The sequence below is a fragment of the Geotrypetes seraphini genome, chromosome 10, assembly GCF_902459505.1.
Source record: "Geotrypetes seraphini chromosome 10, aGeoSer1.1, whole genome shotgun sequence".
In the NCBI taxonomy this organism is placed as follows: Eukaryota; Metazoa; Chordata; class Amphibia; order Gymnophiona; family Dermophiidae; genus Geotrypetes; species Geotrypetes seraphini.
Window position 1 is genome coordinate 119,398,018 of NC_047093.1, and position 118,022 is coordinate 119,516,039.

Below are 118,022 nucleotides of genomic sequence, written 5' to 3' on the forward strand. Positions count from 1 at the left end.
TCAAGTATCTTACGGGCCGCATCGAGGCGGAGGAAGATATCTTCTTTTTCAAGGGTCCCACGACAACAAGAGGGCATCCGTGGAAAATCAGGGGCGGGAAACTACGAGGTGACACCAGGAAATTCTTTTTCACTGAAAGAGTGGTTGATCGCTGGAATAGTCTTCCACTACAGGTGATTGAGGCCAGCAGCGTGCCTGATTTTAAGGCCAAATGGGATCGGCACATGGGATCTATTCACAGGGCAAAGGTAGGGGAGGGACATTAAGGTGGGCAGACTAGATGGGCCGTGGGCCCTTATCTGACGTCTATTTCTATGTTTCTATGTTTCTATGTAATCTTTAATATTATTTTCTGATTCTAAATCTTCTGTGTTCATCCCACGCTTCTTTGAACTCAGTCACAGTTTTACTCTCCACCACCTCTCTTGGGAGCGCATTCCAGGCATCCACCACCCTCTCCGTAAAGTAGAATTTCCTAACATTGCCCCTGAATCTACCACCCCTCAACCTCAAATTATGTCCTCTGGTTTTACCATTTTCCTTTCTCTAGAAAAGATTTTGTTCTACGTTAATACCCTTTAAGTATTTGAACGTCTGAATCATATCTCCCCTGTCTCTCCTTTCCTCTAGGGTATACATATTCAGGGCTTCCAGTCTCTCCTCATATGTCTTCTGGCGCAAGCCTCCTATCATTTTCGTCGCCCTCCTCTGGACCGCTTCAAGTCTTCTTACGTCTTTCGCCAGATACGGTCTCCAAAACTGAACACAATACTCCAAGTGGGGCCTCACCAATGACCTGTACAGGGGCATCAACACCTTCTTCCTATCAATTTACACTTTCTAAAAAAAATCCAGACTAGGACATAGCGGTGGCTAAGCGTTCACCTCACTGGCGATGAAAAAAATCAACTTCTCAACAAATCATCTTTGGATGTAGGAGATGCGTTTAGCGTTCGATGTAAAGTTTGATCGGATACGTTACACCCTGAGGCAGCAGACTTGTGAAACGCTGGCAACCGTTGGTGTACCGAACAACATAAGATAACATCTTCCGAGCAAAGCGTAACATAGCAGAGCGCATGTTTCATTTTTAGGAGGCTTTTTGCCAGTGAGGTGAACGCTTAACCACCGCTATTCCACCATTGTGGAGGTGGGAGGGCCTTGTCTGAGGCTTTTACCTCCATTTGAAAATGGTCATTCAGCCTATACTGTGTTATTAATACACCATTTTTTTTTTTTTTTTGTGAAAGTGTTTTATTAGTACTGTTGGTTTTCACAATATCTGAGTCTTTTTGGCTATACGATATCTGAGTCTTTTTGACTATACGATGGCCTCCTAGCCACTCAAGCAGCAAAACTAGATAACCAGATCTCCAATCTACTGATATCTACCTCAGACTACAAGATGTTCAGAAAAGAAATAAAAATTATACTCTTCAAGACATTCCTGAGACAGACCTAACATCACACTTACCGTCCTACCTCCATCTTCCCGCCGCATTAAAACTACCGGACTTCTCTTTACCTCTCTAGAAATGACAAATAATCTTCCATTGTAACCCACCATCTATTATTTTTTTGTAATCCGCCTTGAACTGCAAGGTAATGGTGGAATAGAAATCTCTAATGTAATGTAATGTATATATTTGAGAATAATTTTATAACAGTTTTTATTGATGACTCCAGAAAAATATTATAATAAACAGAATATAACAATACAACTCTTTGGCATATGCCATGAGAGTAAAGGATCTCACTCTTAAGCCAGGGTATGTGGTGTATGGTTTCTGTCTCACATTTACTGGTAATGCCAAATTGTAACACTTGCATCATTTCAAACAGAGCGTCCTTTTGGAGTTCAATTTAACCAGGGCTTCATTTCAATTAACATTTTTAGTTGTGAGCTTATATTTTTTTAAATGGAACGTTTCATGGCCATACAGCAAGGACGTTACAGGAACTTTATGGATGTTTGGGAGCCATCGGCTAAATTTTGTTAGGAATGATAACTGATTTTATTTTATAGACCTGTAAACATACACATCCAGGGTGGGTGGGGGTGGGGTAGGGAGTTGTATTGGAATTTGATTCAGGGAATTTATGGATAGTTTCTTGAAGGTTTTATTTTGTTTGAGTATTAGGTGGGAGGGTGGTGAGAAATATAATTGTACATTAACTAGTCTTATAGCCCGTTACATTAACGGGTGCTAGAATACATGTGTGTGTGTGTCTCTTTATTTCTTTCTCTCTCTCTCCTTAGCCGCTTTCTTTCTTTGTCTTTCTTTTTCTTTGGCTGTCCATCACCACCCCTTGCCTGCTCCCCCTGTCCATTCTCCCTTCCTTTTACCTCCCCTGTGTCGACCACCACCCCTTCACAGTTCTCCTTATGCATCAGCAGTCCTTCTCCCTTTGTTTTACCTCCCCCCTGTCCAGCAGCACCTTCCTTCTCCCCCTGTGCAACATTAGGCCTCCGTTCCTTTTTCTTCACCCCCCCTGTCCATCAGCACCTCTTTCCTTCTCCCCCTGTCCAGCAGTAGGCGTCCCTTCCTTTCCCCCCCCCCTCCTTGCTCTGCCCCTGATCAGAGGCTCCCGACAGCCGCCCAGTTGCACCCATTGGAAAAGTTCCCTCTGCGGCATCCCGCACCCCTCCTGACGCGACTCCCGCTGTCCCGCACCTGCCCCTGTGTCTTTCTTCTTGTCTTTGTTTCCCTTCCTCCCTCTGTCTGTCTGTCCAAAGCAGCATTTCCTCCCCCACACCAGTTCCCTGTGCACCTGTCCCTGTGTCTTTCTTCTTGTCTTTCTGTCCCTTCCTCCCTCTGTCTGTCCAAAGCAGCATTCCCTCCTCCCACACCAGTTCCCTGTGCACCTGTCCCTGTGTCTTTCTTCTTGTCTTTCTGTGTCCCTTCCTCCCTCTGTCTGTCTGTGCAAAGCTGCATTCCCTCCCCTTTCCATTTTCCTCCCCCCACACCAGTTCCCTGTGCCTGCATTAGCGTTTCCTCTACCCTCTTTCCCTTCCCACAGTCGCGACTACAAACGCGGGCCCGAGTCCTTTGTCACCCCCCCCTTCCCTTCCCTTCCCGCGGGCCCGACTGGCGATTTAAGCAGCGTGTCAGCACTCTTCACACACTGCTTTGGGTCCTTCTACTGCCCTGATTTACTCTGGCACGTCCGGAGCAAATCAGGGCAGTAGAAGGGTCCGCAGCAGCGTGTGAAGAGTGCTGACACGCTGCTTAAATCGCCAGTCGGGCCCGCGGTAAGGAAAGAGGGGGGGCGGCAAATGAGTCGGGTCCCGGGCAGCGGAAAGTTGCTGGGCTCCTCAGTGGGGGCGCTGAGTGGCCGCGATCCCTCTCCTCCCAGACCCCCCCTCCCCCCCGGAGGAACGGAGATCGGCTGCTACAGCCCCTGGCTTCGGCGTCTTCTATCCACTGCGGCCAACCCTAGCGGAAACAGGAAGTAGTCAGAGAGGGCGGGCCGCAGTGGACAGAAGACAGCAAAGCCAGGTGAAGACAGCATTTAAAAGCGGGTGAGCCGGCGAGAAGGAGGAGTTGTTGGTTTTGGCAGTGAGTGAGGGGGGAGTCACCAGCTGTGCTTTCACAATCTGTCCTCCGCATACGCACTCTGGCCACGAGCCAGACCGTAAGCCGCGCATGCCACTTCCTAGCTGCAGCTCACGGAAAACGGACCCACGCCTAGGAACTGCGCATGCGCGGCTTACCGTTTTATTATATTAGATGCCTGAAAGTGTATTGTGCTTGTCTTGTAATATTTTATGTATATGAATTACTTGTTGTACAATTGTAGTATACTGAGAATACTTTTGCAAGTGAAGCTTTTATCACATTGTGAACATTTAAAAAGTCTTTTTCCCCAGTGTGAATTATTTCATGATATTTTGAGAACATTTTTGTGAATGAAACTTTTATCACATGCAAAACATTTAGAAGGTTTTTCTCCAGCGTGGACTCTTTCATGAATTCTGAGATTATGTTTTCGACTGAAGCTTTTATCACATTCTAAACATTTAAAAGGTATTTTTCCAGTGTGGATTCTTTCATGACTTCTGAGACTACTTTTCTGAGTGAGGCTTTTATCACATTCTGAACATTTAATAGGTTTTTCTCCAGTGTGGACTCTTTCATGAATTCTAAGATGATCTTTTCAATTGAAGTTTTTATTACATTCAGGACATTTAAGAACATAAGAACATAAGAAGTTGCCTCCGCTGAGGCAGACCATAGGTCCATCCTGCTCAGCGGTCCGCTCCCGCGGCGGCCCATCAGGCCCATTGACTAAGCAATGGTCTATACCTATCTATACCCCCCAATCCCTTTTTCTTCTAGGAATCTATCCAAACCTTCTTTAAATAGCTTCTCTCCAGTGTGTCTTCTTTCATGAGTTCTGAGACTACTTTTGCGAGTGAAGCTTTTATAAAACAAATTTTTGATGAATTAGAGAAATATTTTTCTTGCATTTTTCTTTTTTTACTATACTCTTCTTTTTTTAGTTCATTACATTTTATCAATCTCTTGTGTTGGAAAACATTTAGAGACCATGAATTTGGGATACAAAGACCTCAAGTGCTCAAAGCATGTCCAATTTTAAGAACTAGTCTTTGTCAGAACTGCCTTTTGTGAGCTATCATTGGTTCTCTTGTTCCCCCTACACTGATAACTATGACTTAGGCACCATTTATAGAATCAGGGTCTAAAGGCTTTATGAAATGTCATGAATGGAGAATGGCCATGGAAGTCATTTGGTAATTAGCACAGTGCAACCAAGATGCCAAGTTCTTCTGTGTTAATTCCAAGCACGATTCCATGTGCTATCTGCAGATTTAATGTGGCTCCTATAATGAGAAATGTTGAAAATTCCCCCAATATTTGACAAGCTAAAGCAGCAGTAAATTCAGATTTTGGGGGGCTTAGTATGAAAAGACCCTTAAAAATAATTATATACAGTGTTCCCCCCGGTCATTCGCAGTCGGCGGTTCGCGGTCCCAGTCATTCACGGTATTTTTTGACCGCGACCGCCGACCAGAAGAGGACAGCTGGAGAGGCAGGAGAGAGCAGCCGGAGCACCGGCGAGTGAAGAAAATCGCTCGCTGTATGCTCCGACCGCCTCTTCCTGCACTAAAGTCGGGCTTTACCAATCAGGAGCTGTGTGTCAAAGCAGCTCCTGATTGGTAAGGCCCGACTTTAGTGCAGGAAGAGGTGGTCGGAGCATACAGCGAGTGATTTCCTTCACTCGCCGGCGCTCCGGCTGCTCTTTCCTGCCTCTCCTGCTGCCCTCTCCAGTCTCCCCCACGAAAAACCTTTTTCGCGGTTTTTCAAGATTCGCAGGGGTTCCTGGAATGGAACCCCCGCGAATTTTGGGGGAGTACGGTATGCCGTTTCCATACCTATTGATTTCATGAATGGATGGATGATGACCCTGAGAAGTTGCTCACTTGTACAAAATTATTCTTTGATAAAGGCATCACTGATAACATCTTTCTGAATTGTATGTTCAAATTGTATTGACAAGGTTATTTTGGCTCCAATTAAAAAATATGCCCAATGATGAAATTCCTAAGAAACAGACATATCGTTCAATTAGGGCTTGTACAAGTGACGTAAATTTTGAATGAATACATCATTTGCACAAATTTTAATCATTAAAGTTTTTTGTTAGGTATTTTTTGTGGTTCCTTTCAGGCTTTAGCAGAATAATGTAGCACTTAGGGAAAAAGATACAGCCCAGGAGTCCAGCACTGGAAGCCAGGATAGCAAATATTTCCACTGCCACCATGTACTTGCCTCTGGTGCTCAGGTACGTTGGGATGAAGGAGACCCAGACACTGCAGAACACCAGCATGCTGAAGGTGATGTACTTGGCCTCATTGAAGCTGTCAGGTAGATTTCTAGCTAGGAAAGCTACGATGAAGCTGACACCAGCCAGAAATCCCAGGTAACCCAGAACACTGTAAAATGCAACTATTGACCCTTCATCACACTCAATTAATATTATTCCAGCTTCTGATCTTGTATTAAGATATGGGAATGGGGGAGCAGTGAACAACCAGGCAAGACACAGAAGAGCTTGAAGGAGGGAACACAAAATGATTATAGAGTAAGAGACCTTAGAACCCATCCATTTCCGAATCTTGTTTCCAGGTTTGGTGGCTTGGAAGGCAGTGACCACGGTGATGGTTTTTGCCAATACAGAGGAGAGCGAAATGGAGAAAATAATACCAAAGACGGTTTGTCTGAGAACACAGGTCATCTTTTTAGGACGGCCGATGAATATCAAGGAACAGAGGAAACAGAGCATCAGGGAGATGAGGAGAATGTAACTGAGGTCCCGGTTGTTGGCTTTCACTATGGGAGTGTCTCGGTAGTTAAGGAAGACTCCCAAAGTAAAAGCAGTGATGAGAAAGAAGAGAATGCCAATCAGAGTCAAAGTAATTCCCAAAGGCTCTTCATAGGATAGGTAGGTTATCACTTTTGGGATGCAGGCATCTCTTTTCTGATTGGACCATTGGTCCTCTGGGCATCTTGTACAGGTATCCATATCTGAGAATGAAATATATTTTCTCACAAATAGCATTGGTTACAGGACAACTAATCACACTTTTCTCTTAAAATTCATTTTGAAACATGCATTAATATTTAATACACAAATGTAGTTGGTAGAGTTTATAATGTTCTCTCAGGATAATCAGAAAAGTTTATCTTATATATATAGACATTCCACTAGTAGACCTCGGCAGTTCTACTGTGTGTACAGAGCTTAAACACACCGATTGTTACCACCAAAATCGTCATTGGTTCGGAAATTTTTTTGTTATAAATTTTTTTTTCTTGTCTTTCACAAACTTAATTATTTCTATGTATATACTCAAAGGTATTTAATACTCATCTTTTTAGTAGCGTAGCTTAGGGGGGTCTTGGCTAACATAGACCTATTTAATAGTATCAAATATTACACTAGTAATGCACAATTAGTTTACTGTATATCAAACCTTGTATTATCTATTAGAAGTGCATATACCTCAAACGTGAGCTTTTGATGTGGAAGAGCCTTTTCAATATGACATCGAAATCTGAATGTGGACATTTTGTGGAACACACATGACATTTTTGAAACAGAAAAATGTCCATATTTTGGTTTCAAAAATGACCACTTCTTAGATTTGCTTCTCCTCAGTTTTTGAACCAATTTTGCTTCTATAGTTTCTACCATAAACACTAACTTTATCTTAGTGCCGACTGTCTGGATTTTTATTTCTTTTTTTGCCATGGCAGTAATACTTAAAGGAAAAATATTTCCAACTGTTAAGACTAAATATGGCCCTGATAGTGAATAAGCAGTGCCCAAGGGCATGTTACATTATGATGGTATCACTCACCAGTTAGGTTGGTGATCTCTCCCTCTGGACAGGAGGTACAAGCATAGCAGCAGACAGGCTTTCCTTCCCTGATTAATTTCCTGTAACCAGGCTGGCAACTTAGGCTGCATTTGGACTGCGGAGGTGTCTGTGAATTGAGGGGGAAAAAAAATCTAAATAACCTGAGCTAACTCTCAGTTATGACTTTTCAAATTCACTATTCCTATGAGCGTCGGAAGCAGCGCGGGCCATTCAGCACGGCTCTGCGCTAAAAACTGCTAGTGCAGTTTAATAGAAGAGGGGGTTAGTAAATGGACCCCAAAATGGGAAATAATTTTGACCTAGAATAACATAATATAAAACTTTATTTATGAATCGCAGATACTTTGTGGTCCTATGTGATTTACAAAAGATAAAACCAGTCATTTAACTGTTGAATTTATCATCAAATAAAACCATAAAATAATCATTTTCAAAATTTCCTAAGCAAATATGTTTTTATTAATCTTCTAAAATGCATGTAAGAAAATGATAGTGAAATTAATGGTTGGATTAGAGATTCCCATTTGGCCACTTGGTAGGAAAGTAGATTGGTTACATATCTTAGTAGATAAAGACAGGTTGCTCACCCTCTCCAAGGTAGAGAGAACGAGAGGACACTCTCTAAAGTTAAAAGGGGATAGATTTTGTACAAACGTAAGGAAGTTCTTCTTCACCCAGAGAGTGGTAGAGAACTGGAATGCTCTTCCAGAGGCTGTTATAGGGGAAAACACCCTCCATGGATTTAAGACAAAGTAGATAAAGACAGGTTGCTCACCCTCTCCAAGGTGAAGAGAACGAGAGGACACTCTCTAAAGTTAAAAGAGGATAGATTTCATACAAACGTAAGGAAGTTCTTCTTCACCCAGAGAGTGGTGGAAAACTGGAACGCTCTTCCAGAGGCTGTTATAGGGGAAAACACCCTCCAGGGACTCAAGACAAGTTCCTGCTGAGCCATAACGTACGCAGGTAAGGCTAGTCTCAGTTAGGGCACTGGTCTTTGACCTTAAGGGCCGCCGCGTGAGTGGACAGCTGGGCGCGATGAACCACTGGTCTGATCCAGCAGCGGCAATTCTTATTTGCATTCCTGTACTGCCGGAAAAGCAAAATAAGTAATATTTTGTAAAGATCATTTTGGTAAAGAAAATGAAAGCTGCGCATATAAGTTAAAAGGAACTAAACCAAGCACAATCTTATAACACATCCCGATGTGAATATTTTAGCCTGTATTGGGAGCCAATGTATTTTGGGTTAAAAAACCAAACAAACACAGAAAGATGATCAAATTTCTTCAGATTTGAGAATATATTGGGCAATGTTCCTACGCAGGTCACTCTTAGAATTAGCTTGATTACATAATTAAGCCTGAAATTTCCCTCTGCTTATAAGGCTCAGAATATGATAATTGATTATACAGTATATGTTTTTATGTAGTTAGTAGACCTTCCTTTCTAAGGGGATCTTTTACTAAGGCGCCCTAACCGATTTAGCTCACGCTAAATATTAGTGTACGCTAAATGCTAACGTGTCCATAGAATATAATGGCACGTGTTTAACATGTGCTAAATGCTAACTTGTGGATGTTATCCTGTGGACGCATTAGCGGTTAGCGCACGTGTTGATTTAGTGCACGCTAAATCCACACTACAATGTGTAGCGCACCTTTGTAAAAGAGGACCTTAGAGTGCGCTAATCGGCCTAGCACGCCTTCGTAAAAGACCCCTAAGATTACAGCAAGCCAGTATCAAGGCCAGAAAATAAGCAGTAACTAGGCTTTTTTCATGAGATAAATCTTTCTTAAGATTGTTGAAAAAAATTATGCAAATTTTTATTTATATTTAGGGGTCCTTTTATCAAGCTGTGGTGGGGGGGCTTAACGCGCGTAATACCGTGCGTTAAACCGCCTGCCGCGCTAGCCGCTAACACCTGCACCGAGCAGGCGTTAGTTTTTTTAGCCGGCCGCGGGGGTTAGCACGTGATAAAAGGTCCGACGCGCTAACCCCCGCCAGCGCGGCTTGATAAAAGGAGCCCTTAATGTCACATAGCCCAACTGTACATCCTCCAATCTCTTTCTTTCAACATTTGAAAGAACAATTTTTTGGCTATAAAATTCACCAAACCACACTGCAGACGCACTGGAATAATGAGAAAAACTTTGAATTGGAAATTTGTGGCTTTCTAATAACTGTAATTTTTTTTGGTTGGTATCATTTTATCGAAAGTTTTCATGACGTATACGACAAAATTGTGAAACCAAAAAAATACATTGTTAAGCTGCAAGCTCGCAAATCAGAGATATAGGAGTCAGACTTTTAAAGTCTTACAGAAAGCATCAAGAGGAGCCCAAGTCCTAATAAAGCTGGAGATGTAATTTTGTTTAAACGCTATTATTTCTTCATATTTTCTGATGGTACAAAGATGATTCCAGCATTCATGAAAATTGAGTTTAAAGTTGTCTTTCCAATAGTAAATAATATGATTGTTAGCTAAAGCTATCATAATGTCAAAAATACTTTTGAATAGTGGTAAGATAGAAATATCAGGGTTTGAAGAATGCAATATAATGGATTTATATGACATAGGCAGGTTGTTGTCCAAGCAAATTATAGAGAGGATTCTTGACCATATGTCTGACCAGTAAATTTGAAGATTAGGACATGTAAGAAGGAGATGTGAGAAAGTACCAGGATTCTGAAGGCAAGGGTCCAGTGGGCCATGTGCATAATAAAATACATGGATTGACGGGCCTGATACCACTCTCAGTCTGGAGATTAGAGCACCGCCTCCTCCACCCCAGACCACCAGTTCTCCCAGGGGTGAGGAAACCCCGAAGATAGGGGGCGTTCTACCCCCAGAGGCAGACGGCATAACATCAGGAAGTATGGAAATGGAGATCCAGGGTCAGGGAATCTCTGAAGAGGACTCTGGGGCAATTACAGCGTCGGGAGGAGGTTTGATCCAGAAGGAACAAAGTCAAGGATATTCCAAGGAAGGTGAGCGACTATGTACTCCAATACAAATTTCCTTTTGGGATAGGCCTGCTGAGGTGACTCTAGAATCCCTTTGGAAAGACAATTAGTCCCAATTTCCAGCAAATTGAAAAAAAAAATTGGTTCGGCACTCAGAAGAGTTAGAAAAAAATAAAGTTGGACATGACTGCTTCCAAAATCTCATTTCTAAAAAACTGAGCAGGACATGGTTTCAGTAAAACAAATCCAGCAAACTATAATTAAAGATAATATGAATCTTAGAAGAAAAGTAGAGTCATTAGAGAAATAATATAACTTGAGACTGATAAACTTTCCAAGAGTAACTATGATTACACCCTGAGATAAGAGAAAGCCCTGGAGCGAGTAGTGGGGGGAGGGGGGTCGCGGGCAGGCACCAAATGGGGGGGCTAGGACAGGATGGGAGGGAAAGGGGCTAAGCAGGGATAGGTGGAGGGGAGGGGCAGCGTGAGATTCAAGAGGAGACTTCTCCCAGCGCAGCCATTTTCTTGCGGCGTGCCTGGGAGAACAAACTCCCGCCCACCCGTACCCAAACTTGAGGTAGTGAGGGTAGTCGCAGATGGTAGGGAGCAGGGATAGTGCTTAAGAAAAGGGGGGGAACCCAACACAAGCGGGGAGGGGGAACACTTGGGATGGGATTAGGATTTGCCACTCTAAAGTGAGGGCTCTTACCCCTTCATGGACGAGAGACCTCTCTTGGATGGAGGGGCAAGCAGAGGTTGGACCATTGCTACCCCCAATCGCTTGGACAGTGATCGGGGGTGGGGGGGACAGCCAATGGGGCCCGGAACGCTTGGACGGTGGCTCAGGCCAAGTGGGAGTAGAGCATTCGCTTGAACGGCGGTGCCTACTTATATGCAGTGCTGATGGACCCTCAGCTTGGACCCCGCTTGTGAGGTTATTAGAAGTTAGAGACATTTGGAGTATTGAGATTAAGTATCAAATTTCTGCGTCTCAATGGCCACAAATTTGGAGAATGAGATGTACAGTGTCTGCATCTATGAGACAAACTTGGTTCTTTATGTTACATAGAGCATTTTGGACCCCAGTTAGATTACAAAAGTTGGATAGCTCTAAGTCTAATAGATGCTGGCATTGTAATCTGGAAGCAGGGACTTTGGACCATTTAATTTTTTATTATCCCTGTATCATGGGTTTTTGGAAATCAATTTGGTCCCAAATTAATTGTTTATTAGAAAACCATGTAGCTCTATCACATGATACAATTCTATTTGGAACGTCCATGAGAATAAAAAGTCAAATTTCATTAAAAACCGTATTTTCACGCATATACCGCGCACCCGTGTAAAACGCGCACACGGGTATAGCGCGCAGGAAACCTAACTATACATAAACAAATTTTTATATAGCGCGCACACGCGTATACCGAGCATGCTGCTTGCCGCCCCAACTCTCCTGTCGCCGCCCCAACTCTCCTGTCGCCACCCCGACTCTCCTCTCGCTGCCCTGCCCTCTGCCCCGAGTCTCCTCTGGTCCCGACTCTCCTTTCCAGCCCTGCCCCGAGTCTCCTCTGGTCCCGACTCTCCTTTCCAGCCCTGCCCCGAGTCTCCTCTGGTCCCGACTCTCCTTTCCAGCCCTGCCCCGAGTCTCCTCTCGTCCCGACTCTCCTTTCCAGCCCTGCCCTGAGTCTCCTCTCGTCCCGACTCTCCTTTCGCCGCCCTGTCCTGCTCCCAGCTCTGTAAGCATGCGCGTTGTACAAATTTTTTTTTACATAGTCCCCCCCCACGACGTCCGATTCATCACCCCGATGGACCGCTCGCACTCCCACCCCGAAGGACCGCTCACACCCCCCAGCCTCCCCCCCCAGCACGGAGAAGCCGCCTACCGTTGTTTCCCGATGCCAGTGAGCCCTGCTGCTTCCTCTGCCGGCGGTCCCGCCCCTACTCTGAGCCCTGCGCTGCTTTCTCTGCCGTGGTCCTGCCCCTTGTCTGACGTCAGAGAAAGGGCGGGACCGCCGGCAGAGGAAGCAGCGCAGCGCAGAGCTCAGAGAAGGGGTGGGACCGCCGGCAGAGGAAGCAGCAGGGCTCACTGGCATCGGGAAACAACGGTAGGCAGCTTCTCCATGCGGGGGGGAGGCTGGGGGGGTGCGAGCGGTCCTTCAGGGTGGGGGTGTGAGCGGTCCTTCGGGGTGATGAATCGGACGTCGGGGGGGAAACTATGTAAAAAAAATTTTGTACAATGCGCTCACGCATATAACGCGCATGGTTATACTCGGTTTGTAAAATCGTGTATAACGCGCGCGTTATATGCGTGAAAATACGGTAATAATAAACTTTTATTAATAATGACAGGAGTTGCCATTCAGCATATCACCAGAAATTGGAAAGATTACATCAGACTTAATTACACCTTCTGGTGGAATTCGTTCTGCCATATATACAAAATGGAAAGAACAATTGCCATACAAAAAGGGAATTATAATAATTTCAAAAATTTGGGGGGGCCATTGATAACATATTGTAATGAGTAGACACCTTTTTACACTAAAAGTATAATTATAATAGTGGGAAAGGGGGGATATATTGCTATATTAATGGTTTAATCAATATTTTGAACACAATACACGTATGATATGTTTGATTTACAATAATTGTGGAAAGGGAGGGTGGGGGAGGGGCTTAATATATGTAATGAAGATAATAATAGGAAAGAATTTCAAGTGATGTATATGATTCAATTGATGTTAATATTGTACACTTGATGTAAGATGAAAAAATGAATAAAGAAATGGGAAAAAAAAGAGAAGTTAGGATGAGCTGAAGTACGGTATTTCACAAGTTATTGTTATTTCAAGGTTAATGTCATTGCGTTGTAACCATGCTGCGGCCATAAATAAAACTTCCTTAGTGGAAATTTAACCATGGTGTCTGACTCTGACTGTTGGGGGGGAGGAAACAGGGGCCCCCACTGAGGTCTTCCCAACCTTGTGGTCAGGAGATACTTATTAGAAATTTTAGAAGTTCCAGAGGAAAATCTTCCAAAAAAAGAGGGAACAAAAAATACGAAACAAGTAAAAAAACAACCAGACTGTCAGTTATCCAAGGCCTCACTTTTAATCCAATGAATATAGCCTCTTCCAGGATAAACAATATATTTACAGTCTTTCCTGGAAGAGGCTATATTCATTGGATTAAAAGTGAGGCCTTGGATAACTGACAGTCTGGTTGTTTTTTAACTTGTTTTGTATTTTTTTGTTCTCTTCTTTTTTGAGATTTCTGTTTTTTGAACATTTTTTCTCTTCAATATTTTTGCTGACAGGAAAATCTTCCACCATTTTCTCAAGTGTATTATCTTCCTAGTAAGATTCCGCATCAACGACAACTTGAATCCACTGAACAACAAGCGTTGAATGTTACTGAGATTCTGGCGAAGTGAGATACGGAGGTAGCGACACCAGCAACTTTGGTTATAACTCTTTCTTTTTTTTAAGTTCAATCATTTTTATTGATTTTATATATAAGATACAACAAATCGAAATAAAAAGAACATCAGTCAAGAAGCATATCTATCATAACAATCTTCATCTGTGATAAAAAGGAAAATGAAAATGAGAGGACAGATCCATACATATAAGATTCATTACATGAGTGTGCATCCATAACCATGTGTATATAACGTTTCTCGTGAATGATATAGAGGCATATAAGCCAATTGACAAATAGAAAACCTTATACATCAGCTATGTTACATATATTGGAACAGTAATTCAGTACAGGATCCCATATGTTATGGAATCGTCGCAGAGATCCCGATTTACGAGCATACAACAGTTCGTATTTAACAACAATGTTAATATTCGACCACCACATTGAAGGTGCAACCCTATCGAGAGATTTCCAGTTGGAGGTAATGCAACGTAATGCTAAGAGAAGTAGGCCTCTAAGTAGAATACCTTCATCACCTGTAATAGGTGTTGACAATGCATGCATGCCAGTGATGACAATAGCATAGGAAAAAGTACTATGTATACAGAGTATATCACATATGTCTGACCATACTGATTTCCAGAAATACGCCAGCATTGGACAATCATATATCATGTGTCTCAACGATCCATCATACATTTTACAAGACCAACATAGTTTTGATGCAGAGGCGTCTATCTTTCCTAGCCTACAAGGTGTCCAGTATGCTCTATGCAATAAAAAGAATGCTGATTGGAGTATTGAGGAAGAATGGAGAGCTTTACCAGCAGAGATCCATAATTGATTCCAATCATGTTCATCTAAGTCTAAGGAGAGTTCCTTATGCCATACTTCCCTAATGGATCTCACAGAGGCATATTTATATCCTTGAAGGAGTTTGTACCATTTAGAAGCAGTCTTTCCAGAGGCAGAGATAGTGATACACGCTGTGACATATGAAGGTATGTCCACCTTGTAAGTACTAATTTTCAGGGCCTTTTTAATACAGTGAGTCAACTGAAGCCACCTAAAAAATTGTGATGGAGGCAATTTATGTTTCCTACATATGTCTTCATATGTAAACCAAGTATAACCATCAAAGAGATTGGATATATTCCAAATACCATGTGTCTGCCACAATCTCCAGGAAATCAATTTGTGCTGTATTTTGAATGCAGGATTATTCCATATAGGGGCAAATATCGAGGAAGACCAAGGGATCTCCATCAAGCAATCTATTGATCTAATAGCGGTAACAGTGGATTTCACTATTGGGTGGGAGTCTAGCTCTTCAAGTCCCTCCATAAGAGCGGCATGTTTCAGATATAGGGGGTCGCCTAATGATTCTAAGGTGGCCCATAGTGGAGTGTATGTGAGTTGTAATGGGTCATTCCATATCATGCTTTGACGTAATAAAAATGCCAAATGATACTCATATACACTAGGAAAGTTAACCCCTCCATTCCGTTTACTACACTTAAGTTTTTGTAAACTAATTCGAGGAGTTTTAGCATTCCAAAGAAAGGAAGTTAAGATGCACTCAATTTTCTTATATTCCGGCATTGGGAGCAGGCATGGCAGCATGGAGAGAGTGTAATTAATTACCGGGACTAACATCATTTTTATAGTGTCTAGACGGCCCCACCAAGTAAGCTTAAGTGGTGACCAACAGGATGTAAGCCTTTTAAGTTTATTAATCAGAAAGTCCAGATTATAAGATATTGTATCTTCTATTGACGGCCCAAAATAAATTCCCAAGTATTTTATTTTAGTTGATGACCATGTGAAGCCGTATTTAGCAAGCTCCACTTTAACCTCAGGACAGTGGAGGGGCATTATTTCGGTTTTAGATAGATTAAGCTTGTATCCGGATATAGAAGAGTATGTAGATATCAAATTTAAAATGGAGGGCACAGAAGAGGGAGATGCATATAATAAGACATCATCAGCATATGCTGATAGTTTAACATGAGCTGAAGGTGTGTGAAATCCCGTTATAGTAGGGCAAGTACGAATCGCTGTTAGCAAGGGCTCAAGGGCAATGTCAAATAATAGTGGAGAAAGCGGGCAACCCTGTCGGGTACCTCTGCTTGGCTGAAATGGTGCAGAAAAGAAATCATTAATATACAATTTAGTTGTAGGTGCAGTGTATAGGATTTTAATCATTGATATAAAAGGTGTTGGATATCCATACCACCGTAATACTTGGAAAATGTACCCCCACTCAACACGATCGAAAGCTTTTTCAGCATCCAATCCCATAATTAGCAAGGGTTCCGAATTAACACCAGTTAAATGGATTACGTCTGCCAGTAGTCTAGTATTATCACTGGACATGCGTCCCGGGATGAATCCTGTTTGATCTGAGGAAATAATACTGTGCATACTAGGAATTAATCTATTCGCTATAACCTTTGCAAAAATCTTAGCATCTGTATTAATTAAAGAAAGAGGCCTGTAGTTAGAAACCAAAAGGGGTGATTTATCCGGTTTAGGTAAGACAATTATAGTCGCCTCTGTAAAGGACCCTGATATTTTACCCGAGTTGATGATATATATAAAGAAGTTGTATATATGAGGTAAAATCTGGGGTAGGAATGCTCGATAAAATTCTGCTGTTAGACCATCTGGTCCAGGAGTTTTATTATTAGCTAAGTGTCTAATAGCTTTATCTATTTCATCACAACTTAAAACATTGGATAGATCTCGTTGTTGTGAATTAGATATTGTTACATGAGGAAGGGAATGTAAAAATTGATCCGTGGAAGCAGAATCACTAATTTCGGAGGAATATAGTTGTGAATAGTAGGTATGAAATTGAGTGACTATATCCGCAGAGTCAGTAAGTACACTATTATTTTCGCAATGTATAGCGGCTATGTGAGTCTTAGTCGTCCGTCCCTTAAGATATTGAGCCAACTGATGTCCACAGCGATTATTCTCCATATAATAGGAAGCATTCTTGAGCAATAAGGTATGTGAAGCAGATTTGCTCAAAAGTATATTATATTCTACTCGAAGTGACCTAAGGTGCATCAGGGCATCAAAATCAGCAGGATGGTCTATATGAAATTTTTCAGCTGCTCTAATTTTAGTCTCTAACTCTGTAGTGGCACGCAGACGTTCATGTTTTAAATGTGCCGCTCTAGATATAATTTCACCCCTAATGACTGCCTTAAAAGAATCCCATAGGTTGATCCAGTTTGTGGAAGTAGGGCTATTAATTTCAAAAAATTCAGTTATAGCAGCAGAGATATGTTCCTTAAACTCGGTTTCCAAAAGTAAAGAGTTATTAAATCTCCACTGTTTATAGGGAATATTGTTAACAATCCCATTAAAGCTTAGGATGATAGTCGCATGATCTGAGATAGCAATTTCTTTAATTGTGGTTGATGAGAGGTATGTGGAAAGATTTGCACTAATTAAAAAATAATCAATGCGGGAGTAGGTATTATGCGGTGGAGAGTAAAATGTAAAAGCAGAATCTGTAGGGTGGGTGAGTCTCCAAGGATCTGTTAAATTAAAATGTTCTATAATCTCCTGCAATTTATACCAAGAACGGGATTTTTTATATGAAGCATGTGATTTGCGATCCAGATCAGGATCTATAATAAGATTAAAATCCCCTCCTAGAATATATTTATTGTCAGGAGAAGCAGAGATCTGCAGGAACAATTCCTCAAAAAAGTCAGGGTTATCAGCATTTGGGGCGTATACATTAAAACATGTAATAGGTGTACCATTAATGTCTATATGAAATTTGATCCATCTCCCCATTAGATCGGTGGAGTGGGTAACTAATCTAATATCTTTCCTACGTTTAATAATAACCAGGACACCATTTTTTTTATCTATGGCAGGAGAGTATAGAGACGGGAGAGCCCAGGGTAAACAGAATTTGGCAGAATCCCTATCAGAGAGATGAGTTTCTTGGAGTAACGTAATGTCTGGTTGTAGTCGTGAGACATAATCACATATTTTTTGTTGTTTAACGGGATTATTGAGTCCCTTCACATTAAGAGAGCAAAATGTAAGTGTCATATCGAGTTAAAGATATAATCTGGAGTGATACTATAGGAGCAATCATGGTGAATATATTGAGAACATGTACTCAGTTATAACCTTTGAAAACATTTCAGAAACATAAAAGACATGTGTTATAAGTATTGCATTATAATAGCCATATAATAAGATCTCCTGGGGACCTAATAAAGTTGTGCTTAATATTCCAATATATATTAAGTTAGAGACTAGAATGACCAGGTAATACACCAAGTGTGCACACTTACAGTTATGCTTGAGCACAAAAAGAAACACAAATGAATCTATGATATTGATCAAAAGCAAAAGAACAGAAAGATCTGTCATAAGAGGAAAGAAAAGAATCAACAGAGTCAGAATCAGAGCAGAGAAAAAGGGATAGTGAGATCACAGAGGCAGATAGCGAGTCACTCAACGTATCCCAGCAATCTGTAATGTAAGCATAAGAACTATATAAAGACAAATTAACCTTTGTATAAATGCCTGAATAGCAAAGAAAGCAGTAGAACAATATCAACAGTGCTAGTTACAGGCCAGTAAGTAATAGTTCAAACAGCAGTGATATAGACATACTAGGGCAGTCATATAAGCCCATAGGAAGTGGCAAATCCAGCATACCAAAGCATGTACTGTGATGAACAGTGCACCGGTAGGATTAAGTGGAATCTATAGAACTTGGAGCTAGAGTCTCCAAATAGTCTGCCAACTCGTGAGGGTGAGTAAAATTTCTGGTGTTATTATTGAACGTGACTCTGAGGGTGGCAGGGTAGAACATGCCAAATTTGGCTCCAATAATCTTCAACTTGGGCCTGTATTCCAAAAGTTGTTTTCTTCTTTTGGCTGTTTGTTTAGCAAGATCAGGAACTATAAGAACATTATTTCCCTCAAACTTCAATGGCCGTTGTAACTTCGCCTGTCTCATGATTTCCATCACTTGGGCGTAACGCAGCAGTCGAATCACTATAGGCTGTGGATATTTGGCCCCCACATCTATCTTGTGCGTCGGCACTCTGTGAGCGCGGTCGATTTCCAAATCATGTTTAAACTCGATTCCAAGGAGTTTAGGTATGAGCAACTGCACAAATTCAATAACATCCTTTCCTTCTCTCGACTCCGGGATGCCCAGAACACGCAGATTGTTCCTTCGCGAGCGGTTCTGGGCGTCTTCGAGCTCCTGCTCAAGTATATTAATTTTTTTAAATTGACGTTGTAAAGTTTTTACATTAGTCTCAGTTACCTCGATCTTCTGTTCAGCCACGTCCAATCGTGATCTGCACACCGCCATCTCGACCGTGAGAGAGGCAAGATCAGTTTTTATATCCTCAGTGTTTTTGTTGGTAGAGGCCAGAATTTCCCGCATGGCTCGAAGTTCCGCCATGACACTTTGCAACGTGTCTTCTTCATCCTTCGTAGCCGCTGATTTCTGCGGCGAGATGGGCTCTACATTTTTCCTTTTGCCGGTTTTTGTAGCAGACATATTTATCTGTACGATCCGCTGGTTCGCCGAAATTTTAAAGCCCTATGGTTATATCAAAAAATGCTTTTTAGTGCGCTGGGCTACGGAGCTGAAACGCTACGCTGCCATTCACAGTGGTGCTCACTAGCGCCCCCCTGGTTATAACTCTTTCTATTGATAAATTATGATTATTGAGACAATTTCTTAAGAATAAACAGAAGGAATTTCTTGGTTGTAAAATTCAAAAGTTCCCTGATGTTTCAAGGGAATCACAAAAACGCAGACGCGATTTTCTTCTCTTAAAACCAGGGATCATCTCATTAGGGGCTACATTTGATTTAAGACACCTTTGTAAGTGCATTGTTCACTACCATTCAACTAAATATGTATTTTTTGAGCCTCAACAATTAATTAATTTTTGGGATTTGTCTTGGTTGGATATAGATAAATCTTGAGATCTATAAGTAAAATGCGTAACTCCGTTCCTGCCGTATGGAAGACAGCATTACTTTTGTTGTATAGATTATACTTTTTCTTTAGTTTGCCAGTTTAAAACTTCTTGGATCCAAATAGAGGACTTGAGCTAATTTTACCATTATAATTACTCTTTTATTTTTGTTTAAATCTTGTTAAAGTATGGATTTACTTTGCCTTGGCTTTGTAAATTTGTTTGGTTTAATTTGCTTTCTGTACAAGTTGTACTTGATACTATATTTGAAATCAATAAAAATAATAATAATAAAAAAATACATGGATTGACTAATACAAGGAGTAACTAGGCTTGACATAGAGCTGAAAACATTTTTTATTTAGAACATAAAAATATAAGAATAGCCTTACTGGGTCAGACCAATGGTCCATCAATCCCAGTAGCCCGTTCTCACGGTGGCCAATCCAGGTCACTAGTACCTGGACAAAACCCAAGGAGTAGCAACATTCCAGAACCTCAAAGAGTAGCAACATTCTAGAACCCCAAAGAGTAGCAGGGTTCCGGAATCCCAAGAGCAACAACATTCCATACTACCGATCCAGGGCAAGCAGTGGCTTCCCCCATGTCTTTCTCAATAACAGACTATGGACTTTTCCTCCAGGAACTTGTCCAAACCTTTCTTAAAACCAGCTACACTATCTGTTCTTACCACAATCTCTGGCAATGCGTTCCAGAGCTTACCTATTCTCTATGTGAAAAATTAATTTCCTCCTATTGGTTTCCCTGTAACTTCATCGAGTGTTCCCTAGTCTTTGTAATTTTTGAGGTAGTAAAAAATTGATCCACTTGTACCCATTCTACTCCACTCAGAATTTTGTAGACTTCAATCATATGTCCCCTCAGTCATCTCTTTTTCAAGCTGAAGAGCCCTAACCGTTTTAGTCTTTCCTCATACGAGAGGAGTTTCATCACCTTTACCATCTTGGTTGCTCTTCTTTGAACCTTTTCTAGCGCCACTATATCTTTCTTGAGATAAGGAGACCAGAATTGCGATACAGGGGCATTATGACATTCTTAGTCTTGTTAACCATCACTTTTTTAATAATTCCCAGCATCCTGTTTGCTTTTTGGACCGCCACCGCACATTGGACGGACGGTTTCATAGTATCGTCTACAATGATACACAGAACCTTTTCTTGGGTGCTAACCCCCAAGGTGGACACTAGCATCCGCTAAAAAAGCTTGATAAAAAGGGGTCTAACTTAGGTGCCTTGATTGGCTAAGCGCGCTGAGCTAGACACCTTATTTAAGGTGTTGTTTATTTAATAAGGGTCAATATGTGCATGGTTCAGCATTTTCCATCTTGTTTTTGTATTATTGTAAATCTGACCTCAGTGAATGCACTCTCCCAATTGATCATCTCCTCGTAGATGGTAAATTTCTGCCCTGGTGGAGCATAAGGACTATATCTTCCAACAATCTCATTATTCCTTGTACCATCAGGTAGAGAGACTGGGCTTATAATGTTATATCCAATAGCGAGATCACCATTCTCATCAAAAAAGAGTTCCTCACCCAGGGCATTCTTAAAGTGGAGGCTCTTCAGATAGCGATGAAACTAATAAAAAGTGAAAGATTTTTATTAGTGGAACTAACCAAAGAGATACTTATGTTGGAAAAATATGGAATGGAAAAAAATGGAAAATCGCTGGACTAAGCGTATAGCTTTTGATGGAGACTCCCCAACATTGTTGGTTGGGCTGAGATTTTTCAGTGGCCTCGCATACACTCATACAAACATAAGAATTGCCCTTCTGGGATAGACTGAAAATCCATCAAACCCAGTTCCTGTTTCCAGTGTTGGCCAAACCAGGTCTCAAGTGCCTAAGAACATAAGAATGGTCCTTCTAGCTCAATATCCTGTCTTCACGGAGGCCAATCCAAGTCACAAGTACCTGGCAAAAATCCAAATAGTAGCAGCATTCCATGCTACTGATCCATGTCTGTCTCAACAGCAAACTATGGACTTTTCCTCCAGGAACTTGTCCAAATGTTGTTGGTTTTTTTTTTTTTTGTTAAACCAGCTACATTAACGGTCCTTACCACATCCCTCCCCCCTTTTGTCTCTCTAGTTAATATGTTCTCTTATTTATTTATGCTAGTGTGATGGCTTTTTTTCCTCATTTTTATCCTTTTATTTTTAACCTTGTTTTAACCCATTGTAAACCGCCTAGACATAATGATAGGCGGGATATCAATCAAATACTTAATAATCTTGAAACTCTGGCAATGCGTTCCAAAGCTTAACTATTCTCTATGTGAAAAAATATTTCCTCCTATAGGTTTTAAAACTATTTCCCTGCAGTCTCATCGAGTGTCCCCTAGTCTTTGTAAATCTTGATGCAGTAAAAAAAAAAAAGATCGATCCACTTGTACTTGTTCTACACCCCCTCGGGATTCTGTAGACTTCAATCATGTCTCCCCTCAGCCATCGCTTTTCCAAGCTGAAGAGCCCTAACCGCTTTACTCTTTCCTCACACGAGAGGAGTTCCATCCTCTTTATCATCTTGGTTGCTTGAAAAATCAGTGCCAACACCTTAAACAGTATTCATGATTTAAAAGGCAGCCTAAGGACACCTAAGTGCTGCTAGGTGTGATTCTATAAAGACCGCTTAGTGGTTGATTGACAACAGGGCAGACCAGACAAGTTAGGCACCGTTAGGGCTGGTGAGCATGCACGTGAATGGAATTTGGGAAAGCATGAGCCAAGCTAAATCGGTTAGCGCACCTTAGTAAAAAGATCCCTACTTGCTTATAGCTTGGATTGAGTTATCTAATATGCAGCTTTGCAAAGAGTCACTGTTGCTTTGAGCTGGACTATTTGAATTATAATTACCTGATAAATTATTGTAACATAGTGGAGTGCTTTTTCTCCTGCGATATGTTGCCTTCCACTAAGCTTATTTAAGCTGACATAGCTACTTAAGAGCTGGTTGAATTAAACAAATGCTGAGGTTCTTTTCTCCACTCTGTTCTTTTAAGCACATGGATAATCAAATGGCAGTTCTGACCTTATTGGCTATTGTATCAGAAACAATTAATATCTGGTTATTGCCAAGTTGGTCCAGGAACAGAGTCAGGATAGACCTGGAAGGTTTTTTGGTACCTCTGAATTTTGGTTCTGGTTCCTTATATAACTAGTTAGTCAAGTTTAACCATATATAATGCATTCTTAAGTGTGTTTGTTTAGTGATCTGGCACTGGAATTGAACATTAGCTCCATACAGATAACTTCTGGCAGTTCGCAAAGTTGTTCATGGCTGTTAAGTCACAAGAGGATTATGAAAACTTTCAAGAGGATCTTGCCAGATTGACATACTTGGCATCAAAATTCAGATGATGTTTAATGTGAGCAAGTGCAAAGTGACGTATGTGGGAAAGAGGAACCCAAACTATAGCTATGTGATGCTGGGTTCTGTGTTAGGAGTCACTGCCCAGGAAAAGGATCTAGGTGTCATTGTTGAGGATACGTTGAAACCCTCAGCTCAATGTGCGGCGATCGCTAAGAAAGCATAGAGAATGTTAGGAATTATCAGGAAAGGGATGGAAAACAACGATGAAAATGTTATAATTCCCTTGTATTGGTCTATGGTATGGCCACACCTCGAATACTGTGTGCAATTCTGGTCACCATATCTCAAAAAAACAAATATAGTTGAATTAGAAAAGGTACAGAAAGGTGCGACAAAAATGATGTAAGAGATGAGTTGACTTCTCTATGAGGAAAAGCTAAAGTGGCTAGGGCTCTTCAGCTTGGAGAAGAGATAGCTCAGGGGTGATATGATAGAGGTCTATAAAATAATGAGTGGAGTAGAACAAGTAGATGTGAATTGATGAGGAATTTTGAAATTCTTAGGTGTGACAGTGGAAAAAAAGATAATAAGAGAGTCTCCGTACTAAAATTTGGTCTAAACCCATGGTGAAATGATAACAAAATAGAAAATTTCTCCAAGTAGTTGGAAAGTTGGCTAGAAATAATTGACCCCATCATTTTTGTCAAAAGGGGTATATTTGTGATTAGACGATAATGAGAGGGAACTGTTAGGATCCAGATTGACGCTTTTCAATAACGGTGTCAAAGTTATGTTCCCCAATTCTCAACAAAAAGTAACCATTTTCAAGAAAATGATTTAATAGTGGTCAGTCATATAATAGCTTGTAAAGGAATATCCCCAAAAAGATAAGAAGAAAATGGGTCCAATTTACAACTGTATTTTTTCAACTTTTTACATAATTATGAAACATAAGTTTCTGAGACTGGATCAAAGGTGTTCCAAAAATGATCCACTGGAATTACCATCGGCCTATTGGGGATTAAAAGGAAGTTGTCAGGGTTTACAACTGGAAATGTATCTCTAATGAGTGTAATTTTACTATTAAAAAATTTTGCTAACTCCTCTGCAGTTGGAATACAGTTTTGTTTTGAATTTGTGCTCACTAAGGTTAATGAACACCAGAGCTTAAAAAGGGTATTAATTTGATTATCTGAACTAGCTATCCTAACCCCAAAGTAATTTTTCTTGCAATTCTAATTTCTAAATTATATTTCTTGATGTTAACTCTCCAAATCTTCTTGTCAGATTCTGAATTAGCTTTTTTCCACTTCCGTTCCATCTTCTACACTTCTGTTTTAATTCTCTATAAGATGAAAACCAGGGCGCCTTCCGTGCATAACTCACTAATTTGGTTGCTAAAGGGGAGAGAGCTTGAAAGGTACTTTCTGATAATCCCTTCCAGTCTTTCCATAGATTTTCTGACAGCTTATCAGAAAATATGCAAGGTAGTACTTTTAGTAGATTGGACCAGAAAAACTCTGAGTTGATCTTTTTCCAAATAGTTATAGTTCATAAATATTTTAAATTGGGTACAAGAGATGAGATTGTAAAAAGGTGTATGAGACAGCATAATTAAAAAAATTATATTTAATCTGTTTTTCAAACTACACTCAAGCATGTGTTAAGAAATTGAAAGGTTGGTTTATAATGAGTATTTGGAAAGTGGAAATTAGATCCAATGTTAAGCAGCTGTTGTGTAGGGGAAACAGAGAAACGGGACAGGTGGAAGTGCAGGTTCCAAAATGATAAGCAGACATATGAAAAAGAAGTAGAAGCTGACCGTTGAGTCAAAAGGATAGTGTAATTAGAAAAAGTGAATTACTGCTATCTTCTGGGCTTAATGTGTAAAGATCATTATACTGTAAAGTGAATGTGCAGAGAAGAGCATTATTTCAGATAAGGAATGAATATCAAGCAATGGAATATTTAAATTACAGAATACAAGTAGTTAAAGTTAAGGGAGGAAATAAAAGATGATTGCTTGTTAATAAATTAGACATACGTGAACAGAGAAAGGCGATGAAAATGGTTGGAGGTTTGCACCAAAATATGTATGTGGAGAGACTGGAAGCCCTGAACATATATACCCTAGAGGAAAGGAAGAACAGGGCAGATATGATTCAGATGTTCAAATACTTGAAAGACGTTAACATAGAACAAAATCTTTTCCAGAGAAAGGAAAATGGTAAAATCAGAGGGCATAATTTGAGGCTGAGGGGTGGTAGACTCAAGAGTAATGTTAGGAAAGTCTTTACAGAGAGCGGAGTTGATGCCTGGAATGGTGACAGAGTTCAAAACAGCATGGGGTGAACACAATGGATACCTAATCAAAAAATAATGGCAAATAATAAGAAGGGCAAACAGGAAGAGCTAGAAGAACAGGAGAAATTGAGAAATCGGGTTGAGGAAGAAAAAGATGCGCCAAAAAAAAAGGAAGAAAGGAACAGAAATCAGGGTCTAGCAGATCAAAAAGGGGATGGTAAGAGGAGTAAACCACAAGGAAAACCAGCAGGGAAAAGAAAGGACCAGGACTTAAATTGCTTGTACGCAAATGCGAGGAGCCTAAAGACCAAAATGGGAGAACTAGAAGTCACAGCCAAAAAAGAGGACCTAGACATCATTGGAATCACAGAAACATGGTGGAACGAGGAAAACAAATGGGATATAGTACTGCCAGGGTACAAACTCTATAGAAGAGACAGAACTCACAAGAAGGGTGGAGGAATGGCACTATATATAAAGGACACCATTCAATCGACCAGAGTAGATATGGAAACAAAGGCGGAAGGATTGGAATCGTTATGGATCAAATTACCAGGAAGAAATGGTTTTGATATAAAATTGGGACTGTACTACCAACTGCCTGGACAAACGGAAGCAAACGACAAAGAACTGACAGCAGAATTGAGGCGGGAATGCAAAAACAGAAATATGCTGGTAATAGGGGATTAGACTGGAGTATTGGAACTGTGTGAGGGAAACAGAATTCTTAGAGGCTATGAGGGACTGCTTTATGTAACAGCTCATCAAGGAACCAACGAGGGGGAATGCCACTCTCGACCTAATCCTCAATGGGCTAGGGGGACCTGCAAAGAAAGTTGAAGTAGTAGGACCACTAGGAAACAGCGATCACAACATGATACAGTACAAACTAGAAGTAGGAACATCAAAAGGGAAGAGAACCACAGTGACAACGCTCAACTTCAAGAAAGGGAACTATGATGCTATGAGAGCAATGGTGAGAAAAAAGCTCCGAAATAGCTCACGGAAAACAGAGACTGTGGAGCAAGCCTGGTCCCTATTCAAGGACACAGTGCAAGAAACACAGCTTATGCACATCCCCAGAACGAAAGACCTGGTTTGGATAACCAATGAAGAATGCGATAGGAAATGGATAAAGGACCAAACCGGGGAAAACTGGAAGGCACACAGAAACTGCCAAAAAGAATGTCATAGAGTGGTTAGGAGAGCGAAAAGGGATTATGAAGAAAGACTGGTCAGGGAGACAAAAAATTTCAAATCATTCTTCAAATACGTTAAAGGGAAGCAACCAGCGAGGAAGGAAGTAGGACCGTTGGATGATGGAGACAGAAAGGGAGTGATAAAAAAAGAAAAAGAGGTAGCTGATAAGTTAAATAAATTCTTCTCGTCAGTCTTCACAAGCGAGGATACATCCAGTGTACCAGAACCCGAAGAGATCTTCAATGGGACCAAGAAAATAAACTGTCGACAATAAAGGTGAGCCATGAGGATGTCCTCCAACAGATAGATAGATTGAAAAGTGACAAATCACCAGGCCCGGACGGGATCCACCAAGGGTACTAAAAGAACTAAGGAACAAAATAGCGGAAATACTCCAACGAGTTTGCAACCTATCCTTGAAAACTGGTGAGATCCCGGAGGACTGGAGGATAGCAAATGTTACACCTATCTTTAAAAAGGGATCGAGAGGAGACCCGGGAAACTACAGGCCGGTAAGTCTGACATCGGTTCCGGGCAAGATGGTAGAAGCACTGATAAAGGACAGCATCTATGAGCACATTGACATAAATGGGCTAATGAAAGCAAGCCAACATGGCTTCTGCAAAGGAAGATCGTGCCAAACAAACTTGCTGCACTTCTTTGAAGGGGTAAGCAGCCAGATGGACCAAGGGGAACCCGTAGACATCATTTATCTCGACTTCCAAAAAGCCTTTGACAAGGTGCCCCATGAGCGGCTACTTAAGAAGCTGTGAAACCACGGGGTGGAAGGGGACGTGCACAGATGGGTTGAGCACTGGTTGGCAAGCAGGAAGCAAAGGGTTGGAGTGAAGGGCCACTACTCGGACTGGATGAGGGTCAAGAGCGGAGTTCCGCAGGGGTCAGTACTCGGACCGCTGCTGTTCAACGTATTTATAAATGACCTGGAAACGGGGATGAAGTGTGAAGTTATAAAATTTGCGGATGACACTAAACTCTGTAGAACTGTGTAAAACTGTAGAACAGGGTTAGAACTGTGGAAAAATGTGAGGACCTACAAAGGGACCTGAACAAACTGGAAGAGTGGGCGAATAAATGGCAGACGAACTTCAATGTGGGGAAATGCAAGGTCATGCATATAGGAAAGAAGAATACAATGTTCAGCTACCAAATGGGGGGATTAGTACTAGAGGGAAGTAACCTTGAAAAAGACTTGGGTGTGCTGGTGGACACAACAATGAAGTCAACGGCACAATGCGCGTCAGCCTCAAAGAGAGAAAACAGAATGTTGGGTATTATCAAGAAGGGTATTACAACCAGAATGAAGGAAGTCATCATGCCGCTGTATCGCGCGATGGTGCGCCCGCATCTGGAATATTATGTCCAATATTGGTCGCCGTACCTAAAGAAGGACATGAAAATGCTTGAGAGGGTTCAGATGTTTAAACTTTAGAGCTCTCCTTTGGATAGAAAGTCAGAAGGTCTGAGGGCATATTTCTCTCCCCAGACATAAATGCTGAATCAATTACCATCTTTAATTAATAAACCTGAATATCTAGAAACATAGAAACATGACGGCAGATAAAGGCCAAATGGCCCATCCAGTCTCTCATCCGCATCCACTATCTCCTCCTCTCCCTATTGGCTAAGGCTCTTAACATTTACATCTCCTCATCCTATAGGCTAAGGCTCTTTACACCTGCATTGTGAGGTCATAGAGCTGCCCATCTGCAGTAACCATTATCTCTTCCTCTCTCTGAGAGATCCCACATGCCTATCTCAGGCCCTTTTGAAGTCAGACACAGTCTCTGTCTCCGCCACCTCTTCCGGGAGACCGTTCCACCCATCTACCACCCACTCTGTAAAAAAGTATTTCCTCAGATTACTCCGGAGCCTATCACCTCTTCACTTAATCCTATGCCCTCTCATTGCAGAGTTTCCTTTCAAATGAAAGAGACTCGAGTCATGCGCATTTACATTGCGTAGGTATTTGAACGTCTCTTATTATATTTCCCCTCTCCCTATTGGCTGAGGCTCTTAACATTTGCATCTCCTCTTCCTATAGGCTAAGGCTCTGTGCACCTGCATTGTGAGGTCATAGAGCTGTCCATCCGCAGTAACCATTATCTATTTCTCTCTCTGAGAGATCCCACGTGCTTATCCCAGGCCCTCTTGAATTCAGACACAGTCTCTGTCTCCACCACCTCTTCCGGGAGACTGTTCCACGTATCTACCACCCTTTCTGTAAAAAAGTATTTCCTCAGATTACTACAGAGACCATCACCTCTTAACTTCATCCTATGCTCTCTCATTGCAGAGTTTCCTTTCAAATGAAAGAGACCCGACTCATGCGCATTTACATCACGTAGGTATTTAAACGTCTCTATCATATCTCCCCTCTCCCGCCTTTCCTCCAAAGTATACAGAGTGAGATCTTTAAGTCTGTCCCCATACGTCTTAAGATGAAGACCACATACCATTTTAGTAGCCTTCCTCTGAACTGACTCCATCCTTTTTATATCTTTTTGAAGGTGCAGCCTCCAGAATTGTACACAATATTCTAAATGAGGTCTCACCAAAGTTTTATACAGGGGCATCAATACCTCCTTTTTCCTACTAGCCATACCTCTCTATATGCAACCTAGCACCCTTCTAGCTTTCGCCGTCACCTTTTCAACCTGTTTGGTCACCTTACGATCATCACATACAATCACACCCAAATCCCACTCTTCCATCACAGCTGATTATTATGCAGCCTTTGTGTCTGACTTATTTGAAATTGCAGACTGGGAACCTGCCTCCATTTTGAGAGAAGGTACTCATTCTGGGAAATGTCTTCTGCTCCACAGTTCAGTTATTCAGCCTTCACCTGAACAAAATCACTTGGTTTACTCTTTCTAAGAATACTAGAACTAGTAGCAATGAATTTAAAACAAGCCAGAGAAAATATTTCTTCATACAACAAGTAATTAAACTCTATAATTCATTACAAAAGAAAGTGGTGAAATCAGTTAGCTCAGCAGGGTTTTAAAAGGGGTTGGATCATTTCCTTAAAGTCCATAAGCCATTATTAAGATGGACTTGAAAAATGCACTGCTTATTTCTAGGATAAGAAGCATAAAATCAGTTGTACTTTTTGGGATATTGCCAGGTACTTGACACCTGTGTTGGCCACTGTTGGAAACAGGATACTGGGCTTGATTGACTTTTGGTCTGTCCCAGAATGGCAACTCTTATGTTCTTATGGATATTAAATGATGACAAGTCTATATTGGACTAAATCACCGTTGTATAGGTGTGATGCCAACTATAGGATGACATGACCAGGACCCAACAGGGTCCATGTTTCAACAAACACTTCTTCCTCAGGAGTCCAATATTTGTATGGGCAAACCACAATAACATGTAAAATACGAAACAGGTAGAAGTCCTGGAATGTCTAACCAAGATCGTCTACTCGCTGAAACGCTTGGTTAGCACCACATTGATACAACGGTGATTTATTCCGATAAAGACTTGTCATCAAGTACATCGCCTCTGCAGGTTTTTTTGTGCTTTCCTTATGGATATTAAGTACCAGATTAGGCCTATCAATGAATAGTCATATCTAGTTCAGACACAACTGGAGGAAAAGTCTCTAGTCTGTTATTGAGAAAGACATGGGAGAAGCTACTGCTTGCCTTGGATCGGTAGCATGCAATGTTGCTGCTCTTTGGGTTTTGACCAGGTACTAGGGATCTAGATTGGCCACCATGAGAATGGGCTACTGGGCTTGATGGACCATTTGTCTGACCTAGTAAGGCTATTCTTATGTTCTTAACAGTCAGTATTAAAAAAAAAGAACCTGACAGCTGTGAGACAAATACTACCCCCATAATTTTTTATATATGTTTTATATCTACTTTTATCTTTGCAATTAGGTGCACATCTCTGAGGGTAACACAGGAAGTTTCTCTGTAACCACATAGACTTCCTGGCATTCTGCTTCCCTTTCAGATTGTGCAATGATAAGCATGCACTTGTTTCTGAAAATAGCATTCCTCTGACAAAGGATATTACCTTCCATGGGAAAAACTCCCAAATTCTCTCACTTTCTCCTCTGCGTATGGTGGTATATCCAGGACTAGTCATGACCATGCCATGCAGTGCGTGTGCCAGGGCATACACAGCATTGTAGATGTTATAACTGTTCCCAGAGTTGATGACGTCACAATGTAAGAGGTAGGCAGATGTTTCATTATTGCTGCAGGATCTTTGGATGCTCTTGGGGCACTGGTCATTACACAGGTCCTTCCACCACATCTCTAAGAATGAATCATTTGGGAACACGGCAGGATTCACCTCACGGACAAATCTGTGAAAGTTTGGAATGCTCTTCTTTGCAACGGCGAAAGCAAAAGTGCTTTTTCTATCACCAGAGTGTGAAGGTAAGACAAATTCCCATTCAGCTGCGATGATCCAGACTTTTCCAGGTGGGTCCCAAATGGATGTGTATTTTATAATCTCTATGTAATCTGCATTGCAATACAAAATAATCACTTTTGTTGAAGATGTCTGGATGATCTTGGATATATTGCCCATATTTTGATGGAGGATTGAACTGGAGGGTGTGAAAGTTTTTACGAATTCAGTGCAGCCTCCAACCTTCTCAATCCCTTCTTTCAGGATCTGAACAGCCATCTTGCTGTTTTCATCATCAGATGCAATGATACCAACCCAGGTCCAGTCAAAATGCTTCAATAGCCTGAGTATCCCAGCACAGAGGTGCAGTTCAGTGGGGACAGTCCGGTAAAAATAAGGAAACCTAACTGTATCACTCATGACAAGATTCCCAGAGAGGTAACTCATCTGTTAAGAATAAATGAGAGAATTTGCCACCATCATTGCTATGGAAAGATCACATTTGGTAATTGAAGTATTCCATCTACTTTATCCATTTTTTTCTTTTGTAAACCGCATAGAACTTAATGGTATTGCAGTAAAAAAGTGACTTTTTATGTTATTTTATGTCATATTTGGACCATAATTGTACTATGAAGCGTCCTGAAAAGTTCTTAGCCCAACCAACCAACTTCCTAAATTCGGAGCGTTCTTTTGCCACTGTATCTGAAAAGAGCGTTATCTTATTTCGTTAAGTGCCAATTTGCAGAAACGAAATTCTCCGTTTTGACATTGTTTCCGATCATTGATTGAACCATATCCACGTCATTCTCTTCTTGGCTGGGCTGAGAACGTTTCAGCACCCCCTGGAAGTGTGAAGCATTTCAGTCTCTGATAACCAGAGCTGATTCTGTGATGTCATAATGCCTCATTCCACCAATAAGAGCCGACCTCATCAGTGATATCACAATGGCTTGATTGTCCTATACTTGGCTCACTTTTATTACATACCACGGGGTGCTGAAAAGTTCTCAGCCCAATCAACCAACTTCCTAAATTCTGAGCGTTCTTTTGCCACTGTTGCTGAAAAGAGCGTTATCGTATTTCGTTAAGCGTCAATTTGCAGAAACGAAATTCTATATTTTGACCTTGTTTGAGATCATTGATCACGTCATTTTCTTCTTAGTTGGGCTGAGAACTTTTCAGCGTCCCCTGGTAGTGTGAAGAGTTTTAGTCTCTGGTAACCAGAGCTGTGATTGTGATGTCATAATGCATCATTCCACCAATAAGAGCTGACCTGATCAGTGATGTCACAATGGCTTGATTGTCCTATACTTGGCTTACTTTTATTACATAGGAGGGGGTGCTGAAAAGTTCTCAGCCCAATCAACCAACTTCCTAAATTCCGAGCGTTCTTTTGCCACTGTATCTGAAAAGAGTGTTATCGTATTTCGTTAAGCGTCAATTTGCAGAAACGAAATTTTATGTTTTGACCTTGTTTCAGATCATTGATTCAACCATATCCACGTCATTCTCTTCTTGGCTGGGCTGAGAACTTTTCAGCACTCCCTGGAATTGTGAAGCGTTTCAGTCTCTGGTAACCAGAGCTGATACTGTGATGTCATAATGCCTCATTCCACCAATAAGAGCCGACCTCATCAGTGATATCACAATAGCTTGATTGTCCTATACTTGGCTCACTTTTATTACATACGAGGGGGTGCTGAAAAGTTCTTAGCCCAATCAACAACTTCCTAAATTCTGAGCGTTCTTTTGCCACTGTATCTGAAAAGAGCGTTATCTTATTTCGTTAAGTGCCAATTTGCAGAAACGAAATTCTCCGTTTTGACATTGTTTCCGATCATTGATTGAACCATATCCACGTCATTTTCTTCTTAGTTGGGCTGAGAACTATGGAGCGGAGGAAAAAAAAAAAAATAGCACTGAATGCCAAAGCCACTGGAATATAGTATCAGAAAAGTTGTACTGCAGGGACAGACTGCAGAATCAAAGGGGATTGTGCACATACGCACATAGGGGAGTGTGTGTCGCAGTGGTTAAAGCTACAGCCTCAGCACCCTGGGGTTGTGGGTTCAAACCCACGCTGCTCCTTGTGACCCTTGGCAAGTCACTTAATCCCCCCATTGCCCCAGGTACATTAGGTAGATTGTGAGCCCGCCGGGACAGACAGGGAAAAATGCTTGAGTACCTGAATAAATTTATGTAAACCGTTCTGAACTCCCCTGGGAGAACGGTATAGAAAAATTGAATAAATAAAAACTAAATTAAAAAAATAAGCTTTTTAGCACGTGCTAAATATTAGCGCCGAACGCATGCATGTTATCCTATGGACGTGTTAGTGGTTAGCGCATGTGTCGATTTAGCGAGTGCTAAGTCCACGCTGAAACGCTTAGCGCGCCTTTGTAAAAGAGGATCAAAATGTTTCATATTTTTTTCTTTTCATATTCCTGTTGCATTTCTTAAAATTTGCTTGACTATAACCAGCACAAAAATCAGTGATTTCTTTCTCTGGGATCCTACAGAAACTTCTCAGTGGTTAACAATGAGCCAACACTCTCCCTCTCACTTTTGAATTCAGAGAAATTTCTGTAGGATCTGAGAAAAATAAATCACATATTTTCATGCTGATCATAGGCAAGCAACTTTTCTCCTCATTCTTGTTTGAAGTTTTTGGCAACAATGATATTTTTTCTGAACCCTCAGGCAGGCTCATAAGAGCTGAAACATGGACCATGTTGCGTTCCTTTGATTCATGACAATAAAGTTTGATTTGAAGCAATCAGATTTTGCTTAGACATCTTTGTATTTCCATGGTTGGATGTTTGAAGACTTGCCCCTGCTTTTTTGGTTTTGTTTTCCACTTGTGGAAATTTGTTTCCAGTTTTTTTGCTTCTTCAGAACCAAGGCTATATCAGATGCCCACTTGAAGGATGTGAAGAGAATGGAGTCGATTCAGCGAATGGCCACGAGGATGGTCTCAGGACTAAAAATCTCCCATTTGAAGAACGTTTGAGCAGGCTGCGCTTATATTCTCTCGAAGAGCGCAGGGAAAGGGGGGACATGATAGAAACAGACAGTACAGAACACAGCACTCAGACTTATCTACTCGCTAGGAAAATACGATCACATCACTAATGCCTATCTCGACTCACACTGGCTACCGATACAAGCAAGAACTCAATTCAAACTATACTGTCTATTATTCAAAGCACTAAACGGAACAGCACCTCTCTACCTAAACAGCCGCCTAACCCGAAACCTCTCAACTAGAGTAAGGAGAACCCAGACCCCATTCACCTACCCCTCACTCAAAGGCACAAAACGCAAAAAGCTATATGACAACCTACTTGCTACACAGGCCGCGAAAATTGACCCCATCATATCCAAGCTGCTGACCACAACTACGGACTACAAAGCGTTTCGAAAAGATATAAAAACCATACTATTCAAAAAACACATCCCAATATTATAATCTACCATCATCTTCTCTCCCTTCATAACCTCCTGCAACTCACAACCAACTGCAATTTCGTCCCCATAGGCAACATCTAATCTAGTTGCATCGGGCGAAAAGCCAATTCATATCTAGAAACACAGTTTCCCCAAATACCGTAAAATCAGATATAACAACCTAGGAACAGACGATTTTTTGGTAACATAAGATTATGCTTTGTAATATTATGTAATGTAACATAAGGTTATGCGTTGTAATATAACATAAGGTTATGCTTTGTAATATCATGTAAAGCACAGTTACTTACCGTAACAGGTGTTATCCAGGGACAGCAGGCAGATATTCTTTACGCATGGGTGACGTCACCGACGGAGCCCTCGGTACGGACCTTTTTACTAGAAAGTTCTAGTTGGCCGCACCGCGCGTGCGCGAGTGCCTTCCCGCCCGACGGAGGAGTGCGTGGTCCCCAGTTAGTATAAGCCAGCTAAGAAGCCAACCCGGGGAGGAGGGTGGGACGTAAGAATATCTGCCTGCTGTCCCTGGATAACACCTGTTACGGTAAGTAACTGTGCTTTATCCCAGGACAAGCAGGCAGCATATTCTTTACGCATGGGTGACCTCCAAGCTAACAAAGAGGGAGGAGGGATGGTTGGCCATTAGGAAAATAAATTCTGAAGTACAGATTGGCCGAAGAGCCCATCCCGTCTGGAGAAAACATCCAGACAGTAGTGAGTAGTGAATGTGTGAACTGAGGACCAGGTGGCCGCTTTGCAGATCTCCTCAATGGGTGTGGAACGGAGGAAAGCAACAGAAGCGGCCATAGCTCTCACTCTGTGGGCCGTGACAGCACCGTCCAGTGACAGACCGGCCCGAGCATAACAGAACGCGATGCAAGCTGCAAGCCAGTTGGATAGTGTTCGTTTAGAGACCGGTCGACCCAAACGATTCGGGTCAAAGGTCAGGAAGAGCTGAGGGGACAAGCGGTGAGCCCTTGTACGATCAAGATAGTAAGCCAGGGCACGCTTGCAGTCAAGAGTGTGCAGTGCCTGTTCCCCGGGGTGGGAATGGGGTTTCGGGAAGAAAACAGGCAACACTATGGATTGGTTAAGGTGAAAGGCCGAGACCACCTTGGGGAGGAACTTTGGATGGGTACGCAGAACCACCTTGTCATGATGAAAGATAGTGAACGGTGGATCAGCTACCAGTGCATGAAGCTCACTGACCCTCCTGGCAGAGGTGATGGCAATGAGGAAAAGCACCTTCCAGGTTAGAAATTTGAGCGAAGTTGTGGCAAGAGGCTCAAAAGGAGGTTTCATGAGGGCAGACAAAACCACATTCAGGTCCCAGACGACCGGAGGAGGTTGTAGAGGTGGTTTGATGTTGAAGAGACCCCTCATGAATCGGGAAACCAGAGGGTGAGCCGTGAGGGGTTTTCCTAGGACAGGTTCATGAAAAGCCGTGATGGCACTGAGATGGACTCTGATTGAGGTAGACTTGAGGCCTGCGTTGGACAGGGAGAGCAAGTAGTCCAGAACAGGTTCCACCGCTAAGGAGGTGGGATTGTGATGATGCCGGAGACACCAAGAGGAGAACCTGGTCCACTTCTGATGGTAGCATTGAAGGGTGGCTGGTTTCCTGGAGGCGTCTAAAACGAGACGAACAGGCTGAGACAGATTTCCTGGAGAGGTCAGCCCGAGAGAAACCAAGCTGTCAGGTGGAGTGAAGACAGATTGGGATGTAGTAGAGACTGATGCTGCTGTGTAAGTAGAGTAGGAAACACAGGTAGAGGAATGGGCTCCCTGGAGCTGAGTTGAAGCAGGAGGGAGAACCAGTGTTGACGAGGCCACCGGGGGGCTATGAGGATCATGGTGGCTCTGTCCCTGAGGAGTTCGAATAAAGTCCGCAACATCAGAGGTAGTGGAGGAAAGGCATAGAGGAACCGATCCGTCCAGTCGAGTAGGAATGCATCCGGGGCCAGACGGCGAGGAGAGAAGAGTCTGGAGCAGAACTGGGGCAGCTGATGGTTGTGAGGAGCTGCGAATAAGTCCACTTGCGGAGTGCCCCAGCGAGCAAAGATGGAGTGGAGCGTGGGAGGATCTAAAGTCCACTCGTGAGGTTGAAGGATGCGGCTGAGATTGTCGGCCAGGGAGTTCTGTTCGCCCTGGATATAGACCGCCTTGAGGAAGAGACTGCGGGCCGTGGCCCAGGTCCAAATACGAAGAGCCTCCTGACAAAGGAGGCGAGATCCTGTGCCGCCCTGTTTGTTTATGTAGTACATGGCGACTTGGTTGTCCGTGCACAGGAGCAGAACCTGAGGACAAAGAAGGTGCTGGAAGGCCTTGAGAGCATAGAACATGGCTCGTAGTTCTAGAAAATTGATGTGATGTCGACGCTCCTGTGGGGTCCAAAGACCCTGGGTGCGTAGGTCTCCCAGGTGAGCTCCCCATGCATAAGGGGAGGCATCCGTGGTGATGATCATGGAATGTGGGGGCAGATGCAACAGAAGGCCCCTGGAAAGATTTGAGGAGTTCAACCACCATTGTAGAGATCGCTGAAGAGATGATGTCACAGAGATGGGATGAGAAAGAAGATTCGAGGTCTGTGACCACTGGTCGGCCAGAGTCCATTGAGGTGTCCTGAGGTGGAGTCGTGCTAAGGGAAGCACATGCACCGTTGATGCCATGTGTCCCAGGAGGACCATCATCTGTCGAGCTGGGATGGTGTGATGAAGGAGCACTTGATGACAGAGGTGGAGCAGAGTCCGTCGACGATCGGAGGGGAGGAATGCCCTCATTAGTGTGGTATCGAGAACTGCTCCGATGAACTGAAGGCGCTGTGTGGGAAGCAGATGCGACTTGGGGTAGTTGATCTCGAACCCCAGTAGATGGAGAAGAGAGATGGTATGTTGAGTGGCTTGTAGCACAAGAGGAGACGTAGGAGCTTTCACTAACCAATCGTCCAAGTAGGGAAACACTTGGAGGTTGTGAGACCTGAGGAAGGCCGCCGCCACAATGAGGCATTTGGTGAACACCCTGGGTGATGAAGCGAGGCCAAAAGGTAGCACCTTGTACTGATAATGGCGATGGTGCACCTGGAATCGCAGGTAGCGACGTGAAGTTGGATTGATTGGTATGTGAGTGTAGGCCTCTTTGAGGTCCAGGGAACATAGCCAGTCGTTGTGAGAGAGATGAGGGTAAAGCGTGGCAAGGGAGAGCATTCTGAACTTCTCCTTGACTAGACACTTGTTGAGGTCCCTGAGATCGAGAATGGGACGAAGGTCTCCTGTCTTTTTGGGTACCAGGAAGTAGCGGGAGTAGAATCCCTGACCCCTTTGATCTGGAGGTACTTCTTCGATGGCATTGAGAAGGAGGAGGGATTGAACCTCCCTCAGGAGGAGGGGGGGTTGAGTTGAGAGAGAAGCAGACTCGACGGGAGGATTGTCTGGCGGAAGAGTCTGGAAGTTGAGGGAGTAGCCGTGGCGGATGATGTTGAGGACCCACTGGTCCGATGTGATGACCTCCCAACGGCTGAAGAAAATGTGGAGCCTGCCTCCGATTGGCTGAGGAAGAGGCAATGAGGGTGGAAGACTGGCTAAGCCCTGGAGAGAGGAGTCAAAAGGGCTGAGAAGGTTTGGCAGGAGGAAGAGGCTTGGTAGGTTGATTAGGCTGGGCACGAGCCTGGGTGTGTTGGTGCTGGCGGGCCCGCCTAGGTTGCTGTGCAGGTGGGTTGAGCGGTCTGGCAGAGAACCTGCGTTGATATGATGTCTGCGGTCTATAAGGACGAGCAGGAGGAGTCTTTTTCTTTGGTTTAATGAGAGTATCCCATCTGGTCTCATGGGCGGAGAGCTTCTGAGTGGTGGTATCCAGGGACTCTCCGAATAGTTCATCTCCCAGACATGGGGCGTTGGCTAGACGGTCCTGATGGTTGACGTCTAGATCAGAGACCCTGAGCCAGGCCAGGCGGCGCATAGCCACAGCGATGGCAGATGCACGGGAGGAGAGCTCAAAGGAGTCATAGACAGAGCGCACCATGAACTTCCTCAGTTGAAGCAGGCTGGAGATGTGCTGCTGGAAAAGAGGGACCTTGTGCTCCGGCATGTATTTTTGCATGGAGGAGAGTTGCATTACCAGATGTTTCAGGTAGAAGGAAAAATGGAAGGAGTAGTTGTTTGCCCTATTGGCAAGCATGGCATTTTGGTAGAGCCGTTTGCCAAATTTGTCCATAGTTTTTCCTTCTCTGCCAGGAGGGGTGGAGGCATACACACTGGTGCCCTGAGTCTTTTTCAAGGTGGATTCTACCAGGAGAGACTCGTGGGGCAGTTGGGGTTTATCAAAACCTGGGATTGGTATGACCCTATAGAGACTGTCCAATTTACGGGGGGCCCCAGGGACAGTTAGCGGGTTCTCCCAATTTTTATAAAAAGTTTCCCGTAGGATATCGTGAACAGGTAACTTTAGGAACTCCTTGGGAGGTTGATCGAAATCCAGAGCCTCCAGGAAAGCTTGTGACTTTTTGGAGTCAGATTCCAATGGCAAAGACAAAGCCCCTGACAACTCCCTGAGAAATTTAGAGAAGGAAGATTGTTCAGGTTTGGAAGTGGTCTCGGGTGCGGAAGGCTCTTCGTCCGACGACGATGCATCCTCCTCGGTACCGGGGGGGGATTCTTCCCATAGGTCCGGGTCTCTGACATCGGTGGTTGCGTGTCGAGAGACCGGAGTGGACGGGTCGGCATGGTGAGTCTTAGACAAAGACTTGCCTGAGCGTACCGAGACATTTCCTGGCGATGTAGACCTGTGTCTGTCCCGATCCCGGGAAGAACGGTGCCGGTCCGGGTCTTGGGAAGACCGGTGCCGGTCCGGGTCATGGGAAGACCGGTGTCCTGCTCGGTCCCGAGGAGGATCCGTCGTCGTTAAGGCGACTGGCTCGGTATGGGAATGGAGATGCGGTGCCGAGAGAATGGGCATGGAAGAGTCCATAGGTACCAATGGAGTGGATACCGGTTGGACGGTGCGGGGCTCGGGCCGGTCTGGTACCGAGAGCAGCGGTGCCAAGATAGATGGTAAGAGCTGCTGAAGTTGCTGGTGGAGTTGCTCTTGCAACTTGTCCTGGAGGATGGCCGCAATGCGGTCATCCAGGGGAGGCACCGGAACCACTTTTTTCTTTTTTGGTTCCTTGGGTGCCGCTCTACACTCCGGCGATGAGGGTGCCGATGACGAGGCACTCACCGATATCGGAGTGGAGCGTTTCTTGGCCCGGCGTGGAGCCGAGAGGACTGGTGCCGTCCCCGAGGTGGGAGGGCGCTCAAGGGTGGAAGGCTTCTTAGCCGGCTTACCTGGCGCCGGAGGCGCCGACGTCGTCTCAGGCGGCGTCGAAGTGGTCGGTGTCGATTTCGACGGTGCCGCAGATGAAGATGTCGAATCCATAGACGGGCCGGTGCCGAAAAGTAAATTTTGTTGGATTTGACGATTCTTCAACGTGCGCTTTTTGAGAGTGGCACAGCGGGTGCAGGAGTCCGCCCGATGCTCTGGTCCCAGACACTGCAAGCACCAATTGTGTGGGTCAGTGAGGGAGATCGGGCGTGCACACCGCTGGCACTTCTTAAAACCTGGCTGCGGGGGCATGAATGGAAACACGGCCTCCGCAAAATCAAACCCCGAGGCCTGGATCGTGGCAATAGGCCCCGCCGGGGTAGGAACGAAAAAATAAAACAAAAGAAAGATTTTTTTTTTTTTTTTTTTTTTGGAATTGGGAAGAAAAAAGTACCCGAAGGTGAAAAACCGAAAAAAATAACGCGAGCGGGAAGGCAAAAGGAGGATTTCAACTCTGTTGAAAAAACACACGTCTTCTTCGCTCCGCGGAAACGAAGAAACTGGGGACCACGCACTCCTCCGTCGGGCGGGAAGGCACTCGCGCACGCGCGGTGCGGCCAACTAGAACTTTCTAGTAAAAAGGTCCGTACCGAGGGCTCCGTCGGTGACGTCACCCATGCGTAAAGAATATGCTGCCTGCTTGTCCTGGGATAATGTAAGTTATGCAATGTACTGGAATAATAAGGTAAAATAACATAAAATAACTCTACGTAAAGTCTTGTAAAGTTATGTAAGATAAATTATGTAAGATAAATTATGTAAACTTAATGCAAGTTATGCAAGCACGGTAAGGATAATGTAAAGTAACACAAAGTAACTCCACGTAAAGTTATGTAAAGTTATGTACGAAAAGTTATGTAAAGTTAGGTATGCAAAGTTTGTAAAGTTATACAAATAATTGTATTGTCATCGCCTGGAAATGACCAGCCATCTTCTAATGTAATCCGCTTAGAACCGCAAGGCACAAGCGGAATAGAAATCACTAATGTAATGTAATGTAATGTAAACATTCAAATATATCACGGACCGTATTGATGTGGAGGAAGAAATCTTTTGTCTTACGGGTCCCATGGCGACAAGAGGGCATCCGCTAAAACTCAGGGGGGGAAGATTTCATGGGGACACCAGGAAGTATTTCTTCACCGAAAGGGTAATTGATCGATGGAATGGTCTTCCACATCAGGTAGTCGAGGCCAGAACCACGCTCGATCTCAAGGGATAATGAGACAGACAGGTGGGGTCGCTCCAGAGGAATGCTTAAAAGATGGATTCCCATAGGAGGGAGGGAGGAGGGAGGGTTCTTGAGTGGGCAGACTTGTTGGGCCGTCGGCCCTTTTCTGCCGTCATACTCTATGTTTCTATGAGATCAGCATCCATTGAGGAGATTTGCAAAGCAGTGACAAGGTCTTTAGTTCACATATCATTACTGCCTTGAATAGAATACCCAACATGACAGCTGGTTGTGGACCGACAATCCTGAAAAACATTTTTGGGTATCTAGACTTCAACTCTACACTTCTACGCCCAGGCTGCGCTTTCAAACAATATGATGTTCTCAGTGAGCCTGGTAGCTATGAATGGCCACATGTGAAAATGGATGTCTTGTTTGCCCTTGGAGAAAGAGAAGTTACTCACATATAGCAGATGTTCCTCAAGGACAGCAGTATTCTCATATACCCTCGCTCCTCCCCCCAAATCTCTCAAAGTCATAATAGTCTTGGCAGTGTCTGCACTGGGGCTCCATCAGATGATGCCACCACATATGAGGATACATTTATTTATTCAAAAAAAAATTCTACTCTGCACCATCTACCATTCTGGGTGGCCCACAATTAAAATAATATTTTCATAAACATTAAAACCGTACAGTGACACAATCAAAGCAAATATAAAAAAAACTGAAGGACTGCCCTTTACAACTGGCCTGAGCAAAGGCTAAATTCTTCTAAATAACATGCATTGTTCTTCATCATAAGGCATATGGGGTCAGACTTAAAGATCTCAATATATATACTTTGGAGGAAAGGTGGGAGATATGATAGAGATGTTTAAATACCTATATGGTGTAAATGTGCATGCGTCAAGTCTCTTTCATTTGAAAGGAAGCTCTGGAATGAGATGAAGTTAAGAGGTGATAGGGATCAGGAGTAATCTAAGGAAATACTTTTTTACAGAAAGGGTTATGCATGGAACAGTCTCCCAGATGAGGTGCTGGAGACAGAGACTGTGTTTGAATTCAAGTAGGTGTGGGATAGGCAGGTGGGATTTCTTAGAGAGAGGAAGAGATAATGGTTACTAGAGATGGGCAGACTGGATGGGCCATTTGGCCTCTATCTGCCATCATGTTTCTATATTAATATGCTTTCCTAAACAATTAAAGACCTTAACCTGTTTTCTGAAAATAGAAAGTACTTCAGAATTCCAGAACACTGGACTCGCAATCATTAATATCTTTTTTATGTACATATCAAGCCTCACTTACATAAGAACATATGAAAAGCCTTACCGGGTCCATCAAGCCCAGTAGCCTGTTCTCATTGTGGCCAATCCCAGTGGCGTACCAAGGGAGGGGCGGGGGGGGGAGGTCCGCCCCAGGTGCGAGCCCTGAGGGGGTGCTCTGGCATCCGTTCCCCCCCCCCCGACATCTGGTTCTTCCTCTCTGGCCTCCCAGCACCATTAAGAGTACCGAAGCAACCTGCAGCAAGATCGCGATGTCAGCGATTTTGCGCTGCTTCATGCTGTCCTCTGCCGTGGTCCCGCCCCCTCCACTGACGTCAGAGGAGGGGGGCGGGTCCGCGGCAGAGGACAGCACAAGCAGCTCAAGATCGCTGACATCGCGATCTTGTTGCAGGCTGCTTCTACTCTAAATGGTGCAGGGAGGCCAGAGGGGAAGAACCGGATATCTGGATGGGGGATGGGGGGGGTGAGCGGTCCTTCGGGGTGGGGCGGACAGGCAGGCCTTCAGGGGGAGATGCAGGCCTTAAAGGGGGGGAAAGCTTTCATGGGGGGAGACAGGCTTTTGGGGGGGGACAGGCAGACAGGCATTTAAGGTAGGGGACAGGGGGTGGGACAGGCATGGGGGGTGCAGCCTTCGGGGGTACAGGCCTTCAAGGGGAGGGACAAGCCTTCAGGGGGAGATGCAGGCCTTAAAAGGGGGGGGGACAAGCCTTCATGGGGGAGACAGGCTTTCAGGGGGGGACAGGCAGGCAGGCTTTCAAGGGGTGGACAGGGGGGTGGGACAGGCCTTCAAGGGGGGACAAACCTTCAAGGGGGTGCAGGCCTTCTGGGGGGTGCAGCCTTCGGGGGGGTGCAGGCCTTCAAGGGAGGGGACATGCCTTCATGGGGGAGACAGGCTTTCTGGGGGGGGGACAGGCAGGCAGGCCTTCAAGGGGGGGACAGGCAGGCAGGCCTTTAAGGGGGCAACAGGCCTACAAGGGGGTGGGACATGCCTTCAAGGGGGGGAGACAGGCCTTCAAGGGGGTGCAGGCCTTCGGGGGGTGCAGCCTTCAAGGGGGGTGCAGCCTTCAAGGGGGGGACAGGCCTTTGGGGGGGGACCCTGGTGTAGAAGTACACAGAGGGAGGGGGTGTTCAAAGAGATGTGCATATGCCAGACTTTGGGGGGGAAGAAATAATGGGTCTGAAAATAGAGGAGAGGGAGAGAGATGATGGACCATGGGATTTAGGGAGGGAAGGAACAGAAAGGGAGAGAAATTGGACACAAGGGATGGTTTGGAGGAGGGATAGAGATACTGGATAGGAGGGTAATTGGGAAAAGAAAGGGAGAGATGGTAGGCCCTGGGTGGTGAGGAAGGAGGGAGAGATGCCGGATGAAAGGGTAGTTAAGAAAAGGTGGATCTGTGGAGGGAGATGAAAAAAAGGAAAGATACCAGACTTCCTGTGGAGGGAAGGGAAAGGGAAAGGGAGGACAGAGATGGCAGATGGATGGTTAGCATGAAGAAAGAAGGAGATCCTGGCAAGCAAGTTATCAGAAGACAACTAGAGCCTGGGACCAACAAGATTTGAAAAATAACCAGACAACAAAAGGTAGAAAAATTAATTTTATTTTCTGTTTTGTGATTACAATATGTCAGATTTGAAATGTGTATCCTGCCAGAGCTGGTGTTAGACCGCAAACGTGAGCTAGGATTTAACAGAGAGAGGAAAAGTCCTTTTTGTTTCTTTATTTTATTTACACCACAGCGCCAGTGTGGTTAGGAGAAGCCAAAGGGGGTGAAAAAGCTATAAAACCCACCAGGATTTTTGAAAAAAATCACCCAACTGGGCAGGAAAATCGAATCGAAAAACCAATTAAATAGGCTGAATCAAAATTTTTCTTCCTGAATCGGGCAGTTTGCGCTACTGTCTCAGACTTTAGTACCTGGGATTGGGGAGAGATGGCATCCTCAGTACTTTATAATGCAAGTGAAATGAGGATTTGGTCAGACTTTTGAAGGGTCTGCAGAAGAAAAATATTGTATAGGCCGGGGACATGAGACAGCAGGAAATGGGAACTTTTCTTCCTTCTATTTTTGTGAATGGAAAGGCTGAGGATGTCAGAGAGTTCAGTTAAAATATGTGCTTTATAAAAAAATATAATAATGTGTTTTATAAAGTTTATAAGCATTGCTGGCCTACCCAGTGAGGTGTTCCTAGTGGTGGTGGCAGTGTGTCAATGTGTTGAGAGGAAGAGGTGGTCTGGGAAATTCTCCTGAGCAAACTCCGGGCCCATTTCCACCCCCCAGTTAGTCCACTCACTCAACTGGTTCACACACTGAGTGGGTCTTTGGGTATTGTACCTAGGTAGTTGTTTTGGGATCTCTTCCAGTGGTTTGTCAGTATCTCCTTGTGGTCCAAGGAAGGAAACTTTGTTAACCTTAGCATTGACCTTTTGTAACAGTGCTGCTTGTGTGGCATTAGGCTATCTAGTGATCGAAAGAAAAGAAACAGACCTTTGCACATTTTTGCACTATAGGTGGGTGTATGAGGAGATTCATATTTCCTGCACAGCTAAGTCCATGTGAAGTTCCCTTGTGTTGTATTTGACATCTAGCAAGGTCTCTGTTTGGAAGGAAAGATCTAAGCTTAAAAATGAAGTGGCCAGAAGTTATGGTAAAAGCAGATAGCTTAGCTGGTTTTAAGAAAGATTTGGACAAATTCCTGGAAGAAAAGTCCATAGTCTGTTATTAAGACATGGGGAAGTGTCTGCTTGCCCTGGATCGGTAGCATGGAATGTTGCTACTCTTTGGGTTTTGACCAGGTACTAGTGACCTGGATTGGCTACCATGAGAATGGGCTACTGGGCATGATGGACCATTGGTCTGACCCAGTTAGGCTATTCTTATGTTATGTTCTCATCTGTAGGGGCCTTTGTTTTCACTTCTTATTTTAATGTATTTTTTTTCTGGGAACTTATCAGTGTTTTTTTATAATGGGAACAAAAATGGAAGAGAATTAATGTGTGTGGAATGGGGGGGTAACTAATTTCTTCAGCTAAATAATTAAATCCACCTCAACCAGACATAGGAGAACTCGCACACCATTCACATACCCTCCAATCAATAACGTCAAAAGAAAAAAACTGTGCCAAACGAACCTGATTGAATTTTTTGATTGGGTGACCAGAGAGCTGGATCGAGGACATATGCTAGATGTAATTTACTTGGATTTCAGCAAAGCCTTTGATACAGTTCCTCATAGGAGGCTGTTGAACAAACTTGAAGGGCTGAAGTTAGGACCCAAAGTGGTGAACTGGGTCAGAAACTGGCTGTCGGACAGACGCCAGAGGGTGGTGGTTAATGGAAGTCGCTCGAAGGAAGGAAAGGTGACTAGTGGAGTCCCTCAGGGTTCGGTGCTGGAGCCAATCCTGTTCAATATGTATGTAAGTGACATTGCTGAAGGGTTAGAAGGAAAAGTGTGCCTTTTTGCAGATGATACCAAGATTTGTAACAGAGTAGACACCGAAGAGGGAGTGGAGAATATGAAAAAGGATCTGCAAAAGTTAGAGGAATGGTCTAATGCCTGGCAACTAAAATTCAATGCAAAGAAATGCAGAGTAATGCATTTGGGGATTAATAATAGGAAGGAACCGTATATGCTGGGAGGAGAGAAGCTGATATGCACGGACGGGGAGAGGGACCTTGGGGTGATAGTGTCCGAAGATCTAAAGGCGAAAAAACAGTGTGACAAGGCAGTGGCTGCTGCCAGAAGGAGAGGCGTAGTCAGTAGAAGGAAGAAGGTGTTGATGCCCCTGTACAGGTCATTGGTGAGGCCCCACTTGGAGTATTGTGTTCAGTTTTGGAGACCGTATCTGGCGAAAGACGTAAGAAGACTTGAGGCGGTCCAGAGGAGGGCGACGAAAATGATAGGAGGCTTGCGCCAGAAGATGTATGAGGAGAGACTGGAAGCCCTGAATATGTATACCCTAGAGGAAAGGAGAGACAGGGGAGATATGATTCAGATGTTCAAATACTTAAAGGGTATTAACGTAGAACAAAATCTTTTCCAGAGAAAGGAAAATGGTAAAACCAGAGGACATAATTTGAGGTTGAGGGGTGGTAGATTCAGGGGCAATTTTAGGAAATTCTACTTTACGGAGAGGGTGGTGGATGCCTGGAATGCGCTCCCGAGAGAGGTGGTGGAGAGTAAAACTGTGACTGAGTTCAAAGAAGCGTGGGATGAACACAGAAGATTTAGAATCAGAAAATAATATTAAAGATTGAACTAGGCCAGTTACTGGGCAGACTTGCACGGTCTGTGTCTGTGTATGGCCGTTTGGTGGAGGATGGGCAGGGGAGGGCTTCAATGGCTGGGAGGGTGTAGATGGGCTGGAGTAAGTCTTAACAGAGATTTCGGCAGTTGGAACCCAAGCATAGTACCGGGTAAAGCTTTGGATTCTTGCCCAGAAATAGCTAAGAAGAAAAAAAAAAAATTAAAATTGAATCAGGTTGGGCAGACTGGATGGACCATTCGGGTCTTTATCTGCCGTCATCTACTATGTTACTATGTTACTATGTTTGACAACCTCCTAACACTCGACCCCCAACTCTACAACCTATTGACCTCGACCACAGACTACAAAACCTTCAAAAAAGAAATAAAAACCCTTCTATTCAAAAAACACATAAAACCGAACTAACACAATCAGAACTGTCCCAAGCATCACCTGCAACTACTCCATACGTACTTCTGATGTCATAACAATTCAGACATAATTTATGTTATGTTATGTTTGGAATAATGGTTACATATATGAGGTTCAATAAAAGAATATTTTCACTCCCTGTTTCTATTCTGACCATTTATACCATTTCATGGTTATTACAAAAAATATTTTTTACATGGAGGGTGGGTGTGTCAAAAAATGATGGGCCCCGTGTGCCACATACCCTAGGTACGCCACTGGCCAATCCAGGTCACTATTATCTGTCCAAAACCCAAGGAGTATCAATATTCCATGCTACCGATCCAGGGCAAGCAGTGGCTTCCCCATGTCTTTCTCAATAACAGACTATGGACTTTTCCTCCAGGAACTTGTCCAAACCTTTCTTAAAACCAGCTACACTATCTGCTTTTACCACAATCTCTGGCAATGTGTTCCAGAGCTTAACTATTCTCTGAGTGAAAAATAATTTCTTCCTCTTGGTTTTAAAAGTAATTCCCTGTAACTTCATTGAGTGTCCCCTAGTCTTTGTAATTTTTGACAGAGTGAAAAATCGATCCACTTGTACCCGTTCAACTCCACTCAGGATTTTGTAGAAAGAAGACATATCCAATAGTCCCATATGGGCAGATCTTAAATTTCTTACAGGTCTGTATATACCTAAGGTAGTAGTCAAACATAATAGAGAAAGATCATTCAATGCTTTGAACAATAAAACAGCCAACTTAATTGTAATTCTTGACTGAATAGGTAACCAGTGTAGCTATTTCAATGTTGGAGTGATATAGTCGGTGTGAGAAACACCTGAAACCAGATGGGTTGCTGCATTTTGAGTTACTTTAATAGCCTTAGTCAACTAGTTTGGCAACCTCAAAAGCAAAATATTACAATAATCAAACAGTGGGAAAAAAAACGCCTGAACCACTGTATGAAAATTACTGTTACTAAAAAAAAAAAATCACAATAAGTTCCTCGGAAATTTCAACTCATAAAAAACTCATTGTGCTATCTTCTTTACAAGAGACTGTATATACAGCGAGGAATCTAAGATGTCACCCAAATACTTAACCTCCTTTATAATACAATACTTGAAAGGTATTAACGTAGAACAAAATCTTTTCCAGAGAAAGGAAAATGGTAAAACCAGAGGACATAATTTGAGATTGAGGGATGGTAGACTCAAGAATAATGTTAGGAAATTCTTCTTTACGGAGAGGGTAATTGATGCATGGAATGCGCTCCTGAGGGAGGTGATGGAGAGGAAAACTATGACAGAGTTCAAAAAACCATGGGATGAACACAGAGGATCTTGAATCAGAAAATAGTGGTATATATTGAAGAACTAAGGCAAGTACTGGGCAGAGCTGAATGGTCTGTGTCCGTATATGGCCATTTGGTTGAGGATAGGCTGGGGAGGGCTTCAACGGCTGGGATGAGCTGGAGTGAGCTTTGATGGAGACTTCAGTAGATGGAACCTAAGCACAGTACCGGCCAGAGCTTTGGGTTCTGGCCTAGAAATAGCTAAGAAAAAGGAAGATTTAAATTAAATTGAATTTAAAGTGAGGGTCAGGTTGGATAGATTCAGTGTACCAGTCGTGTCTTTATCTGCCATCATTTACTATGTTACTATGTATAAGGGTAAATTCACACCACGATAAACAAAATATACAGGAAAATGTGTCAGGCAACAATTCGACAAAAATAAAATCTAAGTTTTGGCTATATTCAAGAGCAATCTATTAGTCATTAATTTCAAAAAGTCAAAGCTTTCTGTAATATTCCCTTTACTTGGAAAATAAAACTGAATTTCATCAGCATTTGGGCTGTAAAAAAAACCAAGGGAATGTTATAGTATAGAGGGTGAACTTTTGTGCATGAAAGAGGAGTGGGATTTGGGTGTGATAGCATGTGATGATCACTCATAGCCAAACAGATTTAAAAGGTAATGGGAAAAGTTAGAAGGATGCTAGGTTGCATAGGGGATCATGTTTCCCGGCTTCTGTCAAAACTTCACTGGCTTCCAGTAATTTCTAGGGTTCACCTTAAGTATGCCTGCCTAACATTCAAGATCTTACATGGCATTCTTCCTCCTCTAATTCCACTATTTTGGAATTCTACGAGACTTGACACTACCAGATCCATCCAAAAACTTAAACTATCTTTCCCCTTGCTAAAAGGCATCATCTATGCTGGAAAATTAGGGAAATCTCTTTTCTTCAAAATCACTGAGCTTTGGAATAACCTTCCTGCCCTGCTGTGGAATCTGGTATCCTTCCGATTATTCCGAAAGCATCTGAAAACCTGACTATTCTCAAAAATGTTAATCTCGCTACCCTCTTTATAATCACTAACTCTTATTATGTTTTTCCTTCTTTATATTAAAGTTCCTGTCAACCGTGCCGAGCTCCATCTCTATGGAGAGGATACGGTATATAAATTTAAGGTTTAGTTTAGAGGAATAGCCAGTAGGAAAAATGAGATATTGATGCCTCTCTATAAGACTCTGGTGAGACCTCATTTAGAATACTGTATACAGTTCTGGAGATGGTACCTTCAAAAAGATATAAACAGAATGGAATTGGTTCAGAGGAAGGCTGCTAAAATGGTCGGTGTTCTTCATCATAAGGTGTGTCATTAGCATATATTCGATGATACACTGCTAGGCAACTAAGAACCTTACACAACAGAGCAATGTAGATTTTAAACTTTAAAGCAGATAGGACAGAACCCTGATATACCCCAGGCAGAGTATTCAAAATCTAGTTTAACTTGAAAAAATGTATCCTTCAATAAAGATTCAAACCATCATAATGGCTACCCCAATGGACTATGTATGAGACAATATCAATACATGATTTGCAATACCGAAAGCTGCTGAAGACATCCAAAATTACCATCAAAAGGTTGAATAACAGAATGAATATGATTTAAGGCCTGCTTTTATCAAGCTGCACTAGAGGCTTTTAGCATGGGCCGACACAGTAAATGCTCCGACACTCATACAATTCCTTTGAGCATTGGAGTACCTACCTCACCAGCCCACACTAAAAACCTCTAGCGCAGCTTGATAAAAGAGGGGGTAAAATAGAAATAAGCAATGTATTTTATCCACATGTGAAGAAAAGTAGAGGCCATGTTAGTCCACTTTTCAAGGTAATATATATAAATACAACAAAAACCTAAAGGGAATAAGGTGGTACTGTTTTTATTGGTCTAAATTAATGCATTTTATGGGGAGAATACTAAAAGAAAATTTTAGGACAATCAAAATGATGAATTTTACTAAAGGTTGATATTCCTCAAGGAGAGTTTATAGAAGATGGTATGAAGTAAAATTAAGATATCCCTGACCTGTGGGTACTGGTATATCCTGGACAGGCTGGAAAACTCAATTGATTGCTCAGCTGGAAGACCTTCAATGACAGCAGCCAGTGATCCAGATGTTTTGCAACTGTAGTTTGGGACCCCGGTGTCCATTCCTGAAAATATATTCATGGCAGCTCTATACATTAAGAATAAATTGTTGTATGGTTCAAAAATGTGGAATCCCAGGGTGAGGTTGGGTAAGAGCTCGGAGCTGTGGTTAATCTCCTCCACCGCAGACACAAAAGCCAGGAAGTTGTAATAGTTCAAGGATACAGGACTTTGAAGACAATAAATTTCAGATAAATGTAAAATTAGCATCAAAGTAAATGATACCAAAACATAGACATCGGTAGTAGACATGAGTGAAAGGTTAGAATGCACTCTCTAGGCAACCTTTGGGGGGATGCATGCTGACTTCTACCTCACCCTCAGTAAGCCTAACCTACCTTGTGTTGCCAGAGTGTGGCCTACAAGATGGAAAAGCGCATACTCCAGGTTTAACACAAATTAAATGCATATCTTTCCTCTCTCTCACTCCCCCACCCCTTCCTGTATTTCGTCTCTTTTTCAGCAGGGGAGGATGGCATGGGTGGAAGTACTGGTGGAAGTTCTCAGTCCTCAATCTTTGCCTACAGAAATGAGGCTGGACTAATGGTGCACTAGCTAGAAGTGTTAGGGAAATTTGTATCCACCACAAGTAAAGACATGTCCCAGACTGAGGAGAGTAGTTGACCCTCACTTTGATATATTCTTCCAGCTCCAGTAAGAGAGGAAAACAATCTAGACCGCTTCAAAGGCCTTCTTAAGAGCCATTTGTTGTTATTGACATTTTTACTTTTATTTTTATTTTGTATTCCCCATTATATTTTATCTGTAATTCGCTTAGAAGTTGTATTAGGATGCCATAGCTTGGGCCAGTTTAGGTGAAATGAAGATTGAGAGTTACAGGAGAAGTGAACAGAATACAGCACATTTTTAACATCGAAAATAATTCCAAATTTGGAGGATTTCCAGGTGGTTTATATGTTGACTTTGTTACGCTTTAGTGCAATAATTCCCCAATTTTCAGTGTTAAAATCCATACTGCACCAGGTAAAAAGTTAGCACAAGAAAATCAAAAGTAAAATGCTATAGGACGAATTCTGTAAATGGCGCTGGTATTGGCCAGTGTCTCCAAAACTGGTGCCACTTCTGTGCAACATAGAAAAATAGAAACATGATGGCAGATAAAGGCCAAATGGTCCATCCGCAGCATCCTCTATCTCCTGATCTCCCTATTGGATAAGGCTCTTTACACCTGCATTGTGATGTCATAGAACTTTATGGTTATAGAAACATTGCAACATGATGGCAGATAAAGGCCAAATGGCCAATCCATTCTGCCCATCCACAGTAACCATTAGCTCTTCCTCTCTCTAAGAGATCCCATACCTTCTTGAATTCAGACACAGTCTCTGTCTCCACCACTACTTCTGGGAGACTGTTCCATACATCTACCACCCTTTCTATAATAAAATATTTCCTTAGATTACTCTGGAGCCTATCACCTCTTAACTTCATCCTATGCCCTCTCATTCCAGCGCTACCTTTCAAATGAAAGACTCGACTCATGCGCATTTACATCAAGTAGGTATTTGAATGTCTCTATCATATATCTCCCCTCTCCCACCTTTCCTCCAAAGTATACAGATTGAGAACTTTAAGTCTGTCCCCATATGCCTTATGATGAAGACCAAGCACCATTTTAGTAGCCTTCCTCTGGACCGACTCCATCCTTTTTATATCTTTTTGAAGGTGTGGTCTCCGGAATTGTACACAATATTCTAAATGAGGTCTCAGCAGAGTCTTATACAGAGACATCAATACCTCATTTTTCCTACTGGCCATCACCTCTTCAACCTGTTTGGCCACCTTAAGATCATCACATACACTGACACCCAAGTCCCGCTCTTCTGTCATGCATATAAGTTCTTCACCTCCTAAACTTTACCATTCCTTCAGGTTTTTGCGTGCCAAATGCATGTCCTTGCATTTCTTAGCATTAAATCGCTGCCAAATCAAACCTAGTTGCCAGAAATATAGGCCAGGGTTTTGAAGGCCTACGTTTCCACTACCTATACTTGCTGTGAATCATAGCTACAGAGGCACCTAAGGTTGCCTCAGGTCTTTTCCAGTATTAGCCACACTTTCTTCATTCTTAAGCACTTCGATATCCATGATTACCTGAGTTAGTCCGTCAATCCCTTCCCTTCCCTTGTTTAAAAGCAGACTGAAAACCCACCTTTTTGATATAGCTGTCAATCCTTAACCCTATTCCTCTGCCCTCCAACCCAGCCCACTGATTAACCGTTCCCCTTAACTGTATCCATGACATCCTGTTTGTCTTTGGAAAGCAGAGCTGAGCTTGTGATGCCACAATGCCTCATTCCATCAATAAAAGCCAACCTCATCAGTGATGTCACAATGGCTCAATTGTCCTGTACTCCCCTCTGCCCTCCAACCCAGCCCGCTGATTAACCGTTCCCCTTAACTGTATCCATGACATCCTGTTTGTCTGTCTTGCCTGTTTAGATTGTAAGCTCTTTCGAGCGGGGACTGTTTTTTTATTCTTTGTGACTCTGCGCAGTGCTGCGTGCGTCTGGTAGCGCTATAGAAATAATTAATAGTAGTAGTAGCAGCAGTAGAGAGCCATTTTGGGAGGGACCAGCAGATGGCTAATTTTTTTGTTTGTTTTGGGGGCTTTTCAGGTAGGCTTGATCACATAAGTTAGGCGGTGGTGCAGCACCGACTAACAACTAACTTGAAATGCTGGTGTAGAATCAGTCCTTATGTTAATGGATAACACAGATTACTACATTGCCCTCTAAATTTCTAACATATCAACTCTTTCATGGAATCATAAGAACATAAGAACATAAGCAGTGCCTCCGCTGGGATCAGACCAGAGGTCCATCATGCCCAGCAGTCCGCACACACGGAGGCCCATCAGGTCCAGGACCTGTGTAGTAATCCTCTATCCCATACTCTTCTATCCCCTTTTCTTCAGAAAATTGCCCAATCCCTTCTTGAACCCCAATACTGTACTAGAAACGCCTTCACCGGATCAGACCTTAGGTCCATCTATTCCGGCGATATGATATCCCACCATGTACCCATACTGTTGTAATTTCCTTCAGTGACCAGGTCATACAGGTATCTGAAAATATACTAGAAACTCTTATGAATTCAGTTGAAATACAGAATATGATCAGCTGGTTATCTAGTAATAAGTAATCTGCAGAAACCTACACTGTTAATGCAGTGTCATTAAGAGACATGAAAAGTGAATTCCATTTCTTGCAATAAGAAGCTATTCAGATGTGTCCTGTTAATTATTTAATTTTTAGAATTTAGAGTACACACTGCTTATAGCCTAAGTGGTTTGCATTCAGGTACTCAAGTATTTCTACCTATCTATCTTGGTGGGCTCACAATCCGGTTAATGTTACCTAGAGCAATGGATTGTTAAGTGACTTGCCCAGGGTGTTGGGCTTGAACCTGCGACCTCAGGATGTTGAGACTGTGGCTCTAACTGCTAGGCCAGTGGTCCCCAACCCTGTCTTGGAGGACCACCAGGCCAATTGGGTTTTCAGGATAGCCCTAATGAATATGCATGGAGCAGATTTACATGCCTGTCACTTCCATTATATGCAAATCTCTCATTCATATTCATTAGGGCTAGCCTGAAAACCCGATTGACCTGGTGGCCCTCTAGTACAGGGTTAGGGATCCCTGTGCTAGGCCACTCCTCTACTCCAATGATAACTCTGCACATACCCTGAAAAAACATTTTAACAGATCAAAAAGCAGTTGTCAATAATCAGTGAAAACTCATTGATTAACATCTCAACACATTAAAAGGTCCAGAAGAAGTTCAATAATACAGCAAGAAAGTATCCTCCAATGCTCACAGAGCTGGAGAATACTGTAGATGGAGAGTCCTCTTGGAAACCGTATATGATGGGGCAAAGTACAATATAACGGAAGTTCAGTGACAAAAAGAATCAGGCAGCAGAGACTGAAGTTAGAGAATTAAACTAAAGATAGCAGAGCTGAAACTGCAGGATTTAGCCTGGTTAACTCCAACGGTTGGCGTTCAACCTAGAAACTCAATGCCAGGCCATATCTGGTGAATGACATTGAACTTATGGTCTATTTTTAGCTACTTTTAACATAGCCAGTTAAGACAATATTCAACTGCTGACCGACTAAGTTCTACAGCCAAAGACAGACCTGCTAGTCATGCAGGTCTAACTGGCCACTCAGCCAATCAGCAAATGAATAATTGTGCTAACTGACTATGTAATGCAAAATAGCTAGTGACTGTGCTAGCTGCTAAGTGCTAATGTTTGGCGGCCATCTTGTGTTGAACATTAGCTCTTAGTTGGCTAGGTGCCATTTAACCAACCAGGAGCCATTTCTGGCCACTTAAATATCACTGAAAATTGAGTAGAGTATGGTCAGTTCTACAATAATGGCAATGTGTGGTAGTGACCAAAAAAGCAAACAAGATGCTAGAAATTATTAGAAAAACAATGGTAAACAATACTAAGAATGTAATAATGCCTCTGTAGAAATGGTTCCAGGAATTCCTAACCAACAGATCATACCGAGTAGTCAGCGAAGGGAAATACTCTAAACCATGGAAAAACCCCTCAGGGGTTCCCCAAGGCTCCCCACTATCACCCACACTATTCAATATCTACATCTCATCCTTAGGCCAACTATTAAAAAAGTTAAGCTTAAACCACTATATGTATGCAGATGATATATCCATCCTGATCCCCTTAAATGACATAACAAACGAAACAATAAATAACCTTTCTCACATCATGATCAAAATAAAAAAATGGACAACCAACTTCAAACTGAAGCTAAACACAGAAAAAACAAAAGTCTTCTTGGCAAGCCCCAAGGACAAAATTACCAGAACATCATTAAAATTAAACGGCCCCGACCACCAAATCTCCAAAACCATAAAAATACTGGGTATCACACTAGACACACACCTAACCACACGAACTTAGTGACGAAGAAATGCTTTTGTACACTCAGGAAACTAAAGACCATCAAAAAATACTTCAATGCTACGTCCTTTAGGCTACTGGTGCAGTCTCTGATCCTATCGATGCTAGACTACTGCAACATTGTTTACCTAGGTATCCCAAAAAAAAACAGTACAAAAATTAAAAATAGTGCAAAACACAGCAGTTCGTCTGATCTTCGGATTGAGGAAAAACGACCACATTAACCCTTACTACAAAAAGTTGTACTGGCTGCCAATGGAGGCGCGCATTCTGTTCAAATTTGCCTGCATTTGTTTCAAGCAGATCTGGGCTCTAGCGCCTTCCTACCTGCTACCACACTTCATATTTCACAACCCCATAAGACCAACCAGAAACCGAAACATATTTACTTACCCAAAAATCACAGGCTGCAAATACAAATCCTTTCTGGACAGGACTTTCAAGTTCCAAGCAGGCAGACAGCAGTCCTGGCTGGACAACTACATAAACAGAGCCAGTTTGACCTACGGCACATTCCGAAAATCAATCAAAACCATTCTGTTTGACAAATTCATCTCCTAAACAGAAGCCTCCAAATGATATATTCTCCCCCTCTCTACCGTGATGTAATTTTGCTGTTTTATTTTTACTGTTCCTTTACCTAATTCTTATGTAACCCTCTCTTCTTACATCCTGTATCTCGCTGATTGTCCAGCCTTCTTTCGAATGTGAACTGCTTAGAAGTCTTTCGACTATGGCGGTATAGAAGAATAAAGTTATTATTATTATTCTTATAGTACTCCATGGTGTGACCTCACCTTGGGTATTGCATTCAATTCTGGTCATCTTATTTCAAAAAAGCACAGCTAAAAAAAAGTTCAAAGAAGAGACCAAGATGATAAAGGGGATGGAACTCCTGTCATATGAGGAAAGACTAAAAAGGCTAAGGTTCTTCAGCTTGGAAAAGAGATGGCTGAGGGGAGATATGATTGTCGTCTACAAAATCCTAAGTGGATCGATTTTTCATTCTCTCAAAAATTACAAAGACTAGGGGGACACTTGATGACGTTACAGGGAAATACTTTAAAAACCAATAGAAGGAAATATTTTTTTTCACTCGAATGCACTGCCAGAGATTGTGGTAAGAGAGGTTAATGTAACTGGTTTTAAAAAAAGGTTTGGACAAGTTCCTGAAGGAAAAGTCCATAGTTTGCTTTTGAGACAGACATGGGTGAAGCCACTGCTTGCCCTGGATCAGAAGTACAAAAGAACATTGATAAGGCAGAGGAAATTCAAATGAAAGAGATCTCATGTTATATGCATAATGGCAAACTATGTCACACACAGATGGGCTACAGTGATAATGATCATGTGACACCTCTGTATTTAAAATTCCATTGGTTACCAATGGAATTTAGGATTAAATTTAAGATCTTGATATTGGCACATAGAGCATTATTTCAGCTAACCTGGTGTTATTTTATGCCCCAAGACGTCTATTACGATCTTTGAATGACAATAGGGTAGTCGTTCCTCATATCTCAAAGGCACATCTTGCGTCAACTAGAGATTGCGCGTTCTTCTAACTAGTTCCACGGTTATGGAATAATTTGCCCATAGATTTGAAAAAAGAAGAATCATACATAAACTTTAAAAGACACCTAAAAGCGCACTTTTTTCAATTGGCTTTCTCAAATTGATTAATTGAGTTTGGGACTAATCAGTATTTATATGATTAATTTTTTGATATGGAAATACAATTTTTTAAAACTGTATATATTTATTATGGCTTACTGAGATTTGATTGCTTGTTTTTATTGCTATTAGAATTATTATTATGGAGATTTCGATTGTTTGTATTTTAGGAAAAAAAAAATTTTTTAAACTTTTGTTTTTACTCTTTTCCATCCTATTTTTAAATGGAGTTCCTTTTCTGTTGAATATGTATTATATTGTACAACGCTTGGACCCTTTTTAAGGCTGTTATGTGGTATAAAATGTTTTTAATAAACATAATGCACTTTATAAGAAGAAGAAATGGAAAAGGAAGATGAAAAGCAAGCTTTCAAATCCTTATCTGCTTTCAGGAAGATACAAGTAAGAAGAATTTTCAAAAGAATGAAAAGCTCAATTTTAAGGGGATATCAAAGGAATGAATAAAGAAGTGCAAACACAAGATATCAACTTTTTTTTTGTTTCAATGAGAGTTTTGTGAAAATCTAAAGTACTTTTCACAATCCATTCATGGAGGATATGAAACTGTCTGGAAATATCACACTTTTATAGGGAAAACTGCAAACAGGGAATTGTGTATCTTTACTTGCAAAAAATATATATATATGGGTTTGAGAGAGACATTAACACATCTAGCTGGACATTTTCACAATGATTTCAAGGGGGAAAGTATTCGTAGAAAAGGTTGGTGAAATTCTTAGCGGCTATCTTTTCCTCACAGCAACATTCAAAGGGAAATCATTCATACTTTATGTGAAAGTATCGTTAACATTTCCACAGGTCATATCTGCATTACACGTCCGTGGCTAATCAAAATAAGATCCACAAGCCTGTCTCAGATGAAAGTTGAGCCATGATGTTACTTACAAGGCATGTCCTCCGAATGAGGGAACAGATGTGAAGGCTGGATGATCCAATAGATAGAAGGTTTCCACAGTTATGAGTCCTCCAATCATGATGTCCCCATCTCTATGGTATCCTGGTTTTAGTATTACTGATAAGTAATTTCTAAGTGTACATTGACACTCAGCTGTCTTCCACAGGATGTCACAGAACACCAACAAAATCAGAACTGGATGAGCTCCCATCGTTAACGCTATGAAACAGCTTTTCCTGTGATACCCTATGTGCTTGCCCAAGGCGTGGGATGCTGTATAGTTGCTGAGGGTCCTTTCCAATTGAATCTTTGAATGATGGGCAAAGTAGACCTGTACTTTGCCCTCAAGGAGAATGAGGAAAGGCAGTGAAATGGTAATGTGGCATTGAGGTGACCGCTCTATTTCTAGCTGAGCTCTGGCACCTGTGAGGATGCCATGTGGTTTCTGTTGGGTCCTGATCCTCAGAGCTTCAGCCTTAAGGGATATCTATTCCTGACATCAGCATTTACCATGAAATATAAGTTATTAATATTAAATATGACCTTATGAATCCCAGGCCTTAATTAACAAGAGACAAATATAAATCTGATTAGAATGTTGTACAGGACATGATGTAATAACATAACAGTGTAAGAGTCAATAATGACAGAAAAAAAAGATATCCATCCAACCTGCATAGTTTTTCTGTCTATACTGTCTTGGATATATCTGAGATTCCAGTCAAAGCTCCTTGTAATGCTGGGCAAGTTGCTTTGACCCTCCATTTTCCTAGGTGCAAAATAAGTATACAAATATGCCAACCACTGGTAATGACTAGTGCTGCCCAATTCAGGGAAACTTGTTTTGATTCAATTCAGCCTATTTGATTCACTTTTCCTGCCCAATTGGGCATTTTTTATTTTTATAAACATCCTGGCAGGTTTATTTTGTAGTCTTGGTTGATAAAAAGCTTTTATATTACCGCATTTTAACCTTGGTACAATCAACTTTTGCTTGCATCTTGTACATTATCTGCAGTTTTTGTTTGGTTTTCCCGTCTTTCCACCCACCCCATCCTTGTTTGCCCTCTCCAACCCCACACTGATGCTTTGGTGTTAAAAAAAAAACCAAAAAAGACTTTTCCTCTCCCTTTTAGGTCCTAGCTCATGCTTGCTGTCTAACACCAGCTCTGGTAGGATACACATTTCAAACCTGACATATTGTAAACACAAAATAGAAAATAATATTTTTCTAGCTTTAACTGTCATATCCAACATTTGTTTCTTTCCCACTGTCTATCATCTCTCTCTCTCTCTTCCTGCCTTGTGCCCTGGGTCAGACTTCTCTATTCCCTTCCAAGCAGCATCTCTCTTTTCTTCCCCTTCATTCATTGTATCTTTATCTAGAAGTGGGAAGAGAGGTGAAGGATTAGCAATTATTTTAAAAGATTCTTTTGATTTTAAGAACCTAGATTCCAATTCTACTAAGGATTGGGAAATTCTTACTTGTCATTTGTCATACATGGATTTGGATGATGTCCGAATGGTAACATTATTTTACACACCTCCTAAGAAATGGTATACCGTAAAAGATGGGGAATGGGCGACGAGATGGCAGATGAAGTTCAACGTTGAGAAATGTAAAGTATTACATGTTGGAAACAGAAACCCAAGGTACAACTATACGATGGGAGGGATGTTATTAAATGAGAGTACCCAAGAAAGGGACTTGGGGGTAATGGTGGACATGACAATGAAGCCAACGGCACAGTGCGCAGCGGCCGCTAAGAAGGCAAACAGAATGCTAGGCATAATCAAGAAGGGTATTACAACCAGAACGAAATAAGTTATCCTGCCATTGTATCGGGCGAAGGTGCGTCTGCATCTGGAGTACTGCGTCCAATATTGGTCGCCGTACCTTAAGAAGGACATGGCGGTACTCGAGAGGGTTCAGAGGAGAGCGACGCGTCTGACAAAGGGGATGGAAAACCTTTCATACATTGAAAGATTGGAGAAACTGGATCTCTTTTCCCTGGAGAAGACTTAGAGGGGATATGATAGAGACTTACAAGATCATGAAGGGCATAGAGAGAGTAGAGAGGGACAGATTCTTCAAACTTTCGAATAATAAAAGAACAAGAGGGTATTCAAAAAAGTTGAAAGGGGACAGATTCAAAACGAATGCTAGGAAGTTCTTCTTTACCCAACGTGTGGTGGACACCTGGAATGCGCTTCCAGAGAGCGTAATAGGGCATAGTACGGTACTGGGGTTCAAGAAAGGATTGGACAATTTCCTGCTGGAAAAGGGGATAGAGGGGTATAGATAGAGGATTACTGCACAGGTCCTGGACCTGTTGGGCCGCCGCGTGAGCGGACTGCTGGGCACGATGGACCTCAGGTCTGACCCAGCAGAGGCATTGCTTATGTTTTTATGTTAGATAAATTTTTTGAATACCTCTCATCAAATACAATTTCTGGTCCTTATAATTTGCTGCTTAGAGACATTAACCTGAATTTGAATCAAGAAGATAGTTTGGAGGTGAATGATTTATTTCAGTTTCTATCCTCGCTAGGATTTTTCAAACTTCTATCAGTCAAAACTCAAAACCCATCCAAAAGGTCACCAATTAGATCTGGTGACTATTTCATCTAAAGAGCCTATTAATCCCAAAATATTTTTTCATCAGACTACATGGACTAATTCTAGCTGGTCCGATCATCAACTTTATAACTTGGAATTTAGCTGGCAGGAAAATTATACAGGATTAAGGAATTCAAGGAATCCAAAAAAGACAATTACCATCACCAGGCCTACTCACAGAGTACATATGTTTAGCCACCCAATATTAAAGGCCTGCCGTTTCAAGAGATATCTGGGCAGAACTCTTGCTTTCCAGGCAGGCCAACAGATTTGTAACCAAGAATTCTTAATGCCTTACCATGTACGCTTCCTACATGTACTCGATGCCTCTTCTCTGTGTCTATCACTCTGACTTACTCCCATTCAACTTGAATCTGCCCTTCTCCACCTGTACTTAACGACTTCATTGTAATTATTTTTGCTGATTGTCCAGCTCTTCTTGTTGTAAACCCTCTCGAACTACCATAGCTTTGGCGGTATATAAGAATAAAATGATTATTATGATGATGATGATTTAAAAGTAAAATCTGAATTAGATAGTAATTTTTTATCTGAATGGAATGACCTTAGTAAACAGATTTTAGATACGATTGCGCCTCTAAAAACTTGTACAAAGAAAGCTAGATCTTCTAATTCAATTAGCTGCCTTGCCTCCCTCTACTGCCTATTAAAATGCTTGCCCTGGATTGGTCTTCCACTATAGATGGCTTGCTGTTTATCTCTATAGATTTGTAGTTGGGGTTCAACCTGGAATGTATGTAACCTACGTCCCCCAACTCTTGGAAAGCTTTACACTAATACCAGTGTTATCAACATCTTCCAAACACACACTAATTATGTTCTAATATTTTATATTAATGAATAAGGCCTCCACCTCCACCTTCGATAATAGTTTATATCCGGTGGGAATATTGGTGTATCGTTGTCCTCATTGGTCTACATTCTTTTATCATATTTTGTATTTATTTATAATTTTTTAGCATTATTGTACTTTTTTAGAAGTTTTATGAAATTATTAATTAAATCTTATGATGAATTTCATACTCAACTTAAATTCATCATGCTCTCACGTTAAATGATCCAACATGTTTCGCAAAAGATTTGCTTTGTGAAGGATCCCCCAGAGCCATTATATGTCCTCCACCGTACTCAAACTATTATTGAAAGTGGAGGAGATGTGCCTGAGGCCTTATTCGTAAATATAAAAATATTAGAACATCATTAGTGTGTGTTTGGAAGATGTTGATAACATTGGTATTAGTGTAAAGCATTCCAAGTTTTGGGGGACGTAGGTGACATACATGCCCTGGATTGGTAGCATGGAATGTTGCTACTCCTTGGGTTTTGACCAGGCACTAGGGACCTGGATTTGCCACCATGAGAACGGGCTACTGGGTTTGATGGACCATTGGTGTGACCCAATAAGGCTATTCTTATGTCCTTATGATATTACTAGTCTTTAAGCCCATTACATTAACGGGTGCTAGAATATATGTATGTCTGTCTTTCTTTCTGTCTCACTCCCTGCCCTTGTGTCTTTCTTCTTTTATTTCTGTCTCCCTCCCTCCTATTATTTGTCTTTCTTTCTATTTATCTCTCTTTCTGCCCCCTATGCAGCATTTATCTCCCCTTGTCCACCTTCCTGTACAGTAGCCATATCAGCATTCCCTCCCCCTCCATTTCCTTGTGCATCAGCATTTCCCCCCTCCCTACTTCCCTGTGCAGCATTTTCCTCCCTCGGGCTAGAATATATGTGTGTGTGTCTGTCTTTATTTCTTTCTCTCTCTGTCTCCTTAGCCACTTTTTCCTGTCCATTCTCCCTTCTTTTTACCTCCCCTGTGTCCACGACCACCCCTTCACTGCTCCCTTTATCCAGCAACAGCCCTTCCCCCTTTGTTTTACCTCCCCCCTGTCCATCAGTACCTCTTCCTTCTCCCCCTGTCCAACAATAGGCATCCCTTCCTTTTTCCCCCTGTCCATCATCACCTCTTCCTGCTCCCTCTGTCCAGCAGTAGGCCTCCCTTTATTTTTTCCCCCTGTCCATCAGCATCTCTTCCTGCTCCCCCTGTCCAGCAGTAGGCATCCCTTAATTTTTTTCCCCCTGTCCATCAGCACCTCTTCCTGCTCCCCCTGTCCAGCATTAGGCCTCCCTTCATTTTTCCCCCCTGTCCACCACCACCTCTTCATTGCTCCCCTTATCCAGCAGCAGCCCTTCTCCCTTTGTTTTACTTCCCCCCCTGTCCATCAGCACCTCTTCTTGCTCCCCCTGTCCAGCAGTAGGCCTCCCTTCATTTCCCCCCCCCCCCTGTCCATCAGCAGGTCTCCCTTAATTTCCCCCGCTGTCCATCTGCACCTCTTCCTGCTCCCCCTGTCCAACAATAGGCCTCCCTTCCTTTCCCCCCCTGTCCATCATCATCTCTTCCTGCTCCCCTTGTGCAGAGTTTTTTAATTAATTCCCCCCCCCCCCCCCCGCTCCCCTTCACTTGTAAGTCGGCGATTCAAGAAGCCTGTGCAGCAGTCTTCACACGCTGCTTCGGGTCCTTCTACTGCGCTTATTTGCTCTGCCGCGTCTCTGATGACATCATCAGAGACGCGGCAGAGCAAATCAGGGCAGTAGAAGGGCCTGAAGCAGCGTGTGAAGACTGCTGCACAGGCTTCTTGAATCGCCGGGTAGGTATTCGGGTCAGCGGCAAGGGAAGGGGTGTGAGCGGCAAGGGAAGGGGTGTGAGCGGCAAAGAACTCCTCTGGTCTGTTGCGGAGGGCGGCCCGGCTCCATTTATTGATTCGTTGGGGGGGGGGGAATGCGCTGTGTTGGGGGGAAGGGTAGGCAGACGCGGGGACCGTCCAGTTCAAGAGAGGAGCCGGGGGTGAGGAAGGCCGCCGCAGCTATGGAAATTTTTTTTTTATTTGAAAGCCGCCGCCGGGGCCGCGCATGCGCAATTGTTTTTTTCGCTACAGCTCACGGAACACGTTTTTTTTAGTGCGCATGCGCGGCTTACCATTTTATTATATTAGATGATATTCTAATGTCCTTATGATATTGGGAGTTTTACAGCTGTTATATGAATGTTTTTTAATTTGCTTATTATGGTGTATCATTTGTATTGTTCTGATTTTTGTATACTGTCAAGGCAGAAATTTGAATTTTCAAATGACCAGCGGTTAGGGCATTATAAATATACTATATTTCATGCATATATGAGGAGTCGCTGAAAAATTCTCAACCCAACCAACAAAATTGAAGCAGACTCCATCGAGGTTATACACTAGAGAATGACACGGGAAAAAATTCTGTCCCCATCACCGCCCCGTCCCCAGACCATCATCCCCTTCACCACCCCGTCCCTGTCTCTGCCATCCTCTTCACTGCCCCGTCCCCATCCCTGCTATCCCTTTCACTCTGTTACTGTGCCTCTCCCTTCACTCCTCCCCCCCCCCCAATTGGTCTGGCACCCATCTTCTTCCCTCCGCTCCCCCCCATAGTCTGGCATCTCTGTCTTCTCCCCACTCTGTCTTCCCCATTTCCCTTCTAGCGTCTTCTGCCCACTCTCATTTTCTCCATTTCCCTTTCATCATCTTCTGCCCACTCTTGTCTTCTCCATTTCCCTTCCAGTGCCTTCTTTCCTACACCACCCTTCCCTTTCGCCACCTCACCACCCTTCAGCAACCCCTCAGACGGCCCGAAAATCACCCTCCCTCCTCCTTACCTTCACGGCGTATTAGTAAAGTAAGTTGCTCAAGCCAGCTGAGCCTGCCTGCCTGCAGTCGCATGTGTGTGGGCGGAAGCTTCTCCTCTGATGCAACTGGAAGTAATAAATTGCCAGGACCAGATGGTATACATCCCAGGGTACTAAAAGAATTCAAACATGAAATTGCTGATCTGCTGTTATTGATCTATAACATATCGCTAAAATCATCTGTAGTACCTGAAGATTGGAGGATGGCCAATGTTACACCGATTTTTAAAAAGGGCTCCAGGGGAGATCTGGGAAATTAAAGACCTCACTTCAGTGCTGGGCAAAATGGTAGAAACGATTATAAAAAATAAAATTGTGGAACACATAGACAAATATGATTTAATGAAACGGAGTCAGCATGGGTTCAGCCGAGGGACATATTGCCTCACAAATTTGCTTAATTTCTTTGAAGGTGTGAATAAACATGTGGATAAAGGTGAGCCGGTTGATATAGTGTATCAAGATTTTCAGAAAGCTTTTGATAAAGTTCCTAACAAGAGGCTCAGAGAAAATTGAAGTGTCATGGGATAGGTGGCAGAGTTCAGTTGTGGATTGGGAATTGGTTATCAGATAGAAAATAGAAGGTAGGGTTAAATGGTCATTTTTCTCAATGGAGGAGTGTAAACAGACAAGTGCCGCAGGGGTCTGTATTGGGACCGGTGCTATTTAACTTATTTATAAATGATCTGGAAATAGGAATGAAGAGGATGGTGATTAAATTTGCAGATGACTTATTGTTTGATTAAAACAGAAGAAGACGTAAAGAATAATTGTTCAATAATATTAATTGCACATGTAACCATTCAGGATAATCTTCCACGCTTCCACTATCAGTAAACCTTCAACTGAAAGGGAAATCTATTGAAACATCTGACCATGAACATAACATCGCATAAATTTAATTGTAAAGATTAAATTGTAATGCGATTGCATCACATCAGCGTCACGGACATGATTGAAATTCTCAAATTAAGTTTTTTGTAGGTTTTGCACAAGACTCAATCTATGCCTTAAATCTGGTTCCTGAAGATAAGATGGGAAAAACTGAAAGCAGAACTAGAAAATTTAAATGAGAAGTTAAGGGTTCATGAAGCATAATTCCAGGAGCAGAAGGATGCTTTTCCCCAAGCAGTAGGGTGTAAGTCATGTTTATTTAAGCATATTAATGCTTGTTGTTTTTAGGATTTTGATTAATCATCTCAGCTATTTTTGTGTACATTTATACATATTTTTAGATTTTAAGATATTTTCTATATTTTTATCATTTGTTTCATTGTATTTAATCCAAAATTTATATATAGATAGATAAAGAAATATAGAATTATTATGTGTATTCCTATATGTTTTATATCTTACTTATTCATAAATTTGTATGTTTTTGTCTCCAGTATCCTCTGGAGAAAGGCATACTTATAAGCCAAAACTAGAATCCTTGTTGGGATGCGTCTTTATTCAAAACAATACATTTGGTACTAACGTAGTAACATAGTAGATGACGGCAGATAAAGACCCGAATGGTCCATCCAGTCTGCCCAACCTGATTCAATTTAAATTTTTAAATTTTTTTCTTCTTAGCTATTTCTGGGCAAGAATCCAAAGCTTTACCCGGTACTGTGCTTGGGTTCCAACTGCCGAAATCTCTCTTAAGACTTACTCCAGCCCATCTACACCCTCCCAGCCATTGAAGCCCTCCCCAGCCCATCCTCCACCAAACGTCCATATACAGACACAGACCGTGCAAGTCTGCCCAGTACTAGCCTTAGTTCAATATTTAATATTATTTTCTGATTCTAAATCCTCTGTGTTCATCCCACGCTTCTTTGAACTCAGTCACAATTTTACTCTCCACCACCTCTCTCGGGAGCGCATTCCAGGCATCCACTATCCTCTCCGTAAAGTAGAATTTCCTAACATTGCCCCTGAATCTACCACCCCTCAATCTCAAATTATGTCCTCTGGTTTTACCATTTTCCTTTCTCTGGAAAAGATTTTGTTCTACGTTAATACCCTTCAAGTATTTGAACGTCTGAATCATATCTCCCCTGTCTCTCCTTTCCTCTAGGGCTTCCAGTCTCTCCTCATACGTCTTCTGGCGCAAGCCTCCTATCATTTTCAATGCCCTCCTCTGGACCGCCTCAAGTCTTCTTACGTCCCTCGCCAGATACGGTCTCCAAAACTGAACACAATACTCCAAGTGGGGCCTTACCAATCACCTGTGGTTCACTCTTGCCTTTCTTTGTCATGTACCAGTAATAAGAGGCAGCAACTCCATTCCAGAGCTGCTGGTATCTAGTTCACATTGTTCTAATCACCTTTAACACAAAAGCAGCCCTAAAATAGAAGCTGCTAATGTTCTACATGTGAAATGTAGCCTAATCTTGACCAATGATGCAATTTCTGGCAAAGCACAGATCATTCACACTCCTTATACAAAAAAAACCCAAAAACAACAAATTAATCATTCAGTTTTACAAATTTATTCATCTAATTTTTTTTTATTTAGGTATTTTCTGATGTTCTTTTCAGGCCTCAGCAGAATAATATAGCATTTCGGGAAGAAGATACAACCTAGAAGCCCAGCGCTGGAGGTCAGAATAGCAAATATCTCCACCGCCACCATGTACTTGCCCTTGATGCTCAAGTATGTTGGGATGAAGGAGATCCAGACACTGCAGAACACCAGCATGCTGAAGGTGATGTATTTGGCCTCATTGAAACTGTCAGGTAGATTTCTTGCTAGGAAAGCTACGATGAAGCTGATACCAGCCAGAAATCCCAGGTAACCCAGAACACAATAAAATGCAGCCATTGACCCTTCATTACATTCAATTAGTATGGTTCCAGTTTCTGATCTCATATTAAGATATGGAAATGGAGGAGCAATTGACAGCCAGATGAGACAGAAAATAACCTGAAGAAGAGAGCAGGAAAGAACTATAGAGTTTGAGACCTTGGAACCCATCCATTTCCAGAGCTTGCTTCCTGGTTTGGTGGCTTGGAAGACTGTGACCACAGTGATGGTTTTTGCCAATACAGAGGAGAGTGAAATAGAAAAAGTGATCCCAAAGACAATTTGTCGGAGAATGCAAGTCACCTTTTCAGGACGGCCAATGAATATCAAAGAACAGAGGAATGAGAGCATGAGGGAAATGAGGAGAAGGTAACTGAGGTGTCGGTTGTTAGCTTTTACTATAGGAGTGTCTCGGTAATTAATAAAGATTCTCAGAATGAGAGCAGTGATGAGAAAGAAGAAAATGATGATGAAAGTTAAAGTTATCCCCAAAGACTCTTCATAGGTCAGGAAGATTATTACTTTTGGGATGCAGGCATCTCTCTTCTGATTGGGCCATTGGTCCTCTGGGCATCTTATACAGGTGTCCATATCTGAGAATGAAACATATTATCTTAATATCTTACAAATAAAATCTGTTGAGGACCTACATGAGTGCCTATATATATATATATATATATTAATTAATAAGCTCCTACCAGGCATCTTCTAGGCACCTAAATATGGCTAATAGGAATTGAATGGGTGTTGGAGCATTTGCCAAGCAGCTTTGTAAAAGGGGGTCTTCACCTCATAGGAACCTCATCTACCTAGTGCTAAATCTTGGCTTGATAATTTGCATAATAGACATCTGAGTACTAAAATTATCTAGAGTAAAATTGTGTGGTAGCTGTGTTACTCCAGTTTTAAATGTAATATATAGAAGTAAAACAAAACAAATGAGATATGCTATTACCTTTTAAATTATGCTAGCAGACTACCCGGTGTTGACTGGATATTTATTTATCCCAAAATGTCCCAACCTCCACTTGTCCCACCCCACAAATGTGTCACAGGAATGTCCCTCTCAATGGGTCTGAACTTGGACATAAATGGCATCGGGAGTGTCAGTATTCATCTCAGTGAGCCTGAAAACTATTGACAACTTTCTTGACGGCCGCTTGCCTGAGAGCAGAGACAGTATGAATGCTCATCATTTGATTTGGACACTTCCTTCAGTTGACCATGTTTCACATTTTCTTTTTTTATGAATGTTTTATCATATTAGCTCGTTGAATCTATTTCTTGGATCACAGTATTGAGGACTTGAGTTGAAGTTAAGTTTTAATTTCTTTATCATGCTTGTTTCATATTATCATAATCTGTATATTTGTTTATTTACTTAACTTAACTTTTCTGTACAAGTGGAAGCTTGATATGTTAAAGAAAAACTGATAAATAAAAAAAAGAAAAAAGAAAACTATGGGGTAGACACTAAAATTTATTGTTTTCAATCATGTTTACATCACCCCTTTACCACTTCAACAGTGTTTGTTCCCAGATAGTAAGTGATATGTATACCAAGTCTGAAAGAACTCTGTCCATGAGTTTCAGAGTTAGAAACATAGAAACATAGAAAAGTGACGGCAGAAAAGGGCCAAGGCCCATCAAGTCTGCCCACTCTATTGACCCACCCACCATCCTAACTACCCTGTGAGAGATCACACTCTAATGTCTGGAACATACAGACACACATCTGATTTTATAAAGATAGACTAGCAATGTGGGTTTTTTTTAGCTAATCAAAAAATTGCATTAACCCCCCCTTTTACTAAACTGCGATTGCAGTTATTGGTGCAGCGAGTTTCGCTGAATGCCTCGCGCTGCTCCCAATGCTCATAGAGTTCCTATGACCGTCGGGAGCAGTGCGGGGCATTCAGCGCTGCTCCCTGTACTAAAACCCACTATCATGGTTTAATAAAATGGGGAGGGGGGTTAGTTAGTCCAGTGGAAAAGGTGATTTTTAAAAAAAATTAACATTACACGCAACAAAGCAAAATAAAGAAAATGAAAAACCCCCCAAGGGACAGACACTAAGGGACACTTTTACTAAAGCGTGCTAGCCACTAAATATTAGTGTCCACTAAATGCTGTGCCCATTATAGTCTATGAACGCATTAGCATTAGCGCATGCTAAATCATCTTGCGCACCTTAGTAAAAGAAGGGGCAAATCAATCAATGAAATATAGCAGTGCAGAGCGAAAAGGTTTGGACAAGTTCCTGGAGGAAAAGTCCATAGTCTATTACTGAGAAAGACATGGGGGGAAGCCACTGGTTGCTCTGGATCGGTAGCATGGAATATTGCAACTCCTTGGGTTTTGGCCAGGAACCAGTGACCTGGACTTGCCAATGTGAGAACGAGCTACTGGGCTTGATGGACCATTGGTATGTTCTTATCAAGAAAATGAAATCATATAGTTCACGTTGTAGGAGTGACCAACTCAGATGCTTCTACTGCTAACAGACAATGACTCTACTCTAACAACACAGCCTGTTAATAATACAATTAAGAACAAGAAAAACACTTTAAATAAGAAGGAACCAATTTACCAGGTATTTGCAAGGGAATCTAAGCAAAATGTTGCACCTCCCCCAGCCAAGACCTTAACCTTTAGCATTAGGAACTGTTTCCTATGGAGCTCAGTTTGCCTAGCCACAGTGGCATATTGAGGGAGGGAGGACCACCCCGGGGGCCTCCTTGGTGGGGGTGCTGGCACCTCTCCTACTTTATGCCATCACGCCTCCCTTCCCTACTGTACATCTAACTGTTTGCAGATGTATTGAAAAGTAGTTTCTAAGTGTACACTGACATTCAGCCGTCTTCGACAAGATGGCACAGAAGATGAATAAAATCAGAGCCAGACGACCTTCCATCTTTATCACCGTGGAACAGCTTCTCCTGTGATCCAACTCCCTCTGCCCACTCCAGTTGTTACACTCGTGTATGGTGTGGGTGACGTACAGTTTTTGATAATTGTATCAAACAGAACATTTGAATGAGAGACAAAAAATATTAAGCAGACCTGTGTCTTTATACCCAAGAAGAATAAGGAAAGAGAATAAAATTGCAATTCTTTTGGTCAGATGACCACTCTATTTCTAGTTGAGCTCCAATACCTGTGAGGACCCCATGTGGTCTCTGTTGGACCCTGATGTTCAGCCTTAAGGGATATCTGCTCCTAACATCTATATTTAACACAAAATATAGTTGTGTCTTTTAAATATAATCTTATGGATCTTATGCCGTAATTAACATATATGAATTTAATAATGCAATACAATAAGGCAGCTGATGAAAACATGAGATTGTCCATGTACAGTGCACAGGGCTGCCATCAGAAATTTCTGGGCCCCTTACTGAGCAATCCTATTGGGCTCCCCACGCACCCCTGACCCGCCCTTCTTCCATGGGCCGAATATACACATACTTTTCTCTGTCGCTGCACTCTTTGACCAAAAGATTTGTAAGCCTGCAACCACGTCAAGGTGGACTCTTTCAGCAGCTCCCCTCCCTCCCCCTTACCTTTGTGGCCAAGTCAAAATGATCTACCAACAATAAAATTTTAAAAACACAAAGCACGCTGTACGCAGAGAAAATGTTAATTATTTATATTCCGCGGGTTTTCAAAGAGGTCAAGGCAGATGACTTTATGCAATGTCACCTCAGTAACAACTATACAAAAATAGACAAATATTCCCCCTCCCTTTTAACTAAACCACAATAGCGGTTTTTAGCGCAGGGACCTGCGCTGAATGCCCCTCGCTGCTCTTGAAGCTCATAGGCTCCCTGCGCTAAAAAACGCTATTGCGGTTTAGTAAAAGGGAGCCATAGAGCAAAATATAGACAGCATATATAAATTCTCAAAACGGACATATTTTGATCACTAAATTGAAAATAAAATCATTTTCCTACCTTTGGTAATTTCATCAGTCTCTGGTTGCACTTTATTCTTCTGACTGTGCATCCAATATTTCTTCCCTTCTTTCAGCCTCCTGTATGCTTCCTCTCCTCCAGACCTCATTCCCTCCCCAAACTTTTTCTTTGTTTCACCCTGCCCCCCTTCTTTCTTTTCTCTCTCTCCATACACCCTTTCATTCTGTATGTCTGTTTTTCTCTCTCTCTCTCCGTGCCCCATTTTTCTTTGTTTCACCCAGCCCCCTTTCTTTTTTTTTTCTGGCTCCCTGTCCCCCCCTTTAAGAACATAAGAACATAAGCAGTGCCTCTGCCGGGTCAGACCACAGGTCCATCCCACCCAGCAGTCCGCCCCCGCGGCGGCCCAACAGGTCATGACCTGCCTGAATCACCAGAAGGGGCCCCCTTGCCCCCTAGGTATCTCATCGAAGTCCTATCTTCCCATCAAAGTCCTAACCCTCCGGCCATTCACCTACACGACCTGGTGAGCTGTCTATACTTATGCAACACCTCCCTCAGTACCCCACGATCCCCTTTTCCCTCAGGAATCTGTCCAATCCCTGTTTGAATCCCTGTACTGTACTCTGCCGGATCACTTCCTCCGGGAGCGCATTCCATGTGTCCACGACCCTTTGGGTGAAGAAAAACTTCCTTGCATTTGATTTGAACCTATCCCCCTTCAGTTTCTCTGAGTGCCCCCTCGTACCTGCCATCCCTTTTAGTCTGAAGAACCTGTCCCTGTCCACCTTCTCTATGCCCCTAAGTATTTTGAAGGTCTCTATCATATCCCCCCTGAGCCTCCTCTTCTCCAGAGAGAAGAGCCCCAGTTTATCCAGCCTCTCGGCGTATGGGCAGTTTTCCAGCCCTCTTACCAGTTTCGTTGCCCTCCTTTGGACTTTCTCAAGAACTGCCATGTCCTTCTTGAGGTGCAGCGACCAATATTGAACGCAGTATTCCAGATGTGGGCGCACCATCGCTCGATACAGCGGCATGATGACTTCCCGCGTCCTGGATGTTATGCCCCTCTTGATGATGCCCAGCATCCTGTTGGCTTTCTTCGAGGCTGCTGCACACTGTGCGGATGGTTTCATGGATGGATCCACTAGCACACCCAAGTCTCTCTCAAGTCCAGTGTCTCCCAGCAGTCCCCCTCCCATTTTGTACTCGAACAACGGGTTCTTTTTCCCTATGTGCATGACCTTGCATTTGTCTACGTTAAAGCGCATTTGCCATTTGTTTGCCTAGTCCTCCAGCTTATCAAGGTCCCTTTGCAAATCCTCACACTCTTCCCTGGTCCTAACTCTGGCGCAGAGTTTGGTATCGTCTGCAAATTTTATAACCTCACACTTTGCTTCCGTTTCCAGGTCATTGATAAATATGTTGAAGAGTAGCGGTCCCAGCACCGATCCCTGTGGCACACCGCTCGTGACTCCCCTCCAGTCAGAATATTGGCCCTTTACTCCGACCCTCTGTAGTCTACCTGACAACCAGTGCTTGATCCATCTGTGTACATCCCCGCCCACCCCGTGGTTCCACAGCTTCCTAAGCAGCTTTTCATGTGGCACCTTGTCAAAGGCCTTTTGAAAGTCGAGGTAAATGATGTCTATGGGTTCCCCTTTGTCCATCTGACTGCTTATTCCCTCATAGAAGTACAGAAGGTTTGTCAGGCACGACCTTCCCTTGCAGAATCCGTGCTGGCTTGTCCGCAGTAGGCCATTTTTCTCAATGTGCTCGCAAATGCTGTCCTTGATCATTGTTTCCACCATCTTCCCTATAACTGAAGTCAGGCTCACCGGCCTGTAGTTCCCGGGGTCACCTCTCGATCCCTTCTTAAAGATAGGTGTGACATTCGCCAGTTTCCAGTCTTTCTTTCTTTCTCCTTGCCCTCCCCTATGCCACCACCATTGGGAAAATGCTGCCACCGCCACTGGGGAATAGGCTGCCACTGCTGCTATCGGGAACAGGCCCGCGCCGAGTTCGCCCTGCTTCGCTTCCCCGCGGGGCCGACCAACTCTCGCCACTCAACGTCAATTCTAACGTCGGAGAGGATGTTCTGGGCCAGCCAGGCAGCGATTGGCTGGCCCAGTACGTCCTCTCCGACGTCAGAATTGACGCGGGTGGCGAGAGTTGGTCGGCCCCACAGGGAAAAGCAGGGAGAACTTGGCACCGGCCTGTTCCCAATGGCGGCGGTGGCACTCAAGTGGCTAAAGAGACACAGTTTGCCAGCCTAGGGAGAACACTGGAGGGTGGCCAGCTGTGCCCCCTTGGGGCATAAACCCGGGGCAGACCGCCCCCACCCCCACCTTGGTATGCCACTATCTGTACCTCACTCCCTCCCTATGACCAAAAATTCTCCTTTCTTCTATTCCCCGTGTACACAACCATCTCTTTCCCTCCCTTCCTCTCTCCCAAGTCCTTGCCTTCTGTGTCCAAAGACACATTCCCTCCCCCACCTCAGCATCTCTTTCCCTCCCTTCCTCTCTCCCAAGTCCATGCCTTCTGTGTCCAAAAATGCATTCCCTCCCCCACCTCAGCATCTCTTTCCCTCCCTTCCTCTCTCCCAAGTCCATGCCTTCTGTGTCCAAAAACCCATTCCCTCCCCCACCTCAGCATCTTTTTCCCTCCCTTCCTCTCTCCCAAGTCCATGCCTTCTGTGTCCAAAAATGCATTCCCTCCCCCACCTCAGCATCTCTTTCCCTCCCTTCCTCTCTCCCAAGTTCATGCCTTGTGTCTAAAACGCACTCCCTCCCTCTTTTGTATTCCCCGTTTGCCTCCCAGCCCATCTTAGCAACTATCTCAGCAAAATGTAGCTTGAGCCGCGTAGGCTTGTCTTCTATTTCCTGCCTCTCCCGCCGCGCACACATAGCCGACCAGAAGTCTTCCCCGACTTCAGCGCTGACGTCGGAGGGCGGGCTTTGCTTAAGCCCTCCCTCCGACGTCAGCGCTGACGTCGGGGAAGACTTCCGATCGGCTGTGTGAGTGGCAGGGCAGTCGGAGTAGAAGACGAGCCTCACGGCTCGAGTTATATTTAACCCCGCGGGTCCCCCATCGTCCCCGTTCAGCTCTCTCTCCTGTGCACCGCCCCCCCCCCTAGGTACGCTACTGGCCCGGGCTCCCTGTCAGCTCCGGGCCCTGAAAGCAGGACTGGTAGTACTACCCTGATGGCGGCCCTGACAGTGCATAGTTATTCTGTCACTTTTTGGTGGCAAAAGATAGCAGTTATTTTTGAACCGAATAACCAGATAAGTTGAGTGATTATAGCCGGTTGTATGCTGCAGAGATAACTGGATATGCTATTTAATTGATTAGCAGCTGTGACTGGCTAGCTAAGATTTTATTTTAGGATTTTGAAGTTGTTATGGGGATAGGGAGGGATGGGCAATTGGCTTCCATAACTTATAAAGATAAGTGTAATAGAGAGGTTTAGTCAGCTTTAAAGAGGAAGTAAAAAAAATGTGAAAATTGAACCTCCAGGTAGAATACTTTCTGATGGGTTTGATTGTATCATTTCCTCTACTATAATCTCCCCAACCCCGAAATGTCCTGTCTAAATTAGATTGTAAGCTCTTCTGAGCAGGGACCATGTATTGTATGTTAAAATGTATAGCGCTACGTACGCCTTTCAGCGCTTTAGAAATAATAAATAGTAGTAGTAGGGAAATTTGAATCTTACGGCCTCTTTTACAAAGCTGCGCTAACGGCCCCAAAGCTTTATTTATAAACTTCTACGCAATGGGTACATCTTCATGGCTGTTGCCGCGCGGCTTTGTAAAAGAGGAGATTGAAGGGGGAGGTAAGATGGTGAAGGACGAGACAAAACGGGATATAACATGGGGAAATATGGTTAATTTCTTAATACTAGTGGGCAAAATTGTACTTTTGAGCAGTGTTTTAACCGGAAGATTTCTGTTATATAATGCCGGTGTTTATATGAATTAGAAAAAGATGTACCCATTGCATAGAAGTTTATAAATAAAGCAATTTAAAAAACTCTGACAGCTGTGCAATTAATACTATCTCCATAATTTTTATATGCATTTTTATTCTGCTGGGTTTTTTGTTGTTGTTTGCTTTTTAATTTGGTGTATGTTTCTGAGGATGAGAAGTACACAGACATCAATCACTGCATCCTGTTTCCCTTTCATAATGGTGAATTAATAGAACCTCATTTCTTTCTAAAAGTAACATTCCTCCATCAAAGGATATTACCTTCCATGGTAAAGACTCCAAAACTCTCTCACTTTCTTCTCCCTGTATGGTAGTATATCCAGAACTAGAAGTGATCGGGTCATGCAGTGTGTGCGCCAGGCCATACACAGCATTGTAGATGTTAAAGCTGTTCACGATGGCATAGTCAGATGTTTCATTATTGGTGCAGGATCTTTGGATGCTCTTGGGGCACTGGTCATTACACAGGTCCTTCTACCACATCTCTATGAATTAATTATATAAGAACATAAGAAGTTGCCTCTACTGGGTCAGACCAGAGGTCCATCGCGCCCAGCAGTCCGCTCCCGTGGCGGCCCATCAGGTCCATGACCTGTAAGGTGATCCCTGTCTAAACCCTTTAATCCCCCTTGTCCTTCTATCTATACCCTTTCATAGCCTATCTCTACCTCTATCTATATCCCTCAATCCCCGTATCCTTCAGGAATTTATCCAATCCTTCTTTGAAACCTGGTAGTGTACTTGGAAACAGCAGAATTCACCTCATGAACAAATCTGTGGAAGCTTGGAATATTCTTCTTTACCACAGTGAAAGCTATGGTGCTTTTCCCATCGGCATTGTCTGAGGGTAAGAAAAATAAAAATTCATCTGCGATGATCCAGATTTTTTTCTGGTGCTTCCCTAATAGTTGTATGTGGCATTGGATGGTCCAGTCTGGAACTGCAGCCAAAGTGGAGGATGATCACACAAAACTCAAAGTCATGGATTTTAAATGTGCAGACGTTAGTAGCATGGGGGAGTACCTGAAGAAAGAGTTGATTGGTCCAAGCTGAAAGGTGCAATAAAAAGAGCTACTGACCTTTATGTGAAGAAAATAAATAAAAATAAGAGAAAAAGGAAACCAATATGGTTCTCCAAACTATAGCAGAAAAAATAAAGGCATAAGAATTGGCGTTCATGAAATATAAAAAAAGAAGAGGACAGAAAGGAATATCAGATGAAACTGAAAGAAGTCAAGAGAGAGATATGTCTGGTGAAAATGCAAGTGCAAGAGCAAATGGCTATAAATATAGAAAAAGGAGACAAATTTTTTTTTAGATATATTAGTGAAAGGAGAAAGACAAAAATGGAATTCTGACACTGAAAGAAGGCATGAACTGCTATGTGGAGAGTGATGAAAACAAAGCGAATATGCTAAACAAATACTTCTGTTTGGTATTCACAGAAGAAAAACATGGTGAAGGACCGTGATTAGCAAAGTTACACCTGAGAATAGAGTGGATACCACGCCATTCATGGAAGAAAGTGTTTATGAATAACTTGAAAAACTGAAGGTGAACAAAGCTATAGGACCGGACGGGTTCCATCCTAGGATTTTGAGGGAGCTCCGAGAGGTTCTGGCGGGTCATCTTAAAGATTTGTTCAATAGATCTTTAGATACGGGAGAGGTTCTGCAGGACTGGAGAACAGCGGATGTGGTTCCTCTTCACAAAAGTGGTTGCAGAGATGAGGCGAGAAATTACAGACCGGTAAGCCTCACTTCAGTTATTGGAAAAATAATGGAAACGTTGCTGAAGGAAAGGATAGTGAAATTCTTAGAATCTAATGGATTACAAGATCCAAGGCAACATGGATTTATTAAAGGTAAATCGTGCCAAACAAATCTGATTGAATTATTTGACTGGGTGACCAGAGAATTGGAGCAAGGACGTGCACTAGATATAATTTACTTAAGATTTCAGCAAACCTTTGACACGGTTCCTCATAGGAGGCTCTTAAACAAACTCCATGGGCTGAGGTTAGGGTCCAAAGTCGTGAATTGGATTTGAAGCTGATTGATGGCCATACATCAGATGGTGGTGGTTAAATGGAATTCATTCAAAGGAGGGAAAGGTAATTAGTAGAGTGCCTCAGGGATTTGTGCTGGACAGATTCTGTTTAATATGCTTGTGAGTGACATTGCTGAAGGGTTAGAAGGTAAGGTTAGCCTATTTGCAGATGATACCAAGATATGTAATAGAGTGGACACCCCGGAGGGAGTGGAAAACATGAAAAAAGATCTGGAAAAGTTAGAAGAATGATCTGTCTAACATCTAAAATTCAATGCGAAGAAGTGCAGAGATTTGGGGTTATAAATCTGAGGGAATCATATGTGCTGGGAGGTGAGAGGCTGATAAATACAGATGGAGAGAGGGACCTTGGGGTGATTGTGTCTGAGAATCCAAAGACATCTAAACAATGTGATAAGGTGGTGGCTGTAGCCAGAAGGATGCTAGGCTGTATAGAAAGAGGAACAACCAGCAGAAGAAGGGATGCCCTTGTATAGGTCAATAGTGAAGCCGCACTTGGAGTATTGTGTTCAGATTTGGAGGTTGTATCTGGTGAAGGATATAAAAAGACTCGAAGTGGTCCAGAGGAATGTGATGAAAATGGCAAGGGATTTGAACCAAAAGAAGTATGAGAAGAGAATGGAAGACCTAAATATGTATACTCTGGAGGAAAGGAGGGACAGGGGAGATATGATACAGACGTTTAAATACTTGAAAGGTATTAATATAGGACCAAATCTTTTCCAGAGAAGAGAAAATGGTATAATTTGAGGTTGCGGGGAGGAAGACTCAGGAGCAATGTAAAGAAATTATTTTTCACGGAGAGGGTAGTAGATGCTTGGAATGCTTTCTCAAGAGAAGTGGTGGAGAGGAAAACAGTGATGGCATTCAAAAAAGCTTGGGAAAAATATAAAGGATCTCTACTTAGAAAATGAAGAATGTAAATTAAAGAGCTAAGGCCAGTACTGGACAGACTTGCACAGTCTGTGTCCCATATGTGATGATTTGGTGTAGGATGGGCAGAAGAGGGCATCAATGGGAACTTCACTAACTTGGAACATGAGGATGTTACTGGTAGATATCCTGCAAACAGGATGGTTGGATAGGCTGGAGTGAGCTTGAACAGCAACTTCAGCATTTGGAACCTAGGACAATACCAGGTGGACTTTACAGTCTATGACTCAGAAATGCCAAAGAAGAGACAAGTTAATTTAATCATGTATTTTTAATGGGTAAAACTAATGGGCAGACTGGATGGACCGTTCAGGTCTTTATTTGCTGTCATTTACTATGTTACTATGTTATTATTTGTGCACTGTTACAATACAAAATAATGACTTTAGTTGAAAATGCAGCAATGTTTTTCTAAACACTGTTCATATTTTGATTCAAGAGTGAATTGGACTGATGGATGATCTCTATGAATTCAATGTAACCTCCATTCTGCTCAGTCCCTTCTCTTAGGATCTACAAAGCCCTCATGCTATTTTAGAAACATAGAAATATCATCAGATGCAAGGACACCAACCCAAATCCAGCCAAAATGCTTCAATAATTTGATTATCCCAGTACAGAGGTGCAGCTCACTGGGGACAGTCCGTTAGAAATTGGGAAACTTAACCATGTCACTCATGACAAGATTCCCTGAGAGAAAATTGAACTGTTGAAAGTAAAAGATTGTATTCAGCATCTGTGTTATAATACTATATTTCATTCACATATCAAATATTTAGAACATAATTATAGGAGTAAGGAGTAGAAATGAAAAGGGATTGGCTGATGTGGTGGAGCATTTTTTATATGATGTCTAAGTCATAAGAACATAAGAATTGCCATCTCTGGATCAGACCTTCGGTCCATCAAGTCCGGCGATCCGCACACGCGGAGGCCCTGCCAGGTGTACACCTGGCGTAATTTATAGTCCACCATATCTTTATATGCCTCTCTTAAGGAGATATGCATCTAGTTTGCTCTTGAAGCCTAGGACGGTCGATTCCGCAATAATCTCCTCTGGGAGGGCATTCCAGGCGTCAACCACTCTCTGAGTGAAGCAGAACTTCCTGACATTAGTCCTGAACCTGTCCCCCCTTAGCTTCATTACATGTCCTCTAGTCAGTGTCAAATTGGACAATGTAAATAATCTTGATACCTATACACATATCCTGTTCCATATACCCCACCTACAACTGACCTTTCCCACATCTACACTCTTATCAACTTGTCCAACAAGGTGTTTATGATATCTTGCCGAATTATTATGATATCTTGCCGAGTTTATTATGATATCTTGTCCAAGTTTTGATGTTTTCAGAAGTGTCCAAAAATCAGGTAGAGAAAATGACCATTTCTAGGTATGTTCAGCTTTGGTGGATCTATTTTTTTTTTTGTACCATTTTCAGGGAAAAAAATGTCCATATGAAAAATGCAAAGAATAAGTCATTGGGTGTAGGTGGGGCTAGCATATGTAGTAGACTGGCTAGTCATCACAGAAAAGCAGTGGGATTCCTTAGGGAGCACTGCAGTGAACTTCACAAAAAAGGTCCCGAGTACACATCTCACCATTACCCTCTTGTGAAAGAACATTGTTGATAGAACATCTAAGTCCAACTTTGGACATCTCCCACAAGATGTCCAAAAATCCAAGCAGGAAAATGTCCATTTTCAAAACTGCCAGATGTCCAATTTTTTGGAGAAATGACTTATTTTGACATCTTGGCCCTCAGGATGTCTAACTTTTTGGGCCATATCCAAGTTCAAAATGTCCTAATCAAGCCTATTTAGACATGGGAGGGACCGGAATCTTATTGGACTTAGCTTTGTCCACCTTTAATTTTTCAAGTTCTTCATAAACACTTTCTTCCATGAACGGTGCGGTGTCCACTCCATTCTCAGGTGTAACTTTGCTAACCAATTGTGGTCCTTCTCCAGGTTTTTCTTCTGTGAACACCGAACAGAAGTATTTAGCACATTTGCTTTTTCCTTATCACTCTCCACACAATGGTTCATATCTTCTTTCAATCTCATAATTCCTTTTTTTTTGGTCTTTCTCCTTCCACTAATATACCTGAAAAGAACTTGATCTCTCTTTTTTCATATTTCTAGCCACTTGCTCTTCTGCTTGCACTTTCACCAGATATACCTCTCTCTCGGCTTCTTTCTTTTCAGTTTCATCCGGTATTTCTTTCTGTACTCCTCTTCTTGAGTTCTTTGAATATTTCATGACCGCCAATTCTTTTGCCTTTATTTTTTCCACCACTAGTTTGGAGAACAACATCGATTTCCTTTTTCTCATATTTTTATTTATTTTCCTCACATAAAGATCGGTAGCCATTTTTATCATTTCTTTCAGCTTGGACCAATGTTTTTCCACTTCCCTTTTGCCCTCTCATCCTATTAGCTCTTTATTCAGATACGTCCTTTTTACTAAAGTCCACAAGATAGAAATCTGGGACTTTGATTTTTGTGTAGCTGTCCTCCGCTTTAGTTGTTATATCAAACCAAACTGATTGATGATTACTACCGCTCAGGTGGGTACCCACTCGGACATTATGATCAGCAGATCCAGTATTACTTTTACCCTCATCAGTTCTGTCACCATTTGTCTGAGCAGAGATCCTTGAAGGGCATTTACTATCTCACTACTTCTTTCCAATTCCATAGATGGCATTGTAGATAGTTTTATATATAAGGCAGACATGGACAAGTGTCTGAATCATGAAGAGTCATTATAATCTGTATATCATCTGCATATAAAGATGAAATTAGACTAACCCCCTCTTCTACGAAACCACTCTAGCGTTTTTTAGTGCAGAGAGAGCAAAGAGAGCCATGCTGAATGGCTCGCACTGCTCCCGATGCTCACTGAGTTCCTATGAGTGTCAGGAGCAGTGCGGGCCATTCAGCGCTGCTCCCCACGCTAGAAACTGCTAGCGCAGTTTTGTAGAAGAGGGGGGTAAGTGTTTGAATTATTGTAAAATGTGGAGAAATAAAGATGTTAAAGAGAATAGGAACTAAGCAGTAAACTTGAGAGACTCCACAGCACAGAGTGAATAAGGCAGAAGAAGCCTTGTGCTAGAGCAGTGGTTCCCAACCCTGTCCTGGAGGACCACCAGGCCAGTCGGGTTTTTGGGATAGCCCTAATAAATATGCATAAGAGAAATTTGCATATAATGGAGGTGACAGGCATGCAAATCTGCTCCATGCATATTCATTAGGGTTATCCCCAAAACCCAACTGGCCTGGTGGTCCTTTAAGACAGGGTTGGGAAACCAAAAAAAGCAATATCAGATGCCCAGATCAGAGAGACATTGAAGGAGAATGGAATGATTTACCAGATCAAATGCAGCTAAGTGATCTAAAGGCAGAATGATAATCATTTTGGTCACCTTTTATTAAACTGCGCTAGCAGTTTTTAGCGCGGGAAGCCACTCTGAATGGTCAGCGCTGCTCCCAACGCTCATTGAGTTCCTATGAGCGTCGGGAGCAGTGCAGGCCATTCAGCATGGCTCCCTGTGCTAAAAACTGCTAGCGTAGTTTAATAAAAGGGGATATTTATTTTAATCTAGATAATGAAAGATAATTGCTAATAGCCTAAGAAGTGCTGTGTCAGTACAGTTTGAATTTGGGTTATATTTTATTACTAGACAGCTGGGGCTGTTGAAAATTATTGTCACTTCTGATTATTTAGCTTTAGTGGAAAACAAAATACCTCTCTAAGGCATACCCTTCACACACTGACCTCCAACCCATGTAAGCACTTCTAATGGTGGAGCTCAGACAGAATGATCCCTCAGGGAATATCTCAAAGGCAATAGCCTCCAACTTATCTTCTACCCTGCTAAAGGACCTCTGGATCTACTTGATGGAATTGGTGGTGGTTTCTGGTGTGTGAAGAAGCAATGTCCACTTGCTAATACCCTTGTCAACTCCCAAATCTAAAATAGTACTTGTGACCCCTAGAGGTATTCCAATGGTACTTTCCCTAGGAGTCATGTTTCTAAATAAGAACTTGTTTCTCTTAACGCCAGTACCCCTAACAACCATCTACAGGGTTTTTTGAGGGGAAGCCACTTCCAGCTGATCTCCACCACTAGATAGGCTAGGTAGGTTGTGAAGTCACATGGGGGAGGTCTTATGAAGAGGGGGATTTGATTTTGTGAAGGGCCTTATGTCACTGATACTTTTATCTGTTACTGACCCCTGAACAATGTGGCTTGGAAGCATTAGTCCTTTACTACATGAGGTGACAATCTGTGATACAGAGATGCTGAAGGTTGATGTCTCCCATGATAAATCAAGGTCCACCTCTTATCACACATTGATAATTTTCCTCCTTTGTATCGGTTACAGTCTCTGGAATGTCACATGTATTCATGGCTGAATGGACAGAATAACTATGCTCTGTGAATGGTCAATCTCATCTGTTTCTGATATCATCAGCTATCATGCATTACTGTGTTATTTTTTTTAATTTTATTTTTATTTATAATTTTCAAATTAAATACAAAACATAAACTTTGAAAGAAACAAAACAGAATAAGATACTCCCAATTTCCCCATAGGGAATTAAAGTTAAACAATATGAATAAGAAAATATAATACAGAATATAGTCCTCAAACTGAGTGGGGGGGCAATGATATTAATTCTCCAGGGAGAGGGAATTAAGACAAAAAAAGTACTAAACAAGAAATTGAGCAAATCCTTTCAGCTTTCTAACTGACTTGATTTTTACACTTTTCCCCTAGGCTGCAAATGAAATCCCCTTCCCCTCTAGAAAGAAACGAAGCTGAAATGGATCATAAAATATATATCTAACATCCTGATATGAAATAAAACATTTACATGGAAATCTCAATTGGAAGAAAGCACCTAAGGAGAGCACTTTATCCCGATAGGCTAGGAATTCCTTTCTCCTAGCATGAGTCCACTTAGAAACATCCAGAAAATATATATATTCTTTCACCTAAATAGGAAATTTGCTTCAAGCTATAGTATAGCTTTAGATCCATCTCTCTATCTTGGTAAAAGACAAAGGTAACCAATAATGTTGCATGATCAGTGAACTCAATACTTGAGGATTCCAGTAAAGCTGTTACATCTTGCTCTTCTCAAACTTCATTCTTATCTTTAAAAGTCCTTTTCAAAAAGTATAATTTGGACCTATTGGACCTATGTAACAGCTTTACTGAAGTTAAAGATAAGCATTATTGTGGTATTACTGTTATTACATAGTGTCCTGTACAAGCATTTCTACGAAATTAATATACAGTATGTTAAAGAAAACACAATCCATAATATTATATTTAAAATAAATAACTATTATATTTTATGATAATTGTAGATGTCAGGAGCTGATATCCCTCAAGGCTGAACCCCTGAGCAATGGGCAAAACAGAAGCCACATGGTGTCCTCACAGGTTTTGGAGCTCAACCAAAAATAGAGTGGTCACCTCACTAAAAGAATCACAATTGTATTCTCTTCTCTCATTTGTCTTGTATATAAAGGCAAAGGTCTACTTAATATTTTCTGCCTATCATTCAAATGTTCTCTTTGATACAACTATCAAGAACTGTACATCACCCCCTCAATACCAAGTATAACAACTGGATTGGGTAGATGAAGCAGTATCACAGGAGAAGTTGTTTCACAGTGATAAAGATGGAAGGTCGTCTGGCTCTGATTTTATTCATCTTCAGTGCCATCCTGTGGAAGACGGCTGAATGTCAGTGTACACTTAGAAACTACTTATCAAAGCAACTGCAACCAGGATATCATAGGGATGGGGACATATTGATTGGGGGACTTGTATCTTTGGAAAGTTTGTTTCCACTTCATCAACCATCCTTCACAAATTTTCCCTCATTTGAAGGACATTCGTTGTAAGTAGCATCATGATTTAGCTCCTATCTGAGACATTTTATGGTTTTATTTTGATTCTTTTTGCATGAACTGCAGATATAACCTGTGGACATTTTATTATTTTTCTCATATAAAGTGTGTGTGTTCCTTTTGAAAGTTTCTATGGGGAAAAATTTCTTGCTAAGACTTCTATCTTGATGTGTTGCTTTCTCTCTCAAGCCCTCATACCTTTCAGGCTGTAAAAATACACTTTTCTCTGTGTGTGGTTTTATTCCAGTCTGAAGTTTCCAAAAAGCCTTAGTCCCTGGGTGAACAGATTGTGAAAAGTGACTTCCCCACATCTATCCAATTTATGTCTGAATTCTGACATTCTTTTGTATTGAAATATTTCAGCTATTCACCAAACTCTTTATGATGTTAAAAAATCCATATCTTGTATTTTAGGTTTTCTCCTTCCTATTTACTTTGACAACCCCTTAACATTGAGGTTTTCATTCTTTTGAGAATATATATATTAGAAAAACTTGCTAGATTTCTTCCTTTTTTGTAGATTACATCTGTAACTCCCTCAACCTTTCTATATGTGACCTATTTTGGAAGTTATGCACTATTTTTGGTCACTTCATTTGAACTGCATTTACTCTATCAATGTCCATTTATGTATTTGGTTTCCAATACCCAAGGGGTTGTCTTATCATAGACTTATGCACACTGTCTTTCATTGAACCCTTGCAAAAGTCATTCCTCATTTCCAAATTCTGCTTATTACTGAATTACACATATGTTACATTTTGCTTCATTTTGTCATCCATCGTTTCTCTTCCTCTCTTCTCAAACCCCCTATGATAAGATAAAACTCTTTTCTGAGCTTCTGAGTAGAGTAATTTCCTAAAATTATAATCAATGAGATTTCTCTTAATGGAAGCATCTGTCTTTTGATCTGTTAACATATTTCCCAGCATACTGCCAAATTTAACTATGCTGGCTCTAATTACTAGAACACATTCAGACTCTCTCATTGCCTTTCAATCACCTGTATGACCTGGTTACTGAAGAATATTATAATTGTATGAGTTCATGGTGGGATTTCATATTTGATGTCCCAAAGGGATCAATTTTCAGTGGTAAAGACACTCATGGAGAAAATTGTAAGCTGCATTATTCACAGTGCATTTTGGACTTAACTTGTGAACCTATAGGGTACCTACTGATACTTATGTTAAGACGCTGTTTATAGAATGCCTAAATGTATACTGCATAGAGTCTATATCCAGAAACTTTCTAAGTTCTAAACTGTTCAAGAAATTCAAATTATCATACTCTCCATCTTGATTAACCAATCTTACCCCTCTAGAAATGTAATATAAAGAATTTATATCCAAAAAATTATAAAAGAGTTGTAAAATATACATGTTAAATAACTCTGTGGATACCATTAATGATTGGCAAGAAGATATCTGGGTTTCCAATTTCTCTAATCTCTTTTGAATGGATTGTGTCTTTGCATATTGCTCAACAAATTCTTCAGCTGTCTCCACTATAAATTTACTATAGGATGCTAAAGTATCTTGAAGATGTTATCCATTTTAAATATTGCCTCATAAATATCTTTAATGGAAGCATCTTGTTTAGAGACAGTCATAGTATCAGAAAGTAAATTATGACATTCTAGAACTTTGCAGCGCACGAAGATGGCTGGGTAGAGGATTAGCTCTGTTGTGACAGGCAAATTTTATTAAGATTTTGGCAGTTAAAATTAAAGAAAAGTGAAGGAAAAGAGAGAATTGAAGTAAGAAATGGCTTCGGGTAAAACTAGTAAAAGTAATCCGGTGAATTCAGGAGCAGGAAGTAAAAAAAGAACAAAAATTGATTCGGTATCCCCGACAGCGGTCCCTTTGCCTCAGGAAGAAATTGATAACAGTGATTTGATGAATGAACTTCAGAAAATTAAAGAAATAGTAAGTGATAACGCTAAAAATATAAAAGATGTGAAGAAGGAAATAGAGAGTCTGACAAATAGAATGCAGGCAGTTGACTTCAAAATTGAGCAGTTAGAAAAGCATGCTGAGAAATCTGAGGCAGAGATGCTGGTGTGTAAAAAAGATCACAGAGAAATAGAGGCGTTGAAAAAGGATTTTGAAGACTTATCAAATCGTGAAAGAAGGAATAATTTGCGTCTGATTGGGATACCTGAGGGGATTGAGCAGAATGATCCTATTCAATTTGTGACTAATTTTATCCCAAAGATCTTGCCATTTAAAAGTTCTTTTCCTTTGGAGATAGAAAGAGCACATCGGATACCGATGAAAAGATCAAATAGTCAGAAGGGTCCCCGTCCAATAATCTTTAAGCTGCTAAGACATCAGCAGGTGGTAGAGATTATAAAGCTGGCTAAAACAAACAAGGATCTTAAATGCCAGGATTCTAAGATCTTTATAGTACCTGACTTTGCAAAAGCTACAGCCTACAAAAGAAAACAGCTTTTGGATTTAAGACCTAAACTGAGAGCAATGGGAGCAAGATATGGATTGATATACCCTGCTATTATGAGGGTAACTTATGAGAATAAAACTTATAATTTTGAAGAAGCAGGCAAATTACAGGAATTTCTAGATCAATATAATTTGCCTATGGTTTCATGAAATTATTTAGAAAATGTAATAAATAATATACTTAGATTATTTTTGGTTTATATTTTTGAGTGAAAATTGAAAGATATTTTATAAAGAAGGAAAAAGTGGAAAAAAAATAGAAAAGGAGAAAATATTTTCTAGAAAATTGTTGCAGTTAGGTTTAAGGGGGATCAACATTTCAAACAAGATTTAAAGAAAAGAAATGAAAAATTTTAAAGAGACAATAAGAAAAGAAGAAAAGAAGATTTTGACAAGGTAAGAAGAGGGATGGAGCATATAGGAAGTGAAGAAAATATGAGGAACAATTATAAGATTTGGATGGTTTCTTAATGTGAATTTATAATTTGCATTTGAGCGTGACTGAGATAATATGAGGACACATAAATGCTGCATTGGAGAAATGTGGGAATTTAGAATATAATAAGATGAAAAATACAAAAGACTATTGATGTAAAGAGAAGAAGATGTGAAGATGGACTGATGGAAATGACTTGAGCATTATTTAGATTTACAATTTGCATCTGAAATTGACTGAGATATAAGGATGATGTTGCAAAATACTTTATTGGAGAAAGATGAAATAGCAATCTGCAAGAAGATGGAATAAGAGACTGAAACAGCAGGATGAAGATGTACAAGTGTTACAGTTCTGCAGAATGGAGAATAGACTGTAATAGATTGAAGATGCAATGAAAATTAATGAGAGTTTTAAAAAAATATGAGGTCTGCTTGGTTGAAATGTTTGATCCTTCTTTTGATGTAAGGTTAAAAAAAAAAAAAAAATGAATATTATAGGATGGAGTGATGTATGTTCCATTGAAGTTGTGAGAAACTTAGGTTAAAAAAAAAAAAATAAAATAAAATAATAATATTAATCTTGGGGGGGTATATATTGTAAGAAATGGTTTCCGAAATATTGGGTATATACTTTTATAAATATATTAGAGGTATAGGATGGAAGAATGTTTGGAAATTTGAATGAGAGGGGAAGTATATAATAAAGAATTATAGTAAATATAGGTATTTAGGGTATTGAAGAATGGATTGACTGCAGGATAATTTAGTGTTGGTTGTTTGAAAGATTAGAGAAAGAAAAATGAGTATGTTATTGCCTGTGGGGAGTTTATTTTTGCTCAGTAATATGTGCGTTTCGAAGTTTGCATTTGTGTTAGGGGAGGGGAGGGTGGGGGATGGGAATAGGGGGGATGGGGAAAGAGGGGAGGGAGGGAGACTCATATATTGGTTTAAGGAAAAAGAAAAAATGTATATTTTATGTTTGAGTGGATTATATATGTATTTTATATTTTATTTGTAAAATGGGTTTTAAAATTTTTTCTTTGAATGTAAATGGCCTTAATCACCCTATAAAAAGGAAAAAGGTATTGGAATATATTAAACAACAAAATATAGATATATGTTTCTTGCAAGAGACACATTTGTCTGGAACAGAGTCTATGAAGCTGACAGATAAGTGGATAAAACAATGTTTATTTGCACCAGCGGTAAAAAAGAAGGCAGGAGTAGCAATATTGATTAATAAAAAATGTTCAGCAACATTTAATATGGTAAAGGCAGATCCTCAAGGAAGGTGGGTACTTGTTGACATGAGCATGGGCAGTAATACAATGGCGTTACTAAATATATATGCACCTAATTCGAATCAAAGTGAATTCTTTAAATCTCTACAACAATTAGTTTTACCACTGGCTACTACTAATTTAGTGGTGGCTGGGGATTTCAATGCTGTTATAGATCCAATAATGGATAAAAAGCCTAGTAGAATTATGAAATCAATGGGATTAGAAAATTTGATACAAGCATGTAATTTGAAAGATATATGGCGTATTCTTCATTTTAATGATCGGGAATTTACATTTTGTTCACATGTTCATCAATCGTTTTCAAGAATTGATTATATATTTGTTTCAGATCAGATTGTACAGCAAGTTGTAAAAGCTGACATAGAACCAATAGTAATATCTGATCATGGTGGTGTGTGGATAGAAGTTAACTTATTAGATCAAGATAATTCCAAACCTGTATGGAGGTTTGATAATACTTTGCTTGCTGATTCTAAATTTTGCACTGAATTTCAGATAAAAATGAATGAATATTTCAGACTTAATGACCTAGAGGAAATGTCGATTGGAATATTATGGGATGCTTTCAAAGCAACTATGAGAGGACAAATTATATCATATTCTGCGTATAAAAAGAAACAGATAAGAAAGCAATTTGCAAATTTGGAAAAAGAAATTAAAAATTTGGAATTAAAATTGGTTAATAAATGGGAACAAGAGACATTTCAATTATTGTTAAAAAAAAAATGTGAATATAATGAAATTTCCTCTGGATTAGTAAGGAAAGATATTTTTGCTCAGCAAACGATGTATTATGGTAGTGCAAATAAGGCTGGAAGATTATTGGCAAATTATTTAAAAGCAAAGAAAAGAAAGGAGAAAATAAGCATAATTAAGGATGAATTAGGACATTCTCATTCTCAAATTGGAAATATATTAAAACAATTTTTAAAATATTATAAGTCACTGTATTCTTCTGAGTCTTATTTAGATAAAGAGAAAGATGGGTTGGATTTTTTGAGTTTAGTTAAAGGACCTAAGGTTCCTGATCATATAAAAGGAAGTTTAGATAAACCTATATCATTAAAAGAGTTACAAATGGCATTGAAATCCCTTAGAGTTGGGACCGCTCCAGGTGGAGATGGATTTACAGTGGAGTTTTATAAAGAATTTCAAATTTCCCTTTTACCATATTTATTAAAACTATATCAGGACCAACTGAATAAAGGTTGTATATCAGGCACTATGGCAGAATCTTTAACTATTGTTTTGCCAAAGCCAAATAAAGATCCAACATTGGTGTCAAATTACAGGCCTATATCTTTAATAAATGTAGATGGTAAAATATTAGCTAAGATTTTAGCATTAAGATTGGCTAAAGCTCTTCCGCATATAATAGGAATAAATCAAACTGGATTTGTTGCTCAAAGACACTCTTCAAATAATACTAGACTGGCATTTCAGATGTATTATTTAACAAGACAAATTAATGATCCGGCTTTTTCAGTATCACTAGATGCTGAGAAGGCTTTTGATCGTGTAGAATGGAATTTCATGTATCAAGCTATGGAATGGTTTGGTATTGGATCCGGATTTATACAAATGATTCAAGCACTGTATAGCTCCCCAACTGCTCGTTTATACATAAATAATAATTTTTCAGATGCTTTTAAATTGCAGAGGGGAGTTAGACAGGGTTGTCCATTATCTCCTTTGCTCTTTGATATAGTTCTTGAACCCTTGTTGTTAGCTATTCAACAGGCAAAGGACATAGAGGGTATTCCATGTGCTGGAGTGGAATATAAAGTATCCGCTTATGCAGATGATATATTGCTTCATTTGAGGAATCCGGAAACAACAATTCCATGTCTACTGGAGATAATAGATACATTTGGAAAATTCTCAGGATACAAAATAAATTGGAATAAATCAGAAATTTTACCTTTAAATGTGCATTGTACAAAAGGTATACTTGATTCTTTCCCTTTTATTTGGAAAGAGGATGGTATAAAATACTTAGGTATTTGGTTGAATAAAACACTTGAAGAGACAATGAGAATAAACGAAAAATTTTTATTACAAAAAGTAACAGAGTTATGTGAGCAATGGAATCCTTTACATTTGTCATGGTGGGGAAGAGTTCAAACTGTTAAAATGATGATTTTGCCTGTAGTTTGCTATCAATTGGGAATGATACCAGTGTTTTTTCAGGGGTCTTTTTATAAAAAATTAAATAGTATTCTGGTTAAATTTATTTGGCTGGGTAAAATTGCAAGAGTGGCTCTAGTGTCTTTGCAAAGACCAATTGAGGAGGGTGGGGTAAATTTTCCCAATTTTTATAGGTATCATCAGGCCTATATCATGCGCCAAGGTATGTATTGGGTCCTCCCAGAGCTTTTGGAACAATTACCAGAGTGGTTAAGGGTGGAGAGATCACTTATTTTTCCACTTAGGCTTGATCTTCTGCTTGGTATAAAAGTGCCTAGAATACGTAAAGACAATAGAGTATTAATGGATACTTGGAAAACATTAAGATTTGTAGATAAATTAACTAGTGATTCTATTTTAAAATCGAAACAGCAGACTATTTGGGTAAACTCCAAGATACAAATAGGCGGGTTTAAGATTGTCTGGAAGGATTGGATTAAAGCAGGTATAAGATCCTTAACGGAAGTAATTGATAATGGTAAGCTGCTTGATTTTTCACAATTGCAACATAAATATGGTCTGAATAAAAAACAAAGTTATAAGTGGTTGCAATTGAAGCAGGCTATTCAGGTGGGGTTCCCTGAATGGAAATCTTTAAATGATCATTACAGCTTAGAATTCTTATGTTTCCAGGCAGATTTTCTGGGACACCAGGCCGCAAAGTGGTATAAAATGATATCTAATTATTTGAATAAGAAACCAAAAAATGGATTAAGAGATATTTGGAGCATTGAGATTAAGCATCAAATTAATGCATCTCAATGGCCACGTATTTGGTCTTGGAGAATTAAAGGTACGATGTCGGCATCTATTAGGCAAACATGGTTCTTTTTGTTGCATAGAGCATTCTGGACCCCTACTAAATTACAAAAATTAGATTGCTCTAAGTCTAATAGATGCTGGCATTGTAAAATTGAAATTGGAACTTTAGACCATCTTTTATTTTATTGTCCATGTATTCAGGCATTTTGGATATCAATATGGGATCAAGTTAATATATTGATGGAAAATCATGTAGCATTATCCTACGACACAGTGATTTTTGGAATGTGTATGAGGGCCAAAAGTCAAATATCTGCAGCAAACAACAAATTATTGATGATTCTTACTGGAGTGGGAATTCAACAAATAACGACTAATTGGAAAGACTGTTCTAGATTGAATTGTAGTTTTTGGTGGAACTCAGTTTGTCATTTATATAAGATGGAAAGATTTCTTGCCGTACAGAGGGGATATTTTAAAAGGTTTAAGGAGGTGTGGAGGCCATTAATTGAATATTGTAATGATTAAGGGTTATTCTTTTTCCTTAGGGGATAATTTGTAAAAATGGGGGGGAGGGAGAGTCTAAATATGTATATGTTTGGATAAAATATTTTGTTGATAGGGGAGGGGATGGGAGGTGGGTGGAGGGAATTAAAACATGTGTAATAATATTGCTTAAGAATGTCAAGTGAATGATGTGAATTACTTGTAATAATATTGTACACTTGTTGAAAGAAATAAAAAGGAATAAAGATGAAAAAAAAAAAAGAAAGTAAATTATGAGTAAAAGTAACTGTCAGTACTTTATAGTCAAAACCAATTCTTCATTATTACCCTGATCTGTTGAGGAAGAACGTTCCAATGTAGTACATAATGTCCCATGCTATATCCAAAGTCCACAACAGCTGTCAGATCTACCCTTAAAGTTGGTTGTAGGGGTGGGGTTCATCCCTCAGAAGAAAGCCAAACTTCAGAGGGAAACAAAACACTCACTCATATAGATGAATTAACATATATTGCTGGATACAAAATAGGACCCTGCACAACTGACTGATAAAATGGCTTTTTCCCCTCCTCTGTTTTATTTCTCCACTAGAAATAGAGCACAATCCCAGGCTTTGCGCTCTTTAATTGCTCTGAAGGGGTGAGACCTGCTCCTTTGGTCATGAGCTTTTGGACACATGCCCACAGTGACATGCCTGCAGCCCCATAATGTGATAAGGGTGCTCCTTAAGTAGTTGGGAAGGGCCTCCTCTGATCCTAATAGGACCCCAGGTACCTACTTCAGTGCATGCATGAGTAACTCTTAGCTTCTCCTCCATTAACACTTCCAAGTGGCTTCATCTTAATTTTGGGGGGAACATGGAACTTTCAGCAGTATTACCAGCCATGCTGTCTCCCCCTGATACCATATCTTCAATCAGTCTGCTCTGGCCCCTGCTTGATCTTGAGTGGTGAGGTTATTTAATGAGTCAGATGTCTACGGATAGACACAGAAACAGAATTAAGACTGGGTGCATGTGGGCAGAATACCTGTTGTGGCCCTACAGCATGGCAGGTACCTGAAGAAGAACAGAAAAACTTTAGAGAAGATGGAGAAAGAGGGAATAAACGAGCTTACTTTGTGCTAAAACTGGGGTGTGTATTTTTCCATGTTGTTAGCAAATAAGAAACAACCCTATTCATCACCCCATTTCCCTAATCATTTCCTAATCACTCGCATCTACTATCAATGTCTATGTTTCAATAATTTTTAATTTGTTGCTAATTCATATTATGTGTCATTTATTGTCATTAAAGTCCTACATGGTTGTTCCATTACAACTTCCTGGCCTTTGTATCTGCGGTGGAGGATATTAACAACAGCTCAGAGCTCTTACCAAACATCACACTGGGATTCCACATTTATAACCCTAACAACAACTTATTCTTAGCATATGCAGCTGCCATGAATATATTTTCAGGAATGGACACCGGGATCCCAAACTACATCAGCACAACATCTGGACCACTAGCTGCTGTCATTGAAGGTCTTTCTGCTGAGCAATCAAGTGAGTTTTCCAGCCTTTCCAGTATATACCACTACCCACAGGTCAGTGGACCCTTTCATTTTACTTCACATACTCACCATCCAGCATTACCTCTCTTTATCTCTGAAGGACTTTCAACCATCTAACAGTATTCTGAGGTAGTCCAGTGAAAACAGATTTACCATAATCAAATTGATTCGTAAGAAAAGCATGTGTTAAAGTTTTGAGAGTGTCTTTTCCTTGATACGAACAAATATATCCAGTGATCCTTAATGTATAAAATACTTTTTGGATCAGAAAGTTATTATATAGGCTAAAAGAGAACGATCCATCAAAAGAACTCAGAACAAACAGTGCTGCAGAGATTAATGGGAGCATGGTTTAACATTGCTAAAAAAAAAAAGTGGGGAGAAACAAAGAAACATAGAAACACGATGGCCAAATGACAGCCTATTCACAATAACCATTATCTCTTCCTCTCTCTAAGAGACCCTTTATGTCTATCCCAGGCTTTCTTGAATTCAGACACTGTCTCTGTCTCCACCACTTCTTCTGGGAGACTGTTCTATGCATCTACCACTCTTTCTGTAAAAAAGTATTTCCTTAGATTACTCCTAAGCCTATCACCTCTTACTCCTATACCCTCTCATTCCAGAGCTACGTTTCAAATGAAAGAGACTCTCCTCATGTACATTTATGCTGTGTAGATATTTAAACATCTCTATCATATCTCCCCTCTCCCACCTTTCTTCCAAAGTATACATATTGAGATCTTTAGATCTATCCCAGGGGTGGGCAATGAGGGTTTTTAGGATTTCCCCAATGAATATGCATGAGATCCATTTGCATACAATGGGAGGCAGTGCATGCAAATAGATCTCATGCATATTTATTGGAGAAATCCCAAAATCCTGACTGGATTGCGGACCTCGTTGCCCAACCCTGGTCTATTCCCATACACCTTATGATAAAGACCTCTGACCATTTTAGTTTCCTTCATCTGGACTGACTCCATCGTTTTTATATCTTTTTGAAGATGGTATCTCCAGAATTGTACACAGTATTCTAAATGAGGCATCCTTCTAGCTTTTGTTGTCACCTTTCAATATGTCTGACCACCTTCAGTTCATCAGATACTATCATACACAAGTCCTGCTCCTCTTTCATGCACAAAAGTTTTTAACCCCCTTAACTGTACTATTCCCTTTGGTTTTTACAGCCCAAATACATGACCCTGCATCTCTTAGCATTAAATCTTAGCTGCCAACTTTCAGACTATTCTTCAAGCTTCTTGGCACAAATGCACATGAGGTGACAGCGAAAGCTAGGATGCTAGGGTGCATAGGGAGAGGTATGGCCAGTAGGTTAAAGGAGGTATTGATGCCCCTGTATAAGACTCTGGTGAGACCTCATTTAGAATATTGTGCACAATTCTGGAGGCCGCACCTTCAAAAAGATATTAAAAGGATAGCATTGGTCCAGAGGAAGGCTACTAAAATGGTGAATGGTCTTCATCATAAGGCATAAGGGGACAGACTTAAAGATCTCAATCTGTATACTTTGGAGGAAAGGTGGAAGAGGGGAGACATGATAGAAACATTTAAATACTTACATATTGTATATGCGCATGAGTCAAGTCTCTTTCATTTGAAAGGAAACTCTGTAATAAGAGGGCATAGGATGGTTAAGAGGTGATAAGCTCTGGAGTAATCTAAGGAAATACTTTTTTACAGAAAGGGTGGTAGATGCATGGAACAGTCTCCCGGAAGAGGTTGTAGAGACAGAGACTGTGTCTAAATTCAGGAAAGCATGGGACTGGTACATGGGATCTCTTAGGGAGAGGAGGAGTTTGTAAAAAGAAAATCCTAAACCTTGCATTTAAGGAAAATGTGTAAGCAAGGAAAACTTTGAAAAGAACCAGCCCAAGAACTGAGCCTTAGGGTACCCCTGCTAACAACAAGCAAGATGAAGAAAAAGATCAGAATCATCCTGAAAAAAAATTGCTAGTGAAGTAAGATTTAAACCAGTTCAGATGAGTATAACCTGTTTCCATCACCTCAAAACTGGATTAAAGTTTGTACATACACATTCACAATTGAAATTCCCAATAATCTGTTATTTAACCATGTAACTTACACTAGCATGAGGTGGATAGCGATATACAAGGAGCAATAGGAACAGGGTGATGGAGTTCTAGAGTAGAGACAAAAAATATATACAAATTTTTATCCTTTATAATGTATGGGTTGTACATCTGCCTCAGCTGGGTGGCTCTTTATAGAATTACCACCAATGTGTGGTAGAAAACTGGAACGTTCTTCCGGAGTCTGTTATAGGGTAAAACACCCTCCAGGGTTTCAAGACAAAGTTGGACAAGTTTATGCTAAACTGGTGAGACTGAATTCATTTGGAGCACTGGTCTTGACCTAGGGGCCGCCGCGTGAGCGGACTGCTGGGCAAGATGGACCACTGGTCTGACCCAGCAGCGATAATTCTTATGTTCTCATGTATTTAGTCTAATCTGTGCGCCTAAATTTCTACAGGTGTATCTTTTGCTTAACCAGGCTTACATTTCAGGATGGATAGAGACGGGTGTGTTTGATAAAGTGCAACTCCTGCTAAACCATTTATAAAATACAGGTGGACATCTCAGCTGTCCATTTCCTGGATTAGAGCAGGTGTTAGCCAACCTATTAGATGTAAAACTGTCATCCATCCTTCCGCAGCAATTTCGAGATACAAAAGCTGCAGGACAGGAAAGATGGTGAATTGTTCCAGCCTTAAGAATAAGTGAATAAATGAAGGTTCTGTGGGGTTTAAGGGATTTTAGGAAGGTCTCAGGGTATTTTAGAATCTTAGCAGCAGTGACAAAGAAATTATTCATTTTCTTTGGTTGAGTTTAAGGAAAAGAAGTGACAGGAATATAGCATGAAAATGAATGAAAAAGAAAATATAAATAAAATACAAGTATACTCTGTGCTCAGCCCCTTTTTTAAAATTCAATATTTTTATTGATTTTTGTGAAAAAAAATATATAAACATTCAACAAAATATTCAGAATATATAAGCAGGTAAGTAGTACAGAATTTGCTGTCAAACAGAAGAAATGTTATGTACTTTGATCATTCACAAAATTGTCAAGGGGGTCCATATATGGTTTTGAGAGCTATTAATTAGCGGAAAACATTTTTCCAAAAGCGTGGTATTGTTCTAAACGTTTATACACACAAACTGAATTCCACCAAAAGGAAAGTCTCGTGGTATTATTTTTCTTTGGCTGAGTTTAAGGAAAAGAAGTGACTGAAATATAAAATGAAAGTGAATGAAAAAGAAAGCCCCCCCCACACACACACACAAATATTATCGATGCTCAGCCCCTTTTAACTCTGCCAACTCTCCCTGAATACTCAATCCAGCTCTTCTGCTACTGGTCATCCAATCCCTTTTCTCCTATTTCATTGATTCTTTGTGATACAGAATTGATACAAGAATATTTTTACTTACATGTAGTAAGTTGTAGCTGTGAATGAGGGAGTGTGAGTAATGTGTTCTTTGTAGCGCTGTCCTGTTATATATGGAGTTCCTTTCAGTTATTTTTTTAGATTGTAAACTGCTTGTACCTGTTGTAAGAACAGGCAAGTTTTAAAAAAACATAAAACATTCAATACAGTATAATTATATTCCACATATTTAATTTTATGTTAAAGATAGTGATGAATTCAGTCTTTTTTTTATTTTCAACAGATGAGTTACATCTCAGGGAATCTTGTCATGAGCGACACTGTTAAGTTTCCTTATTTTTACCAGATGGTCCCCAGTGAGCTGCACCTCTGTGCTGGGATAGTTAGGTTGCTGAAGCATTTTGGCTGGACCTGGGTTGGTATCCTTGCATCCAGTGATGAAAACAGCATGAGGGCTGTGCAGATCCTGAGAGAAGGGATTGTGCAGAGTGGAGGGTGCATTGAATTAATAGAAATCATCCAACGGTCCAGTTCACCCATGCTTCAATATATGAACACTGTTTACAAAAATATCATTGTATCCACAGCTAAAGTGATTATTTTGTTCTGTAACACACAGAGCACAGATTTTCTAAAGTATACAAGTATTTTGGAAGCACCTGGTAAAGTCTGGATTAATACGGATGAATGGATATTTTTCTTACCCTCAGACAATGCTGATAGAAAAAACACCTTAGCTTTCACTGTGGCAAAGAAGAATATTCCAAACTTCCACAGATTTGTCCGTGAGGTGAATCCTGATGTGTTTCCAAGTGATTCTTTCATAGAGATGTGGTGGAAGGACCTGTGTAATGATGAGTGCCCAAAGAGCATCCAAAGATCCTGCAGCGATAATGAAACATCTGACTACCTCATGCACTGTGATATCATAAACTCCGGAAACAGTTATAATGTATACAATGCTGTGTACGCCCTGGCACACGCACTCCATGATATGATGACTTCTAATTCTGGAAATTCCACCCTGTGGAGAGCTGAAAGTGAGACCAATTTGAACTTTTTACCATGGAAGGTAATATTCTTGAATGGAGGAATGTTACTTGTGATTGCACCATTAGGAAAGGGAAGCAGGATGCTTCCTGTCCACCCTCAGAGCATTTTGCCCTTTGATTAGCATCGCTCTGATATTACTCCTTATCAACTTGCAACTCAGAATTGTTCCATTAGAGTAAGAAGCAGAGGACACAAACATTTTCCAACTTTCAACAACTCAAGCAAAAATAAATAACTTGGTTCCATACTCGTGAAATAAACTCCTAATGCAATAAAAAAGAGTAAGTAGCAATGACCTTAGTTTCAATAAAAGTTTTTAGTTTCAAAAAAAATCTAAAACAAACTATAAAGTTTTTACTGTTCGATCTCTTAAATTTTCACACAAATCAAACCAATCTTATTCTGATTTTTCTGACCTGAACAAAGGTTACCTTTAAAAGCTTATCAAAAAAAGGTTCTAAGTTTATTTTGAATAGAAATGGTATCACCGTTCTCCTTTGTGTTTTATTTATCTATTTTAAAATTTATTACCTGCAGGTCACAATTATACATATACAAAAAACATTTACATCTATATGCCTCAACAGACACATTTTATTACAAATTCATCAATAAAACATCCTTCCCAAATTAAAAAGTTAAAATTAATAATCTAAAACACTTCAAGATCTTTACCTGGATATAAACATCCTAACTTATGGGTCCTTTTACTAAGATGTGCTAGCCTTAATAATGAGGCTATAAAATTATTCCTTAATTATTTCTGTATATTACTGTTAAAAGTGTCTACCACACCATTAACAGAGCAATAAGTTCATATAAATGCAAAAGTGACACGATGACAGAATTCATCACCATTCCAATCCCCATGGATAACCACGGGAAACCATCCCCATGTCATTCTTTAAGCAGAGGAAAGAATTAGAGTACGAATGGACACGACCACTGACCCTCTAGCCTTGCATTGGAGAAAGCTGGCATAGAAGGACTGAGGTTGAGATAGACACTAAAGAATGACATGGGATTATTTCCTGCGGTTATCCACAGGGACAGGAATGGTGATGAATTCTGTCAGTGTGTCAAGAGGTCCAAGATCCTAGTATTTCAGACAAATTTATCATTAAACTATCTATATTAGTATGATAGATCTTCTCAGCTATTTAGAGAAACCCATTTTTACATATCTCATTTTCCCCAACTTAATTCACAGGAAACCAGCCCTTTTCAAATTCTAACTCTGTATTGGAAACCATCCTCTTTCCTCCTGCTTCTGGTCAAACTCTGCTACCCCTACCTCTCTTGCTGCCTGTAACTCTGTCCCATGCTGCCTCTGAATTGGTGCCTTCTCGTTGGCTGTAATTCCACCCACTAACTGCCAATCAATCACTCATGAGTTGGGCTTCTCTCACCTTTTTGCCGATTTCAACCTCTTCTCCCACCCCAATTACATCCCTTTTCTTCATTTGAATACTTAGTGGTCTGTTAAATTGGCAAAAGCATTATATAGGGATGATTAGCCTTGAGAAAGCCAATGGGTAAAACATGTTGGCTTTACTATTTCTGAAAGAAAGACCACACAGCTAAGTACTTTTAATATATAGTATGTTAAGTTATGCTTAAGTATTTATTAAAATTAATATTAAAATTAAGATCCAGTGAAGAGGTGGTACTTAAATCTTTGGACAGTGAAAGTATTTGAGTCCTAGGTGGTACCTCTGAGAATCGGGGAGTAGCATACGTATTGTGAAGACCATAAGGAATGCATATGAAGTATTGCATTCTTAACAGAATAGAATAATCAAAATTATGCACCATTTATAGAATTACACCAACTGGCTTCTTACTCGACTTAGGCATTGGTAGGTTTCCTAATAATAGATACCGGTGAATTAGGCCAGGGTTTTTCTGGGCTAATTTACAAGTGTTTAACACAGATGCCTATTGACACCTAAGTCATTACAGAGCCAAACTCTGCCCTAGCCATACCCACTTTTCAGGTAGGTGCAGGTTGGTGTATGGTGCTTTTACAGTGCCATTTTTTTTTACATTTTAGGGCCCAGACATAGCCCAAGTACTTTAGATAGTTTTTGAGCTCTCCAAGACAGGTAGGGAAAATACCTAAGTTCCTGATTTTAGCACTTAGATAACCTTGATAGGCAGCACATAAATACCTTTACTTTTATTTTATTTATTTTATTTTTTTAATAAAAATGTTTTGCTTTCCTATTAGCTTCATCAGTATCTGAAGAACCTTCACTTTAAGAATGTTTTGGATGAGGAAATCTCTTTTAATGAGAATGGTGATCTCACCATTGGATATGATATTGTAAATTTGATCAAACTGCCCAATGGGACAAGGAGTAATGAAATTGTTGGAAGTTATAACCCTTATGCTCCACCAGGGAAGGACTTTACCATCAATGAGAAAGCAAATGTGTGGGAGAACTTGCTCAAGCAGGTCAGATTTAAGATAGAAACCAAAGAACTGTGTACATATCATGCACATTCTTATAAACATGTAAAAATACCAAAGATGATCCCTCTGTTCCCTCTAAGCTGAGCAGGAGTCTGTCAAAATCACTATTCCCAGTAAGAAGGTTAGTGCTTCAAGACCATTAGGCAGACATTTTATACGCATTGAAATATATGACATTGCGTAAAAATCAAACACTATTAAACTTGAAACTTGAAACTTGTTGATGTGTTCTCTGTTTGGTAAATGACACAGGGGCAGTGAGGATCATCTCAGAAGCCCCAGTGCCATTCTTTGAATGATTACTGACCATAGTATGACTGAAATTGGTACAGCCATGACCAGAAATTACTTGGAAAGTTGCCCACATTAGATTTTGTTAATGACCAGAATTTTGGGTGCTTGTGGTCAACCATCTCTTTTACCACAGACTCCCTATAGCCAAGTATAGGGTTGGAAGGTAATTCCCAATTGGATTTATTAACAGCGGGTATTGTAAATGGGGGTTGTAAACATAATGGTGAATGGGAAACTCTGGGATGTTTTGGATCTGAGCTCACAAAACAATGAGTATCTGGTGGATCAATATTACTCATCATAGGTAGGAAATATGTATCCTTAGTTCACAGAGTGACATTAATGATCTGTATAGTAGAATTTAACAGTGTCTCAGTGTCTCAGTTTCTCAGTAATCCAGTAGAGAGGGTCAGAGTTCACATTCTCACTGTCTTAACTGATTTATCTGCAGCACCAAACTATAACGTATATCTAACCTTCCTTAACTATACTAATCTGTTCTACTTAACCTACACTGTATGTACTCTTCAACCTCTGTAGGCATAATTTGACTCATAAATCCCAGATCAGATTAGATTAGATTTACTACTGTCAATTTTAAGACACTTTGGTTCTCAAATGTATCAGCTGATAAGATAAAGGTAAAATGGTTAGCCTTCATAAATTATAATACATCACAGAAACAGGAAGACACTCAAAAGTACATAGAATTGCTACAAGGAACTAGGAAAGCTGTCAGAAAAGACAAGATGCAAATGGGGGAAAAGACAAATGGCATTGTGAGATTCAAGGATAAATAGGATAAACATGTACTATAAAAGCTGAAAAGGATAAGGATAAAATGTTTAATAATTATTTCTGTTCTGTGTTCATGGATGAAAGACCAGGGGCAGGCAATGGCAGAAATCCTCTCTTCCAACCAAAAACATGCTTGACACATGCTTTCTTGAATTCATACCCAATCTTTGTCTCCACCACCTCTACTGAGAGCCTATTCCACGCATCTACCACATTTTCTACAAAAACATATTTTCTTAGATTACACCTGAGTCTTTTAACTTCATCCTATGCCCTCTCATTTCATAGCTTCCATACGCCTTATGATGAAGATCGCTAACCAATTTAGTAGCCTTCCTCTAGACCATTACATTATATCTTTTTGAAGGTGTAGTCTCCAGAATTATGCATAATATTCTAATTGAGGTCTCAAAAGAGCCTTATACAGCAGCATTAAAACCTCCTTTTTCCTACTGGCCATACCCTCCCTATGCACCCAAGCATCCATCTAGCTTTCACTGACAGCTTTTTGACCTGTTTGGCCACCTTAAGATCATCATATACTATCACTTCCAAGTCACGTTCCTCTTTCATACACAAACGTTATTCACCTCTTAAACTGTACCATTCCCTTAGGTCTTTACAGAATAAATCAGGACTAATCAGAAACTTAGCTCCCCCCCCTCCCCCCCGTGCATGCTGGTGATGCACTAGGAGAAGTCTAAGGTCCCGATTGGCTCAGGTACCTAAGGCCCCTCCCCTACAGGAAGGGCCTTAGGCTCCTGATCTAATCTGGAGCTTTGGTACAGAAGGTATTGTCATGGGTGGAGGGTTCTCAAGCTGGGCAGGTCTGATACAAACCCCCAGCCCACTAGACCACCAGGATTTAGTGGGAAGGGGAGGGGGTGATGAGAAGGTTAGAGAGGTCCAGGTTTTGGCAGCAGGGGAGGGGGCATGGAAGTTTGCCTCCATCCTGGGCACTCCCTAACCTCACTACACCACTGTCTAGAACCTTAACGATTGAATGAAAACGCTCTAGATTTGTCTTAATATTAAACTACTCTTTGTGATTATCACTGGATGCCATATAAGAACATACAAATATCCTTACTGGGTCAGAGCAGTAGCCTGTTCTCACAATGGCCAATCTAGGTCACTAGTATCTGGCCAAACCCAAGGAGTAGCAATATTCAATGCTACCAATACAGGGCAAGCAGTGGCTTCCCCATGTCTTTCTCAATAACAGACTATGGACTTTAACTCCAGGAAGTTGTCCAAATCTTTCTTAAAACCTGCTACGCTATCCGCTCTTACCACATCCTCTGTCAACGCATTCCAAAGCGTAACTATTCTCTGAGTGAAAAAAAATTTCCTCTTGCCAACTTGATGATTGTCCTCCAATTCTAATGAGAAATGCTCCGCTCACTTTAAAATCAAAACTTTTTGATTGGATTGTATCATTATTAGTGGCTGGGTCGTTCCCAAGTGAGATTGGTCAGATTTTAATCACTCCCAATATAAAGGATACGAAAGAAACATCTAATTTCAGACCAGTTGCTTCTATTCTCTTATTTACAAAAGTGATTGAAGGTTTAGTGCAATTAGTGAATTATTTAGATAAATTTGAAATTTTGCACAATTTTCAATCCGGTTCCCACTCAGGATATAGCACTGAAATAGTTATAGCTTCAATAGTAGATCATATCCATAGTCTATTCAAATCAGGTTCAAGCGCAATTATTCTACAACTGGATTTGAGTCGTGCTTATGACTTAGTTGACCATAATATATTATTAGCATGCTTGGATACCATCGGAATTTCAGGTAGGGTATGGAATTGGTTTCAAGGGTTTGTGAAAAATAGATCTTACCAGGTAGTCAGTGCTGGTCAATACTCTACCAGATGGATAAATGAAAGTGGAGTCCCTCAGGGTTCACCACTTTCTCCAACTTTCTTTAATGTTTACCTAACACCTTTATTTATTACATAGTTTACAGGTAAAATTTTATGTTTACGCAGATGACATTTCAATACTCATCCCTTTAACCAAACTCACTTCAGAAGTATTAAATTATATAGCTTTTATTCATACACAAGTGGAAATTTGGACATCTACATTTAGATTGAAATTAAATCCGGGCAAATCAAAATTCTTTCTAGCTAGTCCTAATGAAAAAATTACTGAAACAGTTTTATTTACCCTCCAGGTACTTTAGTTAGATTGTGAGCCTTCGGGACAGTAAGGGAATTTTTCAAGTACCTTTCTTATTTCTAACCTTAATGTATATTTTCTGTAAACCGCTTAGAACCTAACGGATGTAGCGGTATATAAGAAATAAATTACATTACATATTTTTAAACGGTCAATCTTATTCGATATCTCCTACGCTGAAAATTTTAGGGGTTATTTTAGATCGGTCCTTATCTTTTAAGGCCTATACAGATTCACTGGTTAAGAGATGTTTTATTGTCCTCCGGAAACTGCATACTATTAGGAAATATTTTGATTTTATATCATTTAAAATCCTGGTTCAATCTTCAGTCCTTTCAATATTGGATTATTGTAATGTTATTTATCTGGGATTGTATAAAACAACTACTAGCTTACCAAAAATCATACAAAATACAGCTATTCCTTTGATTTTTAATCTGAAAAACATGATCATATCAGTGTATATCAAAAGCTTCACTGGCTACCGTTTGAGGCTAGGGTGTTATTTAAATTTGGATGCATTTGTATTAAAGTTTTATTCTGCTTAGCACCGGCTTACCTTGTTTCTCATTTTAGTTTGTTTTTTTATTTCTAAGAAAAATATTCGTAGATCTGGTTGGTTTTATTTTCCTTCAGCAAATGCATGTCGTTACAAAAAATTTTTTGGATAGGACCTTAGCATTCCAAGCAGGATTAATGAATTCATGTTTGAATCTTCTTGTTTCGAAATTGATCAATTTCGAAAAGATCTTAAAACCCACTTATTTAAACAATATAATATACATTATTGATTTTCATATTATCATGTAGTTATCATATACTTATAATCTTTTCATCTATACTTATTTTAGTTTATATTGTGTGTTTTTTATTCATTAGTTTTAATGCTTGTATTAGTTACTTAGAATTTTATTATGTATGATGTTATTATTATTTTGTATGCTGAGTACCTATTGTGTAAACTGCTATGAACTGCTGGTTAAGTGGTATATAAAAATAAATTATTATTATTAATAATACCCTTACAAGCACGAATTCAATTCAAATTCTACTGCCTATTATTCAAAGCTTTACACGGCTCTTCCCCATCCTACTTAACCAACCGCTTAAACCAGGTCTCCTCAAAAAGACACAGAAGAACCCCTAACCCTTTCACCTTCCCCCCTTTCAAGGGCACACATTGCAAGAAAATGTTCGATAACCTTCTGGCAACCCAAGCAGCAAAACTCAACCAATCTGTCACCAACCTGCTGACAACATCGGACAACTTCAAGATGTTCCGCAAAGAAATCAAAACCCTGCTCTTCAAAAAATTCATCCAAAAACCCTAACCCCCTTACCTACCACCAACTCACTTCACCAACCTCTCACCTTCATCCAGAAAATTCCAGTTACCCAAAAAAAAATTTAAAAAAAAAAAAAAAAAAATTGCATCCTCACTGGAAAATGTCCAGTAATCTCCTCTGAAATGTTTACATCTCTGGAAATGTCCAGACAATTCTTTTGTAATCCGCCTTGAACTGCAAGGTATAGGCGGAATAGAAATCCGTAATGTAATGTAGAAATCCGTAATGTAATGTAATTATTATTAAAAGTATTTCCTGTAACTTTATCGTGTGTCCCCTAGTGATCACCCACTGTAATATCAGAAATATAGTAACAGAGTAAATGAATGGTCCTTCCAGTCTGCCATAAGTTATACCCATTTAAAAAATACATGATTAGATTAACTTTTCTCTTCTTTGATATTTCTGGGCCATAGACTGTAAAGTCTGGTATTGTCCTAGGTTCCAAATGTTGAAGTTCCCATCCAAGCTCACTCCAGCCTATCCAACCATCCCATTGATTGCAGGATATCTACCGTAAAGTCTGGCTAGTAACATCCTCATGTTCCATATTAGTGGAGTTCACATTGATGCCCCACCCCAGCCAATCCTACACCGATTCACCATATATGACACATAGGCCATGCCCGTCTGTCCAATACCAGCCTTAGTTCTTTAATTTACATCCTTCATTTTCTAATTAGAGATCCTCTATTTTTATCCCACTCTTTTATGAATTCCATCACTGTTTTCTTCTCCACCACTTCCCTTGGGAGGGCATTCCAGACATCTACCACCCTCTCCGTGAAGAAGAATTTCCTAATATTGCTCCTAAGTCTTCCTTCCTGTAGCCTCAAATTATGCCCTCTAGTTTAACTATTTTTTCTTTCCTGGAAAAGATTTGGATCTATATTAATGCCTTTCAAGTGTTTAAATGTCTGTATCATATCTCCCCTGTCCCTCCTCTCCTCCAGTCCCTTCTCATATTTCTTTTGGTTCAAACCACATACCATTTTTGTCGCCTTCCTCTGGACCACTTCAAGTCTTTTTATATTCTTCGCCAGGTACGGCCTCCAAAACTGAACACAATATTCCAAGTGCGGCCTCACTAATGACCTATACAGATGCATCAACACCTCCCTTCTTCTACTGATTACTCCTCTTTCTATACAGCCTAGCATCCTTCTGGCTAGAACCACCACTTTATCACATACGATTCCCTCAGATTTCTACCCCAAAAGCATTATTCTGCACTTCTTCACATTGAATTTTAATTGACAGACACTAGACCATTCTTCTAACTTTTGCAGATCCTTTTTCATGTTTCCACTCCCTCTGGGGTGTCCACTAAGTTACAAATCTTGGTATCATCTGCAAAAAGGCTACACTTACCTTCCAACCCTTCAGCAATGTCACTCACAAACATATTGAGCACTTTCCCCATTTGTATGTACTAAGTCCAGAAGGGCCCCATTCTTCATGGGTTCAATTACCAACTCCTGGAGCAGATCCCCTTGTAGAGAATCCAGGATCTCCCTACTTCTAGAAGATCCCAATATAGGTATACCCTAATCAGCATCTGGCATGTTAAAATCAACTTTTAGCAATACTTCTCCTTTTACAGCTATTGATGAATGTCTACTATTAAATCTCTGATCACTTTTAATATCTCTGAAGGAGGTCTGTATATCCCACCAATATAAATACATTTTCCATTCCCTCTTTCCAGTTTGACTCATAATGCCTCTTCCTTACTTTGAAAATTCTGCAACTGTGTGGCTTTAATATGATCTTTAACATAAAATGCCACTCTCCCTCCATATCTTCCTAACCTCTCTCTTGAACAAAATATAGTCCTATGTAACCATATTCCAGTCACGGTTCTCCATGATTCATTTCTCTGTGATCATCACTAAATCCAACTCATCTTTTCCCATCACAGCCTCTAGATCCAGAACCTTGCTTACCATGCTATATATAGAGCTTTCCAGACATTGCCCCCTTTTCCCTTCCATGTAGAGGTATTCAGTGAATTTACCCGGTGAAGCAAATACCTCCATCTGCTCCACCTGGGGACTTTGATCATCCTGCCCCATTACTTCTAGTTTAAAGCTCTCTTCAGTAGATTAGCCAGCCTGCTGCTGAAGACACTTCTTCCCTTCTTTGATAGATGCATACCATCCTTGCTCAGCAGCCCTTAGAAAATCAACCCATGGTTCAGGAAGTCAAAACATTCTCAATGAAACCATCCACACAGACATGCATTCATCTCCAGGATTGTGCTTTTCTGTCTAGGACTTTACCCTAACAGGGAGGATTGACATGAATACCTCCTGCACACCTGACGGTTTCACCTTCTCTCTCAGAGCCACAAAGTCACTTTTGATACATTCAGAATGGGTACCTAGTAATATCATTAGTGCCAACATGTATATGTGGCATTGGATAATAATCATTAGGCAAGCTCTCCATACACCAGACAGTATACCTCTCGAGATTTTTACACCAGACAGTATACCTCTCGAGATATCATATGTGGTCTACAGATAGAAACCTCTGTATCCCTCAGAAGGGAATCACCACTACCTTATGCTTCCTAGTGGTCATAGATCCAGCAACTTTGGGGATGTTCAGTTTTGGTCCTTCCTTACCCTTGCATGCTCTCATCTCCTCTACTTCCATACCGCATACCGGTCTTCAGTTCAATGGCACGTGGAGTCACAGTATCAATCTTGTAGGTGCTATAATCTGTATCCAGATTTCCTCCCTCAGCAAGGCCTCCTCTTCCCCACTGCTTGAAATCTTTGATGCCTCATGAAGCATTTAATCAACGTAGCTCTCATTCTCATGGATGCTTCTCAGTCTTAGTTAAATGAAAGGATACAAAGACTAGTGGTAAATGGAGTTTGATCCAAGTAAAAGGATGTTGTTAGTGGAATGCCTCAGGGATCTGTCTTTGGGCTGACTATTTTTACATCTATGAGTGATATTGGGGAAGGACTGTCTGGCCACGTTTGTCTTTTTGCAGATGATACCAAACTTACCTTGTTGGTGGTTTATGGCACTGCATACAGGGATAAAGCCTTTTTTAGGCAATTGAAAGTGCATTTGAAAATTCATCACCTAGTGCTATCTCAACTTTCTTAGATTTTTCTCTCAATCTTCAGGCACCTCCGCAGTCTGGATGTACCCCAAATTGCCCTCCTGGGTTCAGGAAATTAATCAGGGAAGGAAAGCCCATCTGCTGTTATGACTGCATACCCTGTTCAGAAGGAGAGATCTCCAACCAAACTGGTAAGTGATAACATTATGCTTGATACAATGGTTATTCTGCATCGAGCCCATATCCAACATAAATCATCTTCTACCAACCTCACTACACCCATATCACCCCCTCCTTAAATCACTTCACTGATTCCCTATCTGCCTTCGCATACAGTTCAAGCTCCTATTGCAGACTTACAAGTATGTTCATTGTACTGCCCCTCAATATCTCTCCCCTCTTCTCTCTCTTATGCACGTCCGCAGATAAGCCACTCTTAGCTATACCCTCCTCCTCCACTGCCAATTCCAGACTTCGTTCCTTTCATCTAGTTGCCCCCTATGCCAGCAATAAATTACCTGAGTTTGTCCATCAAGCCCCTTCCCTTGTTAAAATTCACACTGAAACCCTACCTTTTTGATATAGCCTTCAATCCATAACCCTAATCCCCACTGCCCACCAACTCAGTCAGCAAATTAACCGTTACCTTTAACTGTTTCTATGGCATCTTGTTTGTCTATTTTGTCTGTTTAGATCAGGGGTGTCCAATGTCGGTCCTCGAGGGCCGCAATCCAGTCGGGTTTTCAGGATTTCCCCAATGAATATGCATGAGATCTATTAGCATACAATGAAAGCAGTGCATGCAAATAGACCTCATGTATATTCATTGGGGAAATCCTGAAAATCCGACTGGACTGCGGCCCTCGAAGACCGACATTGGACACCCCTGTTTTAGATTGTAAGCTCTTTTGAGTAGGGACTGTCTTCTTTGTGACTCTGTACATTGCTGCATACAAATGGTAGTGTTATAGAAATAATTAATAGTAGTAGCAGTGTTGTTTTAGTCAGTGCTGTTTAAAAATACTGGCTACTTTGGATATAAAAGTATCAAGGTATTGATCTTCAATATCAGTACTCTTCCATTTATCTCATGTATCACTTGAGCACCATGAAATTCTTGCGATATTGTGATGGGAGGATAAAATTTATGAAAATGCTGAGAACTCATTTGTTTGCTAGCACTTTCCTGTGTTAAGTTTTTTTCATTTTTCTTTTATATGAGTACAGTTCTGCAACTGTGTTTTATGATTGTAAGCTTTGTAAACCGTATAGTTCATATATGGTATATATATTTTTACATACTTACATGCTTACATATAGGACCCAAGAAGAAGATTCTTTAAAGCGAAAACACAGACCGTGTCGGGTCCATGCCACAGACTTTATACTGTGTTTTACTGTCAAGTATTTGCTTCACTTTTACTTGTGAAGACTTTTAACTGTTTACAATACATTTATGTCCAAGTTCAGACCCATTGAGAGGGACATTCCTGTGACACATGTGTGGGGTGGGACAAGTGGAGGTTGGGACATTTTGGGATAAATAAATATCCGGTCAACACCGGGTAGTCTGCTAGCATAATTTAAAAGGTAATAGCATATCTCATTTGTTTTGTTTTACTTCTATATATTACATTTAAAACTGGAGTAACACAGCTACCACACAATTTTACTCTAGATAATTTTAGTACTCAGATGTCTATTATGCAAATTATCAAGCCAATATTTAGCACTAGGTAGATGAGGTTCCTATGAGATGAAAACCCCCTTTTACAAAGCTGCTTGGCAAATGCTCCAACACCCATTCAATTCCTATTTGCCATATTTAGATGCCTAGAAGATGCCTGATAGGAGCTTATTAATTAATATATATATATATATATATATATATAGGCACTCATATATGTCCTCAACAGATTTTATTTGTAAGATACTATGATAATATGTTTCATTCTCAGATATGGACACCTGTATAAGATGCCCAGAGGATCAATGGCCCAATCAGAAGAGAGATGCTTGCATCCCAAAAGTAATAATCTTCCTGACCTATAAAGAGCCTTTGGGGATAACTTTGATTTTCATCATAATTTTCTTCTTTCTCATCACTGCTCTCATTCTGGGAATCTTTATTAATTACCGAGACACTCCTATAGTAAAAGCTAACAACCGACACCTCAGTTACCTTCTCCTCATTTCCCTCATGCTCTCCTTCCTCTGTTCTTTGATTTTCATTGGCCGTCCTAAAAAGGTGACTTGCATTCTCCGACAGATTGTCTTTGGGATCACTTTTTCTATTTCGCTCTCCTCTGTATTGGCAAAAACCATCACTGTGGTCACAGTCTTCCAAGCCACCAAACCAGGAAGCAAGCTCTGGAAATGGATGGGTTCCAAGGTCTCAAACTCTATAGTTCTTTCCTGCTCTCTTCTTCAGGTTATTTTCTGTCTCATCTGGCTGTCAATTGCTCCTCCATTTCCATTTCTTAATATGAGATCAGAAACTGGAACCATACTAATTGAATGTAATGAAGGGTCAATGGCTGCATTTTATTGTGTTCTGGGTTACCTGGGATTTCTGGCCGGTATCAGCTTCATCGTAGCTTTCCTAGCAAGAAATCTACCTGACAGTTTCAATGAGGCCAAGTACATCACCTTCAGCATGCTGGTGTTCTGCAGTGTCTGGATCTCCTTCATCCCAACATACTTGAGCACCAAGGGCAAGTATATGGTGACGGTTGAGATATTTGCTATTCTGGCCTCCAGCGCTGGGCTTCTAGGTTGTATCTTCTTCCCGAAATGCTATATTATTCTGCTGAGGCCTGAAAAGAACATCAGAAAATACCTAAATAAAAAAAAATTAGATGAATAAATTTGTACAACTGAATGAAAAATTTGTTGTTGTTATTATTATTTTTTTTTTTTTTGTATAAGGAGTGTGAATGATCTGTGCTTTGCCAGAAATTGCATCATTGGTCAAGGTTAGGCTACATTCACATGTAGAACATTAGCAGCCTCTATTTTAGGGATGCTTTTGTGTTAAAGGTGATCGGGTTATTAAAAACTAATAAACTTGGAAACTTGGATACCAGCAGCTCTGGAATGGAGTTGCTGCCTCCTATTACTGGTACATGACAAAGAAAGGCAAGAGTGAACCACAGTACCAAAAGTATTGTTTTGAATAAAGACGCATCCCAACGAGGTTTCTAGTTTTGGCTTATAAGTATGCCTTTCTCCAGAGGATACTGGAGACAAAAACATACAAATTTATGAACAAATAAGATATAAAACATATAGGAATACACATAATAATATAAGAAATAAATTACATTACATTACATATCTCTATATCTATCTATATATAAATTTTGGATTAAATACAATGAAACAAATAATAAAAATATAGAAAATATCTTAAAATCTAAAAATATGTGTAAACGTACACAAAAATAGCTGAGATGAAAAATCAAAATCCTAAAAACAATAAGCATTAATATGCTTAAATAAACATGACTTACACCCTACTGCTTGGGGAAAAGCATCCTTCTGCTCCTGGAATTATGCTTCATGAAACCTTAACTTCTCATTTAAATTTTCTAGTTCTGCTTTCAGTTTTTCCATCTTATCTTCAGGAACCAGATTTAAGGCATAGATTGAGTCTTGTGCAAAACCTACAAAAAACTTAATTTGAGAATTTCAATCATGTCCGTGACGCTGATGTGATGCAATCGCATTACAATTTAATCATTACAATTAAATGTATGCGATGTTATGTTCATGGTCAGATGTTTCAATAGATTTCCCTTTCAGTTGAAGGTTTACTGATAGTGGAGGCGTGGAAGATTATCCTGAATGGTTACATGTGCAATTAACATTATTGGACAATTATCCTTTACGTCTTCTTCTGTTTTCATCAAACAGTAAGTTTAACTAATAGAGATGTTCTTCTTGATAGTACATCGCAAGCTGTGAAGCGGATTGAGAAATGCTGGACTACGCCATGGGAGATTACGCTGCATGCACTTATATGGAATAATAAGCAGATTAAGATATAAGGAATGATGGTGCAATGGGCAGTGTGGCAATGGACAGGTATATAATAATAATAATACAGTGGTACCTTGGATTACGAGCATAATCCGTTCCAGGAGCATGCTCGTAATCCAAAATGCTCGTTTATCAAAGCGAGTTTCCCCATAGGAAATAATGGAAACTCGCTTTGATGCATTCCCTCCCCCCCGAGAACCGGCATTGCTCCCCTCGAAGGCCCCCCTGTGATCCGGCACCCCCCCTGCCTCAAACCGGCACCCCCCCTGCCTCGAACCGGCACCCCCACCACGATCCGACCCCCCCCCCATGACACGATTGGGCACCCCCCGCCACGATCCAACATCCCCCCGACACAATTGGGCAGCCCCCGCCACTTCTTACCCTCATCTGGGCACTCTTGAAGATCGGCCTACTTGTCTGCTGGGCCTTGAGCATGCTCAGATGCTCAAGGCCCAGCAGACGAGTAGGCCGATCTTCAAGAGTGCCCAGATGAGGGTAAGAAGCGGCGGGGGGGTGCCCAATTGTGTTAGGGGGATGTCGGATAGTGGCAGGGGGTGCCCAAACGTGGCGGGGGGGTCAGATCATGGTGGGGGGTGCCGGTTCGAGGCAGGGGGGGTGCCGGATTGCGGTGGGGGGGGTGCTTGTAAATCGAGCCATGCTCGGTTTCCGAGGTACCGATTTTTCAAATGTTTTGCTCGTCTTGCAAAACACTCGCAAACCGGTGCACTCGTAAACTGAGGTACCACTGTAATTTTATTCTTATAGACCGCCATACCGAAAAAGATCTAGGCAGTTCACAACAAGGTGAGCTAATACATGGGAACAGATAAAATACAAATTAGAATAATGGACTTAAAACAGATAAAGACAGAAAGCATTTACAATATAATGCAGAAAATACCGGCATGGCATGGAAAGAAGTAATACATAGAACAGATCAAATACATCAAATTGAATATAAGGCACTTGATTGAAAAAATGAAACAGAATGCATTAAGATACCAGCCTATCAAGATTCCAGAATCCCAGAGAGTAACAAGATTCTAGAATCCCAAAGAGTAGCAACATTCCATACAGAATCTCAAAGAATAGCAAGATTCCGGAATCCCAGAGAGTAACAAGATTCTAGAATCCCAAAGAGTAGCAACATTCCATACAGAATCTCAAAGGATAGCAAGATTCCGGGTTCCCAGAGAATAACAAGATTCTAGAATCCCAAAGAATAGCAACATTCCATACAGAATCTCAAAGAATAGCAAGATTCCGGGTTCCCAGAGAATAACAAGATTCTAGAATCCCAAAGAGTAGCAACATTCCATACAGAATCTCAAAGAATAGCAAGATTCCGGAATCCCAGAGAGTAACAAGATTCTAGAATCCCAGAGTAGCAACATTCCATACAGAATCTCAAAGGATAGCAAGATTCCGGGTTCCCAGAGAATAACAAGATTCTAGAATCCCAAAGAGTAGCAACATTCCATACAGAATCTCAAAGAATAGCAAGATTCTGGAATCCTAGAGAGTAACAAGATTCTAGGATCCCAAAGAGTAGCAACATTCCATACAGAATCTCAAAGGATAGCAAGATTCCGGGTTCCCAGAGAATAACAAGATTCTAGAATCCCAAAGAGTAGCAACATTCCATACAGAATCTCAAAGAATAGCAAGATTCCGGAATCCCAGAGAGTAACAAGATTCTAGAATCCCAGAGTAGCAACATTCCATACAGAATCTCAAAGGATAGCAAGATTCCGGGTTCCCAGAGAATAACAAGATTCTAGAATCCCAAAGAGTAGCAACATTCCATACAGAATCTCAAAGAATAGCAAGATTCCGGAATCCCAGAGAGTAACAAGATTCTAGAATCCCAAAGAGTAGCAACATTCCATACAGAATCTCAAATAATAGCAAGATTCCGGAATCCCAGAGAGTAACAAGATTCTAGAATCCCAAAGAGTAGCAACATTCCATACAGAATCTCAAAGAATAGCAAGATTCCGGAATCCCAGAGAGTAACAAGATTCTAGAATCCCAAAGTGTAGCAACATTCCATACAGAATCTCAAAGAATAATAATAATTTTATTCTTATATACCGTCATATCAAAAAAGTTTAGGCGGTTCACAAAAGGTGAGCTAATACAAGGGATACAGATAAAATACAAATTAGAATAATGGACTTAAAAACAGATAAAGCATTTACAATATAATGCAGAAATTACCGGCATGGCAAGGAAAGAAGTAATACGTAGAACAGATCAAATACATCAAGTTGAATATAAGGAACTTGATTGAATAAATGAAGCAGAATGCATTAAGATACCAAATTTTCTAAAATCAAGATAGGAATAGACCTCTAACATCATTTTTCCAAGCCATACATTATGGGCTCCTTTTATCAAGGTGCGCTACAAGGGTTAACGCGTCGGACATTTCATCACGCGCTAGCCCCCGCGGTAAACCAAAACACTAACGCCTTGTCAATGGAGGTGTTAGCGACTAGCACAGCAGGTGGTTGAACGCATGGTATTCTGCGTATTAACTGCCTACCGTGCCTTGATAAAAGTACCCCTCAATTTAGTATATGGTCAATTTGTCAATTACGAAAAGATGAAAAATGGCTATCTTTCCAGGATTTGCAACGTGAATACAAGTTACCTTCTAATCATAAGAACATAAGAATCGCCTCTGCTGAGTCAGACCATAGGTCCATCGTGCCCAGCAGCCCGCTCCCACGGCGGCCCTCCAGGTCAAAGACCTGTTAGTGATCTTATACATACAACATTTTGCCCTGTATAATATCCCTCTAACCATACCCCTCAATTCCCTTTTCCTTTAGGAATTCGTGCAATCCCTTTTTGAACCCCAAAATCGTACTCTGCTCTACCACCTCCTCTGGAAGCGCGTTTCAGGTGTCCACCACCCTCTGAATGAAGAAGAACTTCCTAGCATTTGTTCTGAATCTGTCTCCCTTCAATTTCCTTGAGTGCCCTCTTGTTATTGTTATCCCCGCAAGTCTAAAGAATCTGTCCCTCTCTACCTTGTCTATACCCTTCATGATCTTGTAAGTTTCTATCATGTCCCCTTTAAGTCTCCGCTTTTCCAAAGAAAAAAGCCCCAGCCTCTCCAGCCTCTCCGCATATGAAAGGTTTTCCATGCCTTTTATCATTTTTGTTGCCCTTCTTTGTACCCTCTTGAGTAGCGCCATAACCTTCTTGAGGTACGGCGTCCAGTATTGAGCGCAGTACTCCAAGTGCGGGCGCACCATCGCCCTATACAGTGGCAGGATAACTTCTTTGGTTCTGGTAGTGATACCTTTTTTGATAATGCCCAACATTCTGTTCGCCTTCTTGGAGGCCGCTGCACATTGTACCGCCGGCTTCATTGTTTTATCCATCACGACCCCCAAGTCCTTTTCAAGGTTGCCTTCCCCCGATACCTTCTCCCCCATCGTGTAGTTGTACATCGGGTTTCCTTTCCCTATGTGCAAGACCTTACATTTCTCTACATTGAAGCTCATCTGCAATCTATTTGCCCAATCACTCAGCTTGTTCAGATCCCTTTGCAGTTCTTTACATTCCTCAACAGTTCTAACCCTACTATAAATCACTCTAATTTATTATTAATTTTACTTAATTTGGCTATTATCATCTTAAAGCATTGGAAGGATGTATCAATGGTAGAACCCTGTGCGGATAACCAGGAACTGCAACCTATTTGCTTACCCAAAGATTTTAGGCTGTAAACTCAGGTCTTATTTAGATAGGATGCTTGCTTTTCAAGCAAGCAAACAACAGTCCTGGTTGGGTAACTTTATCAGCGGAGCCATGTTGTCCTATGGCGCTTTTAGAAAAGAAATCAAGACAATAGTATTTGATAAATTCATTTCTTAATCTGTACTTTTATCTTCATTTTTTAAACATAACCAATCTTATTCCATCAATTTTAAATTTTTAATGTCTCTTATACAATAAGCTATACAAGCTATACTCACTCGAGGAACACAGAGAGAGGGGAGACATGATCGAGACGTTCAAATATCTCACGGGCCGTATCGAGGTGGAAGAGGTTATCTTCTTTTTCAAAGGTCCCACGGCAACAAGAGGGCATCCGTGGAAAATCAGGGGCGGGAAATTGCATGGTGACACCAGGAAATACTTCTACACCAAAAGGGTGGTTGATTGCTGGAATAGTCTTCCACTACAGGTAATTGAGGCCAGCAGCGTGCCTGATTTTAAAACAAAATGGGATCATCACGTGGGATCTCTTCACAGAGAAAGGTAGAAACATAGAAAAAAAAAAAAACATAGGAAAAAAAGCAGCAGAAAAGGGCTATAGCCCACCAAGTCTGCCCATTCCTAGTATCCCCTCCCCTGAATTTACTCCCTTAAAGATCCCACGTGAGTATCCCATTTTCTCTTAAAATCCGTCACGCTGCTGGCCTTTATCACCTGGAGTGGGAGTCTGTTCCAATGATCCACTACTCTTTCGGTGAAGAAGTACTTCCTGGAGTCGCCATGAAACTTCCCTCCCCTGATTTTCAGCGGATGCCCTCTGGTGGTCGAGGGTCCCATGAGCCAGAAGATATCATCTTCTGACTCGATGCGTCCCGTGATGTATTTATATGTTTCAATCATATCTCCCCGTTCTCTTCTTTCCTCAAGTGAGTACAGCCGCAATTTTTTTAATCTTTCTTCATACGTGAGATCCTTGAGCCCCAAGACCATCCTGGTGGACGTTCGCTGAACCGACTCGATCCTCAGCACGTCCTTTCGGTAGTGTGGTCTCCAAAACTGAACACAGTACTCCAAGTGAGGCCTCACCATGGCTCTGTACAATGGCATCATAACTTCAGGTCTCCTGCTGACGAAACCTCTGCGGATACACCCCATCATTTGTCTTGCCCTGGAGGAAGCCTTCTCCACTTGATTGGCAACCTTCATGTCCTCACTAATGATCACCCCTAGGTCGCGTTCCGCCGTGGTCCTAACCAAGGTCTCACCATTTAGTACATAAGTTCTACACGGGTTTCTCTTACCCAGGTGCATTATCTTGCATTTTTTAGCATTGAAGCCTAGCTGCCAAGTAGTTGACCATTGTTCCAGCAACAGTAGGTCGTGTGTCATATTATCAGGTAATAAGCTTTTGCCTACTATGTTGCAAAGTTTGGCGTCGTCGGCGAACAGTGATACCCTTCCTCTAAGTCCTTGCGTCATATCTCTTATGAATAAGTTAAATAGAATCGGGCCCAGGACCGAGCCCTGCGGCACTCCACTGATCACGTCCGATGCTTCGGATGGGGTGCCGTTCACCACCACCTTTTGAAGTCTACCGCTCAGCCAATCCCCAACCCATGTAGTTAGAGTGTCTCCTAATCCTATCGATTTCAGCTTGTTCAGTAATCTTCGATGAGGGACGCTATCAAATGTTTTATTGAAGTCCAAATATACCACGTCCAGTGACTCTCCAGCGTCCAGTTGTCTAGTAACCCAGTCAAAAAAGCTAATCAGATTAGATTGGCAGGATCTACCCTGGGTGAACCTGTGTTGGTGTGGATCACGCAGTTTTTCTTCGTCTAGGATTGTGTCAAGATTCTGTTTGATCAGTGTTTCCATGAGTTTACACACTATAGACGTGAGACTCACTGGTATGTAGTTTGCTATCTCTGTCCTGCAGCCCTTTTTATGGAGTGGGATTACGTTGGCGGTTTTCCAGTCCAAGGGGACCCTTCCTGTGCTTAGGGAAAGATTGAAAAGAACAGATAATGGTTCTGCCAGGACTTCCCTTAACTCCCTGAGCATTCTGGGGTATAGGTTATCCGGTCCCATAGCTTTGTTTACTTTGAGTCTTGATAGTTCTTCATAGACGCTACTGGGCGTAAATTCGAAATCTTGAAACGGGTCTTTCTGGTTATCTCCCGTCTGCAGCTGTGGACCAGCTCCCGGCGCTTCGCGGGTGAACACTGAACAGAAGTATTTGTTTAGTAGTTCTGCCTTCTCAGAATCTGATTCCGCAAAGTTACCATCCGATTGCTTCAGGCGTACTATCCCATCTTTGTTTCTTTTCCTGTCACTAATATAGCT

The 118,022-nt window shown here is 41.1% G+C and overlaps 3 protein-coding genes across 3 annotated transcripts; 1 reads left to right on the forward strand and 2 right to left on the reverse strand.

The window, feature by feature from the left end:
- Positions 1–3,153: 3,153 nt before the first annotated feature.
- Positions 3,154–58,235, reverse strand: LOC117368554 (vomeronasal type-2 receptor 26-like; the record flags this gene model as incomplete). Its single annotated transcript, XM_033962286.1, has 7 exons — positions 58,015–58,235; positions 50,354–50,645; positions 30,679–31,467; positions 21,156–21,383; positions 7,388–7,514; positions 5,675–6,551; positions 3,154–3,166 (listed from the first exon to the last, which is right to left on the reverse strand). Coding segments are annotated over exons 1-7 (2,547 nt in total), but the record flags the coding sequence as incomplete, so codon positions are not given.
- An 8,622-nt stretch (positions 58,236–66,857) lies between these two features.
- On the reverse strand, positions 66,858–67,763 carry LOC117368555 (vomeronasal type-2 receptor 26-like). The gene has a single exon (XM_033962287.1). The coding sequence runs from the start codon at positions 67,761–67,763 to the stop codon at positions 66,858–66,860; it is 906 nt and encodes a 301-aa protein (XP_033818178.1).
- A 24,764-nt stretch (positions 67,764–92,527) lies between these two features.
- LOC117368556 (vomeronasal type-2 receptor 26-like) lies at positions 92,528–110,763 on the forward strand. The gene is made up of 6 exons (XM_033962288.1): positions 92,528–92,619; positions 92,966–93,257; positions 96,940–97,728; positions 99,940–100,167; positions 107,962–108,088; positions 109,856–110,763. Exons 1-6 carry the CDS (start codon positions 92,528–92,530, stop codon positions 110,761–110,763), a joined length of 2,436 nt encoding a protein of 811 aa, XP_033818179.1.
- The last annotated feature ends 7,259 nt before the right edge of the window (positions 110,764–118,022 follow it).

What these genes read in the sequence shown, in the direction of transcription:
- LOC117368555 (XM_033962287.1), bottom strand. Translation starts at nt 67,763, where the DNA reads ATGGACACCTGTATAAGATGCCCAGAGGACCAATGGCCCAATCAGAAG.
- LOC117368556 (XM_033962288.1), top strand. Translation starts at nt 92,528, where the DNA reads ATGGAACTTTCAGCAGTATTACCAGCCATGCTGTCTCCCCCTGATACC. An exon ending in TGAACTTTTTACCATGGAAG is followed by an intron (nt 97,729 to 99,939) that starts GTAATATTCTTG and finishes CTTTCCTATTAG; the next exon opens with CTTCATCAGTATCTGAAGAA. An exon ending in AGAGATCTCCAACCAAACTG is followed by an intron (nt 108,089 to 109,855) that starts GTAAGTGATAAC and finishes TTTCATTCTCAG; the next exon opens with ATATGGACACCTGTATAAGA.